The sequence below is a fragment of the Anolis carolinensis genome, chromosome 5 (genome assembly GCF_035594765.1).
Source record: "Anolis carolinensis isolate JA03-04 chromosome 5, rAnoCar3.1.pri, whole genome shotgun sequence".
Lineage (NCBI taxonomy): Eukaryota > Metazoa > Chordata > Lepidosauria > Squamata > Dactyloidae > Anolis > Anolis carolinensis.
The window spans coordinates 4,927,000-5,053,415 of NC_085845.1; the positions used below are offsets into that span (position 1 = coordinate 4,927,000).

General features: G+C 41.1%; 3 protein-coding genes across 5 annotated transcripts; 2 read left to right on the forward strand and 1 right to left on the reverse strand.

The window, feature by feature from the left end:
- Positions 1-11,857: 11,857 nt before the first annotated feature.
- cpxm1 (carboxypeptidase X, M14 family member 1) lies at positions 11,858-70,988 on the forward strand. The gene is made up of 14 exons (XM_008122456.3): positions 11,858-12,432; positions 19,376-19,474; positions 35,718-35,827; positions 36,127-36,266; positions 39,638-39,722; positions 46,491-46,641; positions 48,544-48,632; positions 51,405-51,528; positions 54,075-54,271; positions 55,476-55,655; positions 58,338-58,635; positions 64,691-64,830; positions 67,054-67,156; positions 68,653-70,988. Exons 1-14 carry the CDS (start codon positions 12,087-12,089, stop codon positions 68,913-68,915), a joined length of 2,325 nt encoding a protein of 774 aa, XP_008120663.1. The 5' UTR covers positions 11,858-12,086; the 3' UTR covers positions 68,916-70,988.
- Positions 70,989-74,477: 3,489 nt separating this feature from the next.
- Positions 74,478-85,693, forward strand: nat8 (N-acetyltransferase 8 (putative)). 2 transcript variants are annotated; one of them, XM_062981496.1, is made up of 3 exons: positions 74,478-74,636; positions 81,117-81,361; positions 84,736-85,693. In XM_062981496.1, the coding sequence occupies exon 3, from the start codon at positions 84,762-84,764 to the stop codon at positions 85,431-85,433; it is 672 nt and encodes a 223-aa protein (XP_062837566.1). In that variant the 5' UTR covers positions 74,478-74,636; positions 81,117-81,361; positions 84,736-84,761; the 3' UTR covers positions 85,434-85,693. The 2 variants fall into 2 exon arrangements, with proteins under 2 accessions (XP_062837566.1, XP_008120662.1); XM_008122455.3 differs by lacking the exons at positions 81,117-81,361; positions 84,736-85,693 and adding an exon at positions 76,272-78,750 and having other exon boundaries at positions 74,487-74,636.
- A 793-nt stretch (positions 85,694-86,486) lies between these two features.
- pced1a (PC-esterase domain containing 1A) lies at positions 86,487-108,940 on the reverse strand. 2 transcript variants are annotated; one of them, XM_062981494.1, is made up of 8 exons: positions 108,832-108,938; positions 105,056-105,138; positions 101,738-101,817; positions 97,251-97,483; positions 97,024-97,174; positions 93,649-93,895; positions 90,953-91,186; positions 86,487-87,717 (listed from the first exon to the last, which is right to left on the reverse strand). In XM_062981494.1, exons 2-8 carry the CDS (start codon positions 105,126-105,128, stop codon positions 87,494-87,496), a joined length of 1,242 nt encoding a protein of 413 aa, XP_062837564.1. In that variant the 5' UTR covers positions 105,129-105,138; positions 108,832-108,938; the 3' UTR covers positions 86,487-87,493. The 2 variants fall into 2 exon arrangements, with proteins under 2 accessions (XP_062837564.1, XP_062837565.1); XM_062981495.1 differs by lacking the exon at positions 105,056-105,138 and having other exon boundaries at positions 108,832-108,940.
- Positions 108,941-126,416: the final 17,476 nt, after the last annotated feature.

The window sequence follows — 126,416 nt, forward strand, 5'->3', positions numbered from 1 at the left end:
CTGCTAGCATTTTAAAAATGCCATTGAGACGCCCCCCCCCCCCCCCGCGGGGACCACTGGCTCCCTTCCGCATTGCTCTCTCTTACCTTCTCTCTCTCCCCTCCCTGCTTCTCTCTCTCTCTCTCTCTCTCTCTCTCTCTCTGAGAGAGAGAGAGAGAGAGAGGGAGAGAAGCAGGGAGGGAGGGAAGAGAAGAGAGAAGAGACATGCCTGCCTGCGCTTGGCCTTCTCCTCGCCCTGCCTTGGTTTGGTTTTCCTTCTTTCCAGACTTTCCAGCCAGGCTTAAAGGGGAATACCAGAGCCAGGCAAGCCTTCCTAAACGGAATCCTTAGAGCCAGAGGATATCCCTTTAAGAGGAAAGGAAAGGAATCTGGCACCAGCTCACTTGCAACAGATTCAGTGCCATGTAATCATGTGAGTTGTAGTTTTACAAAGTCCCTACCTAGCCTTCCCTGCAGAAGAGAGCCAGTGCCATGCCAAACTACAGCTCCCAGTTTTTTGTCAGATTGTTTTGAATTTCAACTTCCACAATTCCTAACACCAGACATGGGCAAAGTTTGCCCTTGCCTGGTATAGAAGCATTCTATTCTTCTTCTCCAGACATGCCAACAGTATTAAGTGATAAAATCTTGGGCATTTTTTCCTTTAATGCTAAAAGTTCATAGGTTGTTCAGCAACAGCCTACTGGGTTGCTATGAGTTTTCCGGGCTCTATGGCCATGTGCCAGAAGCATTCTCTCCTGACGTTTCACCCACATCTGTGGCAGACATACTCAGAGGTTTTGACGTCTGTGCGAAGCTAGGCAAGTGGGGTTTATATATCTGTGGAAGGTCCAGGGTGGGAGAAAGAACTCTTGTCTGTGGGAGGCAAGTGTGAATGTTGCAATTGGTCACCTTGATTAGCATTGAATAGCCTTGCAGCTTCAAAGCCTGGCTGCTTCCTACCTGGGGGAATCCTTTGTTGGGAGGTATTAGCTGGCCCTGATTGTTTCCTGTCTGGAATTCCCATTTTCTGGGTGTTGTTCTTTTACTGTCCTGATTTTAGCTTTTCTGTTGAAATTGTCCATGTGCTTCTTGTGGATTTCAGTGGCTTCTCTGTGTAGTCTGACACGGTGGCTTTTAGAGTGGTCCAGCATTTCTGTGTTCTCAAATACTGGCTGTTAGGAATTGTGGGAGTTGAAGTCCAAAACATCTGGAGGGCCAAGGTTTGCCCATGCCTGATTTAGATCCATCTCAAAAAAGGGTATATTTGCCAAGCCCTTTGACCTTGGAAATATGGCTATAGTGCAAAATGTTCTCAAGTGTTGGGTTTTGGAAGCTGCACAAGATGGCTTTAAGGCAATTTCTGACCCTCAGACAAAACATATGCAGCCAACTTCAGTAAGCTGGAAATAATGTCTTGATCATGTATCCAGCTCAAAAGCAGATTGTGATGGGAAAGTTCTGGAAAGTGCAGTATAGAGCAGGCATGGGAAAACTTTAGTCCTCCAGATATTTAATAATAATAATAATAATAATAATAATAATAATAATAATAATAATTGTTATTAATCTATTTCTAACCTGCCCTCTCTCCACAAAAGGACTCAGGGCAGCTTCCAAATGCAAAGGCAAATATTCAATGCCTTATACAATAATAAAAACACAACACAATAAAATAGCAAATAAATCATAGCTAAAAATGCATATAAAATTGATTCTATAGGGAGGATAAATGATTGGATTTCAACTCCTACAGCTTAGCTTTCTCTGCCAATAATGGTACCATACCAAACTAAAGCTCCCAAGATTCTGTAGCAGTGAGCCATCTTGGATATTGTAAGGGATTTATTATTATTATTATTATTATTATTATTATTATTATTATTATTAGACCTTGCTCCCAGGAAGGTGCCTTCGCTGTGGCTCCCAACTTATCTATCTACCTTTCCACATATTCTCCACATTGTGTGTATGTATATTATATATACATGAGCCCCGATGGCGAAGTGTGTTAAAGCACTGAGCTGCTGAACTTGCAGACCGAAAGGTCCCAGGTTCAAATCCCGGGAGCAGAGTGAGTGCCCGCTGTTAGCTCCAGCTTCTGCCAACCTAGCAGCTTGAAAACATGCCAATGTGAGTAGATCAATAGGTACCGCTCTGGTGGGAAGGTAATGGCACTCCATGTAGTCATGCCGGCCACATGACCTTGGAGGTGTCTATGGACAACACTGGCTCTTGGGCTTAGAAATGGAGATGAGCACCAACCCCAGAGTCAGACATGACTGAACTTAACGTCAAGGGATATCTTTACCTTTACCTATACACACACACACACACACACACACACACACACATATATGCAGGGACTATATATATATATATATATATATATATATATATATATATATACACACACACACACACACACACACACACACACAGTATATATCACACACACACCAATTTAACAAAGTTTCAGCCACAAAAACAAAGTTTCTGAAGTAGAACAATGACTTTCACAGTAAAGACAACCCAATGAAACAGGAAATAAGACTTTCAAACCAGGAACAGATTTCTGCAATTATTAAAATCTGCGAACCTCACCTCCTCCAAGGTGAACTCAACCACCTAAACTGGGCTCTACAGGCCAATGGATACTCCACCACAGACATCAGAAGAGCTGCAAGGCCAAGAACAAGCCATGAGAGTCAAGACAAAGATCCACCCAGAGGAAAGGTGTTCTTACCATACATCAAGGGAACTACTGACCGCATAGGGAAGCTGATGAAGAAGCACAACCTACAAACTATCTACAAACCCACGAAGAAAATCCAACAAATGCTACGGTCAGCGAAGGACAAGAGGGATCCTCTCTCTTCTGCAGGAGTCTACCGGATACCATGCAGCTGTGGACAAGTCTACATAGGGACCACCAAACGCAGCGCCCAAACAAGAGTCAAAGAACATGAAAGGCACTGCAGACTAATTCAACCAGAGAAATCAGCCATAGCAGAGCATTTGATGAACCAGCCTGGACACAGAATACTATTTGAGAACACAAAAATGCTGGACCATTCTAACAACTATCATGTCAGACTACACAGAGAAGCCATTGAAATCCACAAGCATGTGGACAACTTCAACAGAAAGGAAGAAACCATGAAAATGAACAAAATCTGGCTACCAGTATTACAAAACTCAAAAATCAGAACAGTAAATAAAAAGCAATACTCTGAAAACAGAGGGTTTCCAGACATGAATCAACCAAGGGCAGTTAACGACTCTAAACAAAGGATGCCCCAGAGGCAGGAAGAAGACAGCAGATAAGCTTTTCAATGCTAATTTAAGTGATTAACTACACATTCACACTGACCTCTCTCACCCTAGACTTTCCACAGATATATATTAACCTCTTTGCTTAGTTTTCTCCATACCTCACAACCTCTGAGGATGCCTGCCATAGATGTGGGCGAAACGTCAGGAGAGAATGCTTCTGGAACATGGCCACACAGCCCGAAAGACATACAACAACCCTGTGATCCCGGCCATGAAAGCCTTCGACAACATATTAAAAAATGGTTTGTTATAAAAGCTATGAAAATTCGCCAAAAATCAGAGGATAAGGCAAACATTCCAAATTTTGGTGAGCTATCAGTGTTAAATGTATTCTACCACTGTACCAAGTTTGAAGAAGATCACTCAAAAAATGAGGGCGGGAGAGTCCTGTAAAATCTCCCCTCGTGCTGTTTTTTTTTGGCCACTGCGCATGCGCGTCCGCCATTAACGAATTACTTTTGAAACTAACAAATTTTCATTAAATTCGAAAAATTTTGAGGGCAAAATTCGGAAATGACATCAGAAACAAAACGCTAGCGCCCCTTACTTTTGAAACGAGTTTAGAATCAATTTTTTCATGGACCGCTCAAGCCTAATAGATACACATATAAAGACAAAAATGACATCAAAGGATACAAGGTAGGCAGAAAGTTGAGAGAAAGATACATTTTATTAAGGGTTTGGAAACAATATAGTCTTTAGAATTGCTGTTAGTTCGCTGCCAGAATCCTTTGTCTCAGCAATTGAGGAAGTGCAGAGAAGAATTTTTAAAACAAATAAAAATTACGTTTTTATTCTTATGCCCTTGGGACAGTATACATTACTGCAGGCGTGGGTATCATGTTCGACAACAACGTGACCTTCTTTCTAATATTTCAATATAGCTATCATGTCCCTTCTTTCAACTTTCTCTTCTCCAAGGTGACATAACAAAGTCACTCCTCGAAAGGACTCGTGGTTTCCAGACCTTTGACCATTTTGGAGACCTTTCTCTGGACACCTTCCAGCCAATCGATATCCTAGAACTGGACCCAACCTTCCAGGTGTTTTCTGACCTAAGCATGAATCCTCCTTCTTCTACAACCAGTGTTCTTTGGAGAAACCTTGACATTTGAGGAGGAAAAGACTGTTTGCAATTAGTTAACTGGCTGCAGCTGGCTTTGCTGGAGGCTGAAATCTGCTGACATCAGAACTTGTGAACCTTCATCCCTAGTGCAAGAATGTGACCTCTGGTGCAGGAAACCTGATAATCCTTGTGGGAAGTGGCATCTGGTTCTTGTTATTGAGGATATCGGACCCAGCGCAACAGCTGAGTCCCAGTCATTGCTGGGGCCAATCCATCAGAAAACACATTCAAGCGATGGCCCAGTCTGTGCAAAGAAAGCTTTACTTTCTTACTCATTTGACAGAATCTCTTTTCTTACACTCTGCTAGCAAGACTCAGGATGCATCTACACTCTAGAATTAATGCAGTTTGACCTCACTTTGAACTGCCACAGTTCAATACTATGGAATCCGGTGGTTGTCATTTGTTGAGGCAACAGCCCTCTTTGGCTGAGTAGGTCTTATAAAAGGGCAGCTTCCAGGATTCTATAGCATTGAGCCATGGCAACTAAAGTGGTGTTTAAACTGCATTGATTCTACAGTGTAGATATGTCCTTAGTGTTATAGCTCAGCCTGAGCCTGAGATGGGGCCCATTCAGCCAGTGATGTCCCTGCACCTGCCTTGCCAGAGAACTCTGGGTTTGGGCCTGAAATGCAGCCAGGGTTTGTCCCAGTGGATTCTGGGACCAGAGACCGAATGGTTGCAAGCAGGGATTGTGAACCACATTTCTCCCTAAAGTCAAGACCAGATCTCCAGGTGCCAGATGGACATTCTAGTTCAGAGGAGGATAATGAGTTTGACAGGAGGAGAGAGATAACTCACCAAAGGAGGGAACGAGAATGTTTGCAGAGAAGTAAACAACTGCTTTTGAAGCGCTCTAATGAATAATTTTCTCATGAGAGAAAGAGTTTTCTCATGAAAGAAAGACCTTGAATTTTGTGTGTTGTCGATTTTCCTTAAATGCCTGGTTCTTCTCTGTCATAGCAGAGGTGGCACATGCAATTAAAGAGAAAGATCTTTGCTCCGTGTTCCTGTATATTCTTGCAGCCGTGGATTTTGCTTCAAGTCCCAGCCTTGTTTTGCCTTTGAATCAAGTTGATTGTTCCAGTAACTTTGCTGTTTGGATTTCTATTACCTTAGATTATTTTGGAGTTTGAACCTGCTATATAGTCTTGTTTCCTATGGTTCCAGTTTTTCTCATGCCTTGGAATTGAACCTTGTTTGGACTATTCTTGATGCCTTTCGTGGGACTGAGTTCGATATCTGGTTTGGACTATGTTTCTTGGACTCTTGCTTTAAGATTTTCAAGTACGGTACATTGCTCTTGTGGATTTAAACCCATTTTATTGACTCTGAACTTTATTTGCTTGTGCTTACTTATAACCTTCAATAAACAGCTTGTTTGCTTATATTCTGGGGCTCCAGTGTGGTTTTGAGGTGCCTACGCAGCCTAGGGGTGCAACATTTAGAGCAAAGTTGGGTGAATCTCTTCACCTGCCGAGCAATATATGCTGTGCAATGCATTAAGGTGTTTTACTGCTAACTCCTGTTAACTTCAATCACTGGAGGATTGAAGCGCTGAGGCCAAGATCCGATGTCAAGATTGTGGTGCATCAATCTCCACATTAAGAGTTGTGTATAATTGTACAGTACGACACAGACTTTGTAAGGATATAATAGGGAACCCTATTGAAATATAATTATAATATTTTTTATTTATTACCTGTCTCTTTTTAAGGGCTTGAGGTGAGGCACAATATAATTAAAATACACATTAAAACATACACATATTAAAATACTTGAAACCAAAGTTAAAACACAATAAGCACAGAATGTGGTTTTAAAATTTATAGTTAAAACTGCTTGTTTTTAGGCCTGTTGGAAGAGATAGGTCTTCAACTGTGTCAAGTAGTGTCAAACTGCATTGATTCTACAGTGTAGCTGAACTCTAAGACAGTAAATGTGCAGCGCAATTAAAGGCACATATATAAACATGTGCAATGTGCACTGCAGCAAATCAGCATGAAATACACAGCTCTGTGGCTGTTACACATTGGGAAATAATATCCATTGATTTTCACAGGGGACCTAAATTGCCCTTGTAAATCTGTAAATTGCAGAATTAATGCAGTTTGACACCACTTTATACATGGACAGCATGAACCTCAATCCTCATTGGGCAGTCCAGGAAGCATTTCTTTGGCTCCCTACTCTTTTTTCCAGGGAAATTTCTTCTTGGGCCTTCAGGAAATTGTTTTTTTTTTTAAAAAAAAACTTTTATTTCATACTGTACATAGAAAACCTTGTTTAAAACACTCTATAAAAAGTAAAGGCCAAGCAGCCTGGCAGTGTATGCAGAGCTTGGAAAATGAGGTCATTTTAGGTCTGTTTTGACTCCAGGAACAGTTCTGGGTCACTGGGTTGACTCTTTCTCCGATGAAGAGCTTGCCTTTCTCGCTCTGGCTTGAAAGCGATAGTGATCTTTCTCAAAAATCAGGGATTGACTTATTAGAAAGGAAAATTCTAGATGGATTAAAGGAAGGAGAGGAAAGGGGTCAATAGGAAGCTGAAAATATTCTGAGTTGCATAAGAGAAGGATATTGTTTTGCATTGCAAAGGGAGGGCGAGGAAACAGGAAAGCTCAGCAGCAAATTAATTCCAGATGCCCTCCCTCTTGTGCTTTCCCATTGACTGTCCTTTGCCTTTGTTGTTCCCCATCAAGTTGGTTTTAACCCATGAATGGGAGAGCTGCATGAATACTACACATCAACAGCTTTGCTCAGTTCTATTCTGTACGTAAACTGAAGGTAGTTTGACACCACTTGATCTGCCATAGCTCAATGCTGTGAAAACATGGGGGCTGTTGTTTTACAAGGCCCCTAGCCTTTTCTGCTAAAGGGACCTGGTGCCTTACCAAACAACAACTCCCAGGATGCCATAGCATTGCCACCACTTTAATTGCCAACGTTCAATCTTGCCTTATTATGTATAACCACCCTGACAGTTATTTGCATGCTTATTTTCCCTTCCAGTCAAAATTTCAAAGAAACTAAATTAAGGATTTTTTCATGTCAAAATTTGTTATTGCTAACAAAGGTAGAACTAACTTGTATTCATTTTAGATTGCATTAACAGCAAGCCTATGCACTGGTTGGGGAAGTATTCCATCTAGTGAGTGAACAAAGTATTGCAGCCATCTGGTGAATGAAGATAATATTACAGCCATCAAACCCCAGGAGCGGCGTGAGTGGCCGCTGTTGGCTCCAGCTTCTGCCAACCTAGCAGTTCGAAAACATGCCAATGTGAGTACATCAATAGGTACTGCTCCAGCGGAAAGGTAACAGCTCTCCATGCAGTCATGCCAGCCACATGATCTTGGAGGTGTCTACGGACAACGCCGGCTCTTCGGCTTAGAAATGGAGATGAGCACCAACCCCCAGAGTCAGACATGACTGGACTTAACGTCAGGGGAAACCTTGACCTTTACCTTAGTGAATGAAAATAGTATTGCATCCATCTAGTGAATGAAGGTGGTATTTTATTTATTTATTTACTTACTTATTTATTTATTTTGTGTCAAAAGCATTGCATAATAAATAAGTTTAAACGTGATGAAATAAAGGAATCATAAGCATCTAAATAGATTTAGACCAAAAGCGGGGAACAGCGACCACATTGTCCGTAACTTTAAACAACTCCTCCTCCGTACATGAGGCAGGACATTGTGGGCAAGCACACATATGCGGAGTTGTTTGTTCAGCTCCAAAGTCACACAAGGTGGAGGATTCCTCCAGGTAGTGCCACCTTGCCAAGTTGTCTTTCGATCTGCCCACTCCGCTTCTGAGTCTGTTCAGGGACGTCCATGTTGCCCACTCTTGGTTTGGCCCCGGAGGCAGACCCTTATGGGGGGCCATCCAGTTGGGATTGCCTGGTTTAGCTTCCCAGAGAGATACTCTTGCTGTTGCTGGAGGAACATTGAGAGGAGTGGTGGTTCTCATGAAGCTTTGCCTTGACTTGAGTCTAGTGCAAGGTGGTATTGAAGCCATCTAGTGGATGAAGATAGTTTCACAGCCATCTAGTGAATGAAGGTGGTATTGCAGAAAACTAGTGAATGAAGATAATATTGTAGACAGCTAGTGAATGAAGGTGGTATTGCAGAAATCTAGTGAATGAAGGTGGTATTGCAGAAATCTAGTGAATGAAGATAATATTGTAGACATCTAGTGAATGAAGGTGGTATTGCAGAAATCTAGTGAATTAACATAATATTGTAGACATCTAGTGAATGAAGGTGGTATTGCAGAAATCTAGTGAATTAAGATAATATTGTAGACATCTAGTGAATGAAGGTGGTATTGCAGAAATCTAGTGAATTAAGATAATATCGTAGACATCTAGTGAATGAAGGTGGTATTGCAGAAATCTAGTGAATTAAGATAATATTGTAGACATCTAGTGAATGAAGGTGGTATTGCAGAAATCTAGTGAATTAAGATAATATCGTAGACATCTAGTGAATGAAAGTGGTATTGCAGAAATCTAGTGAATTAAGATAATATTGTAGACATCTAGTGAATGAAGGTGGTATTGCAGAAATCTAGTGAATTAAGATAATATCGTAGACATCTAGTGAATGAAAGTGGTATTGCAGAAATCTAGTGAATTAAGATAATATCGTAGACATCTAGTGAATGAAGGTGGTATTGCAGAAATCTAGTGAATGAAGATAATATTGTAGACATGTAGTTTGTGCACATTAAAAATCAGTACACATTAAAAATCAAATTGTACCTAGATGCACATCCCTAGATGTTGCTTATGTTTCATGGTCTCATGGGGTGATGTCTAAGGCAGACATAATCTGGCACATTAAAGGTGAGGACCTCTGTCTTCCTCCATTGCCATTTCTCACATCATCTAAAACTTTATGAGAGGAATCAAGATATTTTGGAAATTGCTTTGCCAATGGATCTCACAGTCATTTTATTGGGATACACTTTGTTATTTGGAAAGAAGGGGAAATAAACAATATCTTACCAGTTCGCAGCCAAGTTAACAGCTGCAAGTTACCATAAATCTTGTAACACACCCACAGTTCAAATATTGAGAGGTTTAAAAGTTTTATTATAGGCAACAGTTTCTTAACTCTAAACAAGCAGACAAAGAGAGCTATTTAAGATATGGGTTGTGGGGCGAAATGGATGCAAATACGCACACGCAGACAACAGACCAAATGGAATATTGGCAATGTAATTTAGCTTCTTTAATTCATTGTTGCTGTTGTGTGCCTTAGTGTTACTGCCAACCTCTGGTGACCCAAAGGCAAATCTATCACAGGGTTTTTTTTTTTGAAGGATTTGTTCTGAAAGGTTTGCCATTGCCTTCCTCTGAGGCTAAGAGAGTGGGACTTGGATTAAGATTATCCAGTGGGTTTCATGATCAATCAAGAGTTTGAAATAATAATAATAATAATAACACTTCATTTATATTCCGCCCTATCTCCCCAAGGGGACTCAGGGCAGATCACAGTACGCATACATGGCAAACATTCAATTCCATTTGGATAGAAAAGAAAAGACAGACAGACAGACAGACAGAAGGAGGTATGTTGTCTTGAAGTCCAGTGCCTGTGAGGTTGAGCTCGGATTCAGTAACAGATAGACACAGAACTGAGGCTCTTGACTCTTTAGTTCTTCTTATTGTCTCCTTCTTGTATGGTGTTCAACGGTATCTAAGAAGGGTTGGGCTTTAGCACAGCAGGTTAACCATCAGCTGCAATAAATCTTGTCCGTCGAGAGGTTGACATGAGGAGGAGAAGCAGCATTCAGGAGGCTTGTTGTCGCACCTTTGTGTTGAAGGTTTGCAGTCCAAAAGATGAAGAAGACTAAGAGAAGACTCCAGAGATCAACCACTATACTATGCTGGCTAAGTTCATTCCTCAACATTTCTGAACTTATTCGTGAATGGTTTTAACTGGATGGACATCATGTGGCACACTAGATGTTGCTGCAGTGCAAGACCCATCATCATCATCATAATCACCATTATCATTATTATTATTAATTACCCACCACTCCTTGCAGCTCAAGGCACAACTGGGTTAAAACAGAGAGACAAGACACAACACTAATTTTTTTGTGTAGAGAAACTGCAAGTCACTTCTGGTGTGAGAGAATTGGCCGTCTGCAAGGACGTTGCCCAGGGGACGCTCAGATGTTTGTTTGTTTTCTAATAATTTTTATTAAAGAAGAGATAGATTTCTTTTACATAAAAGTGGGGGAACAATCTAAGTAGATAAGAAAGTAGGAAATATAGAAAACTAATGAAAAGAGAAGAAAAAGAGAAAAAAATAGAAAAACAAAAAAATAAAAATGAAAATAAAAAATAAAAATGAAAATAAAAAGGGATGATAAGTCCTTCCAATCTTCTTTGTGGGGTAAAAAAATATTTCTTTCTTCTTCTATTTATTCCATAATAATCAAATTTTTATACAGTAGAGTCTCACTTATCCAACATAAACGGGCCGGCAGAATGTTGGATAAGCAAATATGTTGGATAATAATGAAGGATTAAGGAAAATTAGGTTATGATTACAAATTAAGTGCCAAAACACCATGTTTAACAACAAATTTGACAGAAAAAGTAGTTCAATATGCAGTAATGCTATGTAGTAATTACTGTATTTACAAATTTAGCACCAAAATATCATGATGTTTTGAAAACATTGACTACAAAAATGAGTTGGATAATCCAGAACGCTGGATAAGTGAATGTTGGATAAGTGAGACTCTATGTCCAAAAGTGGTGGTAATCTATTTGCATTGTCTATTTTAATTATTCAGTCCTCTCCTTGGTGCTCAGATGTTTTAAGTACCATTCTGTGGGAGGCTTCTCTCATGTCCCTGCATGGGAAGCTGGAGCTGACAGACAGGAGCTCACCCCACTCCACAGATTCGAACCGTTGACCTTTCAGTCAGCAGTCCTACTAGCACAAGGGTTTAACCCATTGTGCCAGTGAGGGCCCCTACAACACTATTAAAATGCATAGAATAAAATGTACACAAAATACAAACAACATGTCATAGAATCATAGAATAATAGAGTTGGAAGAGACCACATGGGCCATGCTGGAAAAACACAATCAAGGTCACCAGCATCATCAATGGCAAGGAATGCTGGAAGCTTCAGTTTGTAACAACATCTGGATATTTGATATGATAATTTCCTCCCTGGTTTGTCAGATGGTGGTATGAATAAATGGATTGAGTTTAAAAGAATATTTTAAAAATCTAAACGAAAACAGCTGTGGCAGAAAAAGAGTAAACTGCAATAGAAAGGAGCAGACCTCCTTGCTTGCAACGTGATCCCTTCCAAGGAAATCCGGAGCCAGGAGGGGAAGGGGGAGAAGACATGCCATTTTCAGGACAAACAGAGATGATTGGCCCAAGCCGAAGGAAAAGTGCCAATGAGCCAAACTTGCTGGGGATGTTTTTTTTCTCTGGGTCACAGCTATTCCTGATAATGCGGTACATGTATGGAAATGGCATGGAATGCAAGAGGGGAGGGATGAAGGGGCTGAAAAGCCCAAGTGCAAGGGAAGGAGGTGAGAGAAGGGAGGGAGAGGCACGTTGAGGCAGTTGTGCTCCTCCAGCCTCCTCTGCCCAAAATGCAAGCCCTCTGGGTGGCTGTCGTTGCCCTCCTCTGCCAGGCAGCCTGGTCCCCTCTGGTCGGTGGAGACCCCCAAACGGCCAGCCCCAAAACCCGGCACAAGAAGCCCGGCAGCACCTTGGCCCCTTCCAGCCAAGGGACGGCTCAGCCCAAAGTGGCCTCCACCATCACCACTTCCAGGACCAAGCAGGTGAAGGGCACTGCCAGCCCCAGGACCAGCTCCCCGGGTAATTTCAGGACCACCACAGTGGCATCCTATGGCCGGAAGGGCCTGGAACAGCCCCCCACCACCACCAGCGCCAAGAAGATGCCGCTCTCCACGCCAAGGCCAACGGACAACAAAGGTACCCCTTTGGCACAGGAGCATCCGCTCCGACAGATGTGCAACTCATTTGGGTTCTCTTAGCCATATGCAAAGCATGCATTGTGGGGTTTTTTTATTATTATTGTGCATATTGGGGAAATGTGCATTTGGAGAAGCAGATCATATGTACCAAATGACCCCAATATCCATTGGACTTAGGTAAAGATAATGGTAAAGGTTTTCCCCTGACGTTAAGTCCAGTCGTGACCGACTCTGGGGGTTGGTGCTCATCTCCATTTCTAAGCCGAAGAGCCGGCGTTGTCCGTAGACACCTCCAAGGTCATGTGGCCATTGGCATGACTGCATGGAGCGCTGTTACCATCCTGCCGGAGCAGTACCTATTGATCTACTCACATTGGCATGTTTTCGAACTGCTAGGTTGGCAGGAGCCAGTGGACTTACCCACTTATAATTTACTAGCTGTGCCCGTCCACGTGTTGCCATGGCATAGTCCGGTGGTAGAATCATAGAATCATAGAATAGTAGAGTTGGAAGAGACTTCATGGGCCATCCAGTCCAACCCCCTGCCAAGAAGCAGGAAATCGAATTCAAAGCATCCCCGACAGATGGCCATCCAGCCTCTGTTTAAAAGCCTCCAAAGAAGGAGCCTCCACCGCAGTCCAGGGCAGAGAGTTCCACTGCTGAACAGCCCTTCTCACAGTGAAGAAGTTCTTCCTGATGTTCAGGTGGAATCTCCTGGAAAATAAAGTACAGTAGAGTCTCACTTACCCAAGCTAAACGGGCCGGCAGAACCTTGGATAATCAAATATCTTAGATAATAAGGAGGGATTAAGGAGAAGCCTATTAAACATCAAATTAGGTTATGATTTTTCAAATTAAGCAGCAAAACATCATGTTATACAACAAATTGGACAGAAAAAGTAGTTCAACACGCAGTAATGCTATGTTGTAATTACTGTATTTATGAATTTAGCACCAAAATATCACAATATATTGAAAACATTGACTACAAAAATTTATTGGATAATCCAGAACCTTGGATAAGTGAGACTCTTCTGTAATGAGAAGCAGCCAGACTTTGAAGCTGCAAAGCTGTTCCTTCATTCCTGATTATTTGTTTAAGTTTTTTTGAATGGAGGTCATACCTTGGATATGTTGGTGTATTGTGACCAAATTTGGTGGCATTTGCTCCAGTGGGTTTTTTTTTGTTTACTCAGTCCTACAAATGTACATTACATTTATATACAGTAGAGTCTCACTTATCCAAGCCTCGCTTGTCCAAGCCTCTGGATTATCCAAGCCATTTGGAAAAAACGGTGCAGTTTGTAGAGCTTCCTTTTCCAAGAAGCCAAAAGAAAATCTGAACTACAATCCCAGATCCCCTCCACATCGCAATAACAGTGTGCAACACAATTCAATGGCTGGATGATGTTGTGCAACGTGAAGCCAGGACCCACAACACACATTGCATGACTCAGTTTCAGCTGCTGTCAGCAAAATATCGCTCTTGCACTTCGTCTAATATGTGGCACATCTTGTGCATGAAAAAAAGTCCAGCCCTGGTGTGACTCACCCAGACTCAAGTCTTTTTAACAGAAAGATGCATGGAAGGCGGTCAAATCTGAAAGGAGAGCCAAAAATGAAGAATAAGAAAACTCTACATGTTGCCAAATTTTGCAGGGAAAGTCTGCTGATCAGCAAACTGAGCCAGTTTTAGATTTTTTAGATTTCTTTGCTGAGAAATTAGGAAACCAGTACTGTCTTTATTTTCCCCAAAGGTGCAGGGAAACCTTTATTTATGGACAACAAAAAATTGTCCTTTGTGTTAAAAAAAGAGAATTTGGGAGAAATCCATGAAATGTAGCATGTGTGAATGGCTGATAGACATAGAGTGCATCTACACTAGAACTGATGCAATTTAATACAGTAGAGTCTCACTTATCCAAGCCTTGCTTATCCAAGCCTCTGGATAATCCAAGCCATTTTTGTAGTCAATGTTTTCAATATATCATGATATTTTGGCGCTAAATTCGTAAATACAGTAATTACAATATACAGTAGAGTCTCACTTATCCAACACTCGCTTATCCAATGTTCTGGATTATCCAATGCATTTTTGTAGTCAATGTTTTCAATATATCGTGATATTTTGGTGCTAAATTCGTAAATACAGTAATTACTACATAGCATTACTGCGTATTGAACTACCTTTTCTGCCAAATTTGTTGTCTAACATGATGTTTTGGTGCTTCATTTGTAAAATCATAACCTAATTTGATGTTGAATAGGTTTTTCCTTAATCTCTCCTTGTTATCCAACATATTCGCTTATCCAACATTCTGCTGGCCCGTTTATGTTGGATAAGTGAGACTCTACTGTAACATTACTGCGTATTGAACTACTTTTTCTGTCCAATTGTTGTATAACATGATGTTTTGGTGCTTAATTTGTAAAATCATGACCTAATTTGATGTCTAATAGGCTTTCCCTTAATCCCTCCTTATTATCCAAGATATTCGCTTATCCAAGCTTCTGCCGGCCCGTTTAGCTTGGATAAGTGAGACTCTACTGTACTACTTCAATTGCCATGGTTCAGTGCTATACAATCCTGAAGGTTTTAGCTGTATAAGATCTCCCAAAAGTGCTATAAAGTTATAACTCCCAGGAGGGTTGAACTGTAAGTAGATCTTCAGTTTAACTCTTCTGTTCTGCATTCAGCATCCCTTGGCTTTTGCAAGCTTCTTTCTGGCTCCCACGCTGCGGCTGGAGATCCAGATTCTCACAGCTTTGCTTTGCCTTTCCTTGCTCAATCCAGCGGTGAAGGGAAGCCGGCTGGCGTGGATGGAGCAGAGCCAAAGCAACACAAAGCAGCCACTGTTACACGCATGGAGACTCCCACGTCCTGCCCACGGCAAATTGCCGGCCTGCTGTGAGCCAGTTTGGGAGGGAGTGCGAATTCTGCCCAGGAAGAAGCCAGTTCCTCTGCCAGCATCCTGAGAGAAGATGCAAATGAAGACTTAGAATCATAGAAAATAGAGTTGGAAGAGACCACATGGGATATCTAGTCCACCCCCTTCTGCCATGCAGGAAAAGCACAATCAAAGCAGTCTCAACAGATGGTCATCTGTTTCAAAGCCTCCAAGGAAGGAGCCTCCATCAGACTCCGAGGCAGAGAGTTCCACTGCTGAACAGTTCTTCCTAGAGTCAGGACGTTCTTCCTAATGTTCAGGTGGAATCTCCTCTCCCATCATTTGAACCCATGGCTCCATTGAGTCCTTATTAGGAATATATTCATAACCTGTTAGGATTATAATAATATATAATAATAAAACTTTATTTATATACCGCCCTATCTCCCGGCTGGGACTCAGGGCAGTTTCCAATCATAAAAACAACACAAACATTACATAACAAACATAATAACACATTATTAAGCAAAGTAAAAATACAATTATAGAAATAAATAACACTTACATGACCTGATCAAGGGGACGGGAACCATAAACCCAATATATTAAAATGTATCATTTTAGGCTAGGGAAATCTTATGCAATATATTCAGGCCTAGAGATCGGCGGTATTCCAATGTAATTACTGAAAAACCTGCCGACACCACCAGGTCTTCAGTTCCTTACGGAAATTGGATAATGTAGGGGATGGCCTGATCTCTTTTGGCAGTGCATTCCAGAGCTGGGGGGCCACTGCCGAGAAGGCTCATTCCCTGTCCCCACCAGCCGCACTTGAGGCGAGAAGAGCCTCCCCGGATGATCTCAAGGTCCGCACTGGCTCATAGAAGGAGATGCGATCACGGAGATAGGTAGGGCCCGAGCCATATAGGGCTTTATAGGTCAAGACCTGCACCTTGAATTGGGCCCGGCAGTTTATCGGCAGCCAGTGGAGCTGCTTGAATAGGGGCATTGTGTGCTCCCTATAGCCGGCTCCCGTTAGAAATCTGGCTGCCGATCTTTGAACCAGTTGGAGTTTCCGGGCCGTCTTCAGGGGCAGCCCCACGTAGAGAGCATTGCAGTAATCCAGTCTGGATGTAACTAAGGCATGGACCACCGTGGCCAAGTCAGACTTCTCGAGGTATGGTCGCAGCTGGCGCACAAGTTTTAAGTGTGCAAAGGCCCTCCCGGCCACCGCTGACACCTGGGCATCAAGCGCCAGAGATGAATCCAGGAGGACCCCCAGACTGCAATGGACCTGTGCCTTCAGGGGAAGTGCAACCCCGTCAAGCACAGGTTGCCACCCAATACCCCGATTGGTCCCACGACTGACCAGGAGGGCCTCTGTCTTGTCTGGATTAAGCTTCAACTTGTTAGCCCTCATCCAGTTCGACACAGCTGCCAGGCACCGGTTTAGGGTCTGAGCGGCTTCCTTGGAGTTTGGTGGAAAAGAGGAGTAGAGTTGGGTGTCATCTGCGTAAAGATGGCACCGAACTCCAAAACCCTGGATGACCTCACCCAGCGGTTTCATGTAGATGTTGAAAAGCATGGGGGACAGAATGGAACCTTGTGGGACCCCACAGGTCAAGTATACTCCCATTTCCCACATCACATACAAAACCCCTAAAATGGTGCCATCAACTCTGGAATGCAGCTTTGGCTTCAGGTTACTAAGCAACAAACAAAACTCACTACATAAACCATCCCACATTGAAAATGCTAGATAACCCAACAGTCCTAGTCTCCAGAGCAGCAGAAAACAAGCCTGCTCCCTCTTCCTTATGGCATCCTTTCATGTATTTATACATGGCTCTCATGTCTCCTCTCAATCTTCTCTTCTGCTGGCTAAGCAGACCCAGTTCTTTAAGACACTCCTCAGAGGGATTTGTGACCTCCAGACCTTTGATCGTTTTATTTGCCCTCCTCTGGACACCTTCCAGCTTAGAATCAATATCTCTTTTGAACTGTGGTGCCCAGAATTGGACACCATGTGATTCCAGGTAAAGAAGTCTGACCAAAGCTGAATAGTGAGGCACCATGACTTTCCTCAATCTAGACACTAGACTCCTTTGGATGCAGCCCAAAATCCCATTGGCTTTTTAGCTGCCACATCACACCCTTGGCTCATGCCCAACTTGTTCTCCACAAGGACTCCAAGATCTTTTTCACACATCCTGCTGTCAAGCCAGGCATCCCCCATTCTGTATCTTAGCTTTTCATTTTTTCTGCCTAAGTGTAGTATCTGTCACACCTCAGGTTAGCTTCACCTTGCTAAAAACACCAGGCTGCACACAGATCGTAGTCTTTTGTAGTTTATTAGGAAATAAGGAAAATATAGTTCATAAAAGGTAAAAGTTCAGTTCCAAAAGATAGTTACAAAAACAAGGCTGTAAGAACAAATCCATGGAAACATTAGGCATGAAGCAAGGTCCTTAAAACAAAGCCAAAGTCCCAGAAACAAGGATACATCCAGGCTATAAGATAATACAGGAAAGCAGACTTAGTACTTGATTCAAGCGAGGAATTGCTTTGACGAAGATTTCCCTTTCAGCAGACTGTTTTAATAGTATGACATGAAGGCATTTCTTTGCCCTTTGACCTCCCTCTTATTTGCTATTCTGAGGCTTCTATGCAACCCCCGAAATTCCAAACGACTAGCCCGTTCTAGAGACGCATCATCGCTTTCAAGTCCACAGGCTTCGTTTGTGTTATCAGGCTGAGGCTGGGAACTACTCTCCCTTTCTGCTTCTTGCACCTGAAAATCATCATAAGTAACAACATCATTTCTTCCCATGGGAAAGCCTCCCTGCTCCTCATCTCCCACAGCAGGAACACCCTGCACCTGAATCCCATAATTCCCATCAGAGTCATCTTGAAACTCATCCTGAACCTGAATCCCATCATCTTGAAACTGCATCCCAGAATCCTCATCAGAGTCACACAAAGGCTGAGTCACAACAGTATCTTACATTTGTCCTTGTTGAAATTCATTTTGCTAATTTTGCCCAATCAGCCCTCTAATCTGTTGAAGTCCTTTTGAATTCTGCTCCTGTCCTCTGGAATATTAGCTCTCCCTCCTCATTTGGTCCCATCTGCAAACTTGATAAGCATGCCCTCTAAACCTTCATCCACGTCATTAATAAAGATGTTGAACAGAACTGGGCCCAGGACATCTTCTGCTGTCAAGAATTCAGTGACTGCACATTGCTTAAGTCACATTGACCAGCCGTCTCTGCAGGGTTCCATACTTCACATTTTAACAACACAACCGTTCAATGCTAAGGCTTCCCGCCAAATGGAACTATAGAGGAGAGTCTACTGAACAAGCCAGGACCTGCCGCAGACCAGGACTGCCATCTGATGAGGAGTTACGAGGTGGAGGCATTGCTTTTCATTCAACCCTCGTAGTATAGATAATAATTATGATGGTGATGATTTATTTGCTACCCACCTCTCATTGCAGCTTTGCAATCCTGGGAGCTGTAGTTTTACAAGGCCCTTAGTCTTCTCTGCAAAAAGGTGCTGGTGCCACACCAAACTACAGCTCCCAGGATTCCATAGCATTGAGCTATAGATGGAACCTTAGACCAAAAATTCATAGATCATTTTCTAATTTCCTGCTGATCACAATTAAGAGTGTATCTGCACTGTCAAATGAAAGCAGTTTGGAAGCAGTTTAACTACCTCCTCTCTTTGGCTTGTTAGCACTGGATGCCATGCTTGGATGCCCAAAGAGAGGAAGCCATTAAAGTGCTGCTAACCTGCCAATGTGCGGAAGGGAAGCATTCATTGCAGATGGAGATGCTGTTTGGTAACTGGGCATCCAAGCATGGCATCCAAAGCTAACAAGTCAGTGGCTGAACCACATCTCCATCCGCAATATGTGCTTCCCCTCCACATACTTATATATACACACTTTTTATGGGTATTTTGTGGTCCAGCTCCCTCTCCAGTGTTTGCTTTTGTTTCACCTGCTGCAAATGCCCTGATGCTTTTGTGGTTTTTGTCTCCTTCCAGCTCCGAAAAAATCTGTCCGAGTTAAAGTCATCAAGAAAAAAGTCGTGAAGAAGAAAACCAAGCTGTCCCTCCAGGAAAGAATGGCCAAAGAGGCATCAAGTATGTACCGAGCCCCCCAAACCCCCCATTCAGGACTCAGGTCAGCTGAAAACTCATCAACAGCCTCTTTTCCCATATAAGTGCCATCTGTTTCTTTTTGAACTACAATAGAGACCCACTTATCCAACATAAATGGGCCAGCAGAACGTTGGATAAGCGAAAATGTTGGATAATAAGGAGGGATTAAGGAAAGGCCTATTAAACATCAAATTATGTTATGATTTTACAAATTAAGCATCAAAAACATGTTTTACAACAAATCAACAGCAAAAGCAGCCCAAAATACTGTAATTTTATGTAGTAATTACTGTACAGTAGAGTCTCACTTATCCAAGGTTCTGGATTATCCAATGCATTTTTGTAGTCAATATTTTCAATATTTAATGATATTTTGGTGCTAAATTTGTAAATACAGTAATTACAACATAATTACTTTTTCTGTCAAATTTGTTGTATGACATGATGTTTTGGTGCTTAATTTGTAAGATCATAACCTAATTTGATAATTAATAGGCTTTTCCTTAATCCCTCCTTATTAACCAAGATATTCGCTTATCTAAGATTCTGCCGACCCGTTTAGCTTGGATAAGTGAGACTCTACTGTATTTATGAATTTAGCACCATTGCAATATATTGAAAAATTGTGTAAAAAAATTGGCTACTAACAAATTGACTACAAATAAGGATAGAATTGTGTAAAATGTACTTACAGTAGCTACATTGTCGGAAATTAAATCCATAAAAAGTTCAATCCTTGCTGCCTAGAGAAATAGCTGTGGATTGGGGTGGGAGGCAAACTGCGTTGGATAATCCAGAATGTTGGATAAGCGGATGTTGGATAAGTGAGACTCTACTGTACATCATCCCAAAATATTTAGGGTTTGGAACTAGGAATGTGTCATAAAGGGAATCTTTTGCCAGTCACAAAGCCAATGACATATAATGACTTGCAAGTAATTTGGAGCAACAAATCACTTTGGAGTATAGTCTGAACTTGAAAGGAGCTGTTCAAGGTGTCCACAAAATAGTTATTTCTAAATGTGCCGTTGAAGTCACCACAATGGTAGCAAATCAAGGACTGAAGGACATTTCTATTGAGTGGCAGAATCCTTTTTTGATTGCATGACATTGAGCCATGGCAGTTCAAAACACATTCTTCTACTCTAACTGTAGTATTATGATGCCAGCTTGGAGAGCTTCATAAAGGCATTGGATAAATAGAGACCCTTCATAGCTCACAGTTACAGCTCTGTGATGCCACTCAGTTCTCATTGAGTGCATCTACACTGTAGGATTAATGCAGTTTGACCCCATTATTCAATACTATGGGATAGTGGGAGCTGTAGTTTGGAGAGGCACCAGCACTCTTTTGCAGAGAAGGCTAAAGACTTTGTAAAACTTCCATAATGGCATAGCATGGAGCCATGGTAATTAAAGTGGTGATGAATTGCATTAAATTGACAGTGTAGATGAACCTCCATGTCATTTGGTCCTCAAAGGATTATGGATTCAAAGTACAGTAGAGTCTCATTTATCCAACATAAATGGGCCAGCAGAACGTTGGATAAGTGAAAATATTGGACAATAAGGAGGGATTACGGAAAAGCCTATTAAACGTCAAATTGCGTTACAATTTTACAAATTAAGCACCATATTTTACAACAAATAGACAAAAAAGCTGTTCAATACACAGTAACATTATGTAATAGTTATTGTATTTACGAATTTAGCACCAAAACATCGCAATGTATTGAAAACATTGGCTACAAAAACATGGTCTACGAACAAATTGACTACAAATAAACATAGAATTGCATAAAATGAACTTAAAGTAACAAAATTATCGAAAATTAAATCCATAAAACATTCAGTCCTTGCTGCCTAGAGAAAGAGCTGTGGATCCATGCGGGAGGCAGACTGCGTTGGATAATCCAGAATGTTGGATAAGCGAATGTTGGATAAGTGAGACTCTATTGTATATAGGTACAGGTAAAGATTTCCCCTGACGTTAAGTCCAGTCATGTCAGAATGTGGAGATTGATGCTCATCTTCATTTCTAAGCCAAAGAGCCGGCGTTGTCCGTAGACACCTCCAAGGTCATGTGGCCACTGGCATGACTGCATGGAGCGCCGTTTCCTTCCCACTGGAGCAGTACCTATTGATCTACTCACATTGGCATGTTTTCAAACTGCTAGGTTGGCAGGAGCTGGAGCTAACAGTGGCCGCTCACGGTTTGAACCTGGGACCTTTTGCAGCTCTGGGCAGCAAATCAAGAGACTCTTAGCACTATAAATTTCCACCTGACCTTCTCTCTTTCTTACACGGCTGCATTTGGCTTGTGTGAATGGTGCCTTTCTCCGTCCACCCCTTGCCCCCATTTCCAACCGGTCAGCAGGAGACCTTTTGGCCCGACAAAGGGCTCAAGGAGGAGTTGTCCTGCCAACTTCAGGCCTGGCAAGAGTGCCAGGAGCACAAGCAAACACAACCCTCCGAGTGCCCCATTAAACCTTAAAAGCCCGGGGAGAAATAACAAGCCACTGCTTTCCAAGAATAACCTGAGGAAGTTCGAGCAAAGCCTTCCAGGAGCTTGGAAATGTAAAGCTCCCTTTATATTAAATAAAAAAGAGGAAAAGGAGGGCACTAAGATGTTAGCGTGTCTTAATGCAAAGTCTGTTTTGCACAGAGGGGCACAAAAAGGGTTCAAGGAGGGCAAAAGAGGCCAAGTGAGTCTGAGACCTTGAAAAAGACCATTTGGGTTGGACTGTAACTTCCATGATCCTCCATCTGGCCAGTGGCTCTTTCTTTTCTTCCTCTGTTTCCCTTATACACTTTCTCTTCTCACTTTTCTTTCTTTCCATCCTTTCTCTCTTGCTTTTCCTCCCTTCCTTTGTCCCTCCTTTCTCTTTCTTTCTTTCCTTCCTTCCTTTTTCTTTCTTCCTGCACTTCCTTCCTTCGTCATTTCTTTCCCTTCTTTTTCTCCTTCCTTCCCATTATACACATGGAGCCTCCGGTGGCCTAGGGGATAAAAGCCTTGTGACTTGAAGGTTGGGTTGCTGACCTGAAGGCTGCCAGGTTCGAATCCCACCCGGGGAGAGTGCGGATGAGCTCCCTCTGTCAGCTCCAGCTCCATGCGAGGACATGAGAGAAGCCTCCCACAAAACATCCGGGCATCCCCTGGGCAACGTCCTTGCAGACGGCCAATTCTCTCACTCCAGAAGCGACTCAAGTTGCTCCTGACACGAAAAAAAAAATTATACACATGCCACCTTGTAGCACCAAAGCCACTTCATTCCCTTTCTTTCCCAGCGAGGGCCACTTCACCTAGCACAGTGGGCCACTTCACCTGCAACAGCCAATCCACTTTGTCCCTTTTGTTTCTCTCCTCATTTGGGCATGAAATGGCTAGTCCTTTCAGTTCACATTCCCAATTATTTTAATTTAGATAATGAAAGGTCTGTGTGCCAAATTTGGTCCGGATCCATCAAGCCACAAAGCTGCCTTTGAGAGACAAACAAACAAACCTACCTACGTAAATTCATAGTTTGACTTTTATAGAGAGGGATTTTGTTTATTTAGAGTATTTATGTTCCGCTTTTTGGGCACAAAGGTTCTCATATCGGGGTTGTTGTATGTCTTTTGGGCTGTGTGGCTATGTTCCAGAAGTATTCTCTCCTGACGTTTCGCCCATATCAATGGCCCACAGAGAAGCCATTGAAATCCACAAGCATGTGGACAACTTCAACAGAAAGGAAGAAACCATGAAAATGAACAAAATCTGGCTACCAGTATTAAAAAACTCTAGAATCAAAACAGTAGATGGGAACCAACACTCTGAGGGCAGAGGACAGCTAATGACTAACAAAGGATGCCCCCAGGCAAGAGACAAAAATCTTTTCAATGCTAATTAGGGTGATTAACTGAAACATTAATGCTGGCTTCCCAGTGACAAAGGACTCTTGCCACACCCTGGACTCTACACAGATGTATATTCTTTCCTTTCCTTACTTAGTTTATCCATACCTCACTACCTCTGAGGATGCCTGCCATAGATGTGGGCGAAACATCAGGAGAGAATACTTCTGGAACATGGCCACACAGCCCGAAAGACATACAACAACCCTGTGATCCCGGCCATGAAAGCCTTCGACAACACGTTCTCATGTCAACTCATGTCATGTGCCTTCCTGTCCACTCCTATTTATGGTGATTTTATCCCAGGGTTTTCATGGTTTCGTCAGTGAAGTTTTCTCTTGCCTTCTTCTGAGGCTGAGAGACTGGGTTTTCCAGTCTAACGAACCCTGGCTTCCCAACCTAACGACTAAATTAATGCACCTGGCTGGCTCTCACATCAGACTGTCTCTGAATTCAGCACATTTTTCAGATCTTTTAAAGCCCAGCTTAGAATCACCATCCCACTGACCTAGAAGTTTCCCGTTGCTCCTTATCTTGAGCCATCATTTCCATATCCAAGTCCCATCTATGACCCTATCGCTCAATCTCACATTTTTGCAAGATGTTTCTGTCCTGTGAAAGCAATAATGTAAAGTCAGGGTGTCTGCAGAAAGCATGGGACCATGGCCCATTGGAGTTGGCTCCCTAAGCAGCATGGAACATTTGGACGCAGAAGAACTTTTCTTGGCATCGAAATTATGGCAACCAATGCAGGGCAAAGCTCTGGAAAGATTTCTTAATTGTCCAGATTGGAAAGACACAAGAGTATGCGCCCACAGTTCACACACACACAAACTTTTAGAGTAGAAAGGGACCTTAAAGGTCATCTAGTCCAACACCCTATTATGTAGGAATTAGACATGTCCAAAAAATCATTTTGAATCGTATATCGGAATTATTTCGGATTGTTCTTGCTTTTTGATATGCATTCTGAGACATTGTCTCACAGCGTAACAAGCAATGTAATTTGAACCATTGTTGGCCCATTCTCTAATTTTCTCTTAATGTTTCGTTATTCCCCCCCCCCCCCCATTTTTTTACATATTTTTAAAAATATTTTTTTAAAAAAAAATGTTTCTGCAACCTACCTTGAATGGGAGCTTAGCTCAGCCTAACATGGTTCTTTCTCTTAGCAAGGGAATTTCTAGTTTTCAAAGTATCTTTGCACTCCTTGCCAGGGCATTGCTTGGCGTGGTGTTCATTGGTCTATTTCTAATTGAAGGCATGTGGGATTACATTGCCAGAGACACCATTGATTTCCAGTGTCCTTCTTGCTTACAAATATAGCAAGGGAATTTCTAGTTTTCAAAGTATCTTTGCACAACTTGCAAGGGCATTGCAAATTTGATGAGGATAGCTCAAGAAATGAGGGCGGGAGAGCCCTGTAAAAGTCCCCCCCCCCCCTTGGATTCCTTTTTTTTTTTTTTTTTTTTTTTGGTGATTGCACATGCGTGTCCGCCATTTTAGAAACATTTAGAATCATTACGAATTTTCGGAAATATCCAAAAATTTTGGGTGAAAAAATCGGAAATACTTTCTATATCGAAGCGCAAGCGCCCCCTACTTTAGAAATGAGAATTGAAACATTTTTTTCATCGATCGGACATGCCTAGTAGGAATACACAACTCCAGCACACCCCAAAGGATGCCCATCCAACCCCTGTTTGAAGACCTCCAAAGAAGGAGAAACAACAGCACTCCAACAACAGCAATCCAAGGCAGTTTATTCCACCATCTTGCAGTGAAGAAGCCTGGAATCACATTTCTTGTAATTTGAGGAGCTGCTTCTACTTTATTCCCTAGATGTGCTTGTTCTGCATCATTCCTCTTGCATCTGTTGTCCAGGAAGGGATTAGGAGGCCCCCAAAGAGCTGTCTTCCCATCAGCTTCATCTCAGAAGTGTGGCTGAACTTCTCATGCCTTTCTTGCCCAGGATTCCTCCTTCTGGAGCCCTGACTCAGACGAGACTCATGGGAGAAACAGTTGTGTGGTTTCCACACACTATAACAATTGCAAAAATACACATAAGGACTTGCAGTTCATGTCTTTTTTAATTTCCGCGCAGAGTATTATTGCTGTTGAGTACTGTTAATTTCAACTTGCGGTGACTCCACGAATGAGGGATCTCCAAATCACCCTGTTATTAACAGTCCTAGCTTGCAAAGGGAAACAGTTACCGTGTTTCCCCAAAAATAAGACAGTGTCTTATATTAATTTTTGCTCCCAAAGATGCTTTAGGTCTTATTTTCAGGGGATGTCTTATTTTTCCATGAAGAAGAATTCACATTTATTGTTGAACAAAAGAAATGAGCATTTATTATATACTGTACAGTAGTTGTCATCACAAACCAGCATAGCCAGACAAACTGTGAATCCTATCAAGAATTTCTTGTTACTACCAATATTTCCATGTACAACACTCTATGGTATGTACATTTACTGATCTTGCATGCTCTGGTGTTCTCTTTGGTGGGCATGCTTCCAAACAAAAATTTTGCTAGGTCTTACTCGATGATTAATTATTGTAGGTTCGAACTATCTGCCCATTCAACAACAGGATACTTTGCCATTATTACTTTGCACTTTATTGACTACTTTGGCTTTGAAACTGTTGTCGACCGCGTTTTTAGGGGATCGGGCCCTTAAGGAGAGTCCCGATCCGGTCCTGAGGGAACGGACCTTGGCGAAGCCAAAAGGAGAATATAAGCCGCAATACAACCTGAAGCCTGAAATGAAGAAGGTCCGCCAAGTTGAAGGAAAATCCGCCAAGGAGTTTTTATTGAGCAATTCAGCTGAAAAGGACGCTAATAGCGATCATTCAATCTACTAGCGTAACATATGTTTCAAATAAAGCCATATTTATACAATGTTTCGGTCTGACAGCCCTTTGAATTTCCCGCCCCGCTTCCCCGCCCATCTGATCACGGATAGGCTGAGAGGTTGAACGAGGCGGGCTTTCGTTTCCCGCCTTGCTCTGCTGGCCCAATGGGGAGCCGCTTTTTGTCCCCCCTCGGGCCAATCAGAGAGGAGGAGGCGGGAGCTATTGAAACAATGAAGTGACCGGATAGATTAATCCTGACCCGGCCGATTTCTAAAGGAATTAATGGCACCCATCAAGGGTGTCCGGGGTCCTGTCACGTTCACAGATGTTAGATATGCCTTGGGGTGTCAGACGGGAAGTGGTGATGGGTGGTGATGAGCCGTCATTGACGGCCCCACAGGGTGCCTTCCTGCGGCGTCCTGGCCTGGGATATGACAATGTTTGCCTTGGGGGTGAGTCACTTTTAGGAATTTGGTGACTCAAGCCCTATATTGTCCATGCGATCGGAATGAGATTGGATTAAACTGTGGCAGATTATCCTTTTGTTTTTTTGGGAAGGGAGGTCTGGGTCATAGGGCTAGAGTTCATGTTGGGGTCATAATATTTCCCATTTGATTTCATGATTTGGCAATTATATGGGATAGAATGAAAATAAAAATAAAGTTGGAACATAAACCCTGCTGGGAAGAATACATATTTTCCGGGGATCCCAAAGAGTATAAATACATATAGGCAGATAGATAGATTTCAAGGAAATAAAGGAGAATCCATAAAGGTGGGTGACATTGCATAAAGGGGCATCATGAATGATATAAGCAATAGAAAACATTTGATAAGGACGAAGTTCACAACATCTGGGGAACCCGATATGGAAATTCATACAACAGTGAGTCATGAGAGTGTCCAAGTACATAGAATATGGAAATTCACAAATACATGAGGAAAAAGAGTTCATAAGGAATTCATAGAGATGGCATGGGGAAGAGGCACATGTGGGTTGCAGTCTTTGGAAGTATAAGATTTCATAAGTCCAGGGGTAGGTCTGGGGAAGAGTGTTCTTCTCCTTCATAAAATCATGAAAAGTATGAATGAAACGTGGAGGGCACCCGTCCGGGCATCCCCTGGCAGCTGTAGAGGGTGAGGGTCCTTGGAGAACTATGTCTCCCCAGCGAGAGAGCGATCCCCCATCCCCAGTTCACAGAAAGGGGGTAGGTATCTCTTAAACTCATTCCGCGGGCCGCGGGGAGAGGAAAATCCGGGATAAGGCAGCATTTTAGCTTGGAAGGAGCCGTCGGTCCCGTTTGACAGTCAGCTGTTGAGGTGCCGAAAACTGGACCGATTCCGGTTCTGCTGGTTGTCTTCGAGTCAGGAGCCTTAGAAAGGGTTAGGACTAAAAGAGGAGCGTTCTAGGGGTAATTTTGATAGAGATATGAGCCAATTTATATCGACCGCCATGTTAATCTATGGCAGAGAAACCTCAACCGGAGTTAAAGGGACGGGAGAGAGAGAGAGAGATTTCATGCGAAGGAAGGAGTCAGGGAAAGATACAAAATAACCAGATAGAGAGTGTTACTGTTAAAATAAATGTTACTTTTATTGGGGGGATTTGTTACATAGTTCAGGGAAGAGGAAAATGAAGAAAAAAAGGTCTTTTAATAATAGTCTGTTGCGGTCCCGCTCCGTTCTTTTGGTGGGTGACCGGCGGAACTCTCCGCTGCGTTTTTAAATCAATTTGAAAGCTGGGGTGACGGTCATCAAAACTACCTCTCCCATTCTGAAATATTCTGCACTTTGGCCCAGATCTGTGTTTTAGTCTCCTGTTTTTAACATTTTATGCTGTATGTTGATTTTTATGACGGTTTTATTATTGTTGGAATGTTTGTTTCATTGTTTTATTGCTTTATGTGTCGGGCTAGGCCCCCATGTAAGCCGCTCCGAGTCCCTCCGGGGAGATGGGGCGGGGTATAAAAATAAAGTTATTATTATTATATTATTATTTTGGTGGAGGCCTTATATTTAGCAATTCAGCAAAACCTCTACTAGGTCTTATTTTCTGGAGATGCCTTATTTTAGGGGAAACAGGGTATGGATTCCCTGACTGAGTCCCATCCATCTGGAAAGTGAACCTCTTTTCCTATTGCCTTCTACTTTTCTAAGCGTTATTCCCTTTTCTAGTGAGTCCTAATGGTTGAGCATTCCCAATCTGAAATGCTTGGAATGAGAAATGTTTTGGATTTTTGATATTTTTATTGTTTGAATTATGTAATGTTTGCATATACAGTAGAGTCTCACTTATCCAACATAAACTGGCCAGCAAAACGTTGGATAAGCAAAAATGTTGGACAATAAGGAGGGATTAAGGATAAGCCTATTACATTATGATTTTACAAATAAGCACCAAAAATCATGTTTTACAACAAATCTACAGAAAAAGTAGTCCAAAACATGGTACTGTTATGTAGTAATTACTGTATTTATGAATTTAGCACCAAAGCATCGCATTATATGGGCCAGGGCTGCGGCGCAGGCTGGAGAGCAAGCCAGCTGCAACCAGCTGCAATGAATCACTCTGACCAGGAGGTCATGAGTTCAAGGCTGCTCGGAGCCTATGTTTGTCTGGTCTTTGTTCTATGTTAAAAGGCATTGAATGTTTGCCTATATGTGTAATGTGATCCGCCCTGAGTCCCCTTTGGGGTGAGAAGGGCGGAATATAAATGCTGTAAATAAATAATAAATAAATATATTGAGAACATTGACTACAAAAATATTAGCTACTAACAAATTGACTACAAAAAAGATAGAATTGCAAAAAATGAACTTACAATAGTAAGATTGTCAGAAATTAAATCCATAAAAAGTTCAATCCTTGCTGCCTAGAGAAACAGCTGTGGATCGTGGCAGGAGGCAAACTGCGTTGGATAATCCAGAATGTTGGATAAGTGGATGTTGGATAAGTGAGACTCTACTGTACGTCATGAGATATCTTAATGTACTCCACTGTGCAACATATGGTATTTATTTATTGTATCGGAAACAAACCGAGGGTACAGTTGTGATGTATTTAAAAACACAAACTTAATTAAAAACTTGGCCTGATACTAAATGTCCTTTAACCAGTAGCTGGCCACTTGGAGTGCCTCTGGTGTTGCTGTGAGAAGGTCCTCCCTTGTGCATGTAGCAGGGCTCAGAATGCATTGCAGTAGGTGGTCTGTGGTTTGCTCTTCTCCACACTCGCATGTCGTGGACTCCACTTTGTGGCCCCATTTCTTAAGGTTGGCTCTGCATCTCGTGGGGCCAGAGCACAGACTGTTCAGTGCCTTCCAAGTCACCCAGGAGGGAGTTTCTCATTCAGTATCAGCCATGGCTGGAGGTTCCGGGTTTTAGCTTGCCACTTTTGGACTCTTGCTTGCTGAGGTGTTCCTGCGAGTATCTCTGTAGATCTTAGAAACTATTTCTTGATTTAAGACATTGGCGTGCTAGCTGATATTCGAACAGGAGATGGAACAGAGATGTCACTACTTCGGTCCTTTCATTATTGGCTGCTACTTCCTGATGGATGTCCGGTGGTGCAATACTGGCTAAACAGTATAATTTCTCCAGTGGTGTGGGGCATAGACATCCTGTGATAATGTGGCATGTCTCATTAAGGGGGAGCAGGACTTCCCTGGATCTAGACGCTATTCCCCTATTGATGCAGGCCAGAATCCCATTGGCTTTTTTAGCAGCCGCATCACATTGTTGGCTCATGTTTAACTTCTTCCCCACGAGGACTCCAAGGTCTTTTTCGCACACACTGCTGTCAAGCCAGGCATCGTCCCCCATTCTGTATCTTTGATTTCCATTTTTTCTGCCGAAGTGAAGTATCTTGCATTTGTCCCTGTTGAACTTCATTTTGTTAGTTTCGGCCCATCTCTCTAGTCTGTCAAGATCGTTTTGAATTCTGCTCCTGTCTTCTGGAGTGTTAGCTATCCCTCCCAGTTTGGTGTCGTCTGCAAACTTGATGATCGTGCCTTCTAACCCTTCGTCTAAGTCGTTAATAAAGATGTTGAACAGAACCGGGCCCAGGACGGAGCCCTGCGGCACTCCACTTGTCACTTCTTTCCATGATGAAGACGACGCATTGGTGAGAATCACCCTTTGGGTTCGTTTGCTTAGCCAATTACAGATCCACCTAACCGTAGTTTTGTCTAGCCCACATTTTACTAGTTTGTTTGCCAGAAGGTCCTGGGGGACTTTGTCGAAGGCCTTACTGAAATCCAGGTAGGCTACATCCACAGCATTCCCTGTATCGACCCAACTCGTAACTCTATCGAAAAAAGAGATCAGATTAGTCTGGCATGACTTGTTTTTGGTAAATCCGTGTTGACTATTAGCAATGACCGCATTTGTTTCTAAGTGTTCGCAGACCACTTCCTTAATGATCTTTTCCAGAATTTTGCCTGGTATTGATGTGAGGCTGACCGGACGGTAATTGTTTGGGTCGTTTGGGTCCAGTGGGATTCTTTCCCAGGTCATCCTCAGAACTCAAGGTGCTTGTCTGTTCTTAAGGTGAAAAGCACAAGTCTGTGTTTTAGATGGATTAGGAATCAGCTGGTTTTCCCTGTGATAGGCAGTAAGAGCACCTAAAGCTTCAAGAGCTTCTGTTCAACCATTTCAAAGCTCCTTGCTTTGCAGTGATGGCACGATCGTCAGCATAGATGAAACTCTCTGTCCTTTCTGGCAGTGGCTGGTCAGTTGTGTAAATGATAAACATGAATGGAGCAAGCACGTTCCCCTGAGGCAGGCCGTTCTTCTGTTTTCACCATCTGCTTCTCTGGCCCTGGAATTCAACAGAAAGGTTCCTAATTTGTAACAGATTTCCTACGAAGCAGGTGAGGTGGTAGTCCTTTGTGATATTATAAGTTTTTCTCAGGAGAAGGCGATGATTGACAGTGTCATAAGCTGCTGACAGGTCTATGAAGACAGCTCCTGTCATCTGCTGCCTCTCAAAACCATCTTCTATGAGCTGAGTCAGTTTCAACAACTTTTGCCTTTCCTGAAGCCAGCTTGCTTTGGAATCATACATGGGTCTATTATTTCCATAATTCTATGCAAATAAGTCTCTCCAGAACAGAAACATATGTTAGCAATATGATATCTGGTGCCTTTTGCTTTTCTGAACCCAGCTTGGACATCTGGCTTCTTTATCAGCAAAATCTTTATTCAAAACAAACATTACGCACAAGAGAAAATGCAAAGGCCAGGTCGGGTAAGTTTTGCATAAGTAAACAAATCATTTTGAATCTTCTAGTGAAAACATCTGGGTTCTTTAGAGCATTGCAAAGTTTTTCACAATCTATAACAATCAAAGGCTTTTCTATCATGCTAGGTAACAAAATTTGAAAAAAATGAAAGAGTTTCTGTTCCTGGTTTGAAAGTGTTATTACTTTTTAAATGTGTGGTACTTACTTTGAAAGTACAAGTTGTTATAATCCAGAACCTTGGTTTTTATGGCTGCCACAAACTAGGTTGAATTGTGTGAGACTTGATGAGATATTCATTGAAAAACTATAGTTAAATGTGCAATAGCAAGTTAAGAAACTTTCCCCATGTTTTTATGATAGAACCAATTAGGAAATGACACTTACAACCCAGGAACAAAAAGCAAAATGTAATCTATAAAACAGACTGATTTTCTTCTGAAGTTCTTGATCTGCTCACTGCTCAATTATCGAACATACATTGCAATATGATCCCTAGTTGCACTTTCCTAAACCCAGCTTGGACATCTGGCATTTCTTGCTTCATATATGATAAGAATCTTTTAAAGAGAATTTTGAGCATCCTTTTTGTTTGCATGGTTAATTAAACACATTGATCATGTGGTTATTGCAAATGCCAGTGTCCCCTTTCTTGGAGATATATCTTGAGTGTTTCCAATCTATGAGCCATTCTTTTATTAACAGAATTTAGTTGAAACTGTTCTTTCTCAGATGCTTGAAGCAACTCTATTGGCAAGCCATCATCTTGGTGATTTATATCCCCCAAGTGCAACTTCAGTTTTTGAAATTATATCTCAATCTTCAAATGGTTATCCTTTGAATCAGTCTATCAACTTTTAATCTCTTTTATATAGTTCTTCAGTATTATTTCCATTATCTTTTTATTTCTACTTGGTTATGAAATGTATTCCCATTCTGGAATTAGAGAATCCCTACTCTGGATTTAAACTCCCCCTTGATTTCTTGGATCTTGTGGAAGAGATCTCTTGTTCTTCCTTTTTTGTGGCCATTCCCTATTTCATTCCCTGTTTTCTATTTCTTTATCTTTGTCCCTGCACTCAAGTCACTGAACAGTTGCGTTCAGGGCTTTGACCCTATTCCTCTCACATTTTAGTTTTCAATTAATTTAATTCAAAATTGAAAAAGGAACCAATCAGGAGAAGAACGATTCCTGATCTAAACCCACTGCCAATTTATTTCTTTTGTTAAAAAAGAATTGCTCAGTAAGGACGGTCTCATATCTAGTTGTGTTCAGAGTTTACAAAACTTTATTTAGGGGAATGTGGGATTCTGGGAATTGTCAATCCTAAAAGGAACTTTTCCAAGAGCTGGGCTGGTATTATGAGAGAGAAAACAGCTGTAAGCCTGAAGATATCTTTATATGTTTTTGCATTGAACACCGTTGCCATCATATATATCCCATATGCCAAGCCTTAAGGAGAGAATAAATTCTCTGAATAGAGCCTGTTGTGTCGTGTATTTGGTTTTAAAGTAGTAGTATTGCCAGCTTTTTAATTGCCAAGGGCTTCTGTGCCTTTAAAAGCAGCCTGGCACACTATAATTTTCCTGGCATGGGAGAGACGAGAGGCAATTACTGTATCTATTGAGCTTTTAAACATCCAGGAGGGCTGGAGCCATTGGAAGCTTTGCTCTCAACCACAGAAATCCAACCCAGCCAATTTCTGTACACTCTTTTCAGCTGACTAATATTCTTTTTCATTGTGGAACAGCTTTCTATGTACAGTTGGCAGAATGGGACTACCGAGGGCCTACTTTGCAGGGTTGTTGCACAAACAAATGTGAAGTGCAGAAGGAAAAAAGAAAACGAAGGGTTGTTGTATGTCTTTCGGGCTGTATGGCCATGTTCCAGAAGTATTCTCTCCTGACGTTTCGCCCACATCTATGGCAGGCATCCTCAGACCACTCCAACAACTATCATGTCAGACTACACAGAGACGCCATTGAAATCCACAAGCATGTGGACAACTTCAACAGAGAGGAGGAAACCATGAAAATGAACAAAATCTGGCTACTAGTATTAAAAAAAACTCAAAAATCAGAACAGTAAATAAGAAGCAACACTCTGAAAACAGAGGAGTTCCAGACATGAATCAACCAGGGGCAGCTAATGACTCTGAACAAAGGATGCCCTCAGGCAGAAAGAAGCCAGGACATGAAGCGATTTAATGCTAATTAAGGTGATTAACTACAACATTCACACTGGCCTCCAACTGACAAGAGTTCTTCTCTCACCCTGGACTTTCCACAGATATGTAAACTTTCCTTAGTTTCTCCATATACAGTAGAGTCTCACTTATCCAACCTTCTGGATTATCCAACGCATTTTTGTAGTCAATGTTTTCAATACATCGTGATATTTTGGTACAGTAGAATCTCACTTATCCAACATAAACGGGCCAGCAGAATGTTGGATAAGCGAATATGTTGGATAATAAGGAGGGATTAAGGAATAGCCTATTAAACATCAAATTAGGTTATGATTTTACAAATTAAGCACCAAAACATCATGTTTAACAACAAATTTGACAGAAAAAGTAGTTCAATACGCAGTAATGTTATGGTTGTAATTACTGTATTTACAAATTTAGCACCAAAATATCACGATGTATTGAAAACATTGACTACAAAAATGCGTTGGATAATCCAGAAGGTTGGATAAGCGAGTGTTGGATAAGTGAGACTCTACTGTACTAAATTTGTAAATACAGTAATTACAACCATAACATTACTGCGTATTGAACTACTTTTTCTGTCAAATTTGTTGTTAAACATGATGTTTTGGTGCTTAATTTGTAAAATCATAACCTAATTTGATGTTTAATAGGCTTTTCCGTAATCCCTCCTTATTATCCAACATATTCGCTTATCCAACATTCTGCTGGCCCGTTTATGTTGGATAAGTGAGATTCTACTGTACCTCACAACCTCTGAGGATGCCTGCCATAGATGTGAGCGAAACGTCAGGAGAGAATGCTGCTTGTGGAACATGGCCACACAGCCCGGAAAACATACAACCTTGTGATCCCAGCCATGAAAGCCTTCAACAACACAAAGAAAACGAACTTGAGCAGCTGGATATAGGAATACAGGATTTCTTCCCATTCAGAGAACCAGAGCTTGGGTAAAAAACCATGTATAATTGTGGGATCCTGGTAGTTATAGTCCAAAAGTAGAAGCACACTATTAAAGCACCCTTGACAGATGGCCATCCAATACTACTTAAAATGGATGTAAAGATATCACTTGAGAAATGTTTGCATCTCGACTGTAGAATAAATGTAGTTTGACACCATCTGAACTACAGTGGTTCAATGCGATGGGAGTTGTAGTTTCACAAGGTCTTTAGCCTTCTCTGCCAGAGTGCTGGTGCCTCACCAAACTATTTATTTATTTTATTTATTTACAGCATTTATATTCCGCCCTTCTCACCCCGAAGGGGACTCAGGGTGGATCACATTACACATATAGGCAAACATTCAATGCCTTTTAACATAGAACAAAGACAAACAAACATAGTCTCCGAGCGGCCTCAAACTCATGACCTCCTGGTCAGAGTGATTCACTGCAGTTAATTGCAGCTGGCTTGCTCTCCCGCCTGCGCCACAGCCCGGGCCTGTGGCGCAGGCGGGACACTACAACTGATATAACACAGAAATCTATATATAGTGTAGAGAAAGGTTGTCCTATTACACACAGTATATAATAGAAACGAAGTAGCAAACGTATAATAAACAAAGGCACATAAGATTTAAACAAATATAAACTATTTCACAGCATTATAGCAAACATTGCATTCATGTTTATATATTTTCCAAAGTAACCAATGAAAGAGTTCATAAACTGGGGTTAACACTTAATATTCAGTGTTGTTTCATGCAGATATAAGGCTTGGTTGAAAAAGTATCACAATTGATAATCTTTATGAATGAGGGTTTTACCCTTTAAACAAAATATCAAAGTCCCAAGCAAGAAAGAGTCCTCAGAATGTGCGTTCAAAGAAAGCAAAAACAAAAACAACAAGGGTTCCCGGGGTATTGTATTGTATGGCAGTTAAAGTGGTATCAGACTGCATTCATTCTGCAGTGTAGATGCAGCCTGGATAACTCAAGGAAGAAAGGAGAGGATTTGAGTGTTCTGCTGGGTTCGTTTTGCTGTCTGCTTCACTTACCCATCCTCTCCCTTGATCCAGAATGTCCTCCACTTGGACTGGAGTCTCTGAGGGTCCGGGACTCACAGCTGCGCTCCTCCAGCTTCAAGCGAGAGGGACTCGGTCCCCATCGTGGACGCCTCAACATCCAGGTGAGGCTGGTTGAAGTCGTGATATTTCATTCCAAGGGTGCATCTATAATGTAGAATTAGTGCACTTTCTTTGTTTTAATTCCAGTAAAGCAAAACCAAATACAATTGCCACTTACATTGCCATGGCTGAATGCTATGGAGTCCTGGGAGTTGTCATTTTGCAAGCTCCATAGCCTTCCCTGCCAAAGAGTGCTAGTACCTCACCAAATGACAACTCCTGGGATTCCCAGGCATTGAGCTATGATAGTCCAAGATCAATGGCACTGATTCCCTCCTCCGGTTGGTTTGTTTTCCTCCAGTCTGGCATCCATGACGACGATTTGTATGATGGAGGCTGGTGCGCTGGACACAAGGACAAGAAGCAATGGTTGGAGATCGACGCCAGGCGACTAACACGCTTCACTGGCATCATCACACAAGGGCTAAACTCCATCTGGACGTAAGTGTGAGAAAGCAGTCGCTCCCAAAGTTAGCCATAACTTTCAAGGGGCTATCTGTTGGGGAATTTTGCCTCTTGGGTTAATTGTCTTGTTCAGATCCCCTCTGAATCCATGGTTAAGTAATTGCACCTAACTGTGAAATGTGATTCAGTGCCCAGCGCGCTTCACTATTCCCAAAATGACAGATGGAGACACCAACTGTGTTTGAAGGCAACAGACAGAAGTTTTCTTCTTTCCAGCCAGAAAGGATGTCGGTATAGAAAGGATGTTTGGGCCGGGCTGTGGCGCAGCTGGCTAGTAACCAGCTGCTATAAATCACTACTGACCAAGAGGTCATGAGTTCGAAGCCTGGGTCGGGTTAAGCCTCCGACCATTAATAGCCCCGGCTTGCTGTTGACCTATGCAGCCCCGAAAGACAGTTGCATCTGTCAATTAGGGAAATTTAGGGACGCTTTATGCGGGAGGCTAATTTACAACACCATAAAACTGCCAGCAAAACACGAGGAAAGGAATGAGGAAGTACAGCCACTACTGGACAGTGAAGCAACAGCTCCCCCTGTGGCCGGAATCATGAAGCTGGAAAAATGTTAAAAATGCCTGAGTCTGTCTAATGTATGTTGTTTGTCTGTTGGCATTGAATGTTTGCCCTATATGTGTTCATTGTAATCCGCCCTGAGTCCCCTTCGGGGTGAGAAAGAAGGGCGGAATATAAATACTGTAAATAAATAAAATAATATAGAGTCTGTGCTCAAAAGAACCGATATACAGAGAAATACAGAGCATTTTATCCACTTTGGCAGTCATTCAAAATATGGAATAATAACAATGTATTAAATATCATTAAACATTGTATTATGTACAATAAATGAATATAAATTTCAAATAAATGGTTACAAATGACCATCAAACTGTTGCATTCACAGTATGATGAATGGTAGTTACATTCACAATGGAGTAAACTTTCTTATTTATTTTCTTGTTTCCTACTAAAGTAAGTAAACTTTCTTATTTATTTAAAGAAAGTAAACTTTCTTATTTTCTTGTTTCTTATGTGTGTGTGTATGTAGAATTGGCATAGCTTGTTACTATATATAGAGAGAGGGAGAGAGAGTATATAATATACAACTTAATTTATAATATTATATAATAATATTATATATTTTATATACATATAATATTGATAATATTATAATGTATTACGATATAATACTGATAATAATACAATTTAATAATATTAATTATATATTATATATTAAATGTAGTATTACTCATAATATTTCAATATAATGATATAGTACAATATAATTATTTAATGCTAGTATTGTACTATGCTAATAATATAATGTATTGTATGTGAATGTAATTTGTAAGCTGTAATTTGTAAGCCGCTCTGAGTCTCCTTCGGAGTGAGAAGGGCGGCATATAAATGTAGTAAATAATAAATAAATAAATAATAAAAGATGAGTAGACCCCTGAACCACAACTGGTTTCAACTACCTATAGTCTTCGTCTGGTGGTAGGGTCTGCAAGTATTGGGTAACATTAATACAATTGTACAAAGTGTATTCTGGCTTAGTAAAATTGACAACTATAAATACATACTGCTTACTTTTGTTATTTAATTCAAACAATTCAAGAATGTACTCAATGAACCATAAAGTCTTTCATAGATACTGTGGAACCTATTGGGAACATACAGTGGCTTACAAGTTGTTCTCTTGATACATTAAACACAGTTGATAAAATAAAATAATGAAAAGATATTATAATACAATGTTTAATGATATTTAATATATTGTTATTATTCCATTAGTGGACATTTGTCCATTCAAGCCCTTGGGAACCCATTTTTTTCTTATAGTCAATCAAAATACCCATGCCTTCCCCTGATTGGTGGAAAAGCTGGCCTGGCTGGGGTTTCCTCCTAACATCACTGGTTGGAGGATTCCCCCCCATGGCTGGGAAAAACAATAGCTGTGGTTGTTGAATTCTGAGTCCAAATCCATTTAAAGGTGTCCCCCACACCACCCCGGTTGAGGTGTGTGAGTCCAGGATTGTGTTGATGCCAAACGCAAATAGTTCCATGATTAACTTAATGTCCAGTCCAGGGAAACTCAGAGCGGTAGTCCAGAAAACAAAAAGAGTGATTGGAGTCACTTGATGGAATAGTGAGCCCCAGGTCTTACCCACAGCATGTCCACTGATCCGTATCAGCTGATAGTCCCAATCTCATCAATGCAAGCTTCCCAGCACACGTATGTCCTGTTTTGTCTTTCAAGAACAGCCTTAAGACATTGTGGTAAGTAAATGAAAACTGCTTTACTTCAGCAAAACATAAAGTACAGTACACTCAGTGAAATAATGCAAAAGAAAGCCAGGAAGTCTTTCTTCAGACAAAGAAACAGGCATAAATCCAGATGCAGACTTGGAGCAGGCACACAGAGAGTGAAGGCATTAGAGTCAGTTTGTTACCAGCAAGAGCTGGCTGCACCTGCTTCTGCTTTATAGCCCTGGGTCCCCACACAGCTGCTAGGGCAGTTCCTAATTACTCAGCTGCATTTTTGTCAGCTAATCTAGCTGAATGACGTCTCTGCTCTGTTTCCTTTCTCCTCTCCTGGAATGAGGGTACTAGCAAAGTCTCCTCCTCAGATTCCAACTCACCCTCAGATTCATGAGCACTTTCCTGCTCCCCTTCCTCTTCTGAAGAAGAAGAACCCCTGACAACGTAAGAGGATTTATCAATGAGAAAGAGATTTATCAATGGGAAGGAGTTTTGGTTTGCAGAAATACAACAGATCATCTCACCAATGAATCCCGGGTGCCTCTAGGCTTACATACATTAGCCAGTTTTGAGCCATTTTCTGTCCCAAGGCAGTTTTAAAGATCATTTATTTATTTATTTATTTATTTATTTATTTATTTACAGCATTTATATTCCGCCCTTCTCACCCCGAAGGGGACTCAGGGCGGATCACATTACACATATAGGCAAACATTCAATGCCTTTTAACATAGGACAAAGACAAACAACAACATAGCTCCGAGCGGGCCTCGAACTTATGACCTCCTGGTCAGTGATTCATCGCAGTTAATTGCACTGGCTTGCTCTCCCGTCTGCGCCACAGCCCCGGGCTGTGTTTTAGTGACACTTTAAAGATTAATTTCATTTGATATAGTTTATATAATTTTTATAAAGTTAGATTTCATGAACATGGCCATACTAGAATTGAAGAGGAGCGGAATTTCAACATTGCGAAATTGGTGAACCAAATCTTGCCAAGGAAACCGCACAATAGAGTCACCAGAAGTTGGAAATGAAGTTGCACAGTGTTAACATTCCCAATTGTTTACGTTTTCTTTCTTCCACCAGGTATAGCTGGGTAACATCATACAAGGTACAATTCAGCAATGACACCCATCGCTGGCTGCCTTGCAAGAACGGGAGCGAAGAGGCGGTGAGTCCATGGGTCTCTTCAGGCATGAACATTACAATTCCCTTGGAGCCATATGCTAGACAAGGCATGGGCAATCTTGGGCCCTCCAAGTGTTTTGGACTTCAACTCCCACAATTCCTAACAGCCGGTAGGCTGTTAGGAATTGTGGGAGTTGAAGTCCAAAACACCTGGAGGGCCCAAATTTGTCCATGCCCACACTGAATGTGGAGATTTAATTGTATAGCATAGTATTGCTGTTAAAGATTATCTTTCTTTCCAACTAAGATATCCTATAGCATTACTTCAACAAGATTCGGTGAGTCCAGGGTTCAAATCCCTACACAGCAACAGAAACCCTCTGTCACCTTCTCTCATCTTAGAGAAAAGCATCTCTTGTGCCCAAATAAAATCTCAGAAAGGCTCACCGTATATTGGAAATGACTTCCAGGCATACAACAACAGCAATTTTGACATTTCCTTGGAAGCTGTAGGTATAGAAACTTGTTCAAAATGTGTTTGCAATTAAAGTTGACATTCTCACCATCCCAGTTTCTGGTGTACACTCTATAACTGGCCAATCTATCTATATATATAAAAGAGTGATGGCATCACGGCAATTCACAAAACAACAAAAGTACAGGCCCCCCAACCTCAAAATTTGACAACACAACCCATCATCCACACCTCAAGGTTGATACAACAAAAAGAAAAGAAAAATAAAGTCCTAATTAGAGGGAGAGCAATAAATTTTTTTATCCAATTGCTGCCAGTTTAGAGGGCTAATCTCTGCCCACTTGGTTGCCTAGCAACCAAGGGACAGCCAGGTTTCAGTTAGGGGACAGGCCGATTTAGGCCTCACTGAGTCTTCTTCCACAGATTATCAGATTTGCACTGGATTATATGGCAGTGTAGACTCAAGGCCCTTCCACACAGCTATATAACCCATTTATAATCTTATATTATCTGCTTTGTACTGGATTATCTTGACTCCACACTACCATATAATCCACTTCAGTGGGCATTTTATACAGCTGTGAAGAAGGAGCCTCATATAATCCAGTTCTGAGCAGATAATATAAGATTAGAAATATACAGTAGAGTCTCACTTATCCAACGTAAACAGGCCGGCAGGATAAGTGAATATGTTGGATAATAAGAAGGGATTCAGGAAAAGCCAATTAAACATCAAATTAGGTAATCGTTATACAAATTAAGTACCAAAACATCATATTATACAACAAATTTGACAGAAAAAGTAGTTCCGTGCGCAGTAATGCTATGTAGTATTTACAGTAGAGTCTCACTTATCCAGCACTCGCTTATCCAACGTTCTGGATTATCCAACGCATTTTTGTAGTCAATGCTTTCAATATATCGTGATATTTTGGTGCTAAATTCATAAATACAGTAATTACTATATAGCATTACTGTGTACTGAACTACTTTTTCTGACAAATTTGTTGTCTAACATGATGTTTTGGTGCTTAATTTGTAAAATCATAACTTAATTTGATGTTTAATAGGGTTATCCTTAATTCCTCATTATCCAACATATTCGCTTATCCAACGTTCTGCCGGCCCGTTCATGTTGGATAAGTAAGACTCTACTGTACTGTATTTACAAATTTACCACTAAAATATCACAATGAATTTAAAACACTGACTACAAAAACATTGATTATGAAAAGGCAGACTGCGTTGGATAATCCAGAACATTGTATAAGCGAATGTTGGATAAGTGAGATTCTTCTTTAATATGAAATAATTACTGGGATAGAATAATGCAGAACAATATAATCTCTAAAACCAGGACAGTAAATAAACAGGGGAAATCCACACAGGAAACAATCAGGGCCAGCTAACACCTCCCAACAAAGTATTCCCATCATCAAAGTCTGGCAAATCCTGTTTTCTCAGGGCCACAGACAGTAGAAGCACATAAAATATCGCAAACAACACCACTCTGAAAACAAGGGAATTCCAGACAGGAAACAATCAGGGCCAGCTAACACCTCCCAACAAAGTATTCCCATCATCAAAGTCTGGAAAATCCTCTGTTTTCTCAGGGCCACAGACAGTAGAAGCACATAAAATATCGCAAAGAACACCGCTCTGAAAACAAGGGAATTCCAGACAGGAAACAATCAGGGCCAGCTAACACCTCCCAACAAAAAATTAACTCAGGGAGGAAACAGCCAGGCTTTAAAGCTGCAAGGCCATTACATCCTAATCATTTTTCCTAATTGCAGCATTCATACTTGCCTCCAACAGACAAAAAAAACCAATCAGAAATATTGTATATTCACAACCTTTAGGAAATAATATCCCCTGATGGCGCAGCGTGTTAAAGCGCTGAGCTGCTGAACTTCTGGACCGAAAGGTCACAGGTTTGAATTGGGGGAGCAGAGAGAGCCCCCACTGTTAGCCCCAGCTTCTGCCAACCCAGAAGTTCGAAAACATGCAAATGTGAGTGCATCAATAGGTACTGCTCCGGCGGGAAGGTAACGCTGCTCCATGTAGTCATCCCACATGACCTTGGAGGAGTCTACGGATACGACGGCTCTTCGGCTTAGAAATGGAGATGAGCACCAACCCCCAGAATCATACATGACTGGGCTTAATGTCAGAGGAAAACGTTTACCCTTTACCTTAACTACCACCAATTCCTCAATACTTTATTTCCCAGACCACCAGACTTCGCCACAGCAACGCGTGGCTGGGCACAGCTAGTATATATATAAATGTAATGTACGCTTTTCCCATGGAGTAAACAACAAAACCACTTAATCAAATCACACCAAATTTGGACACAAAAGACATAGTCATCCAATCTATGTCTTTCAATAAAAAACCTAGAAAAATAAAGTCCAAATAACAGAAAATGTCCAATTGCTTACCACGCATGTGGGAACTGAAACAACTACATCACCTAAAGGACCTTGTAGCTGTGAGAGGAGCCTAACAGCACTTTTTGAAAACGTTGCCATGGTGGAACAGCCTTGAAGCTTCAAAGCCAGGCTGCTTCCTAAGCATAGGGATCCTCCGTTGGTCACACTGAATACCACTGAACAGCCTTACAGCTTCAAAGCTAGGCTGCTTCCTAACCATAAGTATCCTCCATTGGTCACATTGAATACTACTGAACAGCCTTACAGCTTCAAAGCCAGGGTGCTTCCTAACCATAGGGATCCTCCGTTGGTCACATTGAATACCACTGAACAGCCTTACAGCCTTACAAGTGGAGTGCCGCAGGGCTCCGTCCTGGGCCTGGTTCTGTTCAACATCTTTATTAACGACTTAGACGAAGGGTTAGAAGGCACGATCATCAAGTTTGCAGACGACACAAAACTGGGAGGGATAGCTAACACTCCAGAAGACAGGAGCAGAATTCAAAACGATCTTGACAGACTAGAGAGATGGGCCGAAACTAACAAAATGAAGTTCAACAGGGACAAATGCAAGATACTTCACTTCGGCAGAAAAAATGGAAATCAAAGATACAGAATGGGGGACGCCTGGCTTGACAGCAGTGTGTGCGAAAAAGACCTTGGAGTCCTCGTGGACAACAAGTTAAACATGAGCCAACAATGTGATGCGGCAGCTAAAAAAGCCAATGGGATTCTGGCCTGCATCAATAGGGGAATAGCGTCTAGATCCAGGGAAGTTATGCTCCCCCTCTATTCTGCCTTGGTCAGACCACACCTGGAATACTGTGTCCAATTTTGGGCACCACAGTTGAAGGGAGATGTTGACAAGCTGGAAAGCGTCCAGAGGAGGGCGACTAAAATGATTAAGGGTCTGGAGAACAAGCCCTATGAGGAGCGGCTTAAAGAGCTGGGCATGTTTAGCCTGCAGAAGAGAAGGCTGAGAGGAGACATGATAGCCATGTACAAATATGTGAGGGGAAGTCATAGGGAGGAGGGAGCAAGCTTATTTTCTGCTGCCCTGCAGACTAGGACACGGAACAATGGCTTCAAACTACAGGAAAGGAGATTCCACCTGAACATCAGGAAGAACTTCCTCACTGTGAGAGCTGTTCGACAGAGGAACTCTCTCCCGGGGCCGTGGTGGACGCTCCTTCCTTGGAGGCTTTTAAGCAGAGGCTGGATGGCCATCTGTCGGGGGTGCTTTGAATGCGATTTCCTGCTTCTTAGCAGGGGGTTGGACTGGATGGCCCATGTGGTCTCTTCCAACTCTACTATTCTATGATTCAAAGCTAGGCTGCTTCCTAACCATAGGTATCCTCAATTGGTCATATTGAATGCCACTGAACAGCCTTACAGCTTCAAAGCTAGGCTGCTTCCTAACCATAGGTATCCTCCATTGATCATATTGAATACCACTGAACAGCCTTACAGCTTCAAAGCTAGGCTGCTTCCTAACCATAAGTATCCTCCATTGGTCACATTGAATACCACTGAACAGCCTTACAGCTTCAAAGCCAGGCTGCTTCCTAACCTAGGGATCCTAACCACCAGACTATACCACAGCAACACGTGGCCGGGCACAGCTAGTCTTATATAATCTGAAAACTATTATGTTGGGATCCAGAAGAAAAAAAACATAGCATCCTTCCATTCCTCTTTCCCACTCAACCTGGCTGTTATTCCTCCTCTAATAATAATAAAAAGTCACAAGAACATTGCAATTAAGGTGTATCTTGGCACCTCCAGGATAGGATCAGTGACCCAAGGTGCCATAGTACTGTGCCAAGCTAACCAAAGAGAAATCAACAACTGCTATGCCATTCCTGCCAAGGGAAATTCATAGCCTGCTGCCACTCAAAAGATCTGCTTTCCTTTCCCCTGTATGACCCTTAATAGCCTTGGGGAAAATGGGTTCTTGCCATGTCCATCCTGGCAAACAATCCTTTTGCCTCCTAACTTCATGTCAGAGAGCTCATTTTGACGCATCACAAGGGGCTCTATGAATAATAATCATCATAATCATACTTATCATAATCATACATTTATTACCCACTTCTCCTGGAGTTCCTGGCGAGATACAATGTACCGTATATACTCGAGGATAAGCTGACCCAAATATAAGCCGAGGCACCTAATTTGACTACAAAAAACTGGGAAAACTTATTGACTCAAGTATAAGCCAAGGGTGGGGAATGCAGCCGCTACTGGTAAAATAAAAATAGATACCAATAAAATTAAATTAATTCAGGTATCAGTAGGTGAAATGACAACCCACCTAGGAAAAAGAGATGAAGGGGAAGAACAAGCTGGTTTTAAGAATCCTATAAAAGGCCTTAATTATTTGAAATGCAAGTGCAAAAACAGTAACTGACATGGATTCTGAACAGAACTTGGCTCAGAATGTTACAACAGGAAAATGCCAATGTGGTTCTAAGCAACATCAATAGGAATAGTGTTCAGATGAAAGGAAGTACCAATTGTTCCACTCAATTCTGAGTTGGAATAACTCTGTGTCCAATTCCGAGCACCACAATTCAAGAAGGAGATGAACAAGCTGGAAGGAGTCCAGAGAAGAGTGACAAAATGGTCAAAGCTCTGGAAACCAAGAATCCTTTGGCTGAAGGAGCTGGGCGTGTTTAGCTTTGAGAAGAGAAGTTGAGAAAGGACATGAGAGTCAGGTTTCTATATTCGAAGGGAGGTCATAGTGAGGGAGGGGCATTGCTAGAGATTAGGACAGAGCAATGGATTCAAACTACAGAAAAAGGGATTCCATCTCAATGGAAACACTTGCTAGTCGTAAGAGCTGTTGGGCAGTAGAAGCTGGCTTGGATACTACTGGAATGATTGCAAAAGAACTGTTGCATCTCAGCGAGGGTCCACCTTGCTCTCAACACACACCACTGAGACAGACTTGGTATCAACAGTTTATTGATAAAAAGGTAACAAAAAGTAAGACAAAAAGCAATAAGGAAATGCAAAAATCCAAATATAATTCAATGTCCCAAGGCAGCAAGTAAATCCTTAAATGGCAAGACTTAAAACAGAAGCATGACTTTCAAAGCAGAATCCAAAGTACAGGATTCAAACAGGATTCAAACAAGAACATGAATGCAAGAAGACTTTCTCCAAAATACATAGGCAATACTGGAACCAAGGCTGCACCAGCAAAACTGGAACAAAGATTCAAGGCTTGAAAACAGGAGACCTTGCTCTGTAGCAAAGTTGCTTGATCTGCTTCACCTTATTTATCCATTCTTACAAGACATGAAGGCATTCCTTTGACCTTGGGTTCCCAGCCTTTTGGTGGCAATCCTTAGTGAATGCCTAGCGAGTTTGGTTCTCAAACTCAGCCTTGTTTCTCTGTCTAATTGAACTTGCTTGTTATCACTTTCAGAACCATCTGGCTGTTGTTGACTTTCCCTGCCCTCCTCCCATTGGGAGAGCTGTGAAAGGTCACTCTGATCTAAAGCCTCTGTTATCTCATCCTGGCTGCCTGCCTGTGGCCTTCTCTGAATCTCTGGCTGCTTAGACTGTGCAACATTTCCAGGTTCAGAGGAGCGGAATCCCGCTTCATCATCAGACTGAACCACAACAAGAACAAGGCTACCAAACTGTACAGAAATGCTTCGAACTGGATGAAATAATGTCCTCTCTTCCTCCCTACTATGTTCCCATAACAATCCTGAAAGATAGGTCAGGCTGAGAGCCTCAACCTCATCCGGTAAGTTTCACAATTTGTTGGGAACTAGAACTGGGATCTCCTAGACCTAAAATCATAACCATTACGTCACAGAATTGGATTTGGGTTTTTATATACTCCTTGGCTTGCTTTGGTCTGATTTCCTCTCTCCTCTTGCTGCAGGTATTCCCTGGAAATAAGGACCCGGAGACTCCAGTCCTCAACCCGTTCCCCGTCCCAGTGGTGGCTCGATACCTTCGCATCAACCCTCAAACCTGGTTTGAGAACGGGACCATCTGCCTAAGGATGGAGGTCCTGGGTTGCACCGTGCCAGGTGAGCCCTTGGAGCAGAGCCTTGGCTCAAACTGAACAAGGCCTATACAGACAGTCCCCGAGTTACAAACATCCAACTTACAAATGGCTCACAGTTAAGAACAGGGATGAGACAACAGGAAATAAGAGAAATCTACCCCTCAAAAGGGAAATCCATTCCTGAAAGAGTTATTATCATGGGGAATAGGTGTCTCCACTGAATAATAATATTATAATAAAACTTTATTTATATCCCACAACCATCTCCCTGTGGGAATTCAGGGTGGCTCACATGGGGCGGAGTCTGATGACAAAATTGCACAAAATAAACAACAACATAAACACAATTCACAGTATAAAAAGACAAAAACAGTAATACAATATAAAAACAATGTCAGATGTGGACAACGGATGTGAAGTGGATATATTGAGACACTTACAGCCTTCTGTCTCAATTCTCCCCTCCATTCAGCAACTCAGCATCTGCCTAGAAACACAAACAAATAAGACTGCATAGCTGTCTGCTGATCCCAGTGGTAATAAATCTTTATTGTACAGCTATATACATAAATAGCAGCCAGAGCTACTCAGACACATGTTTCTCTAACAGCAAGATTAATGGCGACTACTCTTATCAGTAAAGAATAACTCCTCCCAAATTCCATTATTATTATTATTATTATTATTAAACTTTATTTGTACCCCGCTAGCATCTCCCGAAGGACTCGATGCGGCTTACAAAGGCCAAGGCCTCAACACACAATATAACAATACAAAACAAAAAGGCAAATTAAAACAATTAAAACAGTATAAACAACAAGCAATAAACAATACGCTAAAACACAATAAAACTGGGCCGGGCCAGAGTAATGGGTACAAGATTAAAAGTGCTGATGTGACAGGTGATATATAAGGCTTATAGGGCAAGTGCAGAGTGCGATATACGATCTTAGTTCTAATAAAGTGCTTATGGGACTTGGTGTTGGAGATTTCCTATTAATCTGGGAAGGCACATTGGAACAGCCAGGTCTTCAAGTTCTTTCTGAACACTGCCAATGTAGGGGCCTGTCTGAGATCCTTGGGGAGGGTGTTCCAGAGTCGGGGGGCCACCACAGAGAAGGCCCTGTCTCGTGTCCCCACCAACCGCTCTGTGACTTGTTTCCTTCTACAGGCAAAAGCGGAAGTATCGTTCCTTTTCCCTCTAGGCAATAAATCATTGCTCTATGCGCTTAACTACTTCTGTCCTGGATTGCTTACTGAAGCAAACACACACTTACATTTAAACAATGAGTTAAACATTTCACTATATTTAACCATTACCCTGACAAACAAGAATATTATAACAATAGTTAATAATATCAGTCAGCCACCAGGCACAGTTCTATCATCTCCATAGGTGGGAAACTGAGGCAACAATGCAAAAATAAAATGATGAATTAAAGTGCATAGTAGGTAAGGACCTAATAAAATGCAGGATAAATTATTAATACCACCCGAAGCTGATTATATAATTACTGTCTCACCAAGGGCCAGCTTTATCAGCAGTCCTTGTTTCCACAACAAGCCAAATGTTGCAAAATCCAATTATCACAGGGACAGAAAGTGGGGTGAAATCTTCTGAACAGGGACACAGATAGCAAAAGAAACCCCACAGAGGTGTTAACCCTTCCCTATGCTATCCAAAGCTAAAACACTGTGTGTTGTTTTTTTTGTTTTTGTTTTTTTTTGGGGGGGGGGGGTATTTGGCTGGAGTTACACTGCAGTGGTTTGCTTTTGTGTGAGATCTGGAAATGTCATGACATACATTTCATGGATGCTTTCACTCCCTCCACTTTGTCCCTGGCTACAAAATGACAAAAGCTACCAAAATGGAGTGAGAACAAAAACCCAACTTTTCACTTTTTCCTCCTTCTCTTCTTTCCAGACCCAAACAACATCTATCTGTGGGATGACTTGCCGGTGACCAACGATAAACTGGATTTTAGACATCACAACTACAAAGACATGAGGAAGGTGCGTGAGTTTTGGCAGGTTTCAAAAAAGGGCAAGAAAGTCCCACCAAATTTTCCTTGGCTGTGTCTACATTGTAGAAGCAATACAATTTGACCCCACTTTAATTACCACTAGCTGTGCCCGGCCACGCGTTGCTGTGGAGTTGTCTGGTGGTGTTGGTGAGAAATTGTTGAGGTAGTGGTGGTATTGAATGTCTGTTGTATGGTTGTCTTTATGTTTAGTATGCACACTGAAGTGGATTATATGGCAGTGTGGAGTCAAAATAATCCAGTTCAAAGCAGATAATATAAGATTATAAATGGGTTATATAGCTGTGTGGAAGGGCCTTGAGTCTACACTGCCATATAATCCAGTTAAAATCTGATAATCTGTGGAAGAGGCCTAAGTGAGGCCTAACTGTGCCTGTCCCCTGGGCTGAGTAGGTTGCTAGGAGACCAAGCTTAGCCTTCAAACTGGCAGCAATTGGATAAAAACTATTATTCCTCTCCCTGTAATTAGGACTTTATTTTTCTTTTCTTTTTGTTGTATCAACCTAGAGCCGTGAATGATGGGTTGTGTTGTCAAATTTCGAGGTTGGAGGGCCTGTAGTTTTGTTGTTTTGTCCGCTGCCCTGATGCCATCACACTTTTATATATATAGATGGTTCAATAGTATGGAATCAGGGGAATTGCAGTTTCACGATACCTTTAGCTTTCTTTGTCAAAGTATTTGTGCCCCAACGAACTACGACTCCCAGGATTTGATAGTATGCACTACGGCAGTTAAAGGAGCATCCAACTGCATTAATTTGACAATGTAATCTATCTTTTCTTCTGGGATGCAACAACAGAAGCTTAGTTGGCCTCTAATTTCTAATATAGGCTGGCATCCAAAATTTAGGATTCCCAGACCTCAGGACCTCTTGTCCTGAGCCTTGGACTTTTTTCTTCGGTCCTCAGAGCAAGAGGAGAATCTCAGGGCATGAGTGCTGCCTTGAAAAGTGTATGAGTTCCTGTGTGTCTATTTTCCTTAATTTGTTTAAATTGCATGCCATCTGCTACTGTTGTTGATACATAAGGTATCATCGCACTTAAAATAACATCAGCAGAATGATTACCAGCTGTCTTCCCAAAGTCCCAGGTTTAGATACTGAAATGTCAGGCTATTGGACTCACCTGACCAAACAACATATAAAAGGAACGTTGACTCACCTTGCAGAGATTGTGAACTTAGTACAAATGCAGCCACTGAGAAACTTGCTACATTGGAAAATTGGCCCTTCTAGGTTTTCTGTAACTTCATAAACTACCACCTGAGGAACACTACACAGTCGAAACCAGTTGTGGATGGTTATGAACTTTGGATTTGTTTAAAACTTTGGATTCAAAAAGGATTTACAAACTTTGAATGTACAGTCCTCTATGTGGAACATGAATTTTGTATGTCATTGGACTCACAAACCTTGTGTATAAGAGCTATGCTTTCTATGAATATGTGTATTTGTAATACATTGATTATATTATTTTGGATTCTGCTTTAGGAATTCTCGCTTTTCCTATATAAGGATGATTTTGGTTTAGAGACGTGTATTTTGAATCATTTAGTTTATTTTGAACCTCTACAATCCTTGTCTGCACATTGAATGTGCCATGACTATCTTCTATCTTCTATCTATCTATCTATATATAAAAGAGTGATGGAATCTCGGCGACCAACAAAACAACAAAACTAAAGGCCCCCCAACCTCGAAAATTGACAGCACAACCCTTCATCCACGCCCCTAGGTTTATACAACAAAAAGAAAAGAAAAATAAAGTCCTAATTAGAGCGAGAGGAATAATTATTTTTATCCAATTGCTGCTAGTTAGAAGACTAAGCTCCGCCCACTTGGTCTCCTAGCAACCAACTCACCCAGGGGACAGGCAGAGTTAGCTAATAATAATACACATCGAATCATAGCATCAGACAGTGAGGAGACACCCCTAAAGGCCATCCAGTCCAACCCAATTCTGCCATGCAGGACACAATCCAAGCCCTCCCAACAGATGGCCACCCAGCCTCTCAACACTAATAATAATAATAATAATAATAATAATAATAACAACAACAACATACAATCCTAAGGTTTGGAGTGACCTCTAAGGATCATCCACATCAACTTCCTTCTACCATTCAGAAGGACACAATCCAAACACTCCTGACAGATGGCCATTCAGCCTCTACATAATAATGATGATAATGAACATGATGATAATAATAATAATAATAATAATAATAATAATAATAATAGTCATAGTCATAGTCATAGTAATAATAATAGAAGCATAGAATCCAAGAGACCCCTAAGGGCCATTCAGCCCAACCCTTTCTACTATGCAGCAGGACACAATCCAAGCATTCACAACACATGGACAACGTATAAATACTATACAATACTACACAAGGACATAGATCCCCTCTACCCTCACCAGTTACACAGTACACAAACAACCAAATGCATACTAAACATAAAGACAACCATACAACAGACATTCAATACCACCACTACCTCAACAATTTCTCGCCAACACAGACAACGCCATAGCAACGCGTGGCCGGGCACAGCTAGTAGTATATATATGAAAAACTGTCTTATAGTTTATATTATTGGATTATATTTCTGTTTGTAGTGGCCTCTTGCCTTTGCCCCATCTAGACTGCCATATGATCCAGTTTCTGACTCCAGATTATCTGCTTTGAACTGGATGATATGGCAATGTAGATCCAGCCTGAGTGACATTTCCTCTCCTGCAGCTGATGAAGAAAGTGAACGACGCGTGTCCCAACATCACACGCGTGTACAGCATTGGGAAGAGCTACCAGGGCCTGAAAATGTACGTCATGGAGATTTCAGATAACCCCGGGCACCACGAAGTCGGTGAGTGACATCAAGCAGAGCCATTCAGATCAGGTCCGAAGGAATAACAGCTTTCTGTTAGAAGATGGATGAAACCTATAATGCATTTTATACCATAGAATGAATGCCTCAATGCTATGGAATCACGGGAGTTGTAGTTTTACAAGGTCTCCAGCCTTCCCTGCCCAAGAGTGCTGGTACTTCACCAAACTACAACTCCCAGGGTTCCATAGCCTTGAGCCATGGCAGTTGAAGTGGTATCAAAATGCCATATAATCCAGTTCAAAAGCAGATAATTTGGATTTTATACGGCAGTGTAGAAGGAGCCTGAGTCTCGTATAAGACTCCATCTACACTGCCGTATACAATGCAGTTCGAAACTGTATTATATGGTGGGTGTGGACTCATATAATGAAGTTTAACAGCAACCCCACCTACACTGCCATATAATGTAGTTTAAAATGGGGCTTGCATTGGATTCCTTCTAATTTTTATATTCGTAACATGTTCTATTTCTCTTATAACCAATTTCCAAAAATCTTTTACATGTTTACAGTCTCACCACATATGCAATATTACTTTTAATTTTAAAAAAAAAAGGACGAGAAAGATGAGAGGGGGGAAAAATTAATAGACATGCTATTAACAGCAGCTAGATTACTAATTGCAAAATATTGGAAAGGAGAAATGAAAATACAAATTAATGAATGGTATAAAGAACCCTGGAAAATGGCACCGAATGACAAGCTAACATCAAATGTAAAAGTCAAGAAGGGATTATGAGGAAAAAATGACTTTGAAAGTATTTGGAGAAAATTTTTAGAAAAATTATTGTAAAAAGAAGATGGGAATTTACTGTATATAGTCGAGTATATACAGTAAAGTTTTTCAGCCCTTTTTTTAAGACTGAAAAAGCCCCCCTTGGCTTATACTCGGGTGAGGGTCCTGGCTGGCTTATATTTGGGTCAGCTTATACTCGAGAATATATGGTACATTTATTATTTTTCTCTATTATTATTGCTATTATTACATTTTTTTTCTCTATTATTGTTGCTACTATTACATTTATTTTACTCTATTTTTATTATTAATAATAATACATTTATTATTTCACTCTGATCTTATTATTATTACATGTATTATTATTATTATTATTACATGTATTATTTTATTCTATTATTATTATTATTTTATTATGACACAGCAAACAAGATAGACATGCTGGATTTCATATCACAAAATCACAAGTCAAACACTTCCCAAGGGTCTAGGACTATGTGATGTATTTTCAGATGATGCACGCAGATCCCAGTAGGTGGCCTTTATTATTATTATTATTATTATTATTATTATTATTATTATTATTATTATTATTAAAAGGATACATAAGCACATTTACATTGAAGAAGATGAGAATAATGATTTAATCAGAGTTGGACAATCTTATCTTAAATTAGAGCTTTATGTAAATATTTAAAAACATTTAACCTACTGATGCCTCAATTAATGTAATTTTATTGGTATCTGTTTTTATTTCTGAAATTTACCACTCTCGGCTTATACTGGAGTCAATGTTTTCCCAGGGGTTTTTTTGTGGTAAAATTAGGTGCCTCGGTTTATATTCGTGTTGGCTTATACTGGAGTATATACGGTACCTCCAAATGAAGAATTGAACTTTTGGTGGGACTTTAGAAGAAGAGTTGGCTCTGGAGAAGGGGAGCACAGGGGTGAATGTAAATAAAAGAGTTGGAGGAGTATAGAATATGTTTATATAACTAACTTTTTCTATAATAATACTAATAATAATAATAATAATAATAATAATAATAACAACAACAACAACAACAACAACAACAACAACAACAACAAGCCAGTGGTGATCGGCACACTGGGTGCAGTGCCTAAAGACCTTGGCTAGCATTTGAAAACAATCAGTGCCGACAAAATTACCATCTGTCAACTGCAAAAGGCCATCCTACTCAGATCTGCATGCATTATTCGCTGATACATCACATAGTGCTAGACACTTGGAAAGTGTCCAATGTGTGATGCAATACAAAAGCCAGCACAGTGATTTTATTTGCTAAGTACTCATCTTGTTGTGTATCAAATAATAATAACAATAACAACAACGTAAGGCCACCTTACTGGGATCTGCACACATCATCCAAAAATACATCACACAGTCCTAAACACTTGGGAAATGTTCGACCTGTGATTTTGTAATACAAAATCCAGCACATATATCTCATTTGCTGTGTCATACTATGTCTTTGTATCAATAATAATAATAGAATATTATTCTTGCATTGAACTGCATTTTATGTTGAGCTCTCTCAACTATCACGTATTGGGATTGATTCCCAAGGCCCCACCAACACTACTATATAATGCAGTTTGAAATTGCTTTATATAGTTAAGTGTGGACTCATATGATGCAGCATTGAACTGCTTTACATGAATCTACAGTGACCATATAATGCAGTGTAGATGGGACCTGAGATAGGAAAGAAGGGGCCAATGGGACTTTCTGGAAGGGCCACGTTGAGGGTCTTGCGTCCTTGCAGGGGAGCCGGAGTTTCGCTACGTGGCCGGCATGCATGGGAACGAGGTCCTGGGCCGGGAGCTGGTGCTCAATCTTATGGAGTACCTCTGCCACGAATACAAGAAGGGCAACCCTCGCATCCGGAGGCTGGTCACTGAGACCCGGATCCACCTTTTGCCTTCCATGAACCCGGATGGATATGAAACTGCCTACAAGCTGGTGGGTAGAATCGGGTCATGGGGAGAGGTTGTTGGGGAGAGTTATTTTTTCTGGATCCTATGGGTTCTTATTATCTAACCCAGCCAGGGCTGACCCAAAGTGATTTTCAAGTGTAGGCGAACAGAATTTTGGCGCCCCTCCCCCCCCCCCCCAAACCAATCACTGAAAAATAAAAGCATTGGATAAGCGAAAATGTTGGATAATAAGGAGGGATTGAGGAAAAGCCTAAATAAAGAACAACACTCTGAAAATAGGGGAATTCCAAACAGGAAACAATCAGGGCCAGCCAATACCTCCCAACCAAGGATGCCCCCAGGGAGGAAGCAGCCAGGCTTTGAATCTGCAAGGCCATTAAATGCTAATCAAGCTGGCCAATTGCAACATTCACACTAGCCTCAAACAGACAAGAGCTCTTTCTCCCACCCTGGACTTTCCACATATATATAAACCCCACTTACCTAGCTTCCAACAGACCTCTGACGATGCCTGCCATAGGTGTGGGCCTGGCCCCAAAGGCTGGGCGCAGGCCCAGAAGCCAAGCGGCCCCAGAGACCGAAGCCGCAAGGAGGCAGGGGGTGTGCGCACACGTATGCACACATGCGTGCGCACCCGGGAGCGCCTCAACTGCGCCCCCAACAGAATGGCACCACAGGCAAGTGCCTAGTTCGCCTAGCGGTTGAACCGCCTCTGGACCCAGCATATGAATGCTGGATAATTTCCTTGGCCGTGAGTTTAATTCTACTTATTGAGTATCCCTTATCCAAAATAGTTGAGACCAAGAATGCATCTACACCAGGCATGGGAAAACTTTAGCCTGGAGGACCAAAGTTGGCCCATGCCTGCTTTAGTGTATTTTGGCCCCATTAAGTCCACACTAAGTCCCGGTGGCGCAGTGTGTTAAAGCGCCGAGCTGCTGAACTTGCAGACCAAAAGGTCCCAGGTTCGAATCCTGGGAGCAGAGTGAGTGCCCGCTGTTAGCTCCAGCTTCTGCCAACCTAGCAGTTCGAAAACATGCCAATGTGAGTAGATCAATAGGTACCGCTCCGGCGGGAAGGTAACTGCACTCCACGCAGTCATGGCGGCCACATGACCTTGGAGGTGTCTATGGACAATGCCGGCTCTTCGGAGACCAAGGAATGGGGTTGGCGTTGAGATTGCAATGACCTGTGCATTTGTGTTCTTTTTCCTCCCTTTTCCCCGACAGGGTTCTGAGCTCTCTGGCTGGGCCATGGGCCGGTGGACGTACGAAGGCTTTGACCTCAACCACAACTTTGCTGACCTCAACACCGCCTTGTGGGACGCGGAGGACAACGACATGGTGCCCCACGAGTTCCCCAACCACTACATCCCCATCCCAGAATCCTACACGTTTCCGAATGCCACGGTGAGCCCATTGTTCCCTAGCATGGAGTGGTGTCAAACTGCATTAATTCTGCATTATGGACATAATAGTCCCATATTACAATAGGAAACCATCAAAGTGGTGCAAAAATATTTATTTTTATGATCCTCAACTTTTGCAGGCCTTTTCTCATACAAAGACAAGTATCCACTGTTACTGTAATACAGAAATTGTTTTAGATGTCATTAAACCTATATTTAGTTCAATGCATCAATATGAATACAGATACAAAAAGTATTGCTATTCAATCAAACAAAGGACTGTTACATTCACAGTAAAAATAACATTTTTCTCTCGAAAGATGAATGGACTCCTCTTCTCATGACACTAATTGTTCTTTAGTTCTTTAATTGTTCCAAATGCACAAATTGACCCCTCTTCTATATATATAAAAGAGTGATGGCATCAGGGCAGCGGACAAAACAACAAAACTACAGGCCCCCCAACCTCGAAATTTGACAACACAACCCATCATTCACGGCTCTAGGTTGATACAACAAAAAGAAAAGAAAAATAAAGTCCTAATTACAGGGAGAGGAATAATAGTTTTTATCCAATTGCTGCCAGTTTGAAGGCTAAGCTCCGCCCACTTGGTCTCCTAGCAACCCACTCAGCCCAGGGCACAGGCAGAGTTAGGCCTCACTTAGGCCTCTTCCACAGATTATCTAATCTGCACTGGATTATATGGCAGTGTAGACTCAAGACCCTTCCACATCTATATAACCCATTTAGAATCTTATATTATCTTCTTTGAACTGGATTATCTTGACTCCACACTGCCATATAATCCACTTCAGTATGCATACTAAACATAAAGACAACCATACAACAGACACTCAATACCACCACTACCTCAACAGTTTCTCACCAACACCACAGACAACACCACAGCAACGCGTGGCTGGGCACAGCTAGTCTTATATATAATGATCGTTCTTATTTCTTTACTATGGGTAGTTTGTGATTCCTTTATTTTATCGCTTTTAAACTTATTTATTATCATCATCATCATCATTTAATTACTTATTAATCGCCCTCCATCCACGATGCTCTAGGCGATTTACAATATAAAATTGTAAAGGATAAAAATATATACATACAAATATTGATAAAATTAACATAGATTATGCAGTGCTTTTGACACGAAATAAATAAACTATGGGTAGTAGACTCCAAAACCACAACTGGTTTCAACTCAAAAGAGTCTTCATCAGGTGGATTGTAGTCTGTTCTTTAAGTTGTTTTTCTGAGTTTTTTGATATGGATCCTATAGAGAACATATATAGTGGCTACAGTTATTTACAATACATGTAGTTACATGAGACATACAAGATACATAACAAAGATAATGTGAAAGTTATACTCACAGAAAGATCTATGTTTTAATATGCATACTCTGCAAGCAGTTTGATTCCAATGAGAGTATGAACCTTTTTTTTCTCATGACATGAAAACAGTTCATGTGAAAGGGATGTAGGAGTCTTAGTAGACCATAAGCTGAACTTGAGCCAACAGTGTGATGCACTAGCTAAAAAAGCTAATATGATTCTAAACTCCATCAACATGAGTCTGGTGTCTAAATTGAGGGAAGTCATAGTCCCACTCTATTCTGCTTTGGTCAGGCCTCACCTGGAATAATAGCACTGTGTCTAGTTGAGTCTCCTTCCCTGGAGGTTTTTAAGCAGAGCCTGGATGACCATCTGCCACAACTGCTTTGGTTGTGTCTTCCTGCCTGGCAGAAGGGGGTTAGACTGGATGGCCCTTGGGGGTCTCTTCCAATTCTATGGTTCTATGAATTGATCCCATATTGGAGGCACGGGTAAACTTGGCCCTCCAGCTGTTAGGCTGTTAGGAATTTTGGAAGTTAAAGCCCAAACACCTGGAGGGACAAAATTTGCCCATGCCTGCCTTATTGTTGTGGTTCAGTCTGATGATGAAGGGGGATTTAGGTTTATGTAGGCTAACCAAAGCAATGCTGAAGAGAGAAATCTCGAAGGCTGTGATGCTAGAAATGTTGAATTGTCAGAGAGGCTGCAGGCTAGCAAGGAAACAGAAACTAATGATAAGGGTGACCTTTCTCAGGAGTTTGAACATCAACAAGTTCCAGGTGTTTCAGGCAGTGACTCAGTGGAGTCTTCCTTAGATAGAGATATAAGGTTAAGATTAAAGGTTTGCCCCAGACGTTCCCTTAGAATAGCTGGCAAACGAGTGGGAACTCAAGGACAGAGAAATGCCTTTTTGGCTTATAAACATGGGTAAATACAGGAGAAACAGAGAAAAATTTCAGACGAAGCAACGTTGATTCTTGGAAGCACATCTCCTGCCTTGTATTAGCTCATGGGAAAGGATTCCCGTTTATGTTCATGCCTGGAAACTGTGTTTTGGATTTTACTCTAAAGTTCATGGTGCTTTGTTTTCGGGACTAATTTCCTATATCAGAGACTTGGATTTATATTCTGCGAATTGCTTTTACTATTGGATTCTATTGCTTTTTATTGACTGCCATTGAATTTGGATGTTTGCTTTCTTTGCTGCTTTTTATTCAGACTTTGCTATCTTTTATCAATAAACTGTTTAAACCTAGCCTACTGTGGTGGAGTGTGTGTTAAGAGCAAAGTGAACCAGCGCTGAGGTACAACACTTATTGCGTTCCCATTCACCCAGGTTGCCCCAGAAACCCGGGCAGTCATAAGCTGGATGCAGCGCTACCCGTTCATGCTGAGTGCCAACCTGCACGGCGGAGAGTTGGTGGTGACGTACCCCTTCGATATGACGCGCACCTACTGGAAGGCTCAGGAGCTCACGCCCACGGCTGACGACGCCGTCTTCCGCTGGCTGGCCACCGTATATGCCACCTCCAACCTGGCCATGGTGGAAGATGACCGGCGGCTCTGCCATTACGAGGACTTCATGAGGGAAGGCAACATCATCAACGGGGCCAACTGGCACACCGTCCCTGGAAGTAAGCAAAGTTCAATCCTTTCTTAGTTCAAATCTGAGCTATCCATGGTGCTAACCCCTTTAAAAGAATTGGGCATCTTGGATAGAGACTTTTAAAGTTCACACTGAAAACCGGAGCAGATTTACCAACTCTCATTGACACCCAAGCTCAGCTGCCTTTGCATTCCCTAAGGTCCAGCATCATTAAGTCTGAGCTTTAATCGACCTGTCTAAAGTTCAGCTTGCCAACATTCATTCTTTGTAGGTTCAAATCTGAGCTATCCAAGGTGCTGAACCTTGAAAAAGAATTGGGCACCTTGGATGTGTCAGGTAGATAATACTGTGTTAGATAGAAATGCATTTATGTGAAAAATACACTTCTAACAGACATGTGGTCACAGCACATTCCACTGAATGGTTAAGCAAGTGGAGATGTGCATCTAGAGCAGCGGTCCTCAAACTTTTTCAGTGGAGGGCCGGTTCATGGTCCCTCAGACTGTTGGGGGGGCAGACTATGATGAAATAGTCCAAAATTAGGGTTGTTGTTGTTCTGTGCCTTCAAGTCATTGCAAACTTAGATCAAGTCTAAAGTTTAGGACAGGGGCCAGGTCAAGGACCTTGGGGGGCCGCATCCAGCCCATGGGCCTTAGTTTGGGGACCCCTGATCTAGACAATCTCATAAGACCATAGGTAAGCAAAGAGACCTCCAAGGACCATCTAGATGGACTCATAAGACCATAGGTAAGGAAAGGGACCCTCAAAGGCCATCTAGATGATCTAATAAAGCCATCAGAAGACCATCAATAAGGAAAGGGACCCCAAAGACCATCTAGATGGTTTCATAAAACCATAGGTAAGGAAAGGGACCCTCAAAGGCCATCTAGACAGTCTCATAGGACCATAGGCAAGGAAAGGGACCTCCAAAAGCCATCTAAATGGTCTCATAAGGCCATAGCTAAGCAAAGAGACCTCCAAAGACCATCTAGACGATCTCATAAGACCATAGGTAAGCAAAGAGACCTCCAAAGACCATATAGATGGTCTCATAAGACCATAGGTAAATAAAGGGACCCTCAAAGGCCATCTAGATGGTCTCATAGGACCATAGGTAATGAAAGTGACTTCCAAAAGCCATCTAGATGGTCTCATAAGGCCGTAGCTAAGCAAAGGGACTTCCAAAGAGCAGGTAGACTTAGGTCAACCCTAAGTCTAAAGCTTAGGGCAGGGGCCAGGTCAGTGACCTTGGAGGGCCGCATCCGGCCCCCGGGCCTTAGTTTGGGGACCCCTAATCTAGAGGGACAGCTGAGTCATGACCATGTAACAGGCATGACAAAAATTGTATCATTTCCTGTGGTCCCTGTGGGTATAAACGGAAGTGGAAGACAGTGCGGATCCTCTTGCCATGATGACCTCTCACCATGATGATCTTTTGTCATGAGCGTGACTTGCTATAGTCATTGCTTCTTGTGTGGTTGTGAGTATATAAGAGCCCCCAGTGGTGCTGTGGGTTAAACCCTTGTGCTGGCAGGACTGCTGACCTGAAGGTTGGGTTGCTGACCTGAAGTTTGCCGGTTCGAATCCAGGAAGAGCACGGATGAGCTCCCTCTGTCAGCTCCAGCTCCCCATTCAGGAACATGAGAGAAGCCCCCACAAGGATGGTAAAACATCAGACCATCTGGGAGTCCCCTGGGCAATGTCCTTGCAGACAGCCAATTATCTCACACCAGAAGTGACTTGCAGTTTCTCAAGTCACTCCTGACACGTCGCTCCCAAATAATATACAGTGTCAAACACGAATCAAGGAACATGAAAGGCACTGCAGACTCACTCAACCAGCGAAGTCAGCCATAGCAGAGCACCTGATGAACCAGCCTGGACACAGGATATTATCTGAGAACACAGAAATGCTGGACCACTCTGATAACCACCATGTCAGGCTACACAGTGAAGCCATTGAAATCCACAAGCATGTGGACAATTTCAACAGAAAGGAGGAAACCATGAAAACGAACAAAATCTGGCTACCAGTATTAAAGAACAACACTCTGAAAACAGGAATTACAGACATGAATCAAGCAGGGACAGCCAACACCTCAGAGCAAAGGATTCCCCCAGGCAGGAATTAAGCTTGCAAGGACATTAATGCTAATCAAGGTGATTAGTTACAACAATCACACTGGCCTCCAACAGTCAAGAGTTCAGGGTTGTTGTATGTATGGCTGTATGGCCATGTTCCAGAAGCATTCTCTCCTGACGTTTCGCCTACATCTATGGCAGGCATCCTCAGAGGTTGTGAAAGCCTTCAACAACACAGTCCAGAGTTCTTTCTCCCACCTGGACATTCCACAGATATATAAACATCATTGACCTAGTTTCCAATATATCTCACAACTTCTGAGGATGCCTGCCATGGATGTGGGCGAAACATCAGGAGAGAATGCTTCTGGAACATGGCCATACAGCCTGGAAAATGCACAACAACCCAGTGTTTTTGTTTGTTTATTTTCCACGCGAAGTAGAGTGGTAGAATTTGGGAAGTAGGGTAATGTAGAATTTGACCTCAACCTAGCAGTTTTGAGTAATGAATAATGTCCATAGGAAACCAAGAAGTATGGAAATCATGACTCGGCATTTGTATGTTTTTAATCTCTTATTGCATCTATATGTTTTAACTACAGTAGAGTCTCACTTATCCAAGCTAAACGGGCCGGCAGAAGCTTGGATAAGCGAATAACTTGGATAATAAGGAAGGATTAAGGAAAAGCCTATTAAACATCAAATTAGGTTATGATTTTACAAAGTTAGCACCAAAACATCCTGTTATACAACAAATTGGACAGAAAAGGTAGTTCAATATGCAGTAATGTTATGATGTAATTACTGTATTTACGAATTTAGCACCAAAATATCATGATGTATTGAAAACATTGACTACAAAAATGGCTTGGATTATCCAGAGGCTTGGATAAGCAAGGATTGGATTAGTGAGACTCTACTGTATATGTTTTAACTGTTTTGTCATTTAATATGGTATGTTTTTGGTTGTGTGTATGATGCGGCACTGAATTTTGCCGTCGTTTGTAAACTAGGGGTAAGTTGAATTGGCCCTTTTAAAGTTAGGATTGAGAGCCAGAGCAGATATATCAACCCACATTGATATCCAATCATCCCAGCATCAATAAAGTTATTTATTTATTTATTTATTTATTTATTTATTTACAGCATTTATATTCCGCCCTTCTCACCCCGAAGGGGACTCAGGGTGGATCACATTACACATATAGGCACATATTCAATGCATTTTAACATAGAACAAAGACAAGACAAACATAGGCTCTGAGCGGCTTCGAACTCATTACCTCCTGGTCAGAGTGATTCATTGCAGTTAATTGCAGCTGGCTTGCTCTCCCACCTGCGCCACAGCCCGGGCCCCACATATATCAACCCACATTGATTAAATCTGAGCTATCCAAGGTGCTAGATCATCACCTTAAAAAGAATTGGGTTTCCCGAATCAGCTCTTCAAGCTCCAGTTGATATCTACAGTAGAGTCTCAGTTATCCAACATAAACGGGCCGGCAGAACGTTGGATAAGTGAATATGTTGGATAATAAGGAGGAATTAAGGAAAAGCCTATTAAACATCACATTAGGTTATGACTTTACAAATTAAGCACCAGAACATCATGTTTAACAACAAATTTTACAGAAAAAGGAATTCAATATGCAGTAATGCTACGTAGTAATTACTGTATTTATGAATTTAGCACCAAAGAAAATATTGACTACAAAAACATTGACTACTAAAAGGCAGACTGCATTGGATAATTCAGAATGCTGGATAAGCGAGTGTTGGATAAGTGAAATTCTACTGTATATTGTATCTGTATACTGTCATCCTCCACTTTTGCAGAGTTGACGTTTTCAGATTTGATTATTCATGGATCGGATTAAAATGTTCTCCATAAGACATTCTAGGTCCTCTAGTGCAATTCTGTGGTCAGCTTTGTGGGTGCAATGAGGTGTCCCCCAAAAACCAATGGGTCTGTATTTTCCCTTCTATCCAGCAGTTTACAAGCAGCCAGCTGCAAACATGTGTCTGCTCTTTGTCTCCCGCAATAAAAGCACACTGTGCTATTCTGCTATCAGCCCAGCCATGCCGTTCTAAACTTTATTTACTTATTCACGCAGTTGTCACAGCAGGAGATCAACTACAACGAAAGAGAAAGACCACCTCCTAGTATCCTGATTTATAGCCAAATGCTCATCAGCTGTCCACACCTCCGGCAATTACTCTGCTTTACCCACAGCTGTCTTGCTCTGCTTTCTAGGCACTCACTGAAACATCATCTTTAACCCCTTGACGATCTTGTTTCTTTACCTGCCTTAAGGATGATATTTTTCCTAATACAAATAATTCCAAAAAGCTTCCTACATGCTGGGGAATCTATTTTACAAAATCAGTTCAGATTTTTTTAAAAATAGCAATGGTTTCCAGGCTGTGTTCTAGCAGCATCCAGATCCTCTAAAATGGCCAGCCACAGGTGCAGGCGAAATGTCAGGAGAAAATGTTGCTAGAATACAGTCATACAGCCCAGAAACCACACAACAACCCAAAATAGATTACTACTACTACTATTACTACTACTACTACTACTGTTGTTGTTGTTATTGTTACTATTATTATGTTTACTCCCATCCCATGTAAGGGTGCATCTGTTCTAGATTATAGAATGAATGCGCTTTCACATCACTTTAACTACCGTGGGCCAATGCTATGGAATACAGTAGAGTCTCACTTATCCAGCATTCATTTATCCAGCATTCTGGATTATCCAACACAGTTTGCTTCTCGCCCCGATCCACAGTTTTTTCTCTAGGCAGCAAGGATTGAACTTTTATGCATTTAATTTCTGACAATGTTGCTACTGTAGTTTCATTTTATGCAATTCTATCTTTTTGGTAGTCTTTTTGTTAGTAGCCAATGTTTTTGTAGTCAATGTTTTCAATATCTCACTTATCCAACACTCACTTATCCAACATTCTGGATTATCCAACACATTTTTGTAGTCAATGTTTTCAATACATCGTGATATTTTGGTGCTAAATTCGTAAATACAGTAATTACTACATAGCATTACTGCGTATTGAACTACTTTTTCTGTCAAATTTGTTGTATAACATGATGTTTTGGTGCTTAATTTGTAAAATCATAACCTATTTTGATGTTTAATAGGCTTTTCCTTAATCTCTCCTTATTATCCAACGTATTTGCTTATCCAACGTTTTACCGGCCCGTTTATGTTGGATAAGTGAGACTCTACTGTACATCCATGGCTGCAAGATTAGCCTTTGCCTGATTATGGAAAACAGAAGAAACTCCAACAAAAGAATCTTGGTTAGAAAAAAATAAATGAAATTCATGATATGGACAAACTGACTTATTTAATGAAAGTAAATAGAGTCCAAACAATAAGAAAAACAGACTGGAAGTTTTTTGGAGAATACAAAAGAAGCAAAGGAATAAAGAAAATAAAGAAGGAGGAGCCGAGAAAAGAAATTACAAAGGACCAAAGGATATGAAACTAATAATAACATAAAGGTTCATAATACCTCAAAGAGAAGAAAACAGAAGACCACAAAGACCCCTACCTAACCCACCTTATATTGTACCCTCCCCCCTTTCTCTCTCTCTCTCTCTCTCTTTCTTTCGTTTCCCCCCTTTTTTACAGATCCTTGAGTTTCTTATCCCTATATTTTAGTCATGTATCTTTAGGAAAATTTTAATGAAAATCTAAAAAAAAAAAAAAAGAATACTAGGAACTGGCAAAGAAGGCTAAAGACCATGTAAAACTACTAGGATTCCATAGTGATGAGCCGTGAGAGTTGAAGTGGTGTTAAACTGCATTAATTACGTAGTTTAGATGTGGTGTTAAACTGCATTAATTCCATAGTGTAAATGCATCCCCAGTTACCAATAAGGCTGCAACTATTAACTGCTGGAGGTCTCTGATGGGGTAAAATCAGCCCTTTCTCTGAGTGGCTGCCAGTGTTTTGTTTTTTGCTCTCCTGCCTCAGGTATGAACGACTTCAGCTACCTTCACACAAACTGCTTCGAGATCACAATCGAATTATCTTGCGACAAGTTTCCCCATGAGTCAGAGCTGCCCCAGGAATGGGAAAACAACAAGGAATCCTTACTGTTGTACATGGAGCAGGTAGGAAGCCATAGAGGAGATGGATGGATGGATGGATGGATGGATGGATGGATGGATGGATGGATGGATGGATGGATGGATGGATGGATGACAGGCCCCTTGGCACAGTTTGCTCAAATCTAAAGGTGTCACAGGTTAACCATCCTTGCTCTAAAATGCCCAGCCTTGTGGACCACTCAGTTATTTGTTGTGCGCCCGATCTATGGCGACCTAAAGGCAAACCTATCACAGTTTTTTTATTGGCAAGGGTTGTTCAGCTTTTGCTTTTGCCTTCCTCTGAAGCTGAGAAAGTGGAGATGCATCTACCCCGTCAAACAAATGCAATTTGTCAGCGGCACTTTAACTGCTATGGCTCAATGCTATGGGATCTTGTGAGTTGTCGTTGGGTGAGGCGCCAGTGCTCTTTGGCAGAGAAGGCTTTGTAAAACTACAGCTCCCATGATTCTATGACATGGAGTCAGTGCAGTTGAAGTGCTGTCAAACTACATTAATTATATGGTGTAAATGAATCCTATGACTTGACCAAGTCTGAACCTTGGTCTCCAGAGTCATCATCCCATGTTCAATCCACTGTCTGACTCCAGACTAACCAATAGGCCATCATTTAATTGCAAAACTGTTTAGGAAGAGCCTAAAAACTTGGCTCTTCCAACAGGCTTTTGGAGAATAATTCCCCATCCCCATGATAGACTTTGTATCTACGACCATTTCCGCATCTGTTGCACTTTATCTTGCCCTATCAGTTGATTATAGTCACAGGGTCCACCCCACCCCAAGTTGCTCTCCTATTGATGACAGTATTTAATTAACTATCTTGTTTACAATATCCACTCGTTGCACTTTACCCAGTCCGTTTTATCCCTTTTACTTGGGTGCCAAATCCATGTTTTTATTATGGATTATATTTTATTTTGTTTAGAATATTATTTAATTTTTGTGTCTATATTTTATGATGCTATTTTGTTTTGGTTTGCTGTTTTACCCGGGCTTGGCCCCATGTAAGCTGCCCCGGGTCCCTTCGGGGAGATGGAGGCAGGGTATAAAAATAAAGTATTATTATTATTATTATTATTATTATTATTATTATTATTATTATTATTATTTTATTATGACACAGCAAACAAGATAGATATGCTGGATTTCATATCACAAAATCACAAGTTGAACACTTCCCAAGTGTCTAGGACTTTGTGATGTATTTTCGGATGATGCGTGCAGATCCCAGTAGGGTGGCCTTTTGCAGTTGGCAGATCGTAATTTTGTCAATGTCTATTGTTTCCAAATGCCGGCTGAGATCTTTTGGCACGGCACCCAGTGTGCCCATCACCACCGGGACCACCTGCACTGGTTTCTGCCAGAGTCTTTGAAGTTCAATCTTGAGGTCTGGTATAGTGAAATCAGTAATCTTTTTCTTTTCCACAACTGTGATGTCTGGTGTGTTGTGTTCCAGAACTTTGTCAGTCTGGATTCGGAAGTCCCACAGTATCTTTGCGTGCTCATTTTCCAATACTTTTGCAGGTTTGTGATCCCACCAGTTCTTTGCTGCTGGAAGGTGGTACTTGAGGCATAAGTTCCAATGAATCATTTGGGCCACATAGTTGTGCCTCTGTTTGTAGTCTGTCTGTGCGATTTCTTACAGCAGCTGAGGATATGATCCATGGTTTAGTCGGTTTCCTTGCACAGTCTGTATTTTGGGTCATCAGCTGATTTTTCGATCTTGGCCTGAATTGCCTTTGTCCTGATGTCTTGCTCCTGGGCTGCAAGGATCAGGCCTTCTGTCTCCTTCTTCAGGGTCCCATTCATGAGCCAGAGCCAGGTCTTCTCCTTATCAGCTTTTCCTTCAATTTTGTCAAGGAACTTTCCATGTAATGTTTTGTTGTGCCAGCTGTCAGCTCTAGTCTGTATTATTATTATTATTATTATTATTATTATTATTATTATTATTATTTTATTATATTACATGTGTGCTGGAATAGTAAATCATCTTTTATATAGGCACTCTTTGACATGGATTTAATTCGGCATTTTTGCAAAATCTCTAGGGCCCAAAGTTCCCAAGGATGGAAAACTGACCCCTAGGACTACAGGGGTTTTCCTAAGTGACCACATGGCATCCTAGTTTCTTGCTGAGGTTTTTTTTTTCCCTACTTAGGAGTTCCCATGCTTTATATTTCTACTGCCAATTCTTTTCAATGGATGCACTAACTTACCATTTCCTTACAGACTCGCAGGGGCATTAAGGGAATAGTCCGGGACAAAGACACCGAAGAAGGCATTGCGGATGCCATCATTTCAGTGGATGGCATCAACCATGACATCAGGACAGGTAACATTTACAAAATCCAAACTTCCCTTTTGAGTCCCATTAAACCTAGGCAGGAAAAAAAATGAAATGCACAGAAATAAGATGGGATATAGGAGACCACAAGCTGAACAGGAGCCAACAGTGCGAAGCGGCAGATAAAAAGCTAATGAGATTTTAACCTAAAAGGCACTTCTACTCTGCCATATAAAATACAGATTATCTTCTTTGAACTGGATTATCTGCTTTTATAATGTGGGTTTTATGACAGTGTAGATAGGGCCTAAGGCATCCATGAAAATAATGGGAATGCACCCATAACACTATGCAACACAATTTTCATTCCTGAGTTGCAAATGTCATTCCCCAATTGGTTCTATCATAAAAACATGGGAAAGGTTTATTAAACTTCAAAAACTTTGTTTCTGTGGGAGGGACATCTTGCTATAGCATATTTTGCAATAGTTTTTCAAAGAATATCTCACAGAGCCTCAAGCAATTCAACCTAGTTTGTGGCAGCCACAAAACAACGTTTCTGGATGATGATAACAACTACAGTAGAGTCTCACTTATCCAACATAAACGGGCCGGCAGAATGTTGGATAAGCGAATATGATGGATAATAAGGAGGGATTAAGGAAAAGCCTATTAAACATTAAATTAGGTTATGATTTTACAAATTAAGGACCAAAACATCATGTTATACAACAAATTTGACAGATAAAGTAGTTCAATACACAGTAATGCTATGTAGTAATTAGTTACTGTATTTACAAATTTAGCAACAAAATATCACGATGTATTGAAAACATTGACTACAAAAATGCGTTGGATAATCCAGAACGTTGGATAAGCGAGTGTTGGATAAGTGAGACTCTACTGTACTTTCAAAATAAGTACTGCACAATAAAACAGGAAATAACAATTTCAAACTAGGAACAGATTTTTTTGTTACATAGTGTAATGAACAATCCCTAGTTTTGAACTGGGGATTCATTATAAATAGAAAACAAAATAAACCTGCATTTTTCTTTTCCTGGCGTGTTTTCAAAGAACCTGCCATCTTGGAATTCCTTCTAAAAAACTGCAATTGTTTTTTAACTGAAATTGTTTTATCTCTGATGTATTATTTGTTATATTTTATTGTATGTTGTTTTGAATTTGCATTTGTTCCCTGAGTCCCCGCAGAGAGACAGAGCGGTATATAAATAAAGTTTTTTTATTATTATTCTTTGAAAACAAAAGTATTAGAACAACAAAACAGCTTCTCCTTTTGCTTGAACTCGGCATCTAAGATTACAGTATTATGCGAATCTAATACACACCCTAATTTTGGGCAGGTAATTTAGCAAAAAAAAAAGGTGAGGATTAGATTTGAGTAAATACGGTGTATTTCAGCACAGTTCCACTTGTTGTCTAAGGGCAACTCTTTGGCCTTTCCTCTTCCCAAAGCCCGTGGACACTGAATTGCCCCCCATTCTCAAAGCAATCCTCCAACGCAGTTTTTATTTCATTCGCAGCTTTTGATGGTGACTACTGGCGCCTGCTGAACCCCGGGGAGTACGAGGTGACGGCCGCGGCCGAGGGCTACCACTCGGTGACCCGCAGTTGCCGCGTCTCTTACGAAGACCACCCCACCGTCTGCGACTTCCGCCTGACCAAGACGCCCAAGCAGCGCCTGCGGGAGATCCTCTCCAAAGGCGGGAAGGTCCCCAAGGACTTGGTCTTGCGCCTCCGCCAGCTGCGGCTGCGCAAGCTGCGCTCCCAGAAGCGGGACCAGTGAGGAAGAAGAGGGCCTCTGGAATCCAGAACTGACCCTCTCCAGAATCATTCCAGGACCAGAAACACACACGTGCCGTTCGAAGCCACCATCACTTATCCCAGCAGCAACTTCTTTCCTCATCCTGAGCAGACGTGATCAACAAATAACCATGTGCAATTTCTGCATTTGGGGAAAACCAACCCTGGTGATTGTGTACGAGGTGATCTGTGTTTTCTCCATCTTTGCCCCTTTTCCCAGGCAATTGTCAAGTTCTGGTATAAGCTGGTGGGTACTGGAAGGCTTCATTTCGTAGAATGGAGATACAGCTGGCCTGGGCTCCAAGGGGAAGGAAACAATCTGTGGCCAAATCCTCATTTATTTTTCACTCAAAGATGAATAGATGGCATGAAGTGGTGACAAAGAACTGTGCAAGTACAATGTTCACTTGCACAGCACAAGTAGAATGCTCACTTGCACAGTGAAATAATGTTCGCTTGCATCGTGCAAGTAGAATATTTGCTTGCTGAATGTTAAACAATGGTCCCTTTCCCTTTAAGAGTGGCCCTAAGTAAGTGCTTTTCAGGTATGGTTTCACAGTGTGTGAGAGTTAAATCGAAACTCATTCACCTCTCTATCTCAATTCCTCTCCGTAGGTGATCTAGCGATTTAGTCGCACGAACATAAATCCACACTCAGCTGTCAGCCAACGGTTCTTAACTTTTATTGCAGTAATTACATCTATATACAAAGCACAGCTGGAGAAGTCCATCTACATGTCCAACGAAGAACATTATCTATAAACTTGTCAATGCCCACATTCCACAATAGTGACATATCCGGCAACGTTTGCGGAAACGACACAGTGTCACTCTAGCAATTAATCTTTCTCTATGCATTTAACCACTGCTCTACTGGAATGCTGCACACACTAGCTTTAAACCACAAATGAAAATTTCACATCACACAAACCATCACTCCAACATGGTTTTCTTCTTTGTTAAGTTAGGAAAAGCCACATCCACCCATGAAACTCCTAACGGGGAAGGAATTATCTTGAGAACTAAGAGCACTAATAGGAAAGACGGAAACCCCATAAAATCCTCGCTTAAGGAAATTCTTATTTCCAAATACAGTGGATTTCCCTAGTCCTCTCTGTGACGAAAAGTCAGAAGGAATGGATAAAGATCATCCAGTCCAACCCCATTTGACCAAACAGGAATACACCATCTAAGCATTCCTGACCAAGCACAAATGACATAATTGCACATTCTTAATTCAGGAAATCTGATGTCTAGAAAGATGTGAGTCTCCCTTTGCAAAATTAAGCTTACGCCCATCAAATTCCCTTTGGATTATATTAAATTGCGGTTCTCAGCAGCCTTGAACAAGTATGTACTTTGCATCGCTGGAAAAGTTTTGAATCAGACCCCATGAAGCCTAAGAAGAGATTGAACTCTATGCTACTGCACCTTTCTGCTAAAACCAAGATAGTGGCATCCCATTCCAAAAGTGGCATCTACACTGTAGAAATAATGCAGTTTGATACCACTTTTAAATGTCATGGCTCTATACTACGGAATCCTGGGAGTCGTACTGTTACAAGATCAAGTTTGGTGCTTCCCCAAACTACAACTCCCAGAATGCCGTATCATTGAGCCATGGTAGTTGGAAGTGGTATCAAACTGCATGAATTCGACAGTGTGGATGCGGCCAAAATGTTGGAAGCTTATGGTTGAGTGTAAACCATGCTTTCTGCATATTCTCCCCAGTACATTGTATACATCTTCTGTATCATATCCTTCAATACAAGCAAGAGCGGTGGTGGTTGTGGTGGTGATGGGAATCAAGAGCTTGGAAAGGTTACTTATCCAGCTCTGGATCATGGACTTGCATGGAAACCAATGGCATCTCCCATCTGCTGGGCAGGTTCTGATTGGAAGGTGCCGTGGATCAAAAGCCTTAGGACAAGAGGAAGATGCAACTGTTTTTGTAAATAAATTTAAATGCTGGCATTGCGGTGCCCTTGCTAGCCAAGGGGCATTTAGACTGAGTCTTTCAGAATAAAAATTGTTTGATATTTAACCTTCTAAAACATCCCTTGTATAGACTTGGCTTATTTATCACACATCTTTTCCTTGGAATTGGTTCATTCCAAACTGGACAGTTGTGCCTATGGAGTGGAATTTATGAGGGTTGAATGAAAAGTAATGCCTCCACCTTCGTTACTTGGGCTTGGATAGGAATATTTTAATAAATCAAACACAGAAATAATCCTTAGAATGTGCTCTTCAACTGCCACTATTCACTTTTCCACATAATCACCAGACAATTGGATGCATTTCTGCCAACAATGAACAAGTTTTCTGAAGCCGTCACAGAAGAAGTCGACACTCTGTTTCCACAACCGGTGTCTCACAGGACCCATCATGCACAGATCTTCCAATAGCCAAGCAAAGCAATAATGTGATCCACACGTTCCTGTGAAATGCCGATTGCAAAGATGTCAGGCAGAGGGGAATCTTTTAAAAATCCCAACTCTGACACCAATTGTGGAGATGTGGAGGAGTTTCTATTAATTAATTATATTTTTATTATTGCTGCCACCACTTTAAAGATGTTTTTATTTAAAAGCTGCCATCAGTTATTAAAGATGTTTTATTTAAAAGCTGCCACCAGATGTAAAGATGTTTATAATGCGGCCACCAGATGTTAAGGGGATTATCAACTGTTGCCACCACTATTGGAAGATATAGCCACTGGCTACTTAGAGAGGAGACTTCTTAAATTTGGTTTTTCTTCCTTTTCCTTGTTTGCTTTAGATGGTAATATAGATGACAGAAGCTTAGATGTTAGAAAGAACAGTAATACGTTTATTCAGGCACAAGTTTAATGGTTACAATAACTTCTTTTTAGAGGCACTTTGAATAACAGTTACAAAGCTATATTGAGATGTTTCAAACTTTAAAATACCACTTCTTCCTTTACTGCGTTAACCTGCAGTCACCCTGTGAATTTCAATCACAGACTATCTGTTCGTTATCTGGAAACAGACTACCTTAAAATAAGCCACCAAACTTATTTCAGCTGACTCAAAATCAAACATTTGAGCCACCCTAATCCCTTCACTGAGGATCAGTCTTAACTGCACCTCCTCAGGGCACAGACTAACGCCTCTTTTTCAAACCTGCACTTCTCCACACAAAATGACAGTTGGCTCCGCCCACTTCCCCATGGCAACCAACTCATGAGTGCAGAGTAACTGAAATATTGACCCTTTTAAAACACAGTTAAACATGGCATCTATAAACTAAAAAAAATCACACTTCATTACACCGATGATGCTTGAAATTTCTCTCCGAGTGATACGGCAATCATCCTGAATCAATCTGTGAACCTTTTGCTTGTGAAACTCGGTGGTTGCTGTCACAGGACGTCCAACTCTTTGTCACGCAAATCAGATGTTCCCACCTCAACATCTTTAAACTCACTCGCCCAACGACGCACAGGACTCACATCCACACTATCACCATAAACAGCTTGCATTCTCTGAGGAATCTCCTTTGGGGTGACACCTTCTGCTGTCAAGAATTCAGTGACTGCACGTTGCTTAAGTCGTATTGACTGACCGTCTGCACAGGGTTCCATACTTTGCACTTTAACAACACAATTGTTCAATGCTAAGGCTTCCCCGTCTGTGCAGGGTTTCATACTTCGCACTTTAACAACACAACCATTCAATGCTAAGGCTTCCTGCCAAATGGAATTCACTGTAGAGGAGAGTCTACTGAACAAGCCAGTATCTGCTGCAGACCAGGACTGCAATCTCTTGAGGACTTATGAAGGTGGAGGCATTACTTTTCATTCAACCCTTGTAGACTAGGACTGCAGTTAAAGAGGGCTCATGCCTGGCAAGCATTTACACTGAAGAACCCAAGTGAAGAACACACTCACCAGGCATGAAAGCAGCCACAGAGGTTTATTCACAATCCAGCCAGAAAGGATGCAAGTATGTCTTGTTGAATGGCCGGAATCACTGAGTTACTGTGTGTTTTTCAAGCTGTATTCTCTCCTGACGTTTCACCTGCATCTGTGGCTAATGGCATCTTCAGAGGTTCTGTTGGCAGTGAAGCAAGTGGGGTATACATAATAATAAATAAATAAATAAACTTTTTTTAATATCCCACCCCATCTCCCCGAAGGGACTCGGGGCGGCTCACAACAGGGACAAGCCCGAAACAACAACACAACATATTGGACAAAAACTTAAAACATTCCAACGATACACCAAATAAAATAATGGACAATACATTAAAATGCAAGCAGATAAAATCAGAGTAATTAAAAGCAAACCGGTGGGGACAGTTTTCATAAAGTGCTGTATCATGGAAATAAGTAACAATGATAAAGTGCCATATGCTTTTAAAACTGAAAGAAGTATTCTAATATACCTCTGGAATAATGTCCAGGGTGGGAGAAAGAGCCCTTGTCTGTTTCAAGCAAGTGTAAATGTTGCAATTAACAAGCTTGAATAGCACTGAATAGCCATGAAGCTGCAAAATTAATCAGTGAGGGGATTTGCATAGAAATAGCTTGGCCTCTGTTGCCTGGAGGCATCCTCTGTTTGGGAGGTGTTCACTGGCACTTGTTAGCTGTCTAGAGCCGTGGAAATTAAAGTGATATCAAACTGTGTTAATTTTACATTGTAGGCAGAAGCAGTCTTAGCTGGGATAAGACATTGGCCCCATCTACACTGCTGAATAATGTAGATTGAACTGGATTATATGAATCCCCCCATTGCTATATACAGTAGAGTCTCACTTATCCAACACTCGCTTATCCAACCTTCTGGATTATCCAACGCATTTTTGTAGTCAATGTTTTCAATATATCATAATATTTTTGTGCTAAATTCGTAAATACATTATTTACTACATAGCATTACTGCGTATTGAACTACTTTTTCTGTCATATTTGTTGTATAACATAATGTTTTGGTGCTTAATTTGTAAAATCATAACCTAATTTGATGTTTAATAGGCTTTTCCTTAATGCCTCCTTATTATCCAACATATTCGCTTATCCAACGTTCCACTGGTCCGTTTATGTTGGATAAGTGAGACTCTACTATAATCCAGTTCAATGCAATTCAGTGACTGAAGGTTTATCTGAAGGTCAGTCTAAGGGAGCCACGCCCACTTGTTTCCAAAGCCACGCCCCTCGCTTACAAAGCCACGCCTCATCTTAATGAGACCACGCCCCCTAGGCGCCTTCTCTCAGCTGCGTCTTCCGAAAGAAAGACAGGCGACTTCCGCTTTCCACTTCTGTGTGGCGTTGCTGCCGACATAAAATCATAAAGGCAACAAATTTTCCTGTTGTGTCAAAAGCACACACATTTGTGTATGCCATCTCTCTGTCAAGAAGAAAAAAAAACACCTCACTTCCTATGTTTTAACTCAATTTTCGGTTCTTTAGACCTTTTGAACTTCATTTCCCAGAATCCCTAACCATTGGCTTTACCAGCGGAGGCTTCTGGGAGTTGGAGTCCAAAATAGGAGGCGTCCACAGAGGGCGAGTAACGGTACTGTTTGCGCATGCGCCTTTGGAGTCGCCGCCAGCCGGAGGGTCACGTGGCAGCGGGAGAGGCCGCGCGGGCGGCTAAAACGCCGGAAGTGACGCCACTGGGAGGTTGTGGTCCTGAGGACAGTAGCTCGTTTGGCTCCGGCGGGAGGAGGCGGTGCTGAGGTGAGTTCTCTGAAGCGTTATAACGGTGGGTGCAGCCTTTTTATGGGAAGGAAGGCTGGGATATCTCGATGGAGAAGGAATGGGCCCAGTAATATGGGAAGAGTCACATTGAAAGCGATGCAGACCCACATTATTCTGCTGCCTGAGGCGGAGCTGCAAAATGGCCTCTTTTCGAGTGGGGTGTTTGAGACAGTTATGGCTGCCTGCTGCCCCTTTCTTTTAGACTATATCCTATATCTCATATTATATTTTATGTTATATTGTTATATCTATCTTCTTCTATATATATAAAAGAGTGATGGCATCACGGCGACCCACAAAACAACAAAACTACAGGCCCCCCAACCTCGAAATTTGACAACACAACCCATCATCCACGCCTCTAGGTTGATACAACAAAAAGAAAAGAAAAATAAAGTCCTAATTAGAGAGAGAGGAATAATTGCTTTTATCCAATTGCTGCCAGTTAGAAGGCTAAGCTCCTCCAACTTGGTCTCCTAGCAACCCAATAAAAAATAATAAAAAACACTAAAAAAATTAATACAATAAAATACTATAATAACAGAAAATAACTAAAAATAATACAAGAAAATAATAAAATATAATTAATAAAAATATAACTTACAATAAAATTAATAAAAAATGCAAATAAAGTGAAATAAAAATTACACAACAATTTTTAACCAATACCACCACCACTTTGCCACAGCAACGCGTGGCCGGGCACAGCTAGTATATATATGTGTGTGTGTGTGTGTTATTTATATGCCACTTCTTTCTCTTAACAGGACTCAAAAGTAGCTCACAATATTAAAATTCTGAAAATTTAAATTCAACACATTATATATATACACTGAAATAGAATTCAAGATAGAATTATTAAAACAATGACTTAAAGCCATTAAAAACTGTAAAAATTATGCAAACATTACACAGTACCCTCAGCACATTTCTTTAAAAAAATCTTCTTTAAAGTCTGTCTGAATAGAAATAGATGGTACTATTTAATAGATGGTACTATCTTTGAAGTTTAAGCAGTAGTGAAACAAAGCTTATAGCAAGTAGAAGAATTTTGGTATTGCTGTCTTTCCTGGAATGAAAATCCGGTGACCTTGTGCCACATTGCTGGAGAAAAACTTTACGATACACCTGCATGGCAGAATTAATGCAGTTAGATACCACTTTAATTGTCATGGTTCAGTGCTATGGAATCCTGAGAGTTGTAGTTGGCGAGGCACCAGCACTCTTCAGCACAGGAAGCTGAAGACCTTGTTAAACTACAGCTACTGTAATTCCATGACATCAACCCATGATAGTTAAACTGGTATCAAACTGCCTTAGTTCTACAGTGTATATGCACCCTATGTTGGAAAGGCAGCAACATTAAACATATTCTTCTGTTGCTGAATCATTCCCATACATGGCAGTTTCACAGACATTATGCAGAACATGGTCCCATTATATGCAATAGCATAGTGTCCCTTATATAAAATGGAAAACCTTTTTTAGAGAAGAGTGAATTTGTGGGCAGAGGACTGACTGTAGTCTGTTCCAAAGACACATATCATAAGCTAAACTGGTTTATTTTTCTCTGGGAACAACAACCTTCTTTATGTCTTTGTTCACTGGTTCTAGTATTCTTCCACCGGCATTCATTCTCTCAGAGGTGGTGCCCAGCTGGCAACTGTTTTGGGGGAGTCCCTGTTCCATGCACTATGGCGACCCACCATATCCGTGAGTACCACCCTGAGGACTATGAGACTGTGCGGGACTTGTTTGCCACGGGAATGAGTGAGTACGTGCCGACCCTGTGCGTCCATATGCTGAAGCAGCCCTGGGTGATCCTGATCCTGGCTTGCACCTTCTGCCTGCTGCTCACCAGCTCCAGGTCGCTGCTCCTGCCCATCCTTGCCGTCACGCTTTTGTTGGCTGTGGGCCGCCAGATCCTGGGCTACATCTGGTCCATGTACATCGACCACTGCCTGCAGGAGGACCTGCTGGACATCCAGGCCACTTATGCAACCAGCAAAGGGGCTTGCTTCTGGGTGGCCGAGGCTGACGACCGTGTGGTGGCCATAGTGGGCGCCAGGCCTTCTGAAGAGCACCAGGGTGAGCTCATGCTGAAGCGCATGTCGGTTCGGAAGGACTACCGAGGCCACGGCATCGCTAAGGCCCTGTGCAGGACAGTGCTCTCCTTTGCCAGAGATCGTGGCTACCAGTCAGTCGTGCTGAATACCCTCATGGTGCAGCATGAAGCCCGCGCCATGTATGAAGGGGTGGGCTTCCAGGTGTATCGCCACTACATTTTGCCCACCATCTATGGCCACTTGGCCAACTGCACCATTTCCAAGTATCGGTACGATATTCCCTCTGTTGACTGAGGAGGGAAACTGAGCAACGGTCCAGATTGGGTGTTTCATTGCTTTTTGCCTTTTGGGCATATAAGTACGACAGGCTCTGGGAAATGAAGAGGAAGGGAAGTGGTTGGTGTGGGGTGCTGAGTCAAGGTGGCTCATGCCTTCATTCTTTTGGGTTGTTGCAGTGGGTACTCGCAAGCCGTAGAAGGTTTTTGCAAGGAAGGAAGCCAGAAAGAGAAAGATACTTTCTTTTTTTTACCTCTTTGTTCCTGAATTAATGGGAATCTGATTTTGAACCTGATGTGGCTTACACCATTATGTTTTCTTTGCTGAAGAAATGGGTTTCTCAGCTAGTTATAAATCTTCTCTTCTGCCTCATCTTGGCGGTTGTAAACAACCCCACAAGCTGCTCTTGCTTTGTTTCTTGAGAGTGCTTTTCCTGAAGCATGTGGCAAGTGATAAACCAGAGTTCCACAACTCTTGCTCCAGTTGCCATGGCCTGGTTGAGTGCTTTGTTGTTGTTTTTCTGCCAACTGAGATGGGCTCAGTATTTTCAGAGGCCTTTTCATCACATCATGGTGCGACGTAATCTTCTGTGTATTTCCTCAGGGCATGCAGCAGGCTGCACTTGGTGTGCTTGAATTCACAGGTTAAAGCATCCCCTCCATCATGGTCCCAATACAAAATGGAAGTTCTATCATTGAATGAGTTGTGTGGGGTTTTTTGCAACAAAAAAGTCTTTTCCAAGAAGAATGAGGTTAGGGTTAGCCTTCTCCCAGTTCTCAGATTAGCATTTGGAAGCACTTAATAATCTTTCAACAGCTTGGAACCTGGTAGATGGCAAGAGGAGTTGTAATTGGACTAAGTCATCTCAGGAAAAAAAAAACCTGTGTTGTATTGTTCTCCAGGCATTGTTGAATTACAACTCCCAGTACCCCCTACCAGTAGATCTTCTACCTGGGACTTATTTGACTTTTGGTCTAACCACGCTTTGGAGGGCCACATTTTATGTATCCCATAATAAAATCAAGGAATATGTAATGGAAAATGTCCTTATAAGTTTCCAACCCCCTCCCCCAAAGGAATGTTTATTTTTATCATAGAGAAGATGCTTCAGCTCAATGGCCATTTTGTTTGCACCTTTTTTTAGTTTTTGTGCCTGAGTGCAAAAGAGTGCCCCTGACATTTGCCCATGAGGAAATTCAATGATATTTGGGACTTTCTACTTTTTAAAAACCGCAAATAAAGGGAAACTTAACTTAGTGTGTATGTATGATGTCTATTGTCTATTATTAAATCCTGGATGTATCTGCTGGACCTGAATGGTAAGAGATTGGGGACCGACCAAAGGAAGATGTTCTTCAAGCGGTGCAGAGTTTTAGATGAGTAATTTGTTAAGACAGGTTGTGATGGCCAGTGGCTTAAATGATTTTAAAAGAGGGCTAATCAGATTCAGGGAAGGCCCAGTCATCAGTGGCTGCTAGTCATGACCACTCTGTTGCCTCCATTATTGGAGGAAGAAGTTTTAGACTAGCACCTGCTGGGAAGGAAATGTGGGATATTATTGAACACTGTTTGAGGGGCAAATCCTGCCGTTGATGTACAGACTTTCCTAAGGAATTATGTTCACTTATCGGGTCTCTTTCAATGTTTTGTGTGTACCCTTATTGGGCATATTTGTGTCATGGGCCTGTGGCTGCTATGTTTACCTGTGAATCAGTGCTGTGGAACTTGGGGAAATAAAGAAGTGAATCACCTGTCTTTGCTCATGTTTGGACTGTCGCCACCATCATTTCTAGAAGAGAAGATGAAGCTCTTTGCATCCAGTTGCACCCTTGGCAATTGAGTATTAGATTTTATTTCCCATTTATATGGTGCTGTTACTGTAAGCTGCCACCCTTCCACATTAATTGATGTTAGGGACACAGGACCCCACAAAAGCGGAAAAAACGCAAATAAAAAATATTTTTAACCCAAGAGAACACCTGTTTAGGAATCTATATTTTCCATCACAACTGCTTCAGAAGTTCACCATAGAACCACACTTGGAGAACCAAGGGATTCCTATAGCAGGCATTTTAATCAAATCTGTGAATAATGACATCCATGAATTGTGGACAACTGACTGTATTTGCATATCACCATCAATATACCTGATGCTTTGCAATTGAAGCAAAAAGCAAAAGAGTTCTGCAAAAGGCATGCAATTGTATATATGGGCAAATACGCATGCGTACACAGTACACACAGGAAAAGATGTCATGGAAATATTCAGCTATACAATACAGATGTCGGAACAAATTATCCAAGTAATAATACATTTTATTACCTGCCTCTCCTGATGGCTTGAGCAGGGTACAATAACGTCAAAACAGGAACATTAAATACATAACCACAAAACACAAAAACACCTTTTCAAAAATAGAACAATTCAAAAAATGCAGTATAATGTACTCAACCCTCTAACTGCACTACACTTTGAAAAACTATTTGTTCTAAGATATTGGGCTACAGGAATTGAAATTTCTTCCTGGGATGTGATACAAAATATTTGGGGTCTTCTCTGACATGTTGGTGAAACAGATGGGTCTATGTGGAAAATCAATAGCTCTTGAAGGTATGTTTTCAGAACAGAGGCAACAAAAAGTAAGATTGCATCCCTTCTTGTTTCAACTTTGAGGGAGAAATTGGGGGATAATACAGAGCAGTTGCTTCCTGGTGAAGTTGTCTTCACTAGTTTGGGAGATTTCTGTATGATATGGAGGCAGAAGTCTGAAAATGGGTGCCATTTTTTAAAAATAGGGATGTTGGGATTGACGCAGGGGTTTAGGGGGCTTAGAAGTGGGATCCAAGAACTGCATTATTCCATAGGCCATACTTTGCCCATCCCTGTTCTTGCATATTTGGCTTGCTAATTCCCATAAACCAGCACAGCCAGTATGGAGAGATTTGGGGAGCTGTGGTCCTAAAAAATGGTCAAAGGGATACTATTGCCTGACAGTTCTAGAACATGCTTTGCCTAAGAAGCTGGTGGCAAGCAGCACATGCTTTGCATAGGTCACCTTTGAAATCCACAATGAATGGGAGGTTCTTGTCTTTATGATGCAAGAAGATTTCGCTTGCCTAGTACAAAGCCCAAAATCACACCTTTCTCTCATTCTTGTTAGACTGCAAAGGTTCCAGTAGCCCTTGGTAGGACAACCAGGAATTGCTGGGAGCTGCAGTCAACACCTGGAAAGTTGCCTTTTTTCCCAGGCAGATTTCTTAATGCAAGTTGAACATCCTTTACACAGGATCCCCAAAATTGCCCACACTGATATTAACGCCTTTGCTTCCTGATGGTTCTGTGCATACTCTGAATTTATTGCATACACAAAATTTATTACAAATACTATATAAAAATTACCTTCAGACAATGTTCAAATGAAACATGACTGAGCTTGTGTTCACGTGCCCATCTCCCAAAATATCTCATACAGTATTACAGTAGAGTCTCACTTATCCAACATAAACAGGCCGGCAGAATGTTGGGTAAGCGAATATGTTGGATAATAAGGAGGCATTAAGGAAAAGCCTATTAAACATCAAATTAGGTTATGATTTTACAAATGAAGCACCAAAACATGTTAGACAACAAATTTGGCAGAAAAAGTAGTTCAATATGCTGTAATGCTATTTAGTAATTACTGTATTTATGAATTTAGCACCAAAATATCATGATGACATATTGAAAACGTTGGCTACAAAAATGCGTTGGATAATCCAGAATGTTGGATAAGCGAGTGTTGGATAAGTGAGACTCTACTGTATATGCAGATGTTCCAAAATCCAGAACACTTCTGGTTCCAAGCATTTCAACCTGTACAATGTTGCTAAAAGCACAATGGATACACAGTACTCTAACCAGATAAATTTGTGTTCCTCTCTTCCTTTCCCGTCTTTCCTTTTCTCTTTTTTCTTTCCTTCCTCACTTCCCTTCTCTCCATTCTTTCTTCCATTTATTTCTCTCCTTCCTCCTTTCCCCATCCCTCCTTTTTTCTGCCCCTTCTCTTTACTCCTTCCTTCCCCTTTCCCCTCACTTTCTTCTCTCCTCCTTTTCTTTCCTTATCTTTTTTCCTCTAAGGAAAAGTACAGGCATATGAGAATTACGCAGAAAAGCTGCTTCAAAGGGCAACTTCTGCCTGTATCCTTCCACCAGCTTCCTTTCGGATTTGAACTTGACTGTGTTTGTTGCTTTCTGATTGGCTGTTGTAAGAGGAGGAGGGATCCACCGGGATCTACCCAGCCTAAGAAGCCGGTGGCAAGCAGCATTCCTGAAGCAGGAAAACATCTGTAAGGAGGACCCCTTGCAAATACCTCCAGCTGCAGGTAAGTGGAGCAGTGTGTATATATGTGTGTGTTGTGTAAGTGTGTAAACCAGAGTGCAGCTAGCACTGCTGCCCATGGGATTATGTCACACGCAGGAGGATTTAGAAATAGGAAGTAATTGATTCTATATCTGGCACTTGTCTCTCAGTAACTCTTTTTGCAAAACGAATGTCCTGAGATTCAACTCCTGAGTGTCCTGAGATTCCAATTTATTTTTGGAAAAAGGAATGTCTTTTTTAAATACTCAGAGATGCAGGGAGATCTCACTCAAAGGCTCCAGTGCTAGCTTTCTATCTGGGCAATCTGTGTGTTTCGCCGCTCAATAAGCAGTGTCTGAATCTCTAAATAAAAGACCCCTTCTCCCTTCCAAAACTTTAAGAGCAAGGCTTTGGCCACATGATGCGGAAAGAAAAGAGGCATCTGTGGAATCCAAATACTGAATCCTAGCAACCCCAAAGAGCCAAGAAGGAAGGGAATAATTGGTACAACACCTGCTTTGCATGCATAGTTTTTCTGGTTTCGGGCTTAGGAAGTGTGGCGAGCAAATATTTCAAGAGAAAGACTAATTTGTCATCCCAGAAAGTTATTAGCAGCATTAGTGGATCCAGATGTTCATAATGCTCAAAACAGCAGGAAAGGCAATGAAATCATGTGTTCCTGTGCTTGTTGTCTGTTGACTCATGACAATCCCACAAATTCCATATGGTTTTCTTAGGCATGGTGATTTTGCTAGTTCTTTCCTCTGAAATACAGCCTCCAGTACACAATATTCATTGGCAGACTCCCATCCAGGTACTAGCCAAGGCTCACCCTGCTTAGCTTGCAAGATCAGAAAGGATCTGATGCTTTTTTAAAGGCCTCATAAACCCTAAGGTAGCCTTGGTATTACAAGTGATCTTGCAGAAGTGGTCTCAACCCTTTTCTGTCAGCAAGAGGATTTGTACATCTTCCATAAACAGGCCTCACCCCACATTTCAGACTTGGACTGCAAAACCAGTTTAGTGTTTAGTTAATGAATTCCTAGGGGTCATGAATGGGCCTTGCTCACTGATAAGAGACTTTTATGATGGCAGACTAGAGTCCACAAACACATCAGATGAAAAAGGTCTACTGTCTGCAAAATTGAATATTACCATGACTCTATTTTTAATGGGTTGTAAATGGCTTTTCATTGTACTGGGGGCTGGGTTTCTGTCCCAAACTCGCTTGCAAAAACTGCATGATAGAAATTGTGATCTAGTCATCACAATACAATACTGACCCGAGTTCGATTTGTATACATTGAATAATTTGTACTTCTGTTTCAAAATTATCCATGTTTTGAAATGTTATCTCTTAGCCATGCCAAAACCTTTGGCTCATTCTTCTTGGTTAAGTCCAAGCTAGATCCATGGGTAGATCCAACTGATTCAATAGTGCTAATCAAGATTAACAGTTGAATTCACTATGTTCCAAAGTAGTTGTCTTCATTTTCAGCCAATAAATTATAAAATCCTGAAATTAACAAAATAAAATCTTATTGTGGAAGCTGTAAAACTCAGTTCCACCCACAGAATTGAATGGAAAGAACTATGTTTCCCAAGTTTCTAATGAGCTAATTCTTTATAAAATCTTACAACTCTGATCTTAAAGCAAGAACAGGTTAGTTACTAAAGGCTTTTTACTGGAAAATGTTTTTTTTTAATTTATTGTTGAATATTTTAATTTAGAATGACAATAAGGTGTTCATACTCCCCAAAATTATTATTAAAAGCTGTAAAGGATGAGTAGCCCTTTATCCAAAATGTTTGGGACCAGAGGTGTTCTGTATTTGGGGATTTTGGAATATAGGCACAGGCATAATGAAAAATTAATCCTGGTAAAAGTGTGGTTTTATATTGTTATTTAAAGGGAGTCAGATAACAAGGAGTAAAAATAAAAAGACAATGAATGTGAGGTTCATAGAATAGTTTCTGTCCTTGTATGTTTAGTGTAGGGATTTGGGTTTGTAAGAGGTAATAGTTTGAGTGTTATATGCTATGAAAATCTACTTTCTTTGTATTGTCTATTTTTTATTTACTTCTGAATAAAAATTAGTTTACAAAAACAGATTTCCCATTCTTTCCCATTTTTGTCATTATTTTATTTTATTATGACACAGCAAACAAGATAGATACTGTTCTTTTGATTTTGTTTACTATAGTGTATATTTTCTTTTATTGTATTGTTTAATGCGTTATGATTTGTTGTTTTATTTATATTTTGTTATATTGTATTGTTCTGGGCATGGCCCCATGTAAGCCGCCCCGAGTCGCCGTTGGGGAGATGGTGGCGGGGTATAAATAAATATTATTATTATTATTATATGCTGGATTTCGTATCACAAAATCACAAGTCAAACACTTCCCAAGCGTCTAGGACTATGTGATGTATTTTCGGATGATGCGTGCAGATCCCACTCGGGTGGCCTTTTGCAGTTGGCAAATCGTGATTTTGTCAGTCTGTTGTTTCCAAACGCTGACTGAGATCTTTTGACACGGCACCCAATGTGCCCATCACCATCGGGACCATCTATACTGGTTTCTGCCAGAGTCTTTGATATTATTATTATTATTATTTTATTATGACACAGCAAACAAGATAGATATGCTGGATTTCATATCACAAGTCGAACATTTCCCAAGTGTCTAGGACTGTGTGATGTATTTTCGGATGATGCGCGCAGATCCCAGTAGGGTGGTCTTTTGCAGTTGGCAGATCGTAATTTTGTCAATGTCTATTGTTTCCAAATGCCGGCTGAGATCTTTTGGCACAGCACCCAGTGTGCCCATCACCACCGGGACCACCTATACTGGTTTCTGCCAGTCTTTGATATTATTATTTTTTTATTTTATTATGACACAGCAAACAAGATAGATATGCTAGATTTCGTATCACAAAATCACAAGTCGAACACTTCCCAAGTGTCTAGGACTGTGTGATGTATTTTCAGATGATGCGCGCAGATCCCAGCAGGGTGGCCTTTTGCAGCTGGCAGATCGTATATTATTATTATTATTATTATTATTATTATTATTATGCTGCTGTACATCTCCTAAAAGAGACTCAAAGCGGTGAACAATACAATGTAGATTTTTAAACCTACAGCATATAAACACTAAATGTGAATTAACCACAACTATTTTTGTAATGAAACCATTAATATACATAGAACACTACATAGTTGGATTGCTCTTTAAAACACACTTATTTAAAAGACTGCCTGAATTTGTTTTGTGTCCTGTCACTTCTGGGATAGCCTTTGAGAAGATATTTATTGAGGGAGCACAAACAAGCGTGTGCCTATTGTGAGCCTATCTATTGTTTGTTAACTGAGAAATCCTTCCATTTTCCAGGAGAAGAGGAATGCAACTCTGTCACTATGGGTGACTACACCATTCGCAGCTATGAGGACGGAGACTATCAGGCTGCGCGATCCATATTCTCAGAAGGCATCACCGAACATGCTCCAGCCGGTTTCTGGCACGTCCTGCGCAGCCCCCAGACGCACGGGCTCCTCCTGGGCCTCTTCCTGGCAACGTATGGGATCTCCAGCTCCTTCCTTTTCTCCTTTGCAGTCGTATCTGCCCTCTTGGCCATTGGCTGGATCCGCATAAAGGCCGTATGGAGGGACTACGTTGAGGCGGCCTTGAAGAGTGACATGCTGGACATCCAGAGGACCTACCTGGACACCACGGACTGCCACTTCTGGGTGGTGGAGCGTGGCAGGGAAGTGGTGGGGACCGTGGCGGTTCTGCACCCGGAGGACCCCGCATTGCAAGGCCGGGCGCTGGAGCTGAAGCGCATGTCGGTGAAGAAGGGCCACCGGGGCCGGGGTCTCTCCAAGGCCCTCACCAAGGCCGTCCTGCGCTTTGCCCAGGAGCACGGATACAAGGAGGTGGTGCTGAGTACCACCATGGTGCAGTACGCGGCACAGCGGCTGTACGAGGGCATGGGCTTCCAAAGGGTCAAGGAGTTGTGCCCCTTCCTGTCTGCGAAGCTGCTGCAGTTCTACATCTACGTCTATCGATACGAGATCCCAGGACCTCGCTGAATGGACAACATGAAGGACCTCATGCGCCCAGAGATGTCATGCCGTTCCCACTCCCACTTTGAAAGGTTTCCCACTCCAGCACTTGTTCTGACACCTTTCAACCTTCACAACCTTATTGTGAGATAAGAAAACCATCTCTACTGTGCCTTACCATTTGCTTCTCCAATTTAATGGACTTCACGATCCTTGAAGCTGGTTTACTGTCTGCCTGCTTGACCTTATCATCCGGTGGTTCTCAACCTGGGATCCCCAGATGGTAGCTTAACAATACCTTCTTGTATGTTTTTACCTTTGTCTTTGGGTTTTTAGGCCAGGTTTCATTCCAGTTTCATAAACCCCTTTGCACTTTTCGATAAGACTCAGGAGACTCAACCTGCATGCTGATTTTATACAGAAATGCATGACCAAAATAACCAATTACAGTAGAGTCTCACTTATCCAACACTTGCTTATCCAACGTTCTGGCTTTTTTGTAGTCAATGTTTTCAATACATAGTGATATTTTGGGGCCAAGTTCGTAAATACAGTAATTAGTACATAGCATTACTGCGTATTGAACTACTTTTTCTGTCAAATTTGTGGTATAACATGATGTTTTGGTGCTTAATTTGTAAAAGCATAACCTAATTTGATGTTTAATAGGCTTTTCCTTAATCCCTCCTTATTATCCAAGATATTCGCTTATCCAACATTCTGCCAGCCCGTTTATGTTGGATAAGTGAGATTCTACTGTAAATATCTTCATTTTGTATTCAACCTTGAAGACAAGTTTGCTAAATGCTCTTTCACTGAATCTCACCTCTAAGATGTCTCATTTGCAAAGTATTCCAAAATAATAAATAATTCCGATATCCCAAACACTTTTGATCTCAGGGAATTTCAGATAAGGCACTAAAATTTCAACATTAGCAACAAAAAAGTAACTTCTCTTGAGATCCAGCTGCCTCTGTATTACAAAAAGCTGGACTGCTGAGATTTTAACATTAAATTGGATGAAAGGGGGAAAAAAACCTTCTGTTTCTACCATCTGCAGGCTACAGAAAGACGAGACCATTTCATTCTTTCAAGGGTTTTTTTAATAATTACTTTCCAGATGAAAGCCTCCTGCCAAAGTTCTCTAAGTGAAAATGCTAAAGATAAAAAGGAAAATAACTTTTTTTAAAAAAAAGTAATAAGGCAATTCTCTTCTCCAAAGCAATTAAGCTTTGGTTTTATAAAATTATTCCCAAAATGACCACAACTAAGAATTCTAAAGTGAGAAGTGGAGATAGCTGCTTACTTTTAGCAATTGCATAGCCGATGGAAATGTAACAGGTGTTGTGTAGTGAGCCCTACCTGTTCTATGCAGTCCTTAAAGGTACAGGAACCCAGATTTCGATCTGCAACCACTTCCAAAAGCATCTTTTCTTAGATGGGTGTTCTGATAAAACTCAACCATTTTCGACTATTGGAAACTATTGGAAATAATCAATGCAAAATAGATCCATACTGGAAGACTTCTGAAAATTGCATCCACCAATAATACTCAAACATACAAACTGGGCCATGCATGCAGTTCAAACTGGCCTCAACAACATCTCCGTCCGCAACAAGGCATCTTTGAGTCCAGGAAAGAAAATTCAAATGGATAACAAAAAAGTAACCAAAGACCATATCGTATTATCTGAACCGTGGAACAAAGCAGCCAGGTATGATGCAGGAATCAAACCAGGTGGCTGCAAAACCAGAATCCTGGCACAAATGCACCTCCAAAAAGGAGACCCCAAAATGGAAATCATTGCTACAATCATCCAGATTTGCAAAAGCGCATGCTTCCAAAATCCAAAGGTCACTTCTATATGAACCCTTAGTCACATACCAAAGTTTTCATCCAAACTACAAAACGTCAGCCAACCCTAAACTGAACCTCCCAGCCATGCAGACTTGGCACAAAGCCTATGATGCGCACATGCCCCATACTTTGCCGCACATTGATACAGAGGAGCAAATCAGCCTTGGTGTGTGGACGGCAGGGTGTGAATCTTTTCCCTGCTCCCAAAAGCGGTTTTCCCAAGCCCAGCCTAGCTCCAATAGCGCTCGTAGGTGGCTCCGCGGCCCCTCTTATAAGGGCTGTAGTCCTGGGCGTAGAAGGACTGTGGGCGCATGACCAGGTTGTGGCGGGGCTCAGGGCCACGGGGAGCCCTCTTGCGCCGGCGGCCGGGCCTCGGGGGAACGTTTTCGGCATCGTAGCGGAAGAAGCTGGGGTCCACCCTCTCGAAGTGGCAGAAGCGGTCCAGGGCGACAGCTGTGGAAGGACAAACAGACTCATCGTGTTGGGACAAGGAAGACATAAACTGAATTTCCTGAAGTTAGAATGAAGAGAAAAAGTAAAGAGAGAAGGGAGGAAGGCGCAAAAAGGAGCAAGAGGGGTAAAATATAATATAATAAAAATAATATCATAATATTAATTATATATTATATATTAAATGCAATATTACTAATAATAATATAATATAATGATACAGTACAATATACTAATTTAATGCTAGTATTGCACCATGCCCCTGGTGGCGCAGTGTGTTAAAGTGCTGAGCTGCTGAACTTGCGGACCAAAAGGTGCCAGGTTCAAATCCCGGGAGCGGAATGAGCACCCGCTGTTAGCCCCAGCTTCTAGCAGTTCGAAAACATGCAAATGTGAGTAGATCAATAGGTACCGCTCTGGTGGGAAGGTAATGGCGCTCCATGCAGTCATGCCGGCCACATGACCTTGGAGGTGTCTACGGACAACGCCGGCTCTTCAGCTTAGAAATGGAGATGAGCACCAACCCCCAGAGTCGGTCACAACTGGACTAAATGTCAGGGGAAAACCTTTCCCTTTACCTTAATAATATAATGTACTAGCTTTGTCCGGCCACGCGTTGCTGTGGCTGATGGGAATCCTTTGTTGGCCAGGTGGAATAGCAGTGAATAACCTTGCAGTCTCAAAGCCTGGCCGTTTTCTGGAGTAGCTGGAGCTTTTTGTTGTATGAACGTAGAGGCATGGATGAGGGGTTGTGCTGCCAAGTTTAGTGTTTCTGGGATGTGTAGTTTTGTTGTTTTATCCTAGGCCGAAATTTCATTACCCTTTTATATATAGAGATTGTATGTAAATATAATTTGTAAGCCACTCTGAGTCCCCTTCGGGGTGAAAAGGGGGGGGGGATATAAATGTAGCACATAAATAAATAAATAAATAAATAAATAAATAAAAGGAATGTGGGTAGATAAGATGTCACTAAAGTGTTGCTGAGGCCGAAGAGTACAGACCTGTCTTTAAAAGGTCAAGAAAGGGATCAAGATGACCCGACAGAAGAGATGGGAGAGAGACGAGAATGAGAAGGATGCAAGGCAGTTGTTTACATAAAAAGAGAAAACAAAAGAATTTTTGCAGAACAGAAAGGATAAGAAGCGATGGGGCAGAGGTGATAAGCTGAGAGAAGGCAAATTAGATAGACAGAAAGAAGGGGGGAAAGGGATGTTTGATTTGTGTGGGTGCATGTGCATGTTTGCATCAAAAACCCATAATCCAGAGACAGTCAGACGTGGCCTTTTTTCCTTGGAGCTTACCTTGGCTTGTCTTGATTGAAAGACCACCCTTTAGATACTCTGCAGAATTAAACTACTGAATGTTTAATCATTCCTAGTCTTAACTGGAAAGCAAAAAGAACTAGGAATATAAGGAACTAGCTTTGCACGACCACACGTTGCTGTGGCGTATGGGAATCATTTGTTGGCCAGGTGGAATTGCACTGAATAGTCTTGCAGCTTAAAAGCCTGGCCGCTTTCTACATAAGGGCATCATTTGTTGGCCAGATTGAATGGGATGGAGTAGCTTCACGGCTTCAAAGCCTGCGGGTTTTCTATCTAGGGGAAATCCTGGTTGGCCAGGTTTAATAAATGGTGAAGATGACACGGAATGCACTATGGACAAAGCATGAGGAAGAACGGATCTGATTTTATGTGTAAAATGTATATTTTAAATTCATAATGTATTTTAATAGTTTTAACTGTTTTATATACAGTTTTATATTGGTTGTATGGGCATCTAATTGTTGCCACTGTTGTAAGCCGCCCTGAGTCCCTTTGAGTGAGAAGGGCGGGATATAAATGTGAGAAATAAATAAATAAATAGCACTGAATAGCCTTGCTGCTTGCAAGCCTGGCCACTTTCTACTTTGCGGAAACCTTGTTTGGCCAGTTTGAGTAGCAATTAATGGTGTGGCAGGTATGAATGCTGCAATTAGCCACCTTGATTAGCTGTTTAGAAGGGCCTTGAGTCTACACTGCCATATAATTCAGTTGAAATCAGATAATCTGTATTTTATAGGCAGTGTGGATCAGACCTAAGTGCACTGCCTGTGCCCTGGGTGCCATTTTGGCTGAAGGAGTTGCTAGGATACGAAGGGGGCAAAGCCTAAAGGCGGGGGGGGGGGGGGTGCTAAAGGGAGCAGGGCCTACCTTTCTGACTGGCAGTTAGGGGGAGAAAGGCTCTTCCTCATCCTCTGTAATTTGGACTATATTTCTTGTTTCTTTTTATTTTTGTTTGAAAGACATATTTTGAATGACTATGTCTTTTGTGGCCAAATTTGGTGTGATTTAGTTCAGTGGTTTTGTTGTTTACTCCACAGTAAAACGAACATTACGTTTATATATATATATATATATATATATATATATACCCTGTTTCCCCGAAAATAAGACATCCCTAAAAAATAAGACCTAGTAGAGGTTTTGCTGAATTGCTAAATATAAGGCCTCCCCCAAAAGTAAGACCTAGCAAAGCTTTTGTTTGGAAGCATGCCCGGCGCCCGCCATAGCATGCAGGATTGGTAAATGTACATACCAGTTGTATATGGAAATAATGGTAGTAACAAGAAATTCTTGACAGGAGTCACAGTTTGTCTGGTTTAGTTATGTTGGTTTGTGATGACAACTACTGTACAGTATAGAATAAATGTTCATTTTTTGTTCAACAATAAATGTGAATTCTTCTTCATGGAAAAATAAGACATCCCCTGAAAATAAGACCTAGCGCATCTTTGGGAGTAAAAAATAATATAAGACACTGTCTTATTTTCGGGGAAACACGGTAGATATAGACTTGGAAGAGACCACAAGGGATCCCCAAAGGTCATCTAGTCCAACTCCCTTCTGCCAGACAGGAAGTCATGATCCAAGCACTCCTTGGGGATGGCCATGCACTCTGTTTGAAAACATTCAGAGTAGGAGGTCACGTCTACGCTGCCATATAATTCAGTTAGTCTGCATTCCGATTATCCTGAAACAGCATTGCATAGTAGTGTAGATAGGGCTTGAGAGAACTTCTGCCCTCCGGGTTTACGAACTACTCTGAACCGTTGACAGTTCTCACTTTAAATGCCTTATAAGCTCCAGGGAGTTGCAAAGGTGGAGAAGTCTGACTGTACTGGATACTCAAGGTAATTCTGAAGGAAGGAAGCCAGAACCCCAAGAGAAAGGTAAGAACCGGCCTCCAAACTCACCATCCAGGTGGAACGGTGGAAGACCGGACTCCTCAAAGCTGGTGAATCCCGAGAAAGATTCGTTTAAACCATCGCCAGTAGGAACGAGGAGGGAATCGTCATGAAATGCAAAGAAGTCAGGATGAGGCTGATGGGTGTTGCGATCCTCTGGGAATCTCCAGGAAGGACCATGTGACAACAGCTGCCCAGGCTGGAAGTTGAAGGTCATGGGTGGCTTCCTGTCCTGCATCAGATCTATGGAAGGAAGGGAGAGGGTTCAAAACTGCTCCTGGTTACTAAGTTGGTTGTTTTGTCAAGAAATAGTTAAATTGAGACTCATTCACCTTCTGTCTCAATTTACCTCCTTCTCCGGCGATCTGGCTATCTGCTCAGTCGCACAGAAATAAATTCACATTTCCCGGCTGTCAGCTGAAACCAGCGGCTTTGATCTTTATTTACAATATTTGCATAGTCTTGCCAGAGCATAGCATTCGAGCACCCGACTTCGATCATTCACTGCAAGGGAAGCCCTCTGCTGTCTCCTCCCACATTCCACAGCCATGACAAATGTCCTGTTGCGTAACAGAAATCTCTCGCTGTTTCCCTCTAGCCATAAATCTCTACTCTATGCAGTTAATTCTTACATTACTGGATTACTGGATTATATTCTGCATTACAGACACACACAAAGTCAGTTAGCTTTAAACTATAAGTGAAAATTTCAAGACTAAACAAAACAGTACATTCACATGTTTCAATTCGGGTGGCATCTACACTAGGTTATAAATGTCATTTCCTAATTGGGTCCATCATAAAAACATGGGGAAAGTTTATTAAGATGCAAAACCTTTGCTTTTGCAGGAGGAACATCATGCAAAACATTTTGTTCTAGTTTCTCAGCAAAGTCTGAATTCAAGATAGCCACAAAATGAAGTTTCTAGAGCAGGCACGGTCAAACTTTGGCCCTCCAGGTGTTTTGGACTTCAACTTCGACTTCAGCCGGTAGGCTGTTAGGAATTGTGTGAGTTGAAATCCAAAACACCTGGAGGGACCAAGTTTGCCCATGCCTGCTCTAGAGTATAAACACTACTTTCCAAGTAAACACCACACAATTAAACTGGAAATAACACTTTCATTTTTTTTTAAAGTATTCTTTTACCAACAAAACCTTGGTCAGAATGCTGGTGACGTAACTTCCTCTATGAAGGAGACCAGACACAAGCATCTGGCGATTTCCTAACTTTGGGACAGGATTTGTTCCATTATGAAGAGTTGAAATGCTTTTCAAGAAGCTTGACAACAAGTTGAAAGACTTGTTTAAACTACAGTCTATGGGAAACCCCCTTTATCTGGTGAGTAAGGGGATGGACCATGGTCAGAAAGCAGAACCGGTTGAAAAGTGGAACCGAACTCACAAATGTATTTGGGTAGCTGAGAAACATAAACAACACATTTTATATATAGCTACCCAAATGCATTTGTTTGTTTGTTTGTGTATACACACACACACAAAAACACACATGGGTTGAATGAAAAGTAATGCCTCCACCTTCATAACTCCTCAAGAGATGGCAGTCCTGGTCTGCGGCAGGTCCTGGCTTGTTCAGGAGACTCTCCTCTATTTATTTATTTACAGTATTTATATTCCGCCCTTCTCACCCCGAAGGGGACTCAGGGCGGATCACATTACACATATAAGGCAAACATTCAATGCCTTAACATAGAACAAAGACAAGACAAACACGGGGCTCCGAGCTGGCCTCGAACTCATGACCTCCTGGTCAGAGTGATTCATTGCAGCTGGCTGCAGCTGGTTGCTCAACAGCCTGCGCCACAGCCCGCCCCCCACAATTCCTAACAGCCTATTGGCTGAAGTTGAAATCCAAAATACCTAGTGGGTTGAATATAATATAATTGTAATATATTCCAATTCAATGCAGCTTATCTTTTATTTTTGACTCCACTCTCTTTTGCACCCCAAAACCCTCTCTATAACACTTTGTAACACAATGTGAAAAATGTTCAGTTCCTGGTTTGAAAGTGTTCTTTCCTGTTTAATTGTGCAGTCCTTACTTTGAAGGTGGTTGTTCTACTCCAGGAACTTGGTTTTTGTGGCATTTATAACCCAGGAACAAAAACCGTGTTACATGGTGTAACGAGGACTTGGCTCTCAGGATCCTTATGTGATTGAGGTAAACAAGACCCAGTGAGATGGAAGCACCTGCCCCGCTGTTTGGTCTTGTACAGAAGATGCAGAGGCTGTTGGAGGAATGTATTGTGTAGGTTTGGAATTTCACTTATGGTTTAAATCAAACTGGTTGTGTGTGTGTGTCTGTAATTCCAGTTGTGTAAGAGTTAAATGCATAGAGAGAGATTTATTGCTAGACGGAAAGTGTGCAGTTTCCGGACATTCCTCACTGCTCTGGAATGTGGATGGCAACAGTTGGGAGATAGTGAGCTTCACTCATGGCCATCAATCTCCTTGGATGCTTAGATGTTTCGCTCCAGCCGAGCTATGTAAATAATGTAATTACTTCAATAAATACGACAACTGCTGGCTTCAGCCGACAGCTGAGAAGTGTGGATTTATGTCTGTGCATCTAAGCAGATTGCTAGTTCGCCCAAAGAAAAAGGAAAATTGAGATGGAAGGTGGATGTGTCTCAATTTAACTCTTTCCTGACAGAGGCAACCCAAAGGTCAAGATCCGGCCACTCACCTCCCCGTATCTTCTTCTCCGGGATGATGACTCCCCAAGCGTCGGCCACGTGGGCCAAGAGCAAGTGGGTGATCCTGCGGTGCACCACGTTGTTCCAGTGGACGCCGTCCTTCACCCGGTTGCCCAGGTCGAAGCGGAAGTGGTAGTGGAGGTCCACCACGTCAAAGAGGTGGAGGCCAGCCAAGGTGGCGCCATAGAAGTTGCCCTCAATGATGTCGTTGCGCAGGGTCTGGCTCAAGTGCTGGAGCTGGGAAGGAAGGAAGGAAGGAAGGAAGGAAGGAAGGAAGGAAGGAAGGAAGGAAGGAAGGAAGGAAGGAAGGGCCAATGAGATGAAAGATTAAAAATTGTATGATAAAATAGGCCCAAAATTTAAGAGGACCAGTTCAAATGAAAGAATGGGAACAAATGTGGAACAAAAAATTAAAATATACATATGCAATGGATTTGAAAGAGAATTGGATAAAAATGTTCCACAGATGGTATACTACACCGAAACAATTAGCCAAAATGTATAAAACAGTTTCTGATACCGTGTTTCCCCGAAAATAAGTCTTATATTATTTTTTGCTCCCAAAGATGTGCTAGGTCTTATTTTCAGGGGATGTCTTATTTTTCCATGAAGAAGAATTCACATTTATCGTTGAACAAAAAAAATTGAACATTTATTATATACTGTACAGTGGTTTTCATCACAAACCAACATAACCAAACCAGACAAACTGTGACTCCTGTCAAGAATTTCTTATTATTACCATTATTTCCATGTACAACTCGTAAGTACATTTACCAATCCTGCATGCTCTGGTCTTTTGTTTGGCGGGCGCTGGGCATGCTTCCAAACAAAAACTTTGCTAGGTCTTACTTTCGGGGGAGGCCTTATATTTAGCAATTCAGCAAAAACTCTGCTAGGTCTTATTTTCTGGGGATGTCTTATTTTCGGGGAAACAGGGTAAGTGCTGGAAATGTAAAGAACAAGTTGGCTCCTTCTATCACATGTGGTGGACTTGCAAAGAAGCAACAAAGTTTTGGATGAAGATTCATGAAGAATCACAAAAGATTTTAAAAAGAACATTTATAAGAAAACCAGAGTATTATCTATTAGGATTTACAGATTTAGACTTACAATTGACGGAACAAGAAGATAAACTTTTTACTTATATTACGACTTCCGCTAGAATTGTTTTCGCTAGAGAATGGAAACAGCAATCAGCCCCACCAATTGAGGAGTGGGTGGAGAAGATCAGAGAAATAAAGGACATGGACAAATTGACTTTTTTTGTTGAAGAAAAATACAGGCAAGATAATGAAAAGAACAAATTGGGACGATCTGGATAATTTGAGAAAATGAAGATTACGGGAGACAATTTTGCTATTTTTTTTTCCTTAGCAAGAAAAAATATTATTGAATAATAAGAAAATATTATCCAAGAAGATGGAACGGAAGTCTTTTTTTTGTGTGTATATTTTTGTAGATTGTAGACTTTTACCTTTCTCTCTTTCCCCTACTTTTCTATACCTTGGTTGTTCTCACTCTTTCGATGTAGTATAAAAAATTTAATAAAATTCTTTTTTTAAAAAAGATGAAAGTCTTGGGGGCAGAAGGTCGGGGGGAGGACCCTCAATTCGAGGCATCCCAAAGAGCTGCCCAGAAGAGCTGACCAGAGAGGAAATAACTGAGAAGCCATCTCCAAATATTTTGTTTCCGTATTGTCAAAGGCTATCATGATCAGAATCACTGGAGTGTTATGTCGTTTCCAGGCTGTGATCTTGCAGCATTTTCTTCTGGTGTTTCAACTGCATCTGTGGTTGGCATCTTCAGAGGATCTGATAGTAGTCAAGCAAATGGAGAATATATACTTGTGAAATGTCCAGGGTGTGCAGGAGTCTATCGCATACCGTGCAGCTGTGTACAAGTTTATACAGGGACCACTAAATGCAGCAGCATTGCCCAGACACTAATCAAAGAACACCAAAAGGCACCACAGACTGATTCAGCCAGATTTTTTGGAAAAATATGACTAAGGAAGCAAACAAAATGATTGCTAATAAGGTTAAGAAAAACCCAGAAATATGTCTCTATTGTCCTCCCGACCCTGATATATGCCTGTGAAACGTGGACCATCTACACATGTCACACTCAACTTCTGGAATGATTTCATCAGCGTTGCCTCCTAAAAATTCGCAAATCCCTTGGGAAGAAGACAGGCGGACAAATGTCAGCGTGCTGGAAGGAGCGAAGACCACCAGCACAAAAGTGATGATCCTTTGCCATCCACATTGCCCAATTCCACGTTGTCCGAATGCCGGATCACCATCTCCCAAAGCAATGACTATACTCTCAACTCAAGAACAGAAAACGTAATGTTGGTGGGCAGGAAAAGAGATGTAAAGATGGGCTTAAAGCCAACCTTAGAAACTGTGGCATAGACTGTTGGTGTATTTTGTTGTTAGGGGGAAATGTTAGATCAATTGTTTGCTGTTTGGATTGTGCATCTGTGTTCCAGCAGCACATGGGTTAATCACAAGTCAGCTTGATTGATAGCCTGCAGAGCCAATAGGTCAAGACTTCCTGCTTGAGTGGTTCGCAGACGCTCAGCAAAGAGAGAGGACATGCTTTATTCTTGCTGGGGAAAGCATGAGTCCTAAGAGCGATGGACTTTGTAATTGTATACAGATGTATATAATAAAGCCTAAGAAATGCTGGGATCAGTAGAATTACGACTGTGGTGTCGTTTGTCGGTGCTGCTTTCGCTGGATGCTTAAGCGGTCTGACTGGAGAGGAGATGGTGAGAGTCCAGACTCACCAATAAATCAGGGTGTTTCGGAGTCGACTAATTAAATCACACCCTGACATAGACAGTAAGAGAGAACCGGGAAGCCCTGGCCCTCGAGTATTAGAACTGGAGGTCAGCTGTGACCAGCAGTGCTGTGGAATTTGAAGAGGCACAAATGGAGGATGAAAGGGAGAGACATATCAAGAGGAAGAAGGGACCGCCTTCCACCTGGAAGCTGCAAAAGAACATGCAGATGAAGAATAGGTCTCTACAGTCAACTACGGACCCACCGTCAAGACCCTACGCTTGGAAGGCAATCAGACTTGGCCACGAGGGATCACCTAAGGAAGGAGCATCCTTCAATCCGAGCCTACAAAAGCTCCTGTGTGTCTTGGAGAATCCTTAGGCTGCTCTTTTCCCCTTTCAAGGCTGAAGCAATGGCAACTGGAACTGGGACAGAGAGCCTGTCACCAATCAATGGAGCCAAGACATAATAGAGCCCTGCTGAGCTGCTCTTCTCTCCTTCCAAAGCCAAAGCAATCATGACAGATCTTTGGCTCTACAATCCCATGACCTTCTTGGACCGAAGGGCCGTTCTCACCTCTGGGATGAGGAATCCGCCCGTCACCTTGGGGCCCAGGGGCATCGTCATGTTCCAGATGACCAGGCAGGATGGGGACAACGCGGCATCCAACCTGTTGAAGGCCATCTCCAGGTTTGTGCGGTATTTCTTCATGGAGGACGGGCCGTATCTGCCAAGAGAAGGGAGGACGATCAGGTCACGATGGAGGGAGGGCCGAAGTTGGCCCATGCCTGCCTCAGACTGACCTTGAGACATCCCAGACGCAAGAGTTGAGGATGACGAGGTCCGGCTGTGGCCCGGTCTGCAAGTGGTCCAAGATGCTTTCCAGGTAGGGTGAATAGACCCTGGTGAGGAAGTAGAAGCGCACGAGATGGTGGCGCTGGTGGAACTGGCGCACCTCCCGGTAGTTTGTCCCATTGTGAAGGCCACCCAGCAGACCACCTTCCAGCAAGCAGTCGTTTTCGAAGTGGAGTTCCCCCTGAAATTGAAGAGGAAAGAGAAAGGAGGACAGAGAGGAGTAATCAGAGATGCGCACGTGTCAGAGTATTTGCAACGCAGCAGTAGTTGGATGGAAGCAGTGGAGCGCAGAACGAAGAGACACTCAGAGACGTTGGTAAAACTATTTACAAAGTTTTACTGTATGCAGCAATAATCAACACAAACAGACTTGCAGACGACAGATGAACACAGGACTGTTCTGTTCTCCAACAGAACTTGACTCGAACTCTAGGCAGACAGAACTCAACTGAACTGATGCAATCGGTATGCACAAACACTTGTGTCTGGATACTCCCTAGTTCCAGCCACACATCAAGGACATCATAGCTGCTTGGCAATTAACTCTTTCCACACTATGATACATTCTGGATGATGCAATCAGTTGCAATACAAGCATGGCACAAATTGCATTTAAACTATCAATACACAAATCCCACATTAACATCATGCACAAGCAAATATCCACTCCTGACTCAAAGCTGCAAGATAGGTTTTCCTGGAGAAGCAGCCCCTTCTTCCCTGGATATAGAAGACGAGGCTATAAACAGCACCCAGAGGGAGCCCCATAGCAGGATTTGCTGGGAATTCCCACTTCTGTACATATCCACAACTGATCACCAGAACAGCATTGTCTGGAATTTCCCAATTCTGTGCACATCCACAACCGACCACTGGAGGGAGCACCAGAGCAGCATTGGCTTGGGTTTCCTATTTCCATGCATATCCATAACTGACCACTAGAACACTAGATGTGGGCGAAACGTCAGGAGAATACTTCTGGAACATGGCCACCCAGCCCAAAAGATATACAACAACCCAGCACTAGAACAATTTGTTAGGATTTCCCATTTCCATTCACATCCACAACCGGCCACTTGAGGGAGCCCCAGAGCAGATTGGCAGGGATATCCAGGCCGGGCTGTGGCGCAGGCTGGTTAGCAGCCAGCTGCAACAAATCACTCTGACCAAGAGGTCATGAGTTCGAGGCCAGCCCGTGCCTGCGTCTTGTCTCTGTCTCTGTTCTATGTTATGGCATTGAATGTTTGCCTTTATGTGTGCAATGTGATCCGCCCTGAGTCCCCTTCGGGGTGAGAAAGAAGAGCGGAATATAAATGCTGTAAATACAGTAGAGTCTCACTTGTCCAAGCTAAACGGGCCGGCAGAAGCTTGGATAAGCGAATAACTTGGATAATAAGGAGGGATTTAGGAAAAACCTATTAAACATCAAATTAGGTTATGATTTTACAAATTAAGCACCAAAACATCATGTTATACAACAAATTTGGATTAGTGAGACTCTACTGTAAATAAATAAATAAATATCCCAATTTGATACACATGTGCAGCCGACCACTGGAGGGAGCCTCAGAGCAGCATTTCCTAGGATTTCCCTTTTTTATGCACATCCACAACTAACCACCAGAGGGAGCCCTAGAGCAGCATTATACAGTAGAGTCTCACTAATCCAAGCCTCTGGATAATCCAAGCCTCTGGATAATCCAAGCCATTTTTGTCATCAATGTTTTCAATATATCATGATATTTTGGTGCTAAATTCATAAATACAGCAATTACAACATAACATTAATGCGTATTGAACTACTTTTTCCGTCAAATTTGTTGTATAATATGATGTTTTGGTGCTTAATTTGTAAAATCATAACCTAATTTGATGTCTAATAGGTTTTTCCTTGATCCCTCCTTATTATCCAAGATATTCGCTTATCCAAGCTTCTGCCGGCCGTTTAGCTTGGATAAGTGAGACTCTACTGCAGGGGTCCTCAAACTTTTTAAGCCGAGGGCCAGTCCACAATCCTTCAGACTGTTGAGGGGACGGATTATCATTTGAAAAAAAAATACAAACAAATTCTGATGCACACTGCACATGTCTTATTTGTAGTGCAAAAACAACAACAACAAGAACAATGAAAGAACAATACAATAGTTAAAAATAAAAATAATTTTAACCAACATACATTTATCAAGATTTCAATGGGAAGTGTGCTTCTGCTTCTGGCCAATGAGATAGTCAAGTTAATTAGGGTTGTTGTTGTTTGTTTGTTGTTGTTGTTGTGTGCCTTCAAGTCATTTCAGACTTTGGGCGAGCCTAAGTCTAAAATGTATTTATTTATTATTTATTTATTTACTGCATTTATTTACTACATTTGTATCACACCCTTCTCACTCCAAAGGGGACTCAGAGTGGCTTACAAATTATATGTACATACAATATATATTATTATTAGCATAGCACAATATTAGCATTATATATTACTTTATTGAACTATACCACTATACTATAATATTATTAGTAATATTATATGTAATAAAGAATATATAATTAATATTATTATATGGTATTATTATTAGTGTTATATTGTATTACATTATAATATTATTATCAATATATTATATTATAAAACTGAGGGCGGGGGCCAGGTAAATGACCTCGGAGGGCCGCATCCGGCCCCCGGGCCTTAGTTTGGGGACCCCTGCTCTACTGTATTATTTTCCATTTCCATGCACATCCACAACTAACCACCAGAGGGAGCCCTAGAGCAGCATTATAGGATTTCCTATTTCCATGCACATCCACAACCGACCACCAGAGAAAGCCTCAGAGCAGCATTGGCTAAAATTTCCCAATTACATGGACATCTACAAATGACCACCAGAGGGAGCTCCAGAGCAGCATTAGAGGATTTCCCATTTCCATGCACATCCACAACCGACCACCAGAGGGAGCCCCAGAGCAGATTGGCTGGGATATCCCATTTCTGTGCACTTCCACAACCCACCACCAGAGGGAGCCCTAGAACAGCATTATATTATTTCCCATTTCCATGCACATCCACAACCGACCACTAGAGGGAGCCCCAGAGCAGATTGGCTGGGATATCCCATTTCTGTGCACTTCCACAACCCACCACCAGAGGGAGCCCTAGAACAGCATTATATTATTTCCCATTTCCATGCACATCCACAACCGACCACCAGAGGGAGCCTCAGAGCAGTTGCCAAGATTTTCCATTTCTATGCATATCCACAGCTGACCACTAGATGGAGCCCCTGACCATTCCCTTGCTAGCCCTTTTCACCCCAAGATCAGCCAACAGCAGTTCTTGGTTAGACTGAGAAACCTAATAGTTTTATTTTTTGTGTCAGGAGCAACTTGAGAAACTGCAAGTACCTCCCCTGAAACTACATATCCCATTATTTTATAGTATGCAGCCACAGTGGTTAAAGTGGGATCAGCGTGCTATAATTGTGTAGTGTGAATGGATCCTCTAAAAATGCCTTGTTTAGAGACTGTTTCCCTATGGTATCCCATATTCTTTGTAGAAGGCTAGAATTGGTCCCTGAAAGCACGCAATAATAATAATAATAATAATAATTTTGCTGTGTCATACTATATCTTTGTGTCCATAATAATAATTATAATAATGATGATAATATGGCACAGCTGGTTAGTAGCCAGCTGCAATAAATCACTATTGACCGTGAGGTCATGCGATCGAAGCCCCCGGATTAAACCCCTGACCATTAATAGCCTAGCTTGCTGTTTACCGAAGCAGCCCGAAAGACAGCTGAATCTGTCAAGTAGGAAATTTAGGTACCGCTTTATGCGGGGAGGCTAATTTAACTAATTTACAACACCATAAAATCTCCAGCCGCGTGTGGAAAGAATAAGGAAGTAATACCATCAAGGACTCGGGTGTCACAAGTGGACAATGAAGCGACAGCTCCCCCCTGTGGCCGGAATCGAGCATAATGAAGCGGAAGCTGGAAAATGTTAAATTGCCTCTGTGTCTGTCTATATATGTCATATGTCTAATGGCATTAAATGTTTGCCAAGTGCATTGTGATCTGCCCTGAGTCCCCTTCGGGGTGAGAAAGAAGGGCGGAATATAAATACTGCAAATAAATAAATAAATAATCTATCAATATATTTATTATTATTATTATTCTATTATGACACAGCAAACAAGATAGATATGCTGGATTTCGTATCACAAAATCACAAGTCAAACACTTCCCAAGTGTCTAGGACTGTGTGATGGGTTTTCAGATGATGCGTGAAGATCCCAGTAGGGTGGCCTTTTGCAGTTGTTGTTATTATTATTATTATTATTATTATATCGTTGTTGTTATACTGTTAGCTTTCAGGGATCAGTTCTAGCCTTCCCCAAAGAATATGTATTATTGTTATATTAATGTATTATGATTAGATTTACCTTGGCCTTCATTTGGGCGCTGGTGAGCAACGAGTCTGTCTGGAGCAGGCGGATCAGGTCCTTGTAGACAGACCTCTGGACTGCAAGAGAAGACACAACAGCATTTATTCCCTGGTGTATATATACACACACACACACACACACACACACACATTCACTAGCTATGCCCAGCCACACGTTGCTGTGGCAAAGTGCGGTAGTACAGGAAATAAAGTATTGAGGAATTAGTGGTAGTTAGTGTATGTGAATACACAATATTTCTGGTTGTTCATTTTTTTTGTGTCTGTTGGAAGCAAGTATGAATGCTGCAATTAGCCAGAATGGTTAGCGTGTAATGGCCTTTCAGCTTCAAAGCCTGGCTGCTTCCTCCCTGGGGGAATCTTTTGTTGGGAGGTGTTAGCTGGCCCTGACTGTGTCCTGTCTGGAATTCCCTTGTTTTCAGAGTGTGGTTCTTTATTTACTGTTCTGATTTTAGAGTTTTTTAACACTTGGAGCCAGATTGTGTTCATTTTCATGGTTCATAGCAACACAATAATAATAATAAATAATAATAAAATAAATAATAAACTCAGCCGCTATCAGGACTTCAAGATTGAACTCTGGCAGAAACCAGTGCAGGTGGTCCCGGTGGTGATGGGCACATTGGGTGCCACGTCAAAGGATCTCAGCCGGCATTTGGAAACAACAGACATTGACAAAATTACGATCTGCCAACTGCAAAAGGCCACCCGACTGAGATCTGCACACATCATCCGAAAATACATCACACAGTCCTAGACACTTGGGAAGTGTTCGACTTGTGATTTTGTGAAACGAAATCCAGCATATCGATCTCGTTTGCTGTGTCATACAATACAATCAAATAAAATAATAATAATAATGACTCTGATAATACACACTACTTTTCTCCCTCCTCGGCTTCCTCCCAGGGGGAATTCTTTGTCAGGAGGTGTTAGCTGGCCCTGATTGTTTCCTGTCTGGAATTCCCTTTTTTTCAGAGTGTTGTTCTTTATTTACTGTCCTGAGTTTACAGATTATATTGTGGTGTTTTATTATATTAATAATATTATATATTTATAATCTCATATTATTTGCTTTGAAATGGATTATATGAGGCCACTTCTTTACAACTATAAAAAAAATCCAATTTGGATTAAATGGCAGTGTGGACTCAAGATAATCCAGTTCAAAGCAGATACTGTGGATTATCTGCCTTGGCATTCTGGGTAATATAGCTGCGTGGAAGGACCTTGAATCTACACTGTCATATAATCCAGTTCAAATCAGATTATCTGTATTTTATAGAAAGTGTGGAAGAGGCCTAATGGACCCTGGACGCCATTGTGGCCGAGGTGGTTTCTAGGAGACAAAGTGGGCGGAGCCTAAAGTGGGTGGGGCCTACCCTTCTGACTAGCAGCAAGGGGGAGAACGGCTCTTCCTCGTTCTCTGTAATCTGGTCTTTATTTCTCTAGGTTATTTTGATTGAAAGACATAGATTGGGTGACTATGTCTTTTGTGGCCAAATTTGGTGCAATTTGGTTCAGTGGTTTTGTTGTTTACTCCATAGGAAAAACACACATTACATCTATATATATAAAAGAGTGATGGTATCACGGCAGCGGACAAAACAACAAAAGTAAACACCCCACAACCTCAAAAATTGACAGCACAACCCCTCATCCATGCCTCTAGGTTGATACAACAAAAAGAAAAGAAAAATAAAGTCCTAATTAGAGGGAGAGGAATAATTGTTTTTATCCAATTGCTGCCAGTTAGAAGACTAAGCTCCGCTCACTTGGTCTCCTAGCAACCCATTCAGCCCAGGGGACCCTTTACCTTAACTATCACCAATTCCTCAATACTTTATTTCCCATACCACCATACTTCACCACAGCAACGCGTGGCCGGGCACAGCTAGTTTTTATATATAGAGAACAAGATATATATATTTGACTGAAAGACATAGAGTGGATGACTATGCTTTTTGTGGCCAAATTTGGTGCGATTTGGTTCAGTGATTTTGTTGTTTACTCCATAGGAAAAAAGCACGTTACATTTTTATATAGAGAGAAAAAGATATATATATCTGATTGAAAGACATAGATTGGATGACTATGTCTTTTGTGGCCAAATTTGGTGCGATTTGGTTCAGTGTTTTTGTTGTTTACGCCATAGGAAAAATGCACATTATATTTTTATATTGAGAGAAAAAGATATATATATCTGATTGAAAGACATAGATTGGATAAATATGTCTTTTGTGGCCAAATTTGGAGCGATTTGGTTCAGTGTTTTTGTTGTTTACTCCATAGGAAAAATGCACATTATATTTTTATATAGAGAGAAAAAGATATATATATCTGATTGAAAGACATAGATTGGATAAATATGTCTTTTGTGGCCAAATTTGGAGCGATTTGGTTCAGTGGTTTTGTTGTTTACTCCATAGGAAAAATGCACATTACATTTTTATATAGAGAGAATTTTTACGGTATAATAAAACACAACAATATAATCTGGAAACTCAGGACAGTAAATAAAGAACAACACTCTGAAAACAAGGGAATTCCAGACAGGAAATAATCAGGGCCAGCTAACATCTCCTGAATTCCCTCAGGTAGGATGCTGAGGAGGGAGAAAAGTAGTGTTTATTATCAGAGTTGTTGTTGTTGTTGTTATTATTATTATTATTATTATTATTATTATTATTATATTGTATGACACAGCAAACAAGATAGATATGCTGGATTTCATTTCACAAAATCACAAGTCGAACACTTCGGATGATGCGCGCAGATCCCAGTAGGGTGGCCTTTTGCAGTTATTATTATTATTATTATTATTATTATTATTATTATTATGTTGCTGTGAACCATGAAAATGAAAACAATCTGGCTCCAAGTGTTAAAAAACTCTAAAATCGGAACAGTAAATAAAGAACCACACTCTGAAAACAGGGGAATTCCAAACAGGACACAGTCAGGGCCAGCTAACACCTCCCAACAAAAGATTACTCCATGGGAAAACGCACATTATATCTTCTTTTTCCTCTCTTTTATCTTCAGGGAGAAATGTAAGGTAGTACAAGGAGCCAGAAGAAATTAGATGCATAGATATAGACTGGATGATTCCTGGTTTGACAACGTCATCTAGGATCTAGTAGTGGACAACAAGCTGGACGTGAGCCAGGAAGTGTGACGCAGCAGCAAAAAAAGCCCAACTCGATTCTCGGCCAAAAGCTAGAACGTGTTGCCTGGGAAGGTTTTGAAACAGAATGGATGGCCATCTGTCGGGACCGTCCAGGTTTCCAAGACTCACTCGAGTCGCCCATGATGACCACAAACTTGTTGTGCAGGAGCTGGCGGACCTCCTCCGAAGTAAACGTCAGCATCGTTGAGGACCTGGAAAATAAATATAAATATAACCAGCTTTGGACTGCAACTCCCACCATTCCTAACAGCCTCAGGCCCCTTCCTTTTCCCCCTCCGCCGCTTAAGCTGAGGGGCCTGAGGCTGTTAGGAATGGTGGGAGTTGCAGTCCAAAGCGGGTCGGCACCTCTTTTCCCATCTGTTTCCATGGAATTTATCAAGCGGGGAAATTCCTTTCCATATTAATTGTCTGAATTGCCCTTGAAGTTCCTCCTTATCTTGTTCTTGGAGACACAACAGTCGTGGGAGAAGCCGGCAAACTCCTATTTACGTCCAGGAAAAGTAACTTCCAGTAGCTTGACAACCATCCAGTTACTAACTTAAGAACATTTAATATGTATTTTTAAAATTGCAAAATAATAACATGCATATATATGTGTGTGTGTGTGTGTGTGTATAGATATATATATATATGTATATATACATATATGTATATGTGCATGTACAGTAGAGTCTCACTTATCCAACATAAACGGGCCAGCAGAACGTTGGATAAGCGAATATGTTGGATAATGAGGAGAGATTAAGAAAAAGCCCATTAAACATCAAATTAGGTTATGATTTTACAAATTAAGCACCAAAACATCATGTTATACAACAAATTTGACAGAAAAAGTAGTTCAATACGCAGTAATGTTATGTTGTAATTACTGTATTTACAAAATTAGCACCAAAATATCATGTTATATTGAAAACATTGACTACAAAAATGCGTTGGAAAATCCAGAACGTTGGATAAGTGAGTGTTGGATGAGTGAGACTCTACTGTATGTCATATATGTGTATATGTGTGTAAGAACTAACTTAAGAACATTTAATTTTATTGCAAATTAATAGCATGCATATATATGTAAGTGTTAAGAACATTTAATATGTCATTTTAAAATTGCAAAATAATAACATGCATATATATATGTGTGTGTGTGTATAGATATATATATATGTATATGTACATATATGTATATGTGCATGTATGTCATATATGTGTATATGTGTGTAAGAACTAACTTAAGAACATTTAATTTTATTGCAAATTAATAGCATGCATATATATGTAAGTGTTAAGAACATTTAATATGTCATTTTAAAATTGCAAAATAATAACATGCATATATATATATATGTGTGTGTGTATAGATATATATATATATATGTATATATATATATATATATGTATATGTGCCTGTATGTCATATATGTGTATATGTGTGTAAGAACTAACTTAAGAACATTTAATTTTATTGCAAATTAATAGCATGCATATATATGTAAGTGTTAAGAACATTTAATGTCATTTTAAAATTGCAAAATAATAACATGCATATATATGTGTGTGTGTGTGTATAGATATATATATATGTATATATACATATATGTATATGTGCATGTATGTCATATATGTGTATATGTGTGTAAGAACTAACTTAAGAACATTTAATTTTATTGCAAATTAATAGCATGCATATATATGTAAGTGTTAAGAACATTTAATATGTCATTTTAAAATTGCAAAATAATAACATGCATATATATGTGTGTGTGTATAGATATATATATATGTATATATACATATATGTATATGTGCATGTATGTCATATATGTGTATATGTGTGTAAGAACTAACTTAAGAACATTTAATTTTATTGCAAATTAATAGCATGCATATATATGTAAGTGTTAAGAACATTTAATATGTCATTTTAAAATTGCAAAATAATAACATGCATATATATGTGTGTGTGTGTATAGATATATATATGTATATATACATATATGTATATGTGTGTATATGTGTATGTATGTCATATATGTGTATGTGTGTAAGAACCTAAGAACATTTAAAATTGTAAATTAATAGCATGCATATATGTAAGTGTGTATATATGTGTGTATATGTGTATGTATGTTTTATATATATGTATATATGTCTAAGAATTAACTTAAGAACATTTAATATTAATTGCAAATTAATAGCATGCATATATATGTGAGTATATATGTGTGTGTGTGTACATGTATGAATGTTTTATATATATGTATATGTGCGTAAGAACTAACTTAAGAGCATTTAATATTAATTGCAAATTAATAGCATGGATATACAGATGTGTATATATATATGTATCTATGTGTGTGTGTATACGTGTATGTATGTTTTATATATATGCATATGTGTGTAAACTAAATTAAGAACATTTAAAATTAATTGCAAATAGCATGCCTATATATGTGTGTGTATATATATATGTAGACGTGAATGTATGTTTTATATGTATATGTATGTGTGCATACATGTATGTTTTATATATACGGATATATGTGTAAGAACTTAAGAACATTTAATAATTGCAAATTAATAGCATACAGATATATATGTATTTGTATATATATATGTATATGTGTGTATACGTGTATGTTTTATATATATGTATATGTGTGTAAGAACTAACTTGAGAACATTGAATATGTCTTTTTAAAATTGCAAATAAATAACATGCATATATATGTGTGTATATATATGTATATGTGTGTATATGTGTATGTTTTATGTGTGTGTGTATGAACTACCTTATGAACATTTAATATTAGTTGCAAATTAATAGCATGCATATATGTGTGTATTCTCTTGTACAAATATTATACACACTTCAATGTTACACAGCATATTCTGAGTGTGACTTCTCAGTCCTTGTGGGTGCATCCACACTACAGATTTATTGCAGTTTGACACCACTTTAAGTGCCATGCCTCAATGCTATGGAATAATGGGAGTTGTAGTTTGCATTTTTTGGTAGAGAAAGTGCAAAAGTACAAATCCCAGATTTCCATAGCACCAAGCCATGGCATTTAAAGCAGTTTCAAACTGCATTAATTCTCCAGTGTAGAAGCACTCAAGTGCTGGGGTTTGAGAAGACCAAGTCCCTCCTAGAACTAGAAATCCCAAGGCTTAAATAGGATGCAAACAGGTCAACCCAAAGAGTTATGAGTCTCCTTGGGGAGGTAAGACAAAATACAAATAAATTATTATTATTATTATTATTATTATTATTATTATTATTATTATTATGAAAGAGATCCAATACAATGGTTTTGCAAACCCTTCCCCATGTTTGCAATCATTCAGGTTATTATATTTACTATTTTCGGGGGCAAGTATATCAAACAATTGCAGAGCAAACACAAATAATTCCACAGGAAGGGTTTGAAAACTAGGATGGAAGTGTCCTCTCTTAAATAAAGTAATTCTGGTGTCATCTGGGAGTTGTAATTTTGCAAGGTGGCTTTTAGCTGGAAGGCCCATCATCCTCAACATGGAAAATTGTACAAATTGTGAAAATTGATAGGCCTTTTTAATTGCACGTTGCAAAAAAAGGCCTTTGCAAAAAGTGACTTTTGGGGGACTTCAACTCCCATAGGAGTTCGTAGTCCAAAAAAAAAAAAAACAAACCCACAACTTTTCCCAAATCTTGTTTGCATAAAAGCCTTAATTGTTTCACCTTTGCAAAGCAAAAAACTCACTGAGTTTTATAGCCTGGGAGTTGGGGCTCGCCTTCCCAAAGGGTTTGAAAGAGAGTCATGCAAAAATAGGAAACATCTAACAGGCTTGGTCTTTTTTTCCACTGCCAAGAAGAAACCCCAATCTAATTCTAGGATACCTGCACCTACCGTTACTTGCAGCCAACGATTTCACACGAGACACAAATCAAGTGCAAGTAACTGCTGGGAACTTGCACCACAGCCCTTTAGGACGCCCGCGCCTCCTGCTGGCCACGTTGGGTATTGCTATGAGAAAAAGCAGTTCTGGAGCAAACCTTTGCTTATCCAACGTTCTGGATTATCCAATGCAGTCTGCCTTTTAGTAGTCAGTGTTTTTGTAGTCAGTGAGATATTTTGCTGCTAAATTCGTAAATACAGTAATTACTACATAACGTTACTGCTTGTTGTAAAACATGATGTTTTGATGCTTAATTTTAAAAAATCAAATTAATTTTTATTATGTTACAGTGAAAGCTAGGAAAACATAATAAGTATAGGATAGTGAGGAAAAAGTGCTGGAGAGTAAACAAAAAAAAAAGAACAAAAGAGAAGAGAAAATAAAATAATTTAAAAATATATAGAGGGACTTCCCATTGTCCTCTTAGGCTTCTCATTAATCCCTCCTTATTATCCAACATTTTCGCTTATCCAACGTTCTGCTGGCCTGTTTATGTTGGATAAGTGAGACTGTATTGTATATGGCAGTATAGATGGGGCCAAAGACGGGCTCTGTCTACACAGTAATAAATAAATAAATAAATATACATACACACACATACATACATACATACATACACACACACACACATATATACACAGTAGAGTCTCACTTATCCAACGTTCTGGATTATCCAGAACGTTGGATAAGTGAGACTCTTGTATATGGCAGTGTAGATGGGGCCAAAGACTGGCTCTGTCTACACAGTGTGTGTGTGTGTGTGTGTGTGTGTGTGTATATATATATATATATATATATATACTTGCATATGTTACTTGCATATGTATTATATTTTATATTAATAATTATGTGTATATATATATATATATATATATATATATATATATATATATATACACACACACACACATACATATATACACAGTACAGTCTCACATATCCAACGTTCTGGATTACCCAGAATGTTGGATAAGTGAGACTCTTGTATATGGCAGTGTAGATGGGGCCAAAGACTGGCTCTGTCTACACAGTATATATAATATATATGTATTATATTTTATATATATATATATATATATATACACACACACACACACACATACATATATACACAGTAGAGTCTCACTTATCCAACGTTCTGGATTATCCAACGCATTTTTGTAGTAAATGTTTTCAATGCATTGTGATATTTTGGTGCTAAATTCGTAAATACAGTAATTACTACATAGCATGAATGTGTAATGAACTACTTTTTCTGTCAAATTTGTTGTATAACATGATGTTTTGGTGCGTAATTTGTAAAATCATAACCTAATTTGATGTTTAATAGGCTTCTCCTTAATCCCTCCCTATTATCCAACATATTCGCTTATCCAACGTTCTGCCGGCCCATTTAGCTTGGATAAATGAGACTCTACTGTATATATATAAATGTAATGTGCATGTTTCCCATGGAGTAAACAACAAAACCACTGAACCAAATCACACCAAATTTGGCCACAAAGAACATAGTCATCCAATCCATGTCTTTCAATCAGAAAGACCTAAAAAAATAAAGTCCAAATTATAGAGGACAAGGAAGAGCCGTTCTCCCCCTGTCTGCCAGTCAGAAGGGTAGGCTCTGTCCCATTTAGGCCTCACTCACTTCGTGTCCTAGCAGTTGTGTTCCGCAATACTTTATTTCCCATACCACCACACTTTGCCACAGCAATGCGTGGCTGGGCACGGCACACACACACACACATGTATGGAGCCCCGGTGGCAAAGTGTGTTAAAGCACTGAGCTGGAGACTGAAAGGTCCCAGGTTCAAATCCCGGGAGCGGCGTGAGTTCCTGCTGTTAGCTCCAGCTTCTGCCAACCTAGCAGTTCGAAAACATGCCAATGTGAGTAGATCAATAGGTACCGCTCCGGCGGGAAGGTAACGGTGTTTTATGCAGTCATGCCAGTGGCCACATGACCTTGGAGGTGTCTACGGACAACGCCGGCTCTTCGGCTTAGAAATGGAGATGAGCACCAACCTCCAGAGTCAGACATGACTGGACTTAACGTCAGGGGAAAATCTTTACCTTTACTATATATATAATTAATGGAGCCCCCGGTGGCGCAGCGAGTTAAACCACTGAGCTGATGAACTTGCTGACCGAAAGGTCGGCAGGTTTGAATCCAGGGAGCAGAGTGAGCTGCCGTGGTGTGAATGTTGTAATTAATCACCTTGATTATCAATCATGGCCTTGCAAGCTTCATGTCCTGGCTTCTTTCTGCTTGGGGGAATCCTCTGTTAGGAGGCGTTAGCTGCCCCTGATTGATTCATGTCTGGAATTCCTCCGTTTTCAGGGTGCTGTTCCCCATTTACTCCTTTCTGTTGAAATTGTCTACATACGTCTTGTGGATTTCAGTGACTTTTCACACCGGTCTCCAAAAGACAAGAGTTTTTTCTCCCACCCTGGATATTATTGCACCAAATTGCTATATGTGTGTGTGTGTAAAGAAATCCTTGCAAAGTTGCTTGCAAAAGATCTCTGCAAAAAGGGAGCTGAAATTTTGCAGAGGCAAGCCACGCCTCAAACAATGTATCGGTTTGCTGGCAGATGGCTGGGTTTGTCAGTTGGGAATCTGGGCTTGCAGGGAGAGCACAGAAAAGACAGGCTCTCTAGCAACGGTCAAGTAGCAGTTCAAATATGCTATGCTGGGTATATTGAATGCTGATTGATTAGTTATTGATCCTATGCAACTACAAGGACATTGTACGATTGCTGAACTGTTTATTTGACTTCAACTCAACAAGTAAAGTTTTCTTTGTTCTTTTAATTCCTCTGCCTGGTCTGAGTCTTTTGCACATGGTGTTAACTGGACGCTGCTGGTTCCGCTATACACACTCGCTAATAGATATTATCCCACAGATATATAAACCTCCCTTGCTTCGTTTCTCCATATAGCTCACAACCTCCGAGGATGCCTGACATAGATGTGGGCGAAACGTCAGGAGAGAATGCTTCTGGAACATAGCCACACAGTCCGGAAAACTCACAACAACCCTGCGATTCTTATTGTTGTTCTGCACCTAGTGTTTGCCAGCCTTATCCTAGGATCTTCTGGGCAAGATTTCTCCATAGAGTATTGCCAACTTTCCTCTGAAGTATAGCCTCCAGCGCCTGGTATTATTTTTTATGTTGATTCCTTGGCAGCCTGCCTTCCGAGAATTAACCAGACCTGACCTTACCTGCTGCCAAGATCAGAAGATCCCTTGCCTTCGAGGCATTCCCTTACCGTTTTGTAGTAGGCAAAACATATAAAAGGTTCAAAGGAATCTATTTTGTCAAATTCAGATTTCCATCAGAGACAGGATTGATGTAAAAATCCCACAGATTGGTCCAAAAACACAGGATTAAATTGCAAAAACAGCACGAGTTTATGATACAATAGGGCTTGTGTTTTTTTTGCCGTTAATTACCAACAAGTTGACTTTATGAATGAGACACAGACACCCAAGGGTGCATCTAGACCAGGAATGGGCAAACTTCGGCCCTCCGGGTGTTTTGGACTACAACTCCCACAATTCCTAACAGCCACTGGCTGTTAGGAATTGTGGGAGTTGTAGTCCAAAACACCCGGAGGGCCGAAGTTTGCCCATGCCTGGATTCTATACTGTGAAATAAATGCACTTTAACTCAATTTTAATTGCTATTGAATCCTGGGATGTGTAGTTTGCTGAGGCTCCAGCACTCTTTGGCAGAGGAAGCTAAAGGACTTAGGAAACTACAACTCCCAGGATTCTATAGTATTAAGCCATGGTAGTTCAAGTGGGGCCAAACTGCATTAAGTCCACAATGTGGCACCTGTCTTTAACGTTAAAGTTATTGTAATAGTCTGTGTTCATTGGTTTTGTTTGCTTCGTGTTTGGTTATAAATTTTTTATCATTATTAATATTATTATTGACACAAAGACATAGTATGACACAGCAAACAAGATATGTATGCTGGATGATGATGATGATGATGATGATGATGATAATAATAATAATAATAATAATAATGGTAATCGAAATCCCAAAATCCATTGTTATTATTATTATTATCATTATCATTATTATTATTATTATTGACACAAAGACATAGTATGACACATCAAACAAGATATATATGCTGGATGATGATGATGATGATGATGATGATGATAATAGTAGTAGTAGTAATAATAATAATAATAATGGTAATCGAAATCCCAAAATCCATTGTTGTTATTATTATTATTATTGACACAACAACATTGCATGACACAGCAAACAAGATAGATATGCTGGATTTTGTATCACAAAATCACAAGTCGAACACTTCCCAAGTGTCTAGGACTGTGTGATGTATTATTATTATTATTATTATTATTATTATTATTATGACACAGCAAACAAGATAGATATGCTGGATTTCGTATCACAAAATCACAAGTCGAACACTTCCCAAGTGTCTAGGACTGTGTGATGTATTATTATCATTATCATTATCATTATTATTATTATTAACACAACGACATTGTATGACACAGCAAACAAGATAGATATGCTGGATTTCGTATCACAGAATCGTAAGTCGAACACTTCCCAAGTGTCTGGGACTGTATGATGTATTTTCGGATGATGTGCACAGATTATTATTATTATTATCATTATCATCATCATCATTATTATTACTAGCTTGGGCACCCAGCATTGCCTGGGTTATTTGAAAATGTAATTTTTTTTTAATTGTACAAAATGCATAAGGTTGTGGGTGAACTACAACTCACATCATGCCAGGTTAACCCCGAAGAACTCCATCAGTACTTAAAGTTTGTCATGTTGGGCAAGTTTGCTCTGGATGCATCATCGATGGTGCTCTCTGGCTGATGATGCTGATGATGATGATGCTGATAATAATAATAATAATAATAATAATAATAATAATAATAATAATAATAATAATAATGGTAATCGAAATCCCGAAATCCATTGTTGTTGTTATTATTATTATTATTATTGACACAATGACTTTGTATGACCCACTATGGTGGGTCAGTATCCTCAAACCCCTCCAGTAAGTTGAGTTAACCATGGGGGTTCTGCGTGCCAAGTTTGGTCCAGATCCATCATTGGTGGAGGTCACAGTTTCTCTGGTTGTGGGTGAACTACAATTCCCAGAAAGGAAGGCCAGTTCCCCACAAACCCCTCCAAGTAATCAGATTTCGGCATATCAGGTATGTGTGCCAAATTTGGTCCAGATCCATCGGTGTTTACGTTCTGGATGTAGGTGAACTACAACTCCCACAAATCAAGGTGAATTTTCCCCAAAGCCTCCAGTATTTTTTGCTGCTCATGTGGACTCTGTGTGCCAATTTTGGTTCAATTCCATCTTTGGTGAAATTCAGAGTGCTCACTGATTGCAGGCAAACTATACATCCCGGTACCTAATATTGCGCCAAATTGCTATGTGTGTGTGTGTGTAAAGAAATCCTTGCAAAGTTGCTTGCAAAAGATCTCTGCAAAAAAGGGGGCAGAGCTTTTGCAGAGGCAAGCCACGCCTCAAACAATGTATCGGTTTGCTGGCAGATGGCTGGGTTTGTCAGTTGGTAATCTGAGCTTGCGGGGAGAGCACAGAAATGGAGAAGCTCTCTAGCTACGGTCAAGTAGCAGTTTGAATATGCTATGCTGTAAATAGAATGCTGATGTTATTGATCTTATGCAACTACATGGACATTGTACGATTGCAGAACTGTTTTATATTTCAACTCAACAAGCAAGAGTAAAGTTCTTTTGTTCTTTCAATTCCTCTGCCTGGTGTGAGTCTTTTGCACATTGTGTTAACTGGACGCTGCTGGATTCCGCTATACTCGCTAACACCTACAACTCCAAAATGTCCAGGCCAATTCCCCCCAAAACCCACCAGTATTCAAATCTGGACATATCGAGTATGCATGCCAAGTTTGGTCCAGATCCATCATTGTTTGGGTTCTTAGTGCACTCTGCATGTAGGTGAACTACAACTCCTTTAAATCCCTCCAAAAATACCTCCAGTATTTTTTCTTGGACATGGGAGTTCTGTGTGCCAAGTGAGTTCCAAGTCCATCTTTGATGGAGTTCAGGGTGCTCTTAGGTTGCAGGTGAACTATACATCCCAGTACCTACAACTCCTATAAATCATGGTGAATTCTCCCCAAACCTCTCCAGTATGTTCAGTTGCTGATCAATTCCTCTGTTTGTTGTGTGCCATAGAAAAGAATAGGAAAGGGTTAAGGGAGAGGCAGTGGGCGGGGTCATGCAAATTTCATACCAAGGAACACTGGGATGTCTGTGGTGGAGGAAAAACAGAAAAATTAGGATGAAATTTTCCCTGAATGAAAGCCTTCACTTGGGTGGTGAGAAGTATGGTGTTTGTGGAGAACATTGGTATTGCACCAAAATGCTAATGTGTATGTGTGTGTGTAAAGAAATCCTTGCAAAGTTGGTTTGCAAAGGGAACTCTGCAAAAGAGCTCAGCCTTTTTGCAGAGGCAAAGCCACGCCTAAAACAATGTATCTGTTTGATGGCAGGTGGCTGGGATTGTCAGTTGGAAATCTGGCCTTCAAGAGAGAGCACAGAAAAGGCAGTCTCTCTCTAGCTAAGGTCAAGTAGTAATTTTGAATATGCTATGCTGTAGTGTAAATAGAATGCTGATGTTATTGAGCTTATGCAACTACATGGACATTGTACAATTGCAGAACTGTTATATATTTCAACTCAACAAGCAAGAGTAAAGTTCTTTTGTTCTTTCAATTCCTCTGCCTGGTGTGAGTCTTTTGCACATGGTGTTAACTGGACGCTGCTGGATTCCGCTATACTCGCTAACACCTACAAACCTACAACTCCAAAATGTCCAGGCCAATTCCCCCCAAAACCCACCAGTATTCAAATCTGTACTTATTGAGTATGCATGCCAAGTTTGGTCCAGATCCATCATTGTTTGGGTTCTTAGTGCACTCTGCATGTAGGTGAACTACAACTCCTTTAAATCCCTCCAAAGACCTCCAGTATTTTTTCTTGGACATGGGAGTTCTGTGTGCCAAGTGAGTTCCAAGTCCATCTTTGATGGAGTTCAGGGTGCTCTTAGGTTGCAGGTGAACTATACATCCCAGTACCTACAACTCCTATGAGTCATGGTGAAGTCTCCCCAAACCTCTCCAGTATGTTCAGTTGCTGATCAATTCCTCTGTTTGTTGTGCGCCATAGAAATGAATAGGAAAGGGTTAAGGGAGAAGCAGTGGGCGGGGTCATGCAAATTTCATACCAAGGAACTCTGGGATGTCTGTGGTGGAGGAAAAACAGAAAAACTAGGATGAAATTTTCCCTGTATGAAAGCCTTCACTTGGGTGGTGAGAAGTATGGTGTTTGTGGAGAACATTGGCAAGGCTCTTGGACATGTTCATGGTGCTCACCATAACCTGCAATGTCATTGGAGGGAGAGCCATTGGTATCTCCTTAGTGGGAGCTTTAACTATTTGTGGAAGTGGGAACTTGTCTGTGTAAGTGGACACCCCAGCCACACACATACGTACATATTTTCACTTTTATTATGTGTATAGATAGATTATAAACAAGCCTTTGTGCTTTCTTTGTTGGCTTTCTTCCAAGCCTTGGCTATTTTCTGCCACACCGGGATAGTATCGTCTGCATATCTGAAATGGTTTCATTTTCCTCCTTCCAATTTTAATGCCTCCTTCCTCAATGCCTAATCCAGCTTTAGACATGATGCATTCAGCCATGAAGTTAAATAGATGGGGTGATAAAACACACCTTTGCTTATAGGAAACGGATTCTTTTCTCCATCTTCTCGTCCAGGTTGTGATGAGTAACTTGGCTGAGTAATGCATCACAATGAAATGTGGCACACCCACAGATTTATTGGTCTTTTGGGAAGCCCATGCACCACATCAGAAATGAGCTATTTATATTTCTGATCACTTTTCTTTTCTTTCTTTCTCTCTTTCTTCAGACCTAGAGGACTCTATTGTGTTGTGACCGCTACGTCCTGGAGTTCAACCGGTTTGTTCAGATGCAGCTGAAAAATCCACCCAGCCTGGATTACAAGAGAAGTTCCTTTTTCTAATAGGGTTATCGCTGCATACCTTGGTGAATAAAACACCATCGCGCTGTCCGCTTTCTCCATTCATTCATCCTTGCTCTGATCTACTCTGCTGCTATATCCAGATGCACGTTTAGGACCAGCAAAGACTGCAGCTTCCATATCATTAGGAGCGTGAATCCATTACGGACTTTAGTCGGAACATTAGTTTGTCTAATGGCTCCTCCTCTTCCTCCTCTAGAGAAGTGACCAGTGGGGAGCCGCCGAGTTCTGTCCTGAGCCATTCAGGTCTATTCAATATTTTGATCAATTTCTTCGATGATGGACTTGAAGGCATGCTGATCACATTTGCATCCAAAAACAGATTGAGGGGGATAGAGAATAACCCAGAGGTCAGGATCAGAACCCAAAATGACCTCAACGGATTGGAGAGCTGGTCCAAAATTAACAAAATTGATCTTCACAGGGAGAAATGTACGAGGGTTGAATGAAAAGTAATGCCTCCACCTTCGTAACTCCTCAAGAGATGTCAGTCCTGGTCTGCGGCAGGTCCTGGCTTGTTGAGTAGACTCTCGTCTTCCGTTCCATTTGGCGAGAAGCCTTAGCATTAAACGGTTGTGTTGTTAAAGTGCCAAGTATGGAACCCTGCGCAGACAGTCGGTCAATGCGACTTAAGCAACGTGCAGTCACTGAATTCTTGACAGCAGAAGGTGTCACCCCAAAGGAGATTCATCAGAGAATGCAAGCTGTTTATGGGGATTGTGTTGATGTGAGTCTGATGTGTTGTTGGTGCAAGTAAGTTTAAAGATGTTGAGATGGGAACATCTGACTTGCGTGACAAACAACTACCGAGTTTCACAAGCAAAAGGTTGACAGATTGATTCAGGACAATCGTCATATCCCTCAGAGAGAAATTTCAAACATCATCGGCACTTCACAAGAACGTGTGGGTCACATTATTGCTTTGCTTGGCTGTCAGAAGATCTGTGCACGATGGGTCCTGTGAGATGCTGGTTGCAGAAACAGAGTGACGACTTCTTCCGTGACGGCTTCAGAAAACTTGTTCATTGTTGGCAGAAATGTATCCAATTGTCTGGTGATTATGTGGAAAAGTGAATAGTGGTAGTTAAAGAGCACGTTCTAAGGATTATTTCTGCGTTTGATTTCTTAAAATATTCCCATCCAAACCCAAGTAACGAAGGTGGAGGCATTACTTCTCATTTAACCCTCGTAACAAAATGGATCTCCACGGGGAGAAATGTATAGTACTGAAGTGGTTGAAGAGAGAAGCTACCGAGACCTTTCTGAGGTTTGAAAAAATAGTTTATTTTCCAGCTGGTCAGACTCTGATGGAAATCCGTTCCAAAAGTCAGAGTCTCTAACAAAAAGTATTCTCTTCTTTATATACCTTCCTCAGTTATAAGCAGGCAATTTACATGCATAGTCAGGTCTGCTTCACAGAGATAACCATTGACTCTCTCAACTTAAGTTACATACATCAGTTATTTTTAAGGCACGTAAACATTATATGTTCAGCTCTTCCATCAATAGGCCCTACCATTTTCCTTCAATTTCCTTCGCTGATACCTGGAATTTACAGATAAATATCATTCACTTACCTTTACATTGAACAGACCTCTTGAACACTCCTTTGCCTTCTAGCTACTGCATCTTAGAAATCTAATTTCCTATATTTCAGTGTGCAATACAGACAATATATGTGCATATATATATTTATTACTACATCCCTAACAATACTACACTTTGGCAATAAATATGAAATACACAGATATAGGATGAGTGACACCTGACATGTCAATAGTCCACTTCGAAGGGATCTAGGAGTCCACAAGCTGAACATGAGCCAACAATGTGATGCAGCAGCTAAAAAGGCCAAGGAATAACCAGACCTCAGGCTACTATCGCCACGAAATAACAAAAATGCACCCCACTGAGACAGACTTGGTATTAACAGTTTATTGATATAAAGGTAGCAATAGTAAGGCAAAAAGCAATAAGAAAATGCAAAAATCCAAATAGAATTCAATATCCCAGAAAAAGCAAGTAAGTCCTTAAAAGATGCAGTTTAAAACAGGAACATGATCTTTAAAGCAAAACCCAAAGTACATGACACAATCAGGAGCATGAAAGCAAAAAGACTTTCCCAGAAAACCATAGGCAAAACTTGAACCAAGACTTGAGGCTTGAAGACAGGAATAAAGCAGGAGATCTTGCTCTGAAAGCAAAGTTGCTTCATCTGGAATGTGTCCCCACATTTCCCCTTATTTCCCCATTCTTACAAGACATGAAGGCATTCCTTTGACCTTGGGTTCCCAGCCTTTTGGCAGCAATCCTTAGCGAACGTCTAGGGAGCATGGTTCTCAGACTCAGCCTTATTTCTGTCTAATTGGACTTGCTCATTATCACTTTCAGAACCACCTTTCCCTGCCCTCCTCCCGTTGTTGACTTTCCCTGCCCTTCTCCCGTTTTGAGAATTGTGAAAGGTCACTCTGATCTGAAGCCTCCGTTATCTCATCCTCTGGCTGATCAGACTGTCTAACATTTCCAGTTTCAGACTGTGCAAACCCAAATCCCCCTACATCATCAGACTGAACCACAACAGGTATTCCAGCGGTTGCCCACACAGTCAAGTAGAGTGTTGTCTAACATCCCACCGGACCCCAGGAAACAATCCCGTAAAGTCATCACCTTTACAATGAACTGGGAGGCTTATGAGGAACTTACAGTAAAGTTGCATCAGGACTCCTAGATCCTTTCCCAACATTTTGCCTGACATGTTTGAGGCTATCAGTGGGAACGATCCATTTCCCATGTCCCAAGCCAGCCTCACCCTTGTGACACCCACTGTTACACCCCTGGGCAGCGAGAGCACTGAAAACCAACACAGAGGCCAATAACAATATAATATCTTTATTTAAGCAAATTAAGTTCCAAACGAAAATAAGCAGAAAAGTTGAGCAATTGACCTTTCAGGAAAGATCAAAATTAGTCCAATAAGTGAAAGTCTTATGTACAATATTAAGGTCCAAAGTCCAGAAACTGAAACACACTCAAACTCGGCTTGAGTACTGAGTGGGGGAAAAGGAGCAAGGTATCATGAAAGAGTTCTCTGGAGCAAAAGTTCAAAAGCAGGATTTCAAGGCAAGGTAGGAGCTGGAAGTGCTGGATCTGAAATGCAGTCCAAACTTGGCAAGAAGGTAGACCAGTGCCCGGTCTACTCAGGAGTAAGCACACCGTCAGGCCACTTGGGTTTCAGGAGCTAGAGATGATGATGCTTCTCAGTAAGAAGTAAAGTTGACACCACACAGGAAAGTTCCCAGCGCAAAACTTTTATGGAAGTTCATAAGCTCCCCCAAACCAGGTGCCTAACTCCCTAATTCTTCCCAAGAGAACTGAGATTGCCATTGTCACCGCGCCAGGTGCCTGACTCCCTAATTCTTCCCAAGAGAACTAAGCTTAGCCATAGTCACCACGCTCCGCTAATCTGGCGCTTCTCCTCAAACTTTGTCTCTGCGATCTCTCTGTTTTCAAGAAGGCCCTGCGATCAAACACTAACCCATCAGGAGAATCTGGGAGAGCCAGCACTGTCTCAAGGGCATCCTTAATTGGCGCTGGCTCAGAAATGTCAACAGGAGGCATCTGGAAAGGAGTTGAATCTTGCTGACGTGGGAGAAAACCAAAGTCTTCTTCGTTCTGGTCAGCAATGACCACAGGGTCAGGGGCCAAAGGTGCCTGAGGTATCACACCCATTGAGATGACCAACACCTTCAAGCACCTATTGTGTACTTTTGATGAACCCCATTGTGTCCACCGAAGCCCAACCATTAAGCCCATCATGAACCCATTGGCAATGGCCACACCACATTCCTTGCTGATCGTGCCTGTCATACCTTCATGGAGACTTTATTATTTTATTATTCCATCGAATTAAGCCTCCCTTAGTTAGAAGAAGTTCAGTTCTTGATTGTATAGTTTATTGGAAGGAACCGTTAGGCAGCTTTTTCTCCCCAGAGGTGGAACCTCATAGCCAGATCCAGCAGTTTCCCTGGAGTTAGAAACTGAACACATTGCACATTAGGAGTTGGTGCTAAAAGTTGGTGTTACATAGAATCATAGAGTTGGAAGAGGCCACATGAGCCATCTAGTCCAACCCCCTGCCATGCAGGAAAAGCACAATCAAAACTCTCCAACAGATGTCCATCCAGTCTCCATTTGAAAGTTTCCAAGGAAGGAGCTTTCATCACACACTGAAGCAAGGAGTTCCACTGTTGAATAGCTTGTACGGTCAGGAAGTTCTTCCTAATGTTCAGGTGCAATCTCCTTTCCTGTCATTTGAACCCACTACTCCTAGTCCTAGTTTCAAGGGCAGCAGAAAACAAGTTTGCTCCCTCTTCCTTATGACACCCTTTCACATATTTATACATGGCTTTCACACCTCTTCTCAACCTTCTCTTCTTCAGGCTAAACAGACCCAGTTTAGCCTAAGATGCTCCTCAGAGGGATTCATGTTCTCCAGATCTTTGATCATTTTAGTCACCCTCCTTTCAGCTTGTCAATAGAGTTACAAGTTGAAGAAATGTGTTGTCGAAGGCTTTCATGGCCGGGATCACAGGGTCGTTGTATGTTTTCCAGGCTGTATGGCCATGTTCTAGAAGTATTCTCTCCTGACGTTTCGCCCACATCTATGGCAGGCATCCTCAGAGGTTGTGAGTTGAAGAAACTCTGCCACAGGTGTATGGAAGACAAGACAAGAAAGGACACAGAAGGAAGGCAAAAGTAACCAAGACCTACAGTTGAGTCAAGCCACCAACTTTTCCCACAAGTTTTAATTGTTAGTCCTGGGAGAAATTAGAATTTGACTTTTTAATTACATTATTACATTAGTAAAATCCTTGTTAATTGTTCACTTGTATAAATCCAATTCTGTTCCCGGCAAGATTAGAACACCTTCAGGAATTAGTTCGGGGGACAGCAAAGTGCCCTTCTTGGAGGCAGAACAATAAATGGACTGCTATAGATGTGGGCGAAACGTCAGGAGAGAATGCTTCTGAACATGGCCACACAGTCCGAAAGACATACAACAACCCTGTGATCCCGGCCATGAAAGCCTTCGACAACACAATAAATGGACTGACACTTCAAATGATTCAATTCCCCACCACCCGAACAGCCAACCAGTAATGACGTCAGACTCAGGATGGAGATCCTAGCTGGACCAATCAGGAGTTCATGTGCGTTTCTTGAATCACTGTCAAATGAAATTAAAACGCTCTGTCCTTGCAATTGCAGTATGTCCATTCTTTGGAGTGTTTTCTCCGCTGACATCCTCTCTGGCCATTGAGAATAAACCTCTGTTTTTGCCTTCTGTGTCCCATTCGGCCTTTTGAGAAATTAGGCACGACACGTCTCTGAACCAGCAGTTCTTGTGGAAGCTGAAATCACAACATAGGGACTCTTATCACCCCTCATGTTATGGTTTTATCCTTTCCTGTTCTTTTTGGCACATTCTTAATGCCTCCAACTTTGGGTGAACCTGCTCACTACTCTTGTTGATGAAGGTGTATTGGGAAAATATAATACTTGTATTGGAAACTATATATTGAAAGTAATCAGGTTAAGAAATAGAAATAGGAAAAATGTAATCACAAGCAGAATTGTGTCCTTTAAGCCCAAAAATACATTCTGCTGTAGCAAATAGATCTCTCCCCATAGCAAAGACTAAAGTTCACTTAAAGAGGCCTCAAACATGCAGAAACACCTGTTAAGTAGCAACAAGAATAGATAAGCTAATGGACAAAAGACCAATTAAGGCTTTTGGGATGTCAAGATAAGACCTGGCGTCGTGTAGGAGTGCTAATGGCTCCCTAAAAGCTAAGATAGGGGGGAACTCCTTAATTAATGAGAACCCCTGAGAGCCAAGATAGGAAATTCCAGAGATAACGCCTAATGGAGGGTCAGAGGTCTTGAAGTAGTCTATATTTTAGGAAAATGCAAAGGTAGCTTTTTAGTTAAGTGCCAAGTAAGACTTTTTTGACACTAATTGGTGATCAATAATACCTATGTGACGTAGATAGAGGTAGGCCAAAATAGTATATAAGGATCTGTGTTTCTTTGTCTTGTACCCTTTTTTTCCTGGAGACAGGAGGGTCTATATTGCTTATTCTCTCTGGTCACTGAGAATAAAAGTCTTTTTTTATACAGCCCCCGGAACTCCTTTTGTCTCATTTCCTCAAACCTTTGTCTGCCATTTCATTGTGAATCTCAGTTACCTAATGAAACAAATAACATTTTCATTGCAAACCTAATCAACCCTCACTGCCTTGGGCATCAATAGGTCCCTTATCTGCAGGATGTCTGGCAGACATAAGTTCCGTATCTAGATTTAACAGGCCAGCAAGATTCTGTTCCAAATGGCCAATAGACAAAGAGTAATAAATGCAATTTTCCTGTGAGCTATCCTATTTACCACCATATTCTACTTGTAATGTAAAAACAGCATTATTTTCATTCATTGGGTGGATTGGATAGGACTTGGTATTTCTTCCAACTTCATATAATCTATGAGATTGGTGTCAAATTGCATCAGTTCTACAGTGTAGATCAGGGGTCCCCAAACTAAGGCCCGGGGGCCGAATGTGGCCCTCCGAGGTCATTTACCTGGCCCCCACCCTCAGTTTTATAATATCATATATTGTATATACATATAATATTAATAATATTATAATGTAATACAATATAACACTAATAATAATACCATATAATAATATTAATTATATATTCTATATTACATATAATATTACTAATAATATTATAGTATAGTGGTATAGTTCAATATAGTAATATATAATGCTAATATTGTGCTATGCTAATAATATAATATATTGTATGTACATATAATTTGTAAGCCACTCTGAGTCCCCTTTGTGGTGAGAAGGGTGTGATACAAATGTAGCAAATAAATGCAGTAAATAAATAAATAATAAATAAATAAATTTTAGACTTAGGCTCACTCAAAGTCTGAAATGACTTGAAGGCACACAACAACAACAACAACAACAACAACAACAATCCTAATTAACTTGACTATCTCATTGGCTAGAAGCAGGACCACACTTCCCATTGAAATCCTGATAAATGTATGTTGGTTAAAATTGTTTTTATTTTTAAATTTGTACTACAAATAAGACATGTGCAGTGTGCATCGGAATTTGTTTGTATTTTTTTTTTCCAAATGATAATCCGGCCCCTCAACAGTCTGAAGGATTGTGGACCGGCCCTCGGCTTAAAAAGTTTGAGAACCCCTGCTTTAGAGTGTTTTCTCCGCTGACATCCTCTCCGGCCATTGAGAATAAACCTCTATTTTTGCCTTCTGTGTCTCACTTAGCCTTTGGGAAGTTAGGCATGACACGTCTCCAAACTCGCAGTTCTTGCAGAAGCTGAAATCACAACACAGGGACTCTTATCGTCTCCTTTCCTGTTCTTTTTGGCACATCCTTAATGCCTCCAACTTTGGATAAACTTGCTCACTACTCTTGTGAATCTCAGTTTCCAAATGCAACAAATAACATTTTCATTGCAAACCTAATCAACCCCCACTATCTCGGGCATCAATTGGACCTTTATCTGCAAGACGTCTGGCAGACATCAGGTCCATATCTAGATTTAATGTGCCAGTAGGTTTCTGCTCCAATTGCCAATAGGCAAAGAGTAATAAATTCAATCTATTTTCCTGTGAGCTATCCTAGTTACCACTATATTCTACTTGTATTGTAAGAACAGTAGTATTTTCATTTATAGGGTGGATTGGATAGGACTTGAGATCTCTTCCAACTTCATATAATCTATGAGAGACTAGCTGTGCCCGGCCACACGTTGCTGTGGCGTTGTCTGGTGGTGTTGGTGAGAAATTGTTGAGGTAGTGGTGGTATTGAATGTCTGTTGTATGGTTGTCTTTATGTTTAGTATGCACACTGAAGTGTATTATATGGCAGTGTGGACTCAAGATAATCCAGTTCAAAGCAGATAATATAAGATTCTAAATGGGTTATATAGCTGTATGGAAGGGCCTTGAGTCTACACTGCCATATAATCCAGTTAAAATCTGATAATCTGTGGAAGAGGCCTAAGTGAGGCCTAACTGTGCCTGTCCCCAGGGCTGAGTAGGTTGCTAGGAGACCAAGTGGGCAGAGTTTAGCCTTCAAACTGGCAGCAATTAGATAAAAACTATTATTCCTCTCCCTGTAATTAGGATTGTATTTTTCTTTTCTTTTTGTTGTATCAACCTAGAGCCGTGAATGATGGGTTGTGTTGTCAAATTTTGAGGTTGGGGGGCCTGTAGTTTTGTTGTTTTGTCCGCTGCCCTGATGCCATCACTCTTTTATATATATAGATTTTACTAGGACCTTTGTAATAGCTTTAAATTGTTATTGTTATTAAATACCACTATGCTGTTAGTTGCCCTGATGCCATCACTCTTTTATATATATAGATTGGTGTCAAATTGCATCAATTCTACAGTGTAGATGTTCCAATGGATGCCTCTCTGCAGCAGAGGAAAACTAGCTCTCTCTGGCCAAGGTCCAAAGCCTGCGGGTGTCTATTGTTTGCAAATAATTATTCACAGTGTGCAAAGATTGGGCTTTTTCACGCCAGAACAAGCCTCCTTTTTGGTTTCGGTTTCCTTTTCTTGAGTTCAGGCACAGACAGGAAAAAGACTGTTCTCCACGCAATTGTAAACAGACTTTTTCTAAATCCCATTTTTGAGAAATCATGATTCAATTTTTTTTAATGGATGATTTAAAAAAAAAACACAAGCAAACTTTTTGGGTACTTTAAAACTTGCATTTTGTCCAAAAGGAAATCACAACAGAATTCCAACCACGTTCTCTCTTGATGCCCTTTTCAAATTATAATTTTGAGGGAATTGCAGTTAATTACTTTGCTTGTTAAAAAAGGGGAAGGAAATAAATCCATCCTCCAAATAGGTTTTGCCCAAGGATGAGGAAACAAAAGTCCCCAGGACAACACTCTTTGTAAAGAAATCCAATACATTCCAAAAAATTAAACTCTAAAATGTTTAGCACTTACTGTGCTATATAAAAATAAATGAAAATAATATTTCTTAAAATAATGTGTGCCATTTTCCCCAAAGCATAACAGCAATTATTATTGTTGCTGTAATTTGTTGTTGTTATTATTATTACTACTACTACTACTACTACTACTACTACTACTACTATTGTCGTCATCCTCCTCAGGAGCCCAGAGGACAAACTCCACCTTGATGATGATGATGATTATCATAACCTGAGATGTGCAAGAGCTAAGTTATTGTTTATTGATGCATTGTATATTGTTATTGTTTTGTATTTGATATTTCTGTGAGCCACCCCGAGACCCCTCCGGGGGAGATGGTGGCGGGAT

Coding starts and splice junctions, on each gene's coding strand:
- cpxm1 (XM_008122456.3), top strand. CDS start 12,087: ATGCAAGCCCTCTGGGTGGCTGTCGTTGCCCTCCTCTGCCAGGCAGCC. Junction 35,828..36,126: donor GTGGACGCCTCAACATCCAG/GTGAGGCTGGTT, acceptor GTTTTCCTCCAG/TCTGGCATCCATGACGACGA. Junction 54,272..55,475: donor ATGAAACTGCCTACAAGCTG/GTGGGTAGAATC, acceptor TTTCCCCGACAG/GGTTCTGAGCTCTCTGGCTG.
- nat8 (XM_062981496.1), top strand. CDS start 84,762: ATGGGTGACTACACCATTCGCAGCTATGAGGACGGAGACTATCAGGCT.
- pced1a (XM_062981494.1), bottom strand. CDS start 105,128: ATGCTGACGTTTACTTCGGAGGAGGTCCGCCAGCTCCTGCACAACAAG. Junction 101,818..105,055: donor GGTCATCATGGGCGACTCGA/GTGAGTCTTGGA, acceptor CTTCTCTTGCAG/TCCAGAGGTCTGTCTACAAG. Junction 97,175..97,250: donor TGCGTCTGGGATGTCTCAAG/GTCAGTCTGAGG, acceptor TTCTCTTGGCAG/ATACGGCCCGTCCTCCATGA.